The sequence below is a fragment of the Ammospiza caudacuta genome, chromosome 15 (assembly GCF_027887145.1).
Source record: "Ammospiza caudacuta isolate bAmmCau1 chromosome 15, bAmmCau1.pri, whole genome shotgun sequence".
In the NCBI taxonomy this organism is placed as follows: domain Eukaryota; kingdom Metazoa; phylum Chordata; class Aves; order Passeriformes; family Passerellidae; genus Ammospiza; species Ammospiza caudacuta.
The window spans coordinates 8,915,810-9,055,703 of record NC_080607.1 but is presented as its reverse complement, the minus strand read 5'-3'; the positions used below and the strand labels follow the sequence as shown (position 1 = coordinate 9,055,703).

The 139,894-nt window shown below is 48.7% G+C and overlaps 5 protein-coding genes across 7 annotated transcripts; 4 read left to right on the top strand and 1 right to left on the bottom strand.

The window, feature by feature from the left end:
* The first annotated feature begins 39,369 nt into the window (after window positions 1-39,369).
* SLC32A1 (solute carrier family 32 member 1) lies at window positions 39,370-42,768 on the top strand. Its single transcript, XM_058814848.1, has 2 exons — window positions 39,370-39,883; window positions 40,647-42,768. The coding sequence occupies exons 1-2, from the start codon at window positions 39,512-39,514 to the stop codon at window positions 41,832-41,834; spliced, it is 1,560 nt and encodes a 519-aa protein (XP_058670831.1). The 5' UTR covers window positions 39,370-39,511; the 3' UTR covers window positions 41,835-42,768.
* Window positions 42,769-46,834: 4,066 nt separating this feature from the next.
* SGK2 (serum/glucocorticoid regulated kinase 2) lies at window positions 46,835-65,678 on the top strand. 2 transcript variants are annotated; one of them, XM_058814505.1, is made up of 15 exons: window positions 46,835-47,051; window positions 50,628-50,771; window positions 56,345-56,414; window positions 57,569-57,626; window positions 58,057-58,106; window positions 58,682-58,739; window positions 59,267-59,350; window positions 59,668-59,799; window positions 60,620-60,732; window positions 61,263-61,299; window positions 61,860-61,946; window positions 63,218-63,313; window positions 63,585-63,740; window positions 64,103-64,192; window positions 64,395-65,678. In XM_058814505.1, the coding sequence occupies exons 2-15, from the start codon at window positions 50,720-50,722 to the stop codon at window positions 64,548-64,550; spliced, it is 1,239 nt and encodes a 412-aa protein (XP_058670488.1). In that variant the 5' UTR covers window positions 46,835-47,051; window positions 50,628-50,719; the 3' UTR covers window positions 64,551-65,678. The 2 variants fall into 2 exon arrangements, with proteins under 2 accessions (XP_058670488.1, XP_058670487.1); XM_058814504.1 differs by lacking the exons at window positions 46,835-47,051; window positions 50,628-50,771 and adding an exon at window positions 52,210-52,418.
* Window positions 65,679-66,310: 632 nt separating this feature from the next.
* On the top strand, window positions 66,311-75,189 carry IFT52 (intraflagellar transport 52). The gene is made up of 13 exons (XM_058814783.1): window positions 66,311-66,550; window positions 67,369-67,456; window positions 67,715-67,844; window positions 68,717-68,792; window positions 68,880-68,951; window positions 69,289-69,415; window positions 70,003-70,089; window positions 70,388-70,456; window positions 71,180-71,334; window positions 72,338-72,425; window positions 73,574-73,682; window positions 74,177-74,322; window positions 74,899-75,189. Exons 1-13 carry the CDS (start codon window positions 66,432-66,434, stop codon window positions 74,944-74,946), a joined length of 1,314 nt encoding a protein of 437 aa, XP_058670766.1. The 5' UTR covers window positions 66,311-66,431; the 3' UTR covers window positions 74,947-75,189.
* Window positions 75,190-77,550: 2,361 nt separating this feature from the next.
* Window positions 77,551-79,272, bottom strand: LOC131564485 (uncharacterized). Of its 2 annotated transcripts, none has more exons than XM_058814939.1 (2): window positions 79,211-79,272; window positions 77,551-78,551 (listed from the first exon to the last, which is right to left on the bottom strand). In XM_058814939.1, exon 2 carries the CDS (start codon window positions 78,528-78,530, stop codon window positions 77,757-77,759), a length of 774 nt encoding a protein of 257 aa, XP_058670922.1. In that variant the 5' UTR covers window positions 78,531-78,551; window positions 79,211-79,272; the 3' UTR covers window positions 77,551-77,756. The 2 variants fall into 2 exon arrangements, with proteins under 2 accessions (XP_058670922.1, XP_058670923.1); XM_058814940.1 differs by having other exon boundaries at window positions 77,551-78,555; window positions 79,211-79,242.
* A 982-nt stretch (window positions 79,273-80,254) lies between these two features.
* On the top strand, window positions 80,255-94,157 carry MYBL2 (MYB proto-oncogene like 2). Its single transcript, XM_058814826.1, has 14 exons — window positions 80,255-80,348; window positions 80,866-80,959; window positions 82,059-82,130; window positions 82,505-82,597; window positions 84,188-84,408; window positions 84,537-84,693; window positions 85,395-85,664; window positions 86,873-87,259; window positions 88,712-88,851; window positions 89,131-89,230; window positions 89,818-89,931; window positions 90,438-90,554; window positions 90,697-90,843; window positions 92,834-94,157. The coding sequence occupies exons 1-14, from the start codon at window positions 80,329-80,331 to the stop codon at window positions 92,960-92,962; spliced, it is 2,061 nt and encodes a 686-aa protein (XP_058670809.1). The 5' UTR covers window positions 80,255-80,328; the 3' UTR covers window positions 92,963-94,157.
* The last annotated feature ends 45,737 nt before the right edge of the window (window positions 94,158-139,894 follow it).

The window sequence follows — 139,894 nt, the reverse complement described above, 5'->3', positions numbered from 1 at the left end:
TTGGAACTCTTCTCCACAGCCTCAGCTCAAATGCAGTTCTCTCTTGCCAGTCTGTGCATTTCAGCACAGAAAGTTTAAAATTCTCAGCATCCAGGATTCCAACACCTCTTGAAGCTTTTGTGGTGTGTCTGTGCAGTCTGATAATCTGACACTGCGTGTGCTGTCACCCATTGTCCCTGCCTGGCCACAACAGGATTGTGTCACATCCACACCTGAACTGAGGGTGATCCATTAAGGAGGTGAGATGCTGGAGGGCCAAGGAAATGCTCTGTTTCACTGGGTTCTGCCCTGCTGGGAAATGAACTGGGAAAGGGCAGATCTGCTACATCTGGAGCAGAATATGGGGAGAAGCTGAGGGAGCTGGGGTTGTCCTGCCTGGAGAAAAAGAGGTTCAGGCTGGACCTTATCCCTCTTTACAACTACTGGATAGGATATAAACAGGTGAGGGTTGGTCTATTCTCCCAGGTAACAAGTGACAAAAGAAGAGGAAATGGCCTCAAGAAGAGGAAATTTCCTCAAGTCAGAGGAAATTAGAGAATAGGAAAATTAGAGAATAGGAAAAAATGAGAGAAGTTAAATTAGAGAATAGGAAAAATTTCCTCTCTGAAAGAATGGAACAGGCTGCCCAGGAAAGGGGTGGAATCACCACCCCTGGCAGTGCTCATGACATGTGTGGAGGTAGCATAACACAATTGGTCTGTGTCAGCCTTGGGTCCTCAGGAGGATGGAGCTGCTGCTCCTGCCAACTTCACCGAGGTCTGCCTGCACATGCTGGGTGAGACCATCACAGCCACATTTATTTCAACAGATTGTTAAAAAAATAATCTCTAAGTGCTTCAATGAACTGAACTGCTTAACCCTGAGAGTTGTTTTCATTCTGGCCTTTTTTTGTATAGGTCAGAGGGAGTCCATCCTCACTGTCCCCACACCTGCAGGCAGCAGTGAGGAGTGACAAAGGCATTAGGGCAGATATGGATAAATGGGAGCTGCTTATGGGCCTGACGTGTAACACGGATGGCTCAGCATTTCAGAGGTCCTGGTTCTGCGGCTCTCCCCATTTTGGGGATGCTCTGCTGTGCCCCAGGGCTGTCCATAGCTCTCCACTGGGCATCTCCATCCCACTCCAGCTGGGAGGGACAGCGAGTGGCCGCTGTGACTGTCACATAGGAGCAGGGAAAGCCCGTGTTGAAGCGTCCAAGGCAGAGCCAGGAGAATCTGAAAGCTTCATTAGGCGGGCTTTGTTCTGACGGCGCAGTCAGGCGGGGAGATAATGCCCGGAGTGTTATCAGCCATGTGCAGGAGGCTGTTGCATAGCAACCCCGATGGGGGGACCGGGCCGCCAAAAGAAACACTCATTTTCTGCAATTTGGAGGCATTTCAAACGGGAGTTCTTTGCTGATGGAGGATTTGCTGAGGTTTAACATCTCTTAAAGAGATGGCAGCTGGTGTTGGCCTTGTTTTAGTATCATGTGGGTGCACACTCACCAGGTAAATAAACCTGAGGAAATCCAGGTTTTGTTTGGGCTTTCATATGCTGGTTTCCATCCCTTTGTCCTGCTGGGGCTTGAAATGGGATAAGGATGAGAAATTTCATTGTTTCTTTTAGGCCTGATGTAAAGGCATCTCCAGGGAGCCCTTCTTGTTACCACATTGGTCACTGCAGGTGAGGAGGATGATGGTGCTCCCCCTTCCCTCTGAAGAATTGTTCACTGAATTCACTGAACAGTCCTGTTCAGAGAAAAGTGCAGGAAGGGCAGGGTTCTGCTGCTGCATCTCCTTACCAGGCTGGAAAACTGGTCAGAATTCAGAAGAACCACAAACCTGCCATACCTGTGAGGCTGTTAAGGAGCACTGGATGTAAGGAGAAGAAAGAGTTTCATCAATCAGCTTTTGTCTGCACCTTGAGATGTTGAGATTGAGGCAAACAGAGGCTGCCCAGGCCTGTTTTGAAGGGCAGCATGATTATACGGTGAATGTAAGAAACCAATCCCAGCTCAGGGCATCCTGTGCTCTCCGTGTCCTGCTGCAGCTCTGGCTGTCTCACACAGGAGATGCTCAAAGAGCTTTTTTAAACTTCATCTTTGGTGTGAGCTGTGCAGAAAGAGCAGTGGGGTCGAGTCAGTCTGCCCTGGAAGAGAAACTGGGATGACCAGACCTCATGAGGGTGTCCCTAATGGGGACATTATTTATACATTATATATTCATAATCTATTTGTCTAGATTTTGGTAGAGGGATTCACATGTTCCATGCGCCATCTATCTGGATGATGTACCTGGCTCTCCAAAAACTTGTGTGGATTTGTACACCTCCCCTTGTCCACTCCTCTCTGGTGCCTAGAAGAGAGAGTGCTCCCAACTGGAAAGATAAATTGGAATTTACAACTACAAGATATTTATTGTGCTTCTGTGGCCTCATACAGTAATGTGGAAATCCCTATTTCATTCTTTGTTCACCTGTTGCTGTCTGAATTGCCAGGGACCAGCAGGAGGGTGCTGGCACTGGGATCTGTGGTGGAGGAGACATTAAATGAACATTCCCTGTGTGGCCTCACCTGCTGAGAATGTGGAGGCATTTTCTGTCACTGATCAGCTTGTGCATGGAGTGACAGCAAGCCCAAAGAATATTATTTGTACATGGAAAAACTCCTTTCTTTGCTCTGTCCTCTGACTTCAGCCCTTCAATATTGAACAATAATATATCTTCCTTTCTTATTAACAATTCAGTTTGAAGACTGATTCAGATTAACTTGGGCTCTCATTGTATTAAGCACTTTAAGAAAAAAAAGCCGTAGGAGCTCAGGACGTTTATGAAAAGCAATTTCCTCAATGCCAGGCAGTTTAATAACTCCATGGCCATGGCATTCAGGCTCTCATTTATTTTAAACTGTGTTTCCAAACTGTGACGGGTCAATAATAAAGAAGGCAGGGTGACAGATTTTGTGTGGAAAGGAGCTAAAAGGAAAAAGGCACATTCAGACAGGAGCGCAGAGAATAGTGTGGCTCTTGGCTCTGACAAATTAAAGGCTCATTTGAAAAATAAATTCTTCTAATAATCAATATGGCCCTACTGAACTATTGAGAGCAAGTGAAATTTTGGAGCTATATATGACAAAAGGGAGAAAATTCTGATCCTCTCTCATCCAAAGAGTTTCCTTGTAACAATAAAATTATTCTTTTATGTACTGGTCTGGATTTTCCTTTAATCAAGTCTCTGGTGGAAGCAGACACATAGCCCCAGGCAGGTTTTGCACCTGAGACCTCCAATCTACTCAAGCAATAAATACAAACATCACAGAGTGCTTCAAGTGACTTGTTAAAATATTGGAAATCAGTACCATGTAGGAAACAAAGTGAGTTAATAGTATTTGTTGAAAACACCTTTTACAAACCACGTGGGACACTGAGCAGGTCAAGTGGAATGTGTAACAACATTCATCCATCTCCTGCTTCCCTCTGTGGATATTCAGGCAGGGGTTTTGGTGGGTTTGGGTTTTATTATCTCCCCTTGAAGCCTGGAACATGCAGAAGAGCTGAGCTGAATTGCTCTGTGCTGTGCCCTGCTCTGCTTGTGTGAACTTTGCTCAGGAAGGGCTTTTCTTCGGCATATCCCATGTGCAGGGCAGCAGGTTCAAAATGTAAATAAGCTTCAAAAAGCTGGAATATTCAGATTGTTGTTACTATCCAGGGATTGGAAAATTGATTTTTGTTGGTCACATACCCTTTCAGATGGTACAAAGATACCCCCTTCTCTATGTGAAGCATGAAGTGCTGGGAATTTTTCCTGAATTATCCAAATATTGAACTTGATTAAACTCAACAGATGTATCTGTTGGATAATTTCTGTGAGTAATTGGGCAGGGAGGTTCTTTCTGCCATTCCCACTCAGCTGGAAGTTGGGCTGTGCTGGCCAGGGAGCTGAACTGCTTCTACTTTTATTTTAGTTAAACAGAATATTTATAAATCAGGTGCTCAGCCTGAGTGTTTATTTGAAAGTCCTAACACTTTCCTTAATGCTCCTGAGTGCTCACTCATTAGAAGCTCACACTGTGAGTCCTTAGGAATTCATGAGATGTTTTCTGTGTCTGGGTACTTTAAATACATCTCACAAGTGCACACTGCAGGGCCTGGGTAGATGAACTGCTCTGAAAAGGCTTCACACATTAATCTTTATCTTCTCCAGCTTGGCAGGAGGATCTGCACCAAAATCTTGGTTGGATGCCCTTGGCAGGAGGAGCTGCACCAATTCTGTTGCCTGTTGATGCACTTACCTGTGGAATTTCACATTTGAAACTGAGGTTTCAATGTGGTCAGGATGACACCGGGGCTGCAGGTGATGCTGTCCCCAGAGGTGAATAATGGTGTGAGCTGGGTGCCAGATGTTCCCTCAAGCTGCTCCATCACTCTCCTCCTCCTCCTGGACAGGGGAGAGAAGATTTAGTAAAAAGCTTTTGGGTTGAGATCGGGGCAGGGAGAGATCTCACCTTTACCACTGCAGGCAAAACAGATTGACTTGGGGAAATTAGTTCAATTTATTACCAACAAAATCAGAGTGGAGTAATGGAAAACACAAACAAATCCTAAAAACAGCTTCCCTCCACCCCCTCTTTTTCCTGGGCTCAGCTTCACTCCTGGATTCTTTCCCTGCTCCCCACAGTGGTGCAGGGAATGGGGTTCTGGTGAGTTCATCACACACTGACCCTGCTGCTCCTTCATTTGCAGGGGGAGAATCCTCAGAATCCTCCCCTGCTCCATCGGGGAGTCCCTCCCATGGTAGACAGCTTTCCCTGAACTGCTCCAGAACTTTTCCTTTCCTACAGGCTGCAGCTCTCCCTGAGCTTCTCCAGGACTGGCGTTTCCAGCTCTCCAGGCACTGCTCCAGGGTCACCCATGGGGTGCAGCCCTTCAGGGACAGGCTGCTCCAGCCTGAACCCCCTTGGCATCACAAATTCTGCCCAGCACAGGCTCTTCTCTCCATGGGCCACAGGTCCTGCCAGGAGCTCTCTCTCGGTGCTGTAGCACCTCAGTGATGCTGTGTGTGAGACCAAGACCTGGATCTAAAGAGAAGCAAACGCAGCTCCTGAACGCCCAAGGAAGGTCAGGCATTAAAATATCTCCATCCCTTACCTGCTTCCTCCTCCTGCCCTGAAACCCTGGATCTCTGTGACCCAGTGAGTCAGGACTCTGGGCAAGGAACTACAATTTCCTGAAGGGAGGCTGCAAACAGGTGGGGTTGGTCTCTTCCACCAGGCAGCACTGACAGAACCAGAGGACACAGCCTCAAGCTACAGCAGGGTTGGATATTTGGTATCTTATAGGTTGCAACAGTTCTATCATCATTATATACTATCTTATATATTAAGAGTTCTTTTATCATTGTAGTGCAAGGGTTCCATAGCACCAGAGCTTCATGCCTCCTCAATGTTCCTCATAGGCAGCTCCAAGCACTGACTGTTCCTGGTCCTTGCAGCAGCCATCTGACTCCAGTTTTCACCAATCCACTCTTTTATGCCACGGTTCTTATTGGCTACAGGTATTGCCTGTTATCATCCAGCCTGCTCCTAATCTTTAGTAATTGGTCCAGCTGCAACTCATTGGGGGATAAGATTACATTCTACATTATCTTCATTCACCCATACTGTGTCCCCCTACAGATATTAGGAAGAAATTTTTCACCAAAAGAATAATAAAGTCCTGGAATGCTCTTCCCAGGGAAGTGGCAGAATCACCATCTCTGGATGTGTTTAAAAAAACACTGGACATGGCACTTGGTGCTATGGTCTGGTTGAGGTGTTAGGGCATAGGTTGGACTTAGAGGTCTTTTCCAACCTCATTATTCTGTGATTCTGTGATCCCTCCCATGCTGAGAGTGCTGCAGCTGGCAGGGTAATGAGACACAAATGTGATGGAGCCTGAGCTGCCATTCCCCCTCTGCTCCTGCTCAGTGCCCACACTCTGCCCTGGCAGCGATGCACTGGGACACACCTCCCTCCTCTGCTGCTTCAAGGACTTGATTTTTTAAAGCTTCCATAAGAAAAGTGCTTACACTGGCAAGGATTAAGTGGGGAGGATGTGCTATGCCTCATCCCCCTGCAGTCCTATCCCCAAGGATGTCTCTGCTCTCAGAGCCATTTCTGATCATCTCCTGGTGGTTTGGCTGCAGGGGGTGACCAGGGGCTGCCAGGGTGTCTCAGTGTGGGGAGCAGGGATGGTGCACTGCTGCATCAGCTGCCCAGAGCCTGCATTGCTGCCTGCTGCTTGCCTGCTTCTGTATTCCTTTGATTTTAAGCCATCCTGCAGCATCTGGGGATTCATTTTCCTCAGATGTGCTACTTAACATTTGCAAGATCTTAATTAATAATTTCCAGGCAAAGATTGTGGGTGCTTCTTTTCCTTGTCTGTTCATGTTTTGGCTCACAGAGGATTTGCTTTCTATCTGGGTTTGGAGGGATATGATTTCTTTGTTTGATTTTCCTTCCCAAATATCCTGTCAGCTACATACTGAAGGAAAACTTCAGTCTGAAAAAATAGAGTCATGCCTTATTTTAGGCTTCCCTGCCCTAATCTCTGCTCAGGTAGCTGGAATTGTTTGTAAAAATGATGGAGACAGGAGATAATCTGCCAGTCTCGACTGTCTTCAGCTCTGGTGGTGACGTCCCAGCTGTTTCCAATCTTCACCTTGCTGGAGAACCCATTTCCATGATGATAATCATTTGTCAGCTTTTAATCTTCCAGTGCAGATGTGACAAAATAGTTTCATAATCCTCTTGCGTGCATCAGGCTGCTCACTTCTATTTTGGGAGAGCAGGGCTGACTAATGTGCAGCTCTGGCTGATGGTGTGTGACACTGCTGTGCCAAAGGCTGTCACAGTGCAGCAAAAGCCTCCAGAAAGGGGGTGAGTGCAGGCATTTTTTAGTGTCAGTTGGAAACACAAAGCAAAAACATCACAGAAAGGCTGGAGAGAGCCCTGAATTGTGACTCACAGGAGTGTCTGGGGCAGAGCAGGGAGGGACATCCCCCTGCTGTCCCTCTGCAGCTTGGCCCATTGCAGCAGGGCCAAAAGCAGGGGCTGGTGACTCAGAGCTGCTCCAAAGGCTGCAGAGCAGGCAGTGGCTGCTCCCCTGTCACGAGGGATGCCAGCATCCCCACATCCCCAGGGACAATTCTGTGAGTCACCTGTGGGATGAGAAGGTGCAGGGATAATGGGGAGCAATTTGAGCATCGTGCCATCTGAAGCGTGCTTTGCTTGTGGGAAGGGGATAAAGCACTGAAATCTAATGGAGCTGCATTGAGTGTGAGGGAACATTGGATTTTATGACTAAATATTCCATCTTCACTTGCACACATGGCCCTTTGATTATGTGTGCTTGTGTGACTTAGTCTCCTTAAAGCTGAGAGAAAAGAAGGTCAAACACTCATCCCAAGTAAGTCTAGACATTCAATTGCTCCTAAATAACCAACTGTGTTTAATTTAGAAAAATAATTAATATTTCAATAGGTCTCAATGTGTGGATAATTTAATATGAAGATGAAACGTGGCTGGAATATATTCAATATCTTGATCAATCAAGGAATTTAGTTTTGGGAAGTAGTGGTATGGAAGGAAAATGGCAAAATTCTCCTTGACTTGAAAGTATATTTGGTTAAATCAGAAAGTTGGTAGAAAGAAAATGCATTTTCCAATTGTGCCTCATGAACCACTAACAAGCTTGTGAAATTTGTGCATGGAAGGCCCTGACAATGTTGTTCTCCTAATAGTAATAATACTTAAATATAAGTAAAGATGGGAACTAGTCCAAAGCAGAGCCCAAGCATAAATCCTACCATTTATCATATGTGTTCTTCTGGAAACAAGAAGTGACTGGCATCCATGCTTAATTTAAACTAAATAGCCTATAAAACAAGTTCCCTAAGGCCAATAATAATAATAATATCAGGAGAAATGAATATAAGGATGATTGAATACAGGATATGCTGAGGAGTGAATATGGGATATAGATACATATCATGGACAGGCTGCTGTTTATGGTGTGCTGGGAACTCCAATCCATCATCTGACCAGAGAATATAATGCAGTTGAATCAAAAAAGATGCCTCTGTCTGAAGCAATGCATGGATGTTATAAACCAGCAAATGCAAATAATTAATCAAAAGCAGGGAGCAGGCCAAAGTAGAAAATCATAAAGCAATAATTCAAATCACAGCTGTGATTATGAGAAATAACCCTGAATCTGCTATTTAATTAATATTAAGCTCCTGACACCCTCTAGGATTGGGCACACAAGCCTTCTCAGGCTAATATGATAATAGTCAGAGAAAATATTACATTCCTTAGAAATTTCAGGAAGGGTATTAACCATGGGAGGCTCTTGTGTATAAACCATGTTTTGTGCACCCAAACACTGCCAGGTTTCCTGGGACCAAGCACCCCTTGTGAGAGACCCCAGCTCAGGCTGGCCCAGCACTCCCGTCACCTTTGGGGTCCCTCCTTTGGTGTTGCCCCATGGCTGCTGTGGATTCTGATCCTTTTTGCATGCCAGGAAAAAAGAGAGATCCCCTGTGAGACCTTGCTGAGCAAGGCTGGCTGCAGCAGCTCCTGCTGAGTGGGGCTTGGTTGCCTCAGGGTTGGATGAGGGTGCCCAAGCAAAGCACTGAGCTTCAGAAGAGATGCCAGAATGGTCTGGATTGGAAGGGACACCCTAAAAGCTCATCTCCATCCAACCCCTGCCATGGGCAGGGACACCTTCCCCTGGAGCAGGTTGCTCAGCACCCCTTGTGAGATATTGGAACTAAATACCAACAGTGAGAGACCCCAGCTCAGGCTGGCCCAGCACTCCCATCACCTTTGGGGTCCCTCCTTTGGTGTTGCCCCATGGCTGCTGTGGATCCTGCTCCTTTTTTGCCTGCCAGGAAAAAAGAGATATTCCCCTGTGAGACCTTGCTGAGCAAGGCTGGCTGCAGCAGCTCCTGCAGGATGGGATGAAGGTGCCCAAAGGAAGTTTCAGAAGAGATCCCAGAATGGTTTGGGTTGGAAGGAACCCGAAAAGCTCATCTCCATCCAACCCCTGCCATGGGCAGGGACACCTTCCCTTGCTCCAAGCCCTGAGGATGATCTGACACCCTCAGCAGCCCAAGGTATGAGCAGACAGGTGTTTTGCCCTTGCTCCCAAATCCTGGGTGTTAGACACAAGCTGATCCACAGCAGGAAGCCTTTCCCAGCCAGGTGCAGATAGAAATATCTTTGCAGTAAATTTGTAGGTTTGCTTCATTAATGGAGTGACGAGTCCTGTGCCTGGGAATTGAGCAGCTTCCTTCACCTTCCCCAGCTTTGCGAGAGTGAGAGTGTGTGTGTGTGTGGTAAATGACCTTTGGAATGAAAATATTAACAGAAAAGGAAAACATGATTGTAATTTATGAAATGTTAGCCCAGCTGCCTCTGGGGGGGAACAGACCTTTCAGGGCTGATACATTGCTGGGTGCCTGCATTGACACAGGTGCATTTAAAGAGTCAATTAGGGGGAAGATGTGTATTTACACAGCCTGGATTAATTTCATATTTTGGCAACTTTCTTTTTAAACATTTGAGACTACTGATGCTGCTCAGGGAGGTTGTTTGTTGAGAAAGGGCAGGAGGAGGTTCCAGAGCAAGGAGATGAAGCCCAAACCTCTGGTACCAAAGCATTTGGGTGGTCACTGCACCCTGAGAGAACATCAGATTGAACAGCCCCTGCCTGTGCTGGAGCAGCTCCTGATGGTGGGATCTGGGCTCTTGAATGTTGGCAAATGGCTGCAAATACCTGTCAGATTTCCAGGGGTGTTTTCTGCAGGAGAACAACAGAAGTGGGTGCTCTCTTGGCTGTTATTTAGTGCAATTCTATTTCCTGGGTAAAAACCCCAAATTTCTGTCATCATTACTGGCCAGGGGCTTCTACATAGGGCTATTAAAACCTTAAAAGACTCTCTTTGAGGCAGATCAATGCAAAATGAACTGGAGGAAAATTGCTTATTGCTGAGGAAAATGCAGCACTGTGAATAACAAGGAAGAAAATGCAGCTGAAGGCTCAAATTGAGTCTCTATTATGCCTGTGATTAAAGATAATGTGCTACGAAAGGGGAACACTGGAGGGTTGGATGTGCTAGGTTGGATGGCTAAAAACATGGTGATTGTGGTTGCTGGGCCCTCATTGGCCTGGATTTGATATCTAAATTATAGGGTTATTACCCAGAAATGGGTTTGATGCTCTGTCTGAAAGGCAGAGCCCCTCCACAGCCCAGCTGGCTGGGGGCTCTCGTCCTGCTTGGGGCTTGGAAATTCTGCCTTTCTATTTTCCTTGGCAACTCAGGTTCTTTGCATAACAGTTGTGGGGTTAAGAGGCTTAAGAAATTAAATATGGATAGGTTCTTCCAGTCACCTACATCCCATGTAAAACTCAGAGAGTTCATGAGGGACTGCTTTGCCTTAAAGCTGGAGATTTTTCTTGTTTATTTTAATGAAGTTGATGTCCTTTATTGATGAGGGTGATATATGGAGTGACAGCACAAGATCTGTGATGTTTTCCAGAATAAACTTGCATGTTTGTAAGTAGTTGATGTTGTAAGCAATGGCTGAAGATTTGCATTTGGCAAACTTAATTACATTTGAAATGAGTTTGGGCTTGAACTTGGGAGACACTGCTTTCTGCTTAAAACAAAACTGTTCTCTAGGATGAGAAGAAGATTTCAGTGACATGTTTGTATTTAGTAAGCTCAAGGCACTTTTCACAAACTTCAGAACCATTCAGCATCACAAGTTGTTTTCTCCAGGAAATCTTTCCAGCTCTGCATCCTCAGCCCCCACAAGCCTCAGTCTGGGAATTGCTGCTATCAGCTGCCTGCAGTGTTCTGCTCCTGGCTTATCTGCTGCTGGCACAGAAAGGACACTGACAACTGCTAATCAACCTCGAGCACACAGATCTCCCTGAAACATCAACAGCATCTGCACTGCTCCCTCTTCTTTATTTCCTTCTCATCTTACAGGAAGGGGGATCATCCTTTGCTATCTGCAATCTCCTAAGCTTAGAAATTGGAGCTCAGTTAATTGTGCTTATTGAGCTGCTGCATCTGCATTTAGCTGAACCTTAATTTGAAGAACAGAGCAATTTGAATTTGGAGTTTTGTGTTGCCCACCTAGTTTTAAACACTAAAGTCAGATCTCTCTCTGGCACCAGTAACAGCAGTGTTTGTACTGGTGCTGGATAGTGTAGTGTGACTGTGTTCACAGGGGTTCTTGGATGAGGGAAGAGATGAGGATCTGACTCCATGTTTCAGAAGGCTGATTTATTATTTTATTATATATATTATATTAAAACTATACTAAAAGAATAGAAGAAAGGGTTTCATCAGAAGGCTAGCTAAGAATAGAATAAGAAGGAATGATAACAAAGGTTTGTGGGTCTCTCTGTCCAAGCCAGCTGGGCTGTGATTTGCCATTAATTAGAAACAACCAACATGGGCCAATCACAGATGCACCTGTTGAATTCCACAGCAGCACATAATCATTGTTTACCTTTTGTTCCTGAGGCTTCTCAGCTTCTCAGGAGGAAAAATCCTAAGGAAAGGATTTTTCATAAAAGATGTCTGCAACAGTGCAGCCCTGCTCCCAGCCCCTTTACTTTTGGGGACCTGCTGCAATTCTTGTCTCCTTGGAGCTCCAGCCTGGCTGGTTGGAGTCACCTCTGGGTCACTCTCTCTGTTAGTTCCAAGTGTTGTTTTGGTGACCCACAGAACCCAGTCGGTGCCACTGCAGGTGCCAAGGGGCTCATGTGACAAACTGCTCCTCAGCAAAGGACAGGAGGAAAGATGCTCTAGTGAGATCTACATCCTCTGCAGGAGGACAGGCCAAGCTGGGATTTGGTCTGTCACCCACACAGGTATCTTGGAGCTGACCAGTTCTCTGACCTTGGTGTTTCTTGGATTATTTTGTAAAAAAAAATCCACACAAACAAAACTCAGATTTTCTTTCAGTATTCCTGTCACCACTCATTTCTCCTGCTGCTCTGGCTGTCATTGCCTGTGACATTAATATCCCAGTTGTCATCAGTGCACCAAAACATGGCAGGAACAGCAAGTGTTCCTGCAGCAGCGTGGAGCCAGGAGAGGATTCAGGGTCCTGGGGACTGGAGGCATCTAGGGAGGGTTTGGCTGAAGAACTTAAACGTGTGTTTGGTGTTTCTGTGATTTTACTGAAAAATCACACAATGTCTGCAAGGCAAACCTCCAGCTCTAAGCTCTGTGCAATCTTTACTGTCCTTAAAGGAGGAAAAGGGGCCTGAAGAGGAAGGTGCAGCTGTGGTTCCAGGGTGGAAAACCTCCTGTCACTGCTAGTGCAGCACTCTCCAGCGTGGTTTGGGTGATGTTCAGCTCTGTGCTGAGGACAAGGCAGTGACTCCTGCCTTGTTCTGTGCTCTTGTATGACTGGTTCATTGTTGGGAAGGATGAAAGTTTGACAAGAAAGTCTCACAGATATGTATATTTAGCAGAAAGGTTTTTGAATGTAGAGTCTGATGAAGGAATAGAGATGGAAGCAAGTTTTGATAGAGAAGAAAAGAATTGCTGAGCCGGTCTCACTGGATAACCAAGGAGGCAAAGGGTGTGTTAGTTAGAAGGGGTTTTATGGCTTAGAGCAAAGGATAAACCCACCTCAAACAAGATGTTTTTACCAAGCAGGAAGACAGCACAGACATACAAGCCTGCCAATGTTGCAAGTAGAAAAAAGGTCTCAGAATTTTCCACTTCAAGAAAACTGAAAAACAACTTCTAGCTTAAACTGTAACATACTAAATTTTAGTGATTAGAGAACAGTAACATGAACATGGTAATTATATGATAGGCTATAGATAATAGTTAAGGTATAGATTGGTTCTACTGTATGAAGATGCTCAGCAAAGAAAAGTCTATAATGCATTGTAACCAAAACCAAAGGGTCTCCAGGCCTGCCTGCAGCTGGAGCTGACAGCTGTGGGCACAGCTCTGTCACCCACAACCCTGTAACTCTTGGATGGAATAAACTGCATTTTGTATATAATAAACTGCATTTTGGAGAGCCCCTGGAGTCCCACATCCCTCATTTCAGCTCTTACAGTTCACGTGCATCTCCCAGCAGCTCTTTGTGGCTGATGGAAAAGCCAGCGTGTGTCCATGGAGAGGTTCAGCCTGGCAGTGTCACACCCCTCCATGTTTGGTTATTTAATGTGAGCAAACAAGGTCAAAGATAAAATAACTCCCCCTCCCCCTTTCACAATCCTTCTACTGTAATTTTTTAAGAGGCAGCCATGTGTGAGATCAGCAAAGGTTAAATTGTCAGGCTCTCTTAGCAAAGGAGAGATCTGACTCCTAGCCTGAGGCAGGGTTATCTACCCTGAGCTGTTACATTGCTTGTTAGATGCTGCTTTTTCATGGCCAAAACATATCAACAGCACAGCCCCACCAACCCTGCTGGGTTTAATCAGTCTGTGCCAACCTGGTCTAACACACCCTGGTAACCTGCTACCCACAACTCACCCAGCTGCAGGCTGGCATTGCACTTTTATTGGTTCCTGCCAGGAAGAAATGTTTTGTTTCTCTGTATCTGGTCAGTGGGACTGGGGATTATTAGATGTATTAGATTATTATTAGATTATTAGATTATTATTAGATTATTATTAGATGTATTTTCAGATTTATGCTGCTACAGATGAACAAGGTTTGTGTTTGTTGTGTTTGTGCACAGGGCACAGAGCTGTGGCATGGCTGTGAGTGCTGGCTGATTGCCTCTGCTTCATCAGGGAATTGAGGAAATTTAACTCCCATTGCAATAAATTCACCCTCACTGAAATTTATACAGATACAACCTGGAGCTGTATTGCTGTGAGGGGCTACTGGGGGAAAACCTGTAACTTGACAACAGCAGATTTTGCTGGTCCTGACAAGCCTTGATGTGGCTTTTCTTACACAGAAAATGAAGTTGCAGTGCAGCAAAAGCTGCATTGCAGTTGCAGTGGGGGCCCATCCGTCTGCACCATCTGGCAGAGCCCAGAGTGGCTGAGCCTGCAGGCTCAGGGTCCTGTGACACACTGGGGGCAGCCATGCATGAACCAAGCACTGCTCATTTCATCAGCAGGAACAGCCCCTGAACACAAGGAGGAGTTTGCAGTGACAGTCATTTCTGTGAAATCTATTGCAGTTAATTCTTCCCAGTGAGGAAGGCAGAGCTCGCCTCTACCACAGGCTGGACTTCTCTTGACCCAGCACAGATGTTGCCATGCTCCATTTTCAGGTCCCTCATCTCATGATGAAGGATTGCTTTAGCCCATCCTTCCAGACTTCCTGGATATAGAGTAGAATCAAGAAGGAAAAATTGCAAAAAACCCAGCAATGTTGCATCAGTCTCAAGTATCCAACAGACATTGGGTGGTTTTCTTTCTGCCTGGTTCTTCTAGGCATTCCTCTCTAACTAACATTCTTATAAAATCAATACTTTGGTAATCAGCTCCCAACTGCTGCTACAGAATAGCCCCAAACTTCTTTAAAAAGACAGCAGGCCCATTTTTATGTGTTATGAGTGGAAATGTGTTATGAGTGTTGCAGTGGAAATGTGGACAGTGGTAAAACCACAGCAGGTCAGGGTGAGCTGAGATTAAGACATTGATAGGGACCTTACAGGTGATTTTCTGCACTCTGGGTGCCAAATTAAAATCTCTACAAGCCCAGAAGAGTCAGAATTTAAGGCATTAAAGCTGTCAGTGTTTAAAGTGGATTTTGGAAGGAAGTGTAGCTGATCTACACTCACTCGATGATAGGTGGGATGGCACTTTGAGCAAACTCTTCTAGTGGAAGTTGTCCTTGCCCATGTCAGGGGATTGAATGGTTTTTAAAGATCCTTCCCAACCCCACCCAGCCTGTGATTCTCTGACCTTTCTCTCCCTGATATGGGCTGTTTGTTTCTCCAGTGTCTCTATGCCCCTGCAGACAAAAAACAATCTTTGCTTTCACGTTGGGACTCAGACAAACAAAGGCATCAGCAGCAGCCCCCAGAGAGGCTGGGCTGTAATTGAGGTTATTAGCTTTGCTATTTTTCAGAGCCCAGAGCAGGCTGGCAAGAAGCCAAGCCTTCCCTGAGCAGCAGCAGCATCTCTGCTGCTCCTGCAGCCTCTGCATCCGACACCTCCTGTTCCCTCCCCAGCCCCTGCTGCCTCTGCTCTCTGTTCCCCACACTGCCAATCCCCTGCTCACCAGGGAGCCCTTCAAACGGCAGCGTGTCTGGCTAAAAATAAAATGAAATTTTAATGACTGCAAAATATCCCCCTTTCCACCCAATTGCTCTCTGGAGGAAAGGGGAGGGCTGGGAACTCAGGGAATGCCCAGGAGTTGGTGCAAGGGCTGATGCCTCTCACCTGCTTTACTGGGGTGGTAGGGAGGAGTAAAGAAACAGAACAGATTCTTTAATTCATAATTTTTAAAATTCATTTTATTACCTTGTGGTGTTGTGGGTGAAGAAAATTTGCTGGGAATCATTTGTTTGACTCGGAAGTGGCACACACAGGCTCGTGGCTCTGTTCATACAGCTGCAGTGCAACTGATACTGAGCACAGAATGTGTTCTGGGCTCTGACCAGCACCCCCAAATCTGCCCCAGCTTGGGAAATCTGGGGGAGCCAGACTGGCAGAAACTCCTGAACACCAAGCCAGACCCTGATGGTGGAGTCCCATTGGCACCCTGGACCTTGCGACTGATTCTCAGAGACCCCAGTGCTGCAGAGTCTGCTCAGTCTGGGGTGAATCTGTCACTGTCCCCCCGTTTCTCCCATGGGACATGACAGTGTTATAACAATTGGTGTTTGTGCTCACTTATCTACATCGCTGAACCACTGAGTGCCTTCCTGCACCTCCCTGAGACCAGCACCTCTCTGCCTCTCTCCTGGGAGTGCTTGTAACCTATTTAAGAAATTATATGGAGACACTGAATTAACCTGTAAATCAGTTTTTTATTTTTATATTTTACCAGGATGGGGCTGGGAGGGAAAACAGCCACGGGTGCTGTGATCCTCACAGTGTTTCCTGCAGGGAAAAGCATTCCCTGTGGCACTATTGTAGCATTATTATGACCTTTCTCATGTAAAATCATCCTCTGGGGACTTACAAACACCAACATTTTCTGCTCAGAGTTAATAAAAACCTTTCCCTGCCTCTACATCAAAGGGTCACAGGAAGCCTCGAAGCTGGAGCATCAGAGCTGCTGCAGCCCTGCAGCCAGCATGGGGCACCCCAGGAGCTGGATCAGCCCACTGCACCTCACTGTGCTGGCTGCTGGGAAGCTCAGAGTGAATCCCAGGGGTTTTCCAGCCTCCCTGGCTGCTCCTCTGCCAGGTACACACTGGCACAATCCCAAGGGTGCAGCTCAGCACAAGCAGCAGCCCTGTAGGGCACAGCAATCACATCCCCCTGCTGGGATTCCCCTCTTTCCTCAATAAAAAACCCACCATCACAGTCACTTCTTCATCCTGTGTTTGCTCAGTCCGAGAACATAAAGTCGCTCATTATTTTTATGTGCTATGACTTTACAGATGAACGTGACATTTCTGACTGCCATAGTTTGATGAGGAAAACGAGGTATTGGCATCTAAAAATTAGTGATGGGTGCTTTACAAATGTCTGGACACCCAAAAATAGCTGCAGAAAGCAGTGCTGCTTGTACATTTTAAGCACAAGAACAAGCAATGAAAGCATTCCCAGAACTGCTTGAGGGAATGGCAGACTTTTCATTTAAGGCTGTATTATTTAATTGGATAATCTGATTAAATATATAGGTTATGTGAGGACCTGATGCTATCCCCTTTAGGAACTGCTGCATATAGACAGAAATAAAATAACAACCAATTGCATAGGAGGGAGAGCTACAATAAATGCTATTTTTGATGCAATTGCTCTGGAGAAATTGGTGGCAGATGCATCACTCTGCTATTTGGTTAAAAGGGCTGTTTTCTCCCAGATGGATCAGTTTATGAACTGTAGTGAATTGGCCTTTGCTAAAATAATTGATTAAGTCAGAGCCATTGATGGGGCTATTTTGTTGGAATTTCCATGTTTCATTTATCTTGTGCTTGATTTACATTATCTATGTATAAAAATGCCAAATGGCTGTGCCTTGCCATGGCTGTGCTGCATGAATGGGTGGTAGTGAGAGGTGCTGGAGCTGCCCTTAGATCTCTGTGGTTTTGGGTTTGGAGCTGTCACACAGGTCCTGGCAGTGGAGTAAGCTGAATTTATTTAACTCAGCTTCTCCTGTGTCTGAGCAGGGGATTTGCCATAGCCTGTGGCTGGCTGTTTATTAGCATAACTTAATGGCTGGCTATAAATAGAAATGAAGGGAGGTGCAGACAGAGACTTGCTTTACTAACCTGTCTCTTGGGCCCTTGCCTGTGTTCTTCCTTTTTTCCAGATTTCCCCCCCGCCTTTTCCACGGGGATAAATAGTTAAAACGCAATTACAATGTTAATTTGTTGTGTTAATGTGCTACAGCAGGAAGCTCTGGCAAACCAGAGAGCCAGTCAGCTCCCATTAACCACCCAGGCTGCTGGGGGACTCCTGTGCCCCTGAAAACCGGGAAACACAATCAGCATCTTATCGAGGCTGACACCAAAGTGATGCAATCAGCCTCAAGTGTCCCACAAGGACTGGCACTGAATAAAGATAAAGCCACTCAGCCTTTTCCTGCTTCACCGGGGTCATTGCCAAGGGAAGGATGTCATTAACCAAGCAATAAATCTCATTCCTGAGCCTTCCAGTTTTGGTTTTCTCCCCTGCAGCTCCTGTGTGATTCAAGGCAGGGGATGGCACCCAGGACACCTTTGTCCCTGCATGGAGGGCTCTCCCCAGGCACCTCTGCTTGTCCAGTGGTGGAACCCAAGAAATTCCTCTGACTGCCCTGGAGGACTCGAGACCCTGCCGGGGGGCTCAGAGACCTTGGCACAGAGCCCAAAGACCCCTGTGCCTTTGATTTAGCCCTTGGAAAAAACAATTTCCAACCTTTATATGAAGAATTAAAGTCAAAAGAGTTTAAGTAGAATGATAGTTTGTCACAGGGTGAAAAATAGATTTTTGAGGTTTTTAGAATAGGGGCTCAGAGTCCCAAGATGGTGGAATCTGGGCGTGCCTTGTCCTTTTTCCTTCTTATTCTTCCTAGCCTCCATCTTCTGGGTGATGTTTGGCACCTGTGCCTTTGATTTAGCCCTTGGAAAAAACAATTACCAACCTTTATATGAAGAATTACAAGTCAAAAGAGTTTAAGTAGAATGATAGTTAGTTTGTCACGGGGTGAAAAATAGATTTTTGAGGTTTTTAGAATGGGGGTTCAGGGGGCAAGATGGAAGAATTTGGGTGTGCCTTGTCCTTTTCCCTCCTTCTTCTTGGCCTCCACGTTCTGGGTGATGGTGGCACTGTTGGATTGGTTTAGAGTAGGAGCTCACTGTCTGACATAGGTGATAGGTAGTGGGTAGTTATGGTAAATAATGTACACGTAGTTTTTAGTATAAAAAGATAATACCAGAGTGCCTCTGTCTGACCTGCTGAGTGGACGTCAGCAGGCCAGGAGAAAGAATTTTATAGATAAGAAACAATAAACAACTTTGAGAATGAGAATAGAAGAACTCTGACTCCTTCGTCAACAGCCTGGCTGGGAAAAGAGACTTTAACACATCTCAGGGTCACTCTGAGCAGCAGAAGCCCCAGCAGTCCATAGGGAATCCTGCTGGGTCTGTTCAGGGTTCCATGGGCTCCAGCACAGGCTGTTGTCCTTCCCTCAATCCATCTCTTTTTCTGCTTCTGCTGCTGTGTTATCAAGGGCTTCAGGCCCCCTCTCACAGTGCTTTCCATGGCTCTCCTCTGCCCCACAGCAGCTGGAAGCTGCCCAGACCTCCAAACTGTGATCCAACACCTCCCTGCCCCTCTCCTGGCAGTGCTTGTAACCTATTTAAGAAATTATATGGAGACATTGGATTAACATTATTAAGTGTAAATCAATAGTAAAGCAATATATTTTACCAGGATGGGGCTGGGAGGGAAAACAGCCACTGGTGCTGTGATCCTCAGAGGATTTCCTGCAGTGTTCCTTAACACCTTGCTCTTTAAGGGACAGCAGGTTTTTCATCTCCTCCCCGTTCATCTGACACTCCAGGTTCTCTCCCAGTGAAGATGGCAAGAAGCAGAAATTTTGTCTTTTGTGCTCTTGAAACTGGAAGGATTTCTCCTGCCATGGGCAGAAAGCCCTCAGGGGAAGAGCCCAAATTGGACAGAAAACCCTCAGGGGAAGAGCCCAAATTGTGAATTAAGATCTGAAATGTTGTTCTTGTCTTGAGAATGCTCTGGCTGCTGCTATTCTTGTGGCGCCTAAAGCACTCTGAGGGTGTTTTAGTGCTCTCAGCACATGGAAATTATCTATATACCAGGTAGGAATGCTCAGATTTTTCCCTAATATGTCTATTCTACTGCACCTCTCCTTCCTTATGAATGCTTACAAAGTACAGCTTGCTTCAGCAGCAGTCCTTAGAATTTATTAGGAGACCAAACACAGCCTTAATCAAATACATTTTTGGTCAGGCCTTACATAAATAAGTAAACCAGTCTCCAAAGCAGACGATTTGCTGGTAATAGAAAAATATATTTTTATTGTAGTAGCTGCCTTTTCAAGGAATTAAAACTCATTAGACTCTGCCATTTAGGGGAAAAATAAAAGGCTTTTAAACATCAATTTAGAATCCATTTACAGGCTCTCTCAAGGCCCTGTGTTACCATTTGGATCCAGGGTTATGTCTCTCTAATAAAATACTGGGAAATGTGAAAAAACAGTTGGGGAACTGGAATTTCTGAAAGATGTCCTTCTTTTTTTTAATGAAAATATGTGTTCGGATGCTAAATTACCATTAAAAACAAAACAAAACAACAACAACAAAAAAAACTAAACAAAAAAATCCCCAAACCAAACCGAAACCCACCCCATGAATTGTTGTAAACAGGAGAGAATTAGAAATTCACTGCCAAAACATGCAGATTATGTAAAGTTCAAAGAGGCTAGATACCATACTCCTGTTTATCGTAGACCTGGCCTGGCACAGTGCTCAGTGCTTGCAGAGAGGATTAATGAAAGATATTAGCATTAAAATGAATGTTATCAAGCTAAAGAATATTTGCTTTTCAAAAACTGCTCACTAAATGTTAAAGATCTACATTAGCATTTCACAGCCTGATACTCTGAGACCTGATTTTTGAGTAGTCCAACTCCTCCAGTCTGCAATTACAGCCAAGTGGTTTGGATTTTGAAGACACCAGAGGTGGGAGAACATGAAAGTCCTTTGGAAAGCCAGGAGATGCTGTGTGCTGCTGTGTGTTTTGAGCTGACTACACACCAAGCACTCTGCTGCCAAGGTGAGGTGGGTCTGATGCTGCTGTATCCTACTGAATCATGGGCAGATGCATTTATCAGCGCTTGAAAAATCTGGTTGCTCTATTGGCCATGAAAAACAGCCTGTGGGGAAGCACAAAGTCATCACTGAGATCAAAATCTGCCTCTGTGCAATGAATGGAGCTCGTGGCCACAGAGTGCACAGCAGAAATGGATTCTGCTGCTGCTCTGTGCTCCCTCCTGGAGCAGGGTCCTTCCCATGTGTGATGTGAAGTAGATTTGTGTGCTGGCTGGGAACCCTGCCATGGGACAACACAGGGCAGGGGGAAACTTTCCAGGGTAGAGATGAAATGAGGTTAAAATTTAGATTGGATGTTTAAATGTGGCAGGAAGTGTTTAAAGAATATTAGTGAAGACCATCTGCCAAAGTTGTGTTTGCTCTTCCTAAAGTAGCCTGAAGAGAAGGGCACTGTAAATAAATCAATATATTCTTGATTTTCAGAGATCATGCCTTGAGATAGCTCCACGTGCCTGCACTTTCCCCTTGTTGCATCTTATTGTGAAGCCTTGGGTCCTGTTCCCTCTATTATCATCACATTCATGAGCTCATGCTGCTCCTGTTGGTTCTTTTACAGGTCCAAAGGCACCACATACACCAGAGCTACAGACTGGGAGCTCACAGCAACCCATCCCCTTGGTGAATTCCATGAAATCAGTGATTGCTGACACAGTGTTGGTGTTTTCCTACAAACTGAGGGTTCGCAGCCTGAGCCATTCCAGTGCTCTCCACCCTCAGTGTAAAGTTCTCCTCATGTGAAGGTGAAATTTTTTGTATTTTGACCATTGCTCCTCATCCTGCCACTGAGAACCATTAAAAATCCGGCACCATCCTCTGACATCCCTTGGAGATGTTTATATGGATTGATGAGATCTCCTCTCAGCCTTCTCCAGACTAAACAGCCCCAGTTTATTTCCCCTCATAAGGGAGATTCTCCAGACCTCAAATTAACTTTGTGACTTCCACTGCACCTCTCCAGCAGCTCTTTCATGTTCTGAGGAGCCCAGAAGTGGACACAGCATTCCAGATGAATATTTTCATATGTCTCTTTGCTGTAAAATCCAATTTAATGGTAGTATATCAGCACTGACAATTATTTTTAAAGGGTGTTTCTCATTTTATATAGATTTAAATACTTTGCCATATTTGCCAAGGGAGACAGATTGTTAAAGGCCAGAAAAAACCCTCTCCCTCTCTTGGCACCCCACAGGGCCACACAGCTGGAGTGAATTTGAATATTATTGCCTCCAATTGAAAAAAAATTAAACCAATTTTAGGAAAAAAATAAGGATCAGGATTTTCCAGTAGGCCTAACTCATGCCTGCCCTTTAAAATGTTATAAATAGAAAAACATCATCAACAAACTCCTTCACTGTGCAAGAGCCTAATTTCTTCCTCTCCGCTGGGATCTGGTGTGTTTTTCAGAGTCTGTCATTAATTGTGCTGTATTGTGAGCATTTTCTGCTTCACTAGTTAGTCAGATAGGCAGCAAATGGAGTCAGCTCTAGGTCAGGGAACACAAAAAGCCAACTCCTGCTGCCTCCCAATCAGGTAGGGATATTGAATTGGCCTCCACATAATTGAAAACATTAGCAGGCTGGACAATAAGCCAATTCTTAAACACACGAGCATGGAACACAACAAAGAGGCAAGGTCTGAAATTCCCAATGATCCTGATGAAAGCAATAGAATTTCCTCCACCTCTGGCAATGGGATCAGAGTAGGGAAAGAAACACCAAGAAACACCAAGTGATCTAAAGGTAGAGATCAAAATATTTAACTTCCCCAAAAGCTGTGAACAAAAGTAGGCTTAGCACTGCCAGTTTTTGAGCAGGCATGCTGAGGCATAGAAAAAGATGTGGGGTATTTTGCCATGTTTTTAAAAGTGGATGAATAAAACCTTTCTATCTGTGAATAAATAGGCACATCTTACTTGCCCAGAGCATCTCCTTCCTTAATTTCTTGTCTAGAAGTTACCTTTAGCCTCTTTCCAACAAAGAGGAAAGCTCTGAAAGGCAGAAAACACCCCTCTGTTCCTTGGTGTGCATTTTCCCAGACATCAGCTCTTGTTTAAATGCAACCTGGACCTCCAGCTTTCCTGAATATTGCTGAATATTGTGGTGTTTTCACCTTGGCTAAAAGCACAAATGCTGAGGGATCTCAGCTGGTGCTGCAGACATGACACACAAAATATTTGCTGGATGGGGCTTCATCCTAAAAAGAGCCACACTTGAAAATCAGACATTGGGCACTGAATGAGTGATGGACACCTCTGAGCCAGCCCTTCTCTTTTCCAGCTGAAGAGACAGCACAGGCTGACTCTTCTTTCCTGGACAGTCTAAATGTTAACCAGGGGCTCTGCAACAGGGAATTACAGAGCCCAGCCCATGTCTCTGCTGGGCACAGGCACAGTTTGCAGTAGCTGAGTGTGTCCCTGCATGGGTCATAGCACTCCCCTGTACCAGGGATTATTTGGATGGCTGCAGGCAAGAAATATCCCTGGGTAAGCACACAAATATTCCGTGCAGGATGTGTAGAGGATGAACTTCCCACATGGCCATAGCTATGACCTCTCTTTTCTTAGCTTGCTTTTTTTGGTTTATTTTCTGAGTCACTGGCAGTGGAGATCAGTTGGCCACAGGAATGTGCAGGAAGAGAGGTGACAGTACCTTAAAATGCTCTGCTGTTTATTTACAGTGTAATGGAACTGGGGGAGAAAGCAGAGGCTCCAGCTCACCTGGGATGTGCAGGGAAATGGTGCCCTTGGGTATGGGCTGCTCTCTATGGAGTATTTCAAACTCCCACTGAGGCTCATTTCTGCTGCTAAAGGTGGGGGATGAAGTTTCAGGGTCTCTAGATGTTCAGAGTGACCCCGAGATGTGTTAGAAAGTCTCTTTTCCCAACCTGGTGCTTGAAGAAAGAGTCAGAGCTCTTCAGTTCTCAGTCTCAAGGTTGTTTATTGTATTTTATCTATAAAATTCTTTCTCCTGACCTGCTGAGGTCTGCTCAGCAAGACAGTCAGAGGCACTCTGCTTCCCCTGGGGCAATGTTATTTTTTTACACTAAAAACTATGTGTACAATATTTACAATTGCTTTCTAATACCTATCACCTATGTTAGACAGTGAGCTCCTACTCTGAACCAATCTAAAAGTGCCAACATCACAGCAGAAGATGGAGGCTAAGAAGAAGAAGGAGAAAGGCTGGGCACGCCCAGATTCTTCTAACTTGCTCCTTGAACCACCATTCTAAAAACTCTAAAAAATCTATTTTTCACCCTGTGATAAATTCACTATCATTCTACTTAAATTTTTGTGGCTTGTTATTTCCTCATACAAGGTTGGTAATTGTTTTTTCTAAGGGCTAAATCAAAGGCACGGGGATTTTGGGCTCTGTGCCAAAGTCTCTGAGCTTCCTGACAGGGTCTCGAGCTCTCCAGAGCAGCCAGAGGAATTTCCTGGGTTCTCACAAGGAAGAGGCAGAGAGGTAAGTGTTCACCACATCTTCTTATGCAGACTTTTTTTTTTTTTTTCTGAGGCAATTATCATATTGCTTCCCATCAAACATCAATTTGCATGTTGTGCTGTAATATCAGGCCTGCAGGCCTGGTCCCCTCTGTGGATGCTGTGACAGCAGCAGCCTAGACATGCATTCTAATCAGAGTTCTTTGCATGTGCTGCCTTCCGTGACTTCTTGTAAAAGAAATGCAGAATAACAGTTGTGGCTATGCAAAATATATAAGGAAAAGGGGGAAAGCACATGTGACAGAGCTTCCCTTATCAGGTGAGCAGCACTGGCAGCCACATCCTCTGGGACCTGTGAGATCAGGGATGGTGAAGTGCACTGAGCAGAGGAGATAAGGCAGGGAATGATTCTCCATTGCCTCACACTGTTTCACTGTCTGCTATCTACACAATCACAGCCCCTCACTCTGTGTCAGCTGAGTGTTTGGCACTCAGCCCAACAATACCCAGCCAGATTATCAGCAGCACAACAAAATGTTCCAAATTCAGAGCTCCCAATCAGCCCTGCTCGACCCTGCTGGGAGCTGAGAGCCAGGGCTGGCTCTGTGACTCTGTGACTGAGCCCCAAAGGGACCTCCTGAGCAAAGGGACAACTGGAACTGGCATGGATGGAGGGATGGACGGATGGACGGATGGATGGATGAGAGATGGATGGATGGATGATGGATGGATGGATGGATGGATGGATGGATGGATGGATGGATGGATGGATGAGAGATGGATGGATGGATGGATGGATGGATGGATGGATGGATGGATGGATGAGAGATGGATGGATGGATGGATGGATGGATGGATGGATGGATGGATGGATGAGAGATGGATGGATGGATGGATGGATGGATGGATGGATGGATGGATGGATGAGAGATGGATGGATGGATGGATGGATGGATGGATGGATGGATGGATGGATGGATAGATGGATGGATGGATGGATGGATGGATGGATGGATGGATAGATGGATGGATGGATGGATGGATGGATGGATGGATGGATGGATGGATGGATGAGAGATGGATGGATGGATGGATGAGAGATGGATGGATGGATGGATGGATGGATGGATGGATGGATGGATGAGAGATGGATGGATGGATGGATGGATGGATGGATGGATGGATGAGAGATGGATGGATGGATGGATGGATGAGAGATGGATGGATGGATGGATGGATGGATGGATGGATGGATGAGAGATGGATGGATGGATGGATGGATGGATGGATGGATGGATGGATGAGAGATGGATGGATGGATGGATAGATGGATGGATGGATGGATGGATGGATGGATGGATGGATGGATGGATGAGAGATGGATGGATGGATGGATAGATGGATGGATGGATGGATGGATGGATAGATGGATGGATGGATGGATGGATGGATGGATGGATGGATGGATGGATGAGAGGTGGATGGATGGATGGATGGATGGATGGATAGATGGATGGATGGATGGATGGATGGATGGATGGATGGATGGATGGATATTGGTGAGTGGCTTTACCTCCAGTATCTGCCCAGGAATGTACAGAAACTGCCCTAGAGAGAATTTGAGGACATAAAACTGAATCAATTCACACTGTGCTGTAACTCTACAGGGAAAAGAAATGATCTCCTGTACCACAGTATTCTGTATATAATAGATGAATCTGTGTCAGGACCCAGGCTGCCAGGGCTCAGGGAGGGCTTGGACACTGCTCTCAGGCACAGGGTGGGATTCTTGGGGGTGCCCTGTGCAGGGACAGCACTTGGACTCAATCCCTGTGGGCCCTTCCAGCTCAGGAAACTCTTGATTCTATGTACAGGTCATATGCACACATTTCTCCACCTCCACATCTGAAGACAATTCACTTTATTACGTCTCAGGAAATAAACTTGTTTCTTTCATAAGGCAGCACTCTGCTGAGGGGAGTGTGCCCATTCAGAAATTCTCCTTTACAACCTCAGGCGTTGTTTTTTGCTGATGCAAATCCCACGTCAGAGGCATGGTGCAGCAGCTCTGCAGCCTCACCGTGGGCACAGGGAAGTGCTCCAGCTGTACAAAGCACAGCTCGGGGCACGGCTCATCAGGCACGGGAGAGGCACAGTGGGTTGTAAACGCCAAGCTGATGAAACCTGAGCGAGGTGTTAAATGTTCAAACAGCAAAACACATTTTAGCTCTTGATTTCCTTCAGATTCACTCTGGGAAGCGCGTCAGAGGTGTGTCCCGGTTCCTGGGAGCAGACGGGTGGGAAGGAGGAGGGGGAAGCACGGTTCCTGTGCAGGTGAGGGCTGGAATGCCATCGGTGACGGCAGCAGAAATCCCTGGGATGCAGCGGCGGGAAGGAGGATGGGAACTGCTGGAATCAGCTCCTTGGGATGCTGCTGTGCTGCTGTACAGCCACAGGGGCTGTGAGGATCACAGAGCAGCTGTGTGCAAGCAGCACAGGAGCATGGGTCACCTTCATCGAGGTCAGAGCAAGCACCTCGCAGGGATGGAGGAGGCAGTTCACAACGCTCATAGAATCGTGAAAGAAAATTACTTTCAGGCTTTGCAACAGTTTCAGGAAGGTGAAAATGAATTTGTGCCTCACCCCAGCCCTGTGCTGTAAACTGACACCTTTAACAATGCGCTTTTACTCCTGGTGCTGTCACAGCTGAGGCCCCTGCACCTCTCCCTGGTGTGATGTCTGTGCTCAGATCCATGTAGGAGAGCATTCACCACCTCAGCAAATGAGGCAGCTCTGCTGGGATTGCTGGCAGGGGAGGGAGCCTTGTGCTTTTACACGTGCTGTAAATGTGATGCTGGCCCTGGCCAGGAGTGAGAAGAGCATCCCTGCCTTGTTTCCAGGGACAGGTTTCACTTTGTGGGCAGTGACACTCCTTCCACCCCCAGCACATCCCCTGTGTGCTGCTCATGCAGTGCTTGGGGTCTGACCAAACCAGCCCTCAGCCCCAGGGTGGGTCTGTCCTGGGACATGAGTGAGTGGAAAAGGCTGAACTTCCATTGATGAGTGGAGGACAAGGCACACAAGCAGAAAAATCCCTTCTGTTGTTACAGGTGTGTTTAGTCTGGCCCCACATCAGGGCATTCCTGCAGAGCTTCCATCCCTGGAAGTGTCCAAAGCCAGGCTGGACAGGGCTCGGAGCAAGCTGGAATAGTGGAAAGTGTCCCTGCCCATGGCGAGGGGTTACAGTGAGATGGTTTTCAGGTTCCTTCACACCCAAACCACTCTGTGATTCTGTGAAAACAACATTTTCTGTACTATCACTAAGACTTGGATCCTGACAAGGTTCTGCTGGCAAAATGGTTTTGGTACTACCTGAAAAATCAAAGGAAACAATCCCAGAGTGACAAGAAACCTGGGGAAAAAATAGAGAGAGAGAGAGATACAGAGTTTGATCATAAAATAAAACTTTGATTCTTATAAAGCCCTAAATGAGACACAGGAAGGGCAAATATTTGTTCTGCTGCTGACCTTCTCAGGCAAATAGCACACCAGGCCCTGTGGGGCTACAGGCATCGTGCTGCTGGGGAAGTGAGAAATCACCAAAAGCCAGAGTGGGCTGTAGAGAACTAGCTGATTGCTCAGGGGAGTCGAATTCCAGAGCAGTGAGAAGCCCTCACCTGGATGAATGTGTCCAGATAACAGATATATTTTTGCCATTACTTTTTGCTGCTGGAGAGAGAGGAATTAATTCCCAGTGTATGTCTGGAGTTGAAATTCAAATATATTTTCAGCATATGTATAATTTTCTGCACGTAATTGGTCCCGCTGTTCCAGCTAGAAAATAGTTTTTTAGTATTTTGAACCAAAAAATGGTCTTCTTAAAATTTTTGGTAGAGTTTTCCATTCTATCACACTAAGAAGGTGGTTTTGGTGATGTCTGTGCCTTCAAGGGCACAGCACGGCTGTCACAACAGGGAAAGGTGCTCATGGCACAGTCACAGAACCACAGAGCGTTTTGGGTTGGGATGGACCTTGGGGACCATCTCATTCCATCCCTTGCCAAGGCACAGATACCTTCCACCAGACCAGGTTGCTCCAAGCCCAGCCCAGCCTGGCCTTGGACACTGCCAGGGATAGGATATCCAACCATCCACTTGTTTTCAGCTCCAAAAAGTGATTTTTTTGCTCCTACCTGAAGCGCGTGCCTGGGAGTTTGACACCAACCAGCAAAGCAATGCTGGCTCTGCTCTCTGCCCAGCCTGGAGGTTAGGGCTGGTTCAACATATAAAGGAAAAAACGACCCAGGGGATGAGCTACAAAATTAACCCTTGGCTGATGGGTTAACAGGGAGTGGGGTGGATGTAATGCTCCTGGCTTCACGTCTCTTCCTCACAGCCTCCTCCTCCTCCCAAGGAGGAACACCCCTTCCCCTTCCCGTGTCTCTATTGGAGCCGCTGATCACCTCGGTAATGATGCCGTTTGTGGCTAATCCTCCCGGATTAAAAATGAACTGTAGCTGCTGCGGCTCCCACCTTTGCCGCATAGCAACGAGAGCAGAAAGTCAATTAATTACCTTCTCGCTGGAATCCAGGGGCCCTCTCGTCCTCGGCTCAGCCGAGTGTGTAATGGAAAAGAGATGGAGGCAGGCTGCAGCTGGCCAGCCGGGAATTGCATGACAAAGTGAAAGATGAGCTCTGGCAAAGAGAGGAGAGGAAGGGTGCTGGGCGAGACCCTCATCCCATAGGTTCATTAAAAAGAAGTAAGATGCTACTGATTACACAATTATTGACTTATTTCCCTGCTTTCAGCCCTGATGATGGTTCTGCAGACACTCTGTGCTGTTGCAGGGCACCACCTGAGCTCCTGGAGACACGGGATTATCCGCTTTGACCCCCTTCCTGCTTCAGAACTGGGCTTTCAAGAAGTTTATTTGGGTAATAATCCTTTTTTGGCTGCTGTTTCTTTGGTGATTGGTCCCTTTAGGGCTGATAGGTGCCTTTAGCCTCTCACATTGCCCCAGAGAGTTTCCAGCAGCTGTTCAGAGCTGGTTTTGAATGTGGCTGTTTCACTGCTCTTCCTGGTGGCTTTCTGTGGTGAAGGTTAATGGGAAAATCATTCTAAAGATTGAATTTCCCTGGAAAGATTGGACTGATGGGCACAAACAAACTGAGAAGCCATGGGTGGGGATCTGAACAGATACTGGGTTTGACTCAGCAGGAGAACTTGCTGCTTTTAGCAGCTTCTCTGGAGACAGGGGCTTGTAAGGTCACCCTCAGTCCTCCCAGACAGGACTCCGTGACCACTGCTCTGCTCTGAGAGAAACTGGGAAAGTGAAAGAAGATAAGGACTATTTGAATGTCCCTTTATCAGATCTGACAGCTTCAGAGCCCTCGGTAATTGTCTGTTAATGAGAGCCAATAAATGTTACCTCTGGCCCCTCGGGTTCAGCCGTGTCACCCAGGTCACCTGCAGGGGCTGGCAGAGGGGACAGCAGGATTGAGACCTCCTGGAGGAGGAAAGAAGGGACAGGGGAGGGAGGAGCATGAACTGGGCTGTGCAGGAGCCTCCAGCATGTGGTGGGGGAGCCATGGGGTGAGGAGGGGTCTGTGCAGGGCTGTGCTCAGTGACAGCCAGCCAGGTGACACAGGGAATGTCAGGGAGAAATTTGACAGAGCGAATGTCAGGGAGAAATGGATGAAAAGCTATAAATGTGGTTAAAATATTGGTTATTTTACTTGCTGAAGATCCGTGGATCCCCACAAAAAGCTGGAGAGGTGCCAGGAAGGAATCCTGGTGTGCAGAAAGGATCAAACCCAGAGAAACCAAGGAATGTGAGACCCTGCAGTTTAACTTTCCCTCTGGGCATTTCTGTCCCGTTGTCAGTTGGGATGTGAGCTGAACCAGGCTCCAGTGATTTATCTGCAGTGACAGAGCTACAGCGACTGAACTGGGACAAGGAAGTTTAATCTCTGCCTTCCTGCACAAGTTGGAAATTTGGAATCCCAGGCTGCCCTTTCCCCACCAGGGGTTTGTGCTGTGCATAGAAGTTTTTGGCAAAACCAAGTGTCCAGCTTGAACAGGCAAAGATCTTTGATGTGACAGGAAGGATGTCAGCTCCTCCTGGAAACACTGAGAGCCTGCTGTGCCCAGCCTGGTGAGCTCAATGACATTTGCAAGCCTTAGGAAACAAATTTTGAGGATCTTCTACCTGATGCAACCACCAAATGTTTATTGGTGGCATTATTATGGTGACATTTGCAAGCCTTAGGAAACAAATCCTGAGGATCTTCTACCTGTTGCAACCACCAAATTATATTGGTGGCACTGCTCTCTCCTTTCCCAGGCTTGCAGTCTCCTCTCACTCCACTTTCTGATGTGGAGAAGAAGTAACTTAAAGTCTCATTATTAATCTACCTCATCTGCAGTTTACATGTGTGCAGGGGGAGGTAATCACAGAGCTGCCTTCCCTGCTGTTCTCTTCCTGAGGTTTTATACTCTCCAAATTTCTTTTTGTCATAAATCAAATTAGCTAAATTGCTTAAGAAGTACTGTTCTATTAAAAGCAAATAGAGTTGTGATGCCAAAAGTTTATTATGAGAATGATGTTTTTAATAGTAATACTTTGGGATTACAGGCTGCTAAGTTCAGAGTTTAAAAGTTTAAAGGCTGCTGAACACTTCCCTGTGAAATAAATATTCTGGTATGCATTTACAGAGGCCTACAACATGGTACACATGGGTGAAAAGCTATAAATGTGATTAAAATATTGGTTGTTTTACTTGCTGGAGATCCTTGGATCCCCACAAAAGGCTGTAGAGTCTTGGTGGTCCTGAGTGGGTTTGGGAAGCTCCTGAGCCACAAAGAGTGAGCCCAGCTGGTGCATTATGGACCCTTTCATGGGATGCAGTGATGCACTTTATCAACAGCTTGTCCCCTTTCTTAGGAGCTGTCCCAGGAGGAAAGTGCTGTGGGAAAACAGCAAACCAGCACAGCAAGGCTGCCCAGAGCTTCCTTCGGCTGGAAAAGCAGCAGCAAGGGAGGGCAAAGCCCTTTGTAAAAACCACCAAATCCTGAAAATCATCAATGATGCTTTAATTGACCTCTCAGCACCATCAAATATCTCAACATGATGAAACTTTGGGTCTCACCTGCAGGGTGTCCCAGAGGGATGCACCTCACTGGGCTGGGCTCAGTGCAGGGTGGTGCTGGTACCACGAACATCTCTGAGCCCTGGGCAAGCTCCCTGAGCTCTGCCCTCAGCTCTCTGCAGGATGGAGGCACTGGGCAGGAATGCTGCTGTAGTGCCCAGAATGAACTTATTTGCAAATATTTTTTAATCTCATATTCCTTCCTCTCTTAATTTAAGCTAAATTCATGGAAAGGCACAGAATCTGTCCTTGCCCATGAAGCAGAGACCCTCTGGCAGAGCAGAGCCTGGGTTAGATCCACCCTGCCTGTACCTTGCCTGGTCCTGGGCCCATTTCTGCCTCTTGTGGAGCAGAGCATCCCACCAGGAGTGACCAACACCCCCACGGGAGGTTTGCTGCAGTGGTAACAGGTGAAATTTCTATTTTGCTGAAACATTTGCTGTGTGTCAGTGTGAGCTGCACTGTGCTGCTGTGTAACCAAAAATACATCCTCTGCTGCAGCTGAGGTTTCCAGCTCGTGGTCTGTTCCCTCCTTATTGTCTCTTGGCAAGGGATAATTTCAGTCCTGCCCTAGTACCTGTTCTCTTTCTGTACATTATCCAGATGAAAGAAGAAAGATTTCTCTGCAAAGTTCTGGTTCTCTCCCTGTGAGGTTTATGCTGAGACCCCCAGGACTGGCTGGACTCCTCTGGTGCCTCTGGACAAGAAATTCGCTGCTGGCTTACTCATGAGGACAATAAATATTATCCCAATAAATATTACCCCATCCCAGCTTTGCTACTCTGGAATGCTGACAGGAAAGCTTTTCAGGTCAGAATGTTTGAGAAACTGTAGAAATGCTGTATTTAGGCTGTAATTACTGAGTGCTGTCCCTGTGACTGGCTCTGGAGCCAGCACTGCCTGCAGTGTGAGTTACCCAGGGTTATGATGGGCACCCCTGCAGATAAAGGCACTGTGATGAGCTGACCTCTCTGAGCCATGTAAGAAATAGGCAGGTTCTCCATGGCTTGTGTTGGGCACAGGTAACTGCATTTGCCTGTTAGTGCAGGGCCAGCAGGGCTGGTTCCTGTGCCAAGTGCCCCTGTGGGCACAGACAGCCAGGCACTCACACCCTCCCTGTGCTGCAGTGAGTTTTCCCAGCACTGTGCACTGCATTGCTCACACTGGCACTGTGGGATTAAAAGGAGTGATATGTATGGAGCTTTCCTGCAAAAATAAGTATTTTGCTTTTTCTTTTCTTTCTTTTTTTTTTTTTTTTGTTTGGTTTTTTGGGTTTTTTGGGGGGGAGGGTTGGTTTTTTGGGGTTTTTTTTTTTGTTTCTTTGCTAGAAGCAGGGCTCTGCAGTGCAGAGCAGGGGCAGCCAAGCTGAGTGCAGCGCCCAGTCCCTGCCCACCAGCAGCAGTGTCCCCTCCGCTGGCAGTGGCCATGCAGGGCATGCAGGGCACACAGGCACAGCACCAGGTGAGGGTTTGTGTCTCCTCCTCTCCAGCAGCGTGGGAAGTGTTGCTGTGGGCTGAGCTCCCCTCTGGATCAAGCTGTGATGTCCCTCACTTTCCCTTTGGCTTTCCTTTGGACACAGCAGCAGCTGCACGTGGTGCTTTTCTGGGCTCAGGTTTTGACTGCATCCTTTACATGGAGTTTATTTCTGGTCTTTAGGAAAAAAAACCCAACCAGATTAATGGATGATATCTGCACACAGAGGCTGCACATCCAAATCCTGCTGCTGGAAACAGCACCCTCCATGTGTGAGGCTCCACAAATTGGTGTGGGAGTCATGTTCAGAGACCCAGCTGCAATTTTGCCCTGGCTTAGGTGAACCTGGTTTCTGTCACTCCAAAACACTGAGAGAGGTCCTGTTAAAGGAAGATACACAAACCTGTGCCTGCTGCCTTGCCTTGTTAGCTTGGCTGAGCTGTCAGGAATACCTCAAAGCAGGATTTGGGATTTCCCCAATTGCTCCTCTTGGCTTTTGGATAGAGATGGAAGATATTTGCAGGAGGACTGTGTGTTGCTGACCTGCTTTTATCAGAAATGGCCACAAAAAGGAGAAGGCACATGGACAGATGGGGGGATGAAGCAGGCTGAGACTGAGCCCTCCTGACAAGAAACACCCCAAGGCAATCTGGCTGCTGGCTGGGGCTCTGCATGAGAGGCCCTTCCCACAGCACACACAGATTAAACACAATTAAGAAAAAAAACAGCATTAAAAGAATAAGAAAAAATATAGATTATATAATCTATATAATCTATATTTGTACTGGGGCATCATCTGACCACAGGGAGAACTTTCCTGTACAGACCAGTCACTGTTACAGCCTCTACAACCGCAGCAGAAGAGATTTTTATTTTAAAGTTGACATTAAAAAGCTTGGCACCTATGAAGTGTGCACTTTCCTTTCCTAGTCCATTGTCATTTCCTGTGAAATACAAGTGTGTACATATATGAATATTTAATTTGACAGTGATGAAGCTTTATATATTAAGTCAATGAAAATGCTGTTAGGCTCGTGGGAACAATACCACAGAGCACTGAGCTGGGAATTTGGTACCCAGTGGCTACCACTTAATTTTGATGTGAAGCATAAAGACAAACAATGGGTTAAATTTAATTCCAACCTATGGAAAATGTTTTTGGGAACGTGTTGTGCTCAAATTGCAAATTAATTTTTAGTTTATAGGTGATGATGGTTTATCAAGGCTCTTCCCTCTGGGGAATGGAAATCACAGCAATTCATGTACAAATTTTATCCCAAATTACAGATCAGAAGTTATTTCTTTTGGAAATAGTGAGGTTAAAGCAAAAAACCTTTTTATTTTTTTTTACATATGGTAAAAATTTTGTATTGTAATACACATTGTTGTATAATTATTATATTCCCAATCCTTAATATGTGTGGTCTTTTTTTTTTTTTTACGAGTCTGTAATTTAGGCAGCCATTTTGTGTATTCAGTAAAAAAAAAATGAAATAAAGAGGGGACATCCACTGCGGGCTTTCTCCTGGAGACTGCCTTTGGATTTCACTCTGTTGTGGTTATTTTCCTGCAGAGTCTCTGCCAGCGTGGCTGCTGCTGCTTTGTCTCAAACACCAGAATGTGGATCAGAGCACAAACCCAGCAGCAGCTTGTGTGGTTCTACATCCAGACTTTTCACTTCGTGCTTTTTGCTGCTGCTGAGCTCTAAACACACTCGAGATGGAGAGCCCAAGGCTTGGGACACTCAGGGCTTGTGACATTCAGGGCTTGGGACATTCAGGGCTTGTGACACTCAGGGCTTGGGACACTCAGGGCTTGTGACATTCAGGGCTTGGGACATTCAGGGCTTGTGACATTCATGGCTTGGGACATTCAAGGTTTAGGACATTCAAGGTTTGGGAGATTCAGGGCTTGGGACATTCCAGCAGCCCAGAGCCTCCCCTCTCCCCTCTCCCCTCCCCTCCAAACCCTCTCACCGTACAGCACGTCCGGACTCCGACGCCTTTTCCTTCCTTACCGAAATTCCCAGAGCTATTAACTGGGTCACGGGAGCTGGTCCCAATCCAGCAGTTTATCTAATTGCCTTTTTATAGAATATCCTGCAACTCTTCATTATGCTGTCAGAGCCGCCCGGCGCGGTGGCGGCGGGGGGATGATGAGGAGGCAGGGCTGGGATGAAGGGCGCTGCTGTGCAGCCTCTCCTGTGCATTGCTGGGGCTGCGGGGCTGCCATCAGCCCGGCCACAAACACAGGAGACGCTTTTGGCAGCGGCTGTGGGAAGGTGGAATGGCTTCCATGTCCTGGGATCACCTCTCCAGGTGCTGATGTACCTGTGCAGAGGGGTGGCTGCTCCAGGAATGCCTGGGCTGGCCTGTGAGGGCTCTGTTCTTCGGGCAGATGTGACCATGGAATTTGCTGTTGCAGAAGGTGCCCCTCAGCCCCTCAGCTGGCAGCTGCGCTGGAGGTGCCCTGCAGCAGGTTAGAGGGCTATGGGGAAAGATCATGGCATAGACCAGGAGTCTGAGCAGGAATCAGGGTGTTACACACCTGCAATTGGGCACTCACTCTTTTTCTGAGTGTTACAGGGGATGATAAAGGTGAACATTCAAGATTTGCACATCCTCTTTTTCATATGGCCACAATTTGCAGTCTAGTGTGTTTGTAGCAGCTCACAGCCCCCCAAAGCCCATGAGAATCAAATCCTTGGCAGCTGGGAGCCTGACTGAGGAGCAAACTTGGAGCGATGGCCATCCTGCTCCCAAATATCTGCACCTCCGTGCAGCTGGCATTGCTCTGTGCTGCCCGGCAGCCCGGAGAGGGGCAGCTGCTGAGGGATTCACAAAGACAACACACCCAGGATTGGCCTTTAAATGATTTTCGAGCACAAATTGCTCTTTTCCCTCAGTGTAATAATCAGAAGACCCAGCCACGAGCCTCACAAGCCTGGTCTGCAGAGATAAGGCAGAGCTGCCCCTCCGGCTCGGATGTGCCTGGGGAGCACGGTGGGCTCTGGACGAGGCAGGAGCAGCCCCGCACACCCCTGGGGCAGCTCGGGGGTACAGGGACCCCCAGCTCGCCCAGGGAGCGGCTCAGGGAAGGCAGAGAGTGCCAGAGCCCCCCGGCTCCAGCGCTGGCTGCGGCTCGTTCTCGGGCTCGCTCTCGCCTTTCAGCTGCTTCGGCTGAAGCGATTTGCAGCTCAAACGCCCTCCTGAGAGCCGCTAACCTTTGGATAAGGTTTGGCACCATTATCCTGCTTGGGTTAATTGGGAGTTAGGGAGAGCTCCGGAGTGACGCGGCTGCCTCCATCCGTCCGTCCGTCCGTCCGTCCGTCCGTCCGTCCAGCCTTCCCCGGCGCGCTGCGGGCAGCGATGGGGAGAGAAGCAGAGGTAAATGCCCCGACCCTCCTCTCCATCTCTCCGGGTTTTCCTCTCTTCCTCTCCCTCTTTCTGTATCCTGTAACCCTTCCCCGCCCTCGCTCCTATTTTTGTGCTTTCTACCCCATTTCAGCCGCCGGCAGTAGTTCGGGGGGAGAGGGGAGAAAGTATTTTTATTTTTTTCAGCCGCTGCTGCAGAAAATCTTTTTCTCTCTCTCCTAGAAAGGAGCAGGAGCGAGCGGGCATCCCGGGGGCAGAGGGACTCCGAGTGGGTGTTCCCAGCCGGGCAGGGGGTCCGGGGGCTGTTCCGAGGTGCAGAGGGGCGGTGGGTGCGGGTGACACCGGGATGGGGGGAACAGCAGCACCCCCGTTCCTGTATCCCCCGGAGCCCCCTGACCTCCTCAGCATCCTCAGCACCCCCCAGCTCCTCACTGAGCTCGGGGTCGGGCGGGGCTCGCAGCCCCCGGCGCTCTGCGGGCTCAGCTTGAGGGGTCCCCCGGGCAAAGAGGGGGCACAGCCCCGCTCTGCGCTGGGAAAAGGGACCCCCGACCCCAGGGCATCCCCGGCAGGAGGAACGGCCCGAGCAGGACCCGAGGAGGGTCCCAGGGCAGCCCTGCCCCGGGGCTTTCTCTACGCACCGGCCCCGAGATCCTGAACTTATTTGCGAGCTCCCTGTGGATTTCCTTTATTTATTTTCTTAATTTCCTTGGTTGGAGTTTTTGTTTTATTGGTTGTTTCGGAGAGATTTTACTAGGTTTTGGTTTCTTTGGTTTTTATTTGGTTTCTTTGTGTTGGGTTTTTATTTTGTTTTGGGGATTTTTGGTGGGTTTTTTGGGGTTTTTGTGGGTTTTTTTTGTTTGTTTTTTTTTTTTTTTTTGTTTTTGTTTTTGTTGTGGTTTTTTTGTTTTTTTTTTTTTTGGTTTTTTTTTTTTTTTTTCTTGTTTGGTTGGTTTTCTGTCCTTTTGGGGTTTTTTTGTATTTTTTGTTTTTTTTTTTTTTTTGTTGTTGTTCCCTTTTTGTTTGTTCTTCATATTTTTTTAAAATATTATTATTTATTTTGGTTAGGATTTATTTTTTTCTTTGAGAGATGTCTCCCGAGCCTGACACATGCATGACATTCTGGATGCTCAACGAAGAGCCAAAAGCCCACTTCCTCCACCCTTGGCGTGATCATAGAAAGGCTTGGGTTGGAAGGACCTTAAAGGTCAGCTGGGTGGCTCCCAGAGCATCCCCCTCCACTCCCTGGCACCAAGGGATCCCGGTGGGACCATTTTGGGTCTCCCAGCCGCAGTTCGGGGGTGCCGGGCCAGGGGCACGGATGCTCCAGGGCTATTTGAGGAGATAATCACGCACCAGACAGAGGTTTGGATGCATTTTCGTTCCTCCTTCCCTGATGCCCCTGCAGCCTCCAGAAGCAGAGCTCCTTCACGCCTTCTTTCATAACGAACTCGTTTTAGGATGAATAAAAAAAATAACGTTAATAAAAAAGAAAAATAAATCGTTGGATTAATCCCTCACGGTGTCTTTGGTATCACTGATTTCCCCGAGCTGTGAAGAGGCGAAACGGCGGCCGAGGGCAGCGGGGACGGCCCGAGCTTTGCAATTTCTCCCGTTAAATCCCAGCCCGTCAAGACGCTGCTAAACCCGGGGCGAAGCCGTGCCCCGCTCGGCGTTCGCGACCTATCTGTGCACTCACATGAAATAATTCCCACGCAAAGCCAAGGATGCGCCACGCTCAGCCGCCCTCCTCCTCCGCTGCCATTAAAAAAATCCCCAGTTTTGAGGGGCCGGCTGTAGAAACAGCTCGTTCGTCTCCATGCCGGGAGCAGCGGCCGAGAGACCCCTTAGGGGTACAGCCCTCACCGCGGATATTTTAGTTTTATTCTGGTTTTTTGCGCCCTTCAGTCTCTTTGCACCCAATTTCCTTTTGAATTGTGGCTGGGGAAAAAATAAAAAGGTTTTTAAGGAGGTGATTTAAGGGTTTTTTTCCGAGGAATTGGGGCTTTTTCCCCCATCTCTGCTCAGTACCGCATCCCACCTGCAACCGCAGCCTGGGCGCTCCCTTCCTGCTCCCTCGACAGCGATATTAGGAAATAATTTAGTGGTGGCTTTTCCTTCCATCTCTGGTTAAAAAATGGGGGTTTTTTGCCTTCCAAAACAGCAAAGGAAAAGAAATTCCTTCCTTCTCCCATCTTTCAAAGAACATATATACATATACACATACACATATACGTATACATATACATATACCTATGCATATGCATATACATATACTATACATATACATATATATAAATATATAATTTTTTTTAACAACGATTCACAGGCTCTCCCGCCGCAGAGGGGACGTGCTTTCCCACACACCGCCCCCGAATGCCATCGCTCCCCCTGGCACTCTCCACTTGTCTGTGCCATAGCACAGGACCGGGATTTCCCGTTGCCGTTGTCGGCTGTGTTAGCCGCTCACCTCGGAAAAATTTAAAATAAATAAAAAATCGTAAGGCTTTTTGTTTAAACGAATATAAGCGCTTGGAAGCAAACCAAAAATATCGGTATTTTGTTTAAAGAAAGGGGAAGCTCAGTAGGGGCCGGTGAGGACCGAGAGCTCAGCACGGAGCATCCCCCGGTGCCGATGCCCCGCTGCGGTGCCGATGAGGTGCCACCCGGCTGCGGGCCCCAAAGGAGATCTGTGCCCCTTGTCCCGCCGGTTTTGGAGCTCCCTGATCCCAGGAATCGTTAGAGAGAGCTGAGCCCTCGCTCCCCGTGCTCGGGTGGCCACGCACCGCTGTGTCCCCCGGGCAGGGGCCGCTGCCCAGGCCGCCCCCGCCTCCGAAGGGGCCGCGCGGTCTGGGGGACAGAGAAAAGGAAAAGAAGGGGGAGCAAGGAGGAAAATCCCGTTAAGAACCTGTCGAAAGCCGCCCGTCCGCCTCTTCAGCGGAGCTCTTTTGTTTCTCAGTGGGGAAGGGGCTGGCGGCCGGGGGCTGCGGGGCAGGTGCGGGGCAGGGCGAGCAGCGCAAGGGATGCGAAACCGGGCTGGGGTGCGGGGGGGGGGGTCCCGGGCTGCGGCGCTGCTGGCGGGGCCCGGCGGGCGTGGGTGGGGCGGGGGGAGTGCGGGGGGCTGGGCTTGGCCGGGGAGGCTGGTACCTCCCCCAGAAATGCAGCAATTCTCTCCCCTCTCCTCTTCTCTCCGCGAGGTGGGCGCACTGCGATGGAGACGCGGCGCGCTCTGCCAGGGGCTCGCTCTGCCCGTCTGGTGACATCGGCCGGCTGCTGACAGCCCCCATCCCGCCCGAGTCGCCCCCGATCCCGGCGCGGGGCTCGGCGGAGCGGCGCGGAGCAGCGCGGAGCGGGCGGCGGGGCGTGCGGGCCCGCTCCCCCCGCAGCGGTGTCATGCCCCTGGGCACCCCGGCCGGGAGCCGCCCGCACTGCGCCGGGACACGGAGGTAGCGGCTCGGAGCAGCCTCCCGCAGCCGCCCCTCGCCAAGGGGCCGCCAAGTCCCGTCCACAGCCCCGCCGCCCGCCCGCCCCGTCGGGTCTCCGCATCCCCGAGGGTCCGCGAGCAGCGGACTCACCGGAGCCGCCGCCATGGCCACCCTCCTCCGCAGCAAGCTCTCCAACGTGGCCACCTCGGTGTCGCACAAATCCCAGGCGAAGATGAGCGGCATGTTCGCCAGGATGGGCTTCCAGGCGGCCACCGACGAGGAGGCGGTGGGCTTCGCCCACTGCGACGACCTGGACATGGAGCATCGGCAAGGGCTGCAGATGGACATCCTCAAGTCCGAGGGCAGCGAGGAGGGCGGGGAGCCGCCCCTGGAAGGGGACATCCACTACCAGCGGGACGGCACAGGGCCCCTGCCGCCCTCCGCCTCCAAGGAGGCCTGCTCCGAGCTCTCCGGGCAGGGCAAGCCCAAGATCACGGCTTGGGAGGCGGGATGGAACGTCACCAACGCCATCCAGGTACGGCCGCCGCCGCCGCCGCGGGGCACCGGGCAGCGCTCCCCGATCCCGGTCCCGTTACGTGCTCTGTATCTCGGCCAGAAGCCGTGGGCTGATTGCAAACCGGCTTCGAGAAAAAGGGGGAATAGGGAAAAAAAGGGGGAAAAAACAGAAATAAAAATAAATGAAAGATAGAGGTGAATATAGAGCGGGAGGAGGGAATTAAAAGGAAAAATAGATTTAAAAAGAAGAAAATGAAAATCCCCTAGCCCAGCTTTCTGCTTTGCTTGGCCCCCTCTTCCCCCCTGAACTGGGCACAGCGCCAGGGAGGGGCCCAGGCCCCAGCCCTGTCACGCTGCAGATTCTGACCCCATCAGGCTGCCCCAGCAAGGAGGGACAGGGGGACACGGAGGTGACTGGGCTGGTGGTGGGGCTGCACTGGAGTGGGCCCAGTCTGGCCCCAGCAATTGAGGTCTTGGTGCACTGAGAGGGGCTGGGGACAGCGAAGGTGGAGACTGGAGCAAAGCCTGGTCACCCAAACCTTGCCCGGCTGTTGTGGGTGCTCGGGGGCGCGATGACGCTGGCACTCTGTGACTGTGGGGGTGGCACGTCACAGGGACAGGGGTGCGTCACCGCGTGTGGCAGCGGCTGCGTGGCGTGACTGTGCGACCGCCTGCGTGGGCAGACAGAGAGCGCACACGTGACCGCCCTGGCGCGGCTGCGTGCGCTCAGCCCAGGCCCCTCAGAGATCCGGCAACACGGTTTCCATTTTGTCTCTTTCTAGGGGATGTTTGTTCTGGGCCTGCCCTATGCCATCCTTCACGGTGGATACCTAGGACTCTTTTTAATAATTTTCGCTGCGGTGGTTTGCTGCTACACTGGGAAAATCCTTATTGCCTGTCTTTACGAAGAGAATGAGGATGGGGAGATAGTCAGGGTGAGAGACTCCTACGTGGACATCGCGAACGCGTGCTGCGCGCCCCGCTTCCCCACGCTCGGGGGCAGAATTGTCAACGTGGCTCAGATCATTGAACTGGTCATGACCTGCATCCTCTATGTGGTGGTGAGTGGGAACCTGATGTACAACAGCTTCCCCAACCTGCCCGTCTCCCAGAAGTCGTGGTCCATCATTGCCACGGCAGTGCTCCTGCCTTGCGCGTTCTTGAAGAACCTCAAGGCGGTCTCCAAGTTCAGCTTGCTCTGCACGTTAGCCCACTTTGTCATCAACATCCTGGTGATCGCCTACTGCCTCTCCAGGGCACGCGACTGGGCCTGGGACAAAGTCAAGTTTTACATTGATGTCAAGAAGTTTCCCATCTCCATTGGCATCATTGTCTTCAGCTACACCTCCCAGATCTTTCTGCCTTCCTTGGAGGGGAACATGCAGAACCCCAAGGAGTTCCATTGCATGATGAACTGGACTCACATCGCAGCTTGCATCCTTAAGGGACTCTTTGCCTTGGTCGCCTACCTGACCTGGGCTGATGAGACCAAGGAGGTCATTACAGACAACTTGCCATCCACCATTAGGGCAGTAGTCAACATTTTCTTGGTGGCCAAAGCCTTGCTCTCGTACCCCTTGCCGTTCTTTGCAGCTGTAGAAGTCCTGGAGCGGTCCCTTTTCCAAGATGGAAACAGGGCTTTCTTCCCCAACTGCTATGGGGGCGACGGGCGGCTCAAATCCTGGGGACTCACCCTCAGATGTGCCCTGGTAGTTTTCACCCTGCTCATGGCTATCTATGTCCCCCATTTCGCCCTCTTGATGGGTCTTACTGGGAGCCTCACAGGCGCAGGGCTCTGTTTCCTGCTCCCCAGTCTCTTCCACCTCAAACTCTTGTGGAGGAAGCTCTTGTGGCATCATGTCTTCTTCGATGTTGCCATTTTCGTTATAGGCGGTATCTGCAGCATCTCTGGGTTCATCCACTCTTTAGAAGGCCTCATAGAGGCTTTCAGAACCAATGCTGAAGACTAAGGAGGGGCCAGAGTCGGGTGCAGGAAGAGAATTGCATCGAACATCCGCATAGCCAAATAATTCTGCATCCCTTTAATGGAAAGAGTCATTATTTTCGTTACGTGCATCCAACAAATTCTATGTCATAGAATCTGCAAACTAAGGAAAACAAGAAGAGATGAAAGTGCTCGCCCTGGTGTCTTTTTAAATAAGCTCAGATTTAAATCTATTTTTTTGTTATTTAGATTTTTTGGAAGGAAATTATCTGATGCCCCACCCCTATCTCCTCACTCGTTGCCTGAAGCTTGGCCCCCCACAAACGGCCTGTTGGGAAACAGTCGCAGTTTTCAACACTCCTCACAGATATGCAAATCAGTGTTTCAGGAGCTGAAACACAGGTGCCGATCCCACAGGATTGGGAAGCAAACCCGCCAAAGGGGCGGGAGCAGGGACCTTTGTTTTAACACTTTGAGAGATGGATGTAGACGAGACCCAGATTGTACGACCAGCCCAACAAGCCCAAGCAGCGTCTGACGACCGGTGATGCCGCTTATCTGCAATGTTTACACCGTAGTCACGATAGATGTCAGGACTGCTCGATTCTTCCATCCCAATCCACACCGAGGAACGGCGCTTCCCATCAAACACGAATGTGCTGCCTCTGGTTGAAATCGCAGCCCTGGAGTCCACTTCTCGGTGATTTATGTTTTGTTTCGTTTTAACAATTGTTATTTCTAAATTATGAAAAGGTAAAAAATAATATAATAATAATAATAATAATAATATATGGTTGGATTTGATGTCGTTTCGGGATTACAGGAACAAAACTACGACACAATTCATTCTGTGCAATCTACCAGATCCGTGGAGCTGTTTCCAATGTACGTGTGGTGTCATTGTGGTAAATAAGATGAAAAATGTATATCAGAAAAAAAAAATCTATCTTTAACATATAATGTGGTACATAAATATATGGAACAATAAAGAGAAAACATAGCTGATGAGGCTGGCCTGGTTCGTGGGGGGCTTGGAGGAACAGGGCAGGGGCAGATGGAGGTTCATCCTCCCCGGGTCGGGGCTACAACACATCCTCGGGCTAAGGGAGGCAGTGCCGGGTTTGCAAAGAAGGTGGCATTCAGCTGCTTGCAAGAGGTAGGAGTCATTTTTTGGGAAGAGGTCATCTTACAGCTGGGGGTGGCAGGGCTGCTTTCACCCCCTCCTCACAGTTTTGCCTTCCCCCGTAGTGCTCAGACTACAGGAACGGGAGTTTGCAGATGCACCCCGGGGTTTTTGTTCTTGTGAAAGAACAAACAAAGGAGGAGAAATAAACGAAATAAAAGGCTGGGTGTACCCCTGGCTTGATCCAAACTCGCCAAACCCTGCCCACGGGTGTGGAGCGTCGGGCTGATCCCCGCTGCGGGCAAAGCCGCCACCGCCGGGGAGGTCAGCCCCACACTCCAATCCTGTGACCGAAAACACCTCGATTTACACCATTTTAAAAGCCACGACAACTAATTGTCCATCCGCTGCCGCTACACAGCGAGGATGAGGATGGAGGCACCCACCGGCAGCGCTCCCGCAGCACAGGCACGGCTGAGGTCCCCGTGGGGCTCCTGTTATTGCCCCCAAAACACGTCGAGCCCCGCTAGGGCTGGGATGTGCCCCCATCTCCCCCGCCCGGTCCGGCCCGGGTTGGCGGGCAGCTCCGCAATGCGGTACCGGGAGGGGGTGTTGGCACAAGCTGGGAAAGGGGCAGCGGGCGGAGAGAGGGATGTCCCTGGCCGGGGAAAAACCCATTCCGGGCGATTTTCTGGGCAGCTTCCGATAGAAAAGAACAGGGGAGCTGTGGGGTCTGTGCCGTGTGGGGACAGGGTGGTGTGGTGCCAAGGGTGGGTGAGAGTGGGGGGCATCGTGGTGAGGCGCCTGCCCTGGATTAGCCACATTTCTCTCCATGCTGGGAATACCCTGCAGCGTCCTACCCCATTCTCAAGCTCACGCCCATCATCTTCATGCTCATCCCTACCTCCATCCTCACCACTTTCACCCTCATCATCCCCGCTCCCACCCCGGTGCAGGTGACCCGTGATTGCCGCCCTGCCGCAGGCACCGACAGCCCGATCCGCGCCCCTTCCCGTGCGCTCCCCGCCTGGAGACGCCACGGCGGCGCAGCGCCCTCGCCCGACGGCGCTCCCGGCCCGGAGCCACGGCATCTTTCCATAGCCGGGGCAGGGGACATGCCCAGGCCGGAGCCACCGCATCCATCCCCGGCCGGGAGACGGGATAGGCTCGGCCCGGAGCCACCGCATCCATCCCCAGCACGAACCCATCGCATCCATCCCCAGCCAGAGACGGGATAGCCCCTGCCCGGAGCCATCGCATCCATCGCCAGCCGGGAGATGGGATGGAACCGGCCCGGAGCCACCGCTTCCACCCGCCCGAGATGAGGGGAGCCAGCCCGGACAGGGGGCTTCTCTTCAGGGGTGCTCGCTGCTCTTGCTTCTGCCCTGAACTCTCTGTTCCAGGTCTGCTTTCTCCCCAGGGCAGTGATAAGGGGCCAGCGTGGGAGGAGATCCAGCCCGTCTCCCTGCCCTGAGATAACCCCTCGGATCCTGGAGTAAGTGGAGAGCTGAGGTTGCCTGGCAGGTTAACACAGTGCTCTGCACATCTCTGGTGTGTACACGGTGCTTTCAGAGTGTTTCTGTCCCTGTGTTCCCCACCAGGGAAGCAAGGGGAACGTGCCACAGCAGCACAACAGCTGGCTCTCCTCTCCTGCAGGCAGCTGCTGAGTCTGGACTCAGGATGCTCCCAGACTAAGATGTCCTGATCTTTGTGTTTCACAGAGTCCAAAAGTTCTCTGGTTTAGGGTACATAATGATGGCAACCATTTTATGAAGCTTTAATTTTGCAGAGGTTTTAAACTTAATTCAGCACTTTTTCCCCCCCTTCCCCTTATGAGCAGACATGCTCCCTGCTGTACTTGGGGCTGTAAGATTTGTGCCCTTTTTATGACAGTGGAAGAAGTTCAGGATCCTCATTCCTATCCCTCAGGATGAAGAACGGGGAAGCTTGACCAGCACCGCAAATCCCTGAGCTCCCCAAGCTCCTGCTCGCGGGGAGGCAGCCCCGGCTGGAGGAGCACTGCGGGCGGTGCGGCTCCCGGGGCACCTCAGCTTCTGCCCCGCCGCACTTTCCAGCTGTGGAGAAGGCGGCGATTTCCCAGCGAGCCCCAAAGGGCTTTGTCTCGCTGCCAGCTCGGCTCAGGCGCTTCCCCCGTGCCCCGGCCGGGAGCCGGCCCTCGCTGGTGGCTGACGCGGAGCCGCTTGCGAAACGAGCCGGCTCTGCAAGCCCAGCGATAAGCACAGGCTGTGTCCTCTAAACTCGTTCGTGGCTGTTGGTGCAACACTTGTGCCTCGGGCTAGGGACACGGGCAGCCCCTCCAGCCTGTCGCAGCAGACATTTTGATGCTGTGCCTGTGCCTGTGGCAGCGTTCGTGTGCCCAGTGCTGCTGGACATGTGCAGCCCCGACAGCAAGGGACGCAGCGGAGTGAGGAAAATAACCCCCAAAATAGCAGCAGGTTTAACGTGAACAAAGCAGAAATCTTCTGAAAACCCAGTGCTATGTCAGAGTCTGGTCTGTGCTCCAAATGGCTTTTGTCTGTGCTTTGTAGCTTCTGGTCATGCGCTGCAACAATCCTCTAAACCTTCTCACCCTGAAAACCAGACAAACAAAGGCCCTCTCTGCACTACCAGGGAACGGATTTATTTCCCTCTGTGTCTTTACAGTTCCTCAGGCACAATGGGGACCTCTATTTGGGCTCATTTCCTGAGACCTGAGGGTAATACCAAATCTCTGTTGCCCTCATGCACCCACACAGTTGTGCACCCAATGGGGCCACCGGTGGGAGCTGGAGAGAGGTGAGGGCAGAGCCCACTCCGTCCTGTGTGCAGAGGGCAGGCATGGCTCTGCCTCCTCCCCACACATGGAGCCAGAGACCCTGCCTGTGCTGGCAGCTGGATATCTCAGCCTCATGAAGTTTGGATACTCCATATCACATATTCCAGGCTATTTCAAAAACTGCTATTGTGATGGTGGCATCAGTGTTCTCCGTCAACTGATTTTGTACATCTTTGGAGTTTGTGTTTCAGGTGAGGAGATGGAGGCTCCACCAGTGACTCCACCAACACACTCACCTGTTAGACTCTTGTTTGGGCCCCCTCACAGGGATGTGACCACTGGTGCTGGGCTTCTGCAGAGGGGAAGCAAAAGGAATGGAGCAAATTAGGAGGGCATGGAGGGCAGTAGATTTTGGCTCTAATAGTGCTCCTCTGGGGTCAGTTCTGATGTGCCCATGGGCCCCTCTTGGATTCTCAGGTGGTTATTGTCACTACAGGACATGAAAGAACACAAGTGCACACCGCTGCTCTCAAGGTGAAGGAAAAAGGGAAGTTTATTTTCTTACTCTAACATTTATAGTTTTCCAAGAGTGACAGTGGATTGGAGGGTGACAGTGCCACCTCTCCAATGACACTGGACAAACCAACAGTCCATCAACTTTCTCTTCTTCCATAAAGGAATGCAAAACAATGAGTTATTTACAGAAAATGTGTGAGAAAGCTCACTACAACAATGTTAACATCAGAAGGCTTAGAAAATCTTTAAAAATCTGGGTGACAGGTTCTTCCTCCGTATGAGCAGGGCACACACAGGGGGCAGAAGGGAGGTTGTAGGACTGTCACACCTGCACAGATCAGGCATGTAAAAGTCCCTGGATTTCTTGCCCCTCAGTGCTGCCAGAGGGCAAGGCTCCCTCTCACGCAGCCCCTTCCTGCCTGGCAAGGTCTGTTGGGGGATTGGCAACAGGTCCTGTGGTCTTGCAGGAGTTTGGGAGGTGACCCATGGCTCATTACCTCTGCTGGGATCCAGCATGTGACCCAGCAAGCCTCCAGCAAACAGAGCACTTTGTTCTGACCCTTTGCACTTCCCTGCCAGTGAGCTTCCCTCTAATCCCCCCAAGGAGGGATTTTCCTCTCCCACCCCAGCTCCCTGTGCCTTGGTCCCCTCAGAGAGAGAGGTCCAGGGTAATAATTTACTGCCTGCCACAAGCCACTCCTTCGGACTTTTTCTTCGACCTTCAGACTGCATTGCCAAAATAAAAACAACGGGAGGGAGAGAGGCACCGGCTGCTCCCACGGCGAGAGTGTGGCAGTGCCTGCTGGATCCAGGAGTCCTGCCTGCAGGTAATGCCCCTTTGCTTTCTCTGGGAGGATTGAGACTTTCCCTTCTTTTAATGACTTTCTGAAGCCCTTTGGGAGCAGCAGAGGGGTGTGAAGGACTCATCCCTTGCTGCCAGGAACCTGGCTGGCCTGTGGAAGAGCTGCTCCCCAGGGCCAGCAGCTGCAAGGGGAGGGGGGTTCAGTTCCAGCAGTTGTTGGGGTTGTTTCCCAGATGTGGAGAAGTCCAGAGAGGAGATGAGCAGCCTCCTTTTCTTCCTCTGGGAAATTTTCTGGCTTCAGCTCTGCCTCTCCTAGCAAACTTCCATCAAAGGAACTCCCATCACCCTGCTTGTCCCTGCAGCCCCACAGAAGCTCAGCTGGGTGGGCCCCTGTGGGCAGCACCCATGAGTGCTCCTGATCTGGGTAATTTCAGAAGCTGGAGATCAGCAGACACCAACTGTGCATCCCCATGGAAGGGAGCCTTGGGCTCCACTGGGATTTGCAGCCAGCACCAGAAGGGTGAAGTTTACACCAGAATTTTCAGGTTGTGTTGGCTCCTGTGGTCTCCTGGGCTGTGACAGTCTCTGAGGCTGGGCCTGGTTAAGCTCAGGAGTGTCCATCAGGCTTCCAACAGAGCATTCCCAAATCCCCTGTGACAGGACAGGGAGGGCTGTTCCTGCTCGGTTCCAGAGCTGGGCTTGCCACATTTCAGGACAGCTCTGTTGCTCTTGTACAAGGGCTCACAGGTCCTGGCAACGCCTTGAGCCCAGCTTGGACTGGGCTGCTCACTGGATGCAGTGTGTAGAGCTCTGCTGGAGACAATCTCTGGCTGTGCCAGCTCCAGTTGCTTCCCAGGATTTGCACATGGATGGAAAGGGTTGAAAACAGGGATTCCAGGCAGGATGGAGCAGGCAGAGGGGACACTGCACCCACAGCTGCTCCTGATGAAGGCAGTGCTGTGCCAGCAGCCAGGGCCCTGGGCTGGAGCAGTGCAGCTCTCAGAGCTACTCCTGAGCTGCTAAACTCTGCTCAATCCAGCCAGGAAACTGCCCTTGTCCCAACCAGGTGAGCACACCTGGGGCTTGAGCTAGGGGTGGTGGCCCTGTGTCACACTGACCTGTGCTACAGAGGAAAAGAGGTATCCACCCCAAAAACAGGGTTTGGGGTTTGTGGTTTTTGGGTTTGTGGTTGTTTTTTGTTGGGTGTTTTTGTTTTGGTTTAGTTTTGTTTGTTTGTTTGTTTGTTTGGGTTTTTTTAGTTTTTTTGGTTTTTTTTAAGGCCCTCAGGCACAGGCTGTAATGTGTCCTGAAGTGCTGCAGGGAAGGAAAAGAGGGATAAGCAAGCAGCAAGGGCAGTTGAGCCTTTAGCAAGGACAAGGTTGGCCAGGAAGGGTCACTTACAGTCAGACTGCTTCCAATGGTGTGTTATTTATTCACTGAAACTGTGCCTACACTTGAAAAGCACTTGGGAGCAAAAGAAGTTCCAGCCACCTAATTTAATGGCAATAATAACCACAGGAAATGTAAAGGCTTTACAAGAGATCAGTAAGATTCTGCCACATTCATATTTACAGAAACAGAGGCACAAAAAGTGGCAAAAATTGCTCAAACCCACCTTAGCTGTCCTTTGGAATAAAAAATTGATACCCAGTGGCCTCCTCTTATCTCCTTTTTTCAAAACATGGGAAAATATCCCAGCCCTTATGTGGGATTCCTTGGCAAAATCAAAGGCAAAGCCCCAGGCAGAGTCCTGATTTTTGAAGTTGGAAGAAAAATATAGAGGGGGAAAAAACAATTTAAAGAGCTGCAATGGTCACCAATAATCTGTTTATTCTTTCATGAATTCTCCTAAAAGCAACAAATAGCCTCTGAGCTTTTAAAGAACATCCTATCCTATCCTATCCTATCCTATCCTATCCTATCCTATCCTATCCTATCCTAATCTTAATCCTATCTCATTTTAGCTCTTACCCAGCAGAGTAGCCAAATATTTTAGGTCACCTTTCACTGCAGATTAATGGACTCTTGCTTTGTGCTCTCTAGACAAGTATTTGTTTTGAGCCTTATCTGGACTTTCCCTGCAATTCCAATTGCTCAGGACTCTGTGGTTCCACTTCAATGACACTTTTATGATTATGGTTATGGATATTGCCAGACAGGGAGATTAGGATTATCTTTCACTGTAAATAGCATATAAAATATAGTAAGAGAGAGAGAGAGAGCACTTCTATGTGTGTGGAGACAATGGGCTGGACCTGTTGTCCCCACTGGATGTGTCCTGTCCTGGTGAAGCTGCAAATGTGGCTTTGCTGGGATGGTCCTTCCTGGAGGGATCCAACTCAGCCATGGAAGGACCAAGCAGCCCTTGACCCCTTATAGGGCTTGGGGAAGAGAAAGGCAGTTTCCCTCCCTTGGGAAGAAAGAAGATGTTTCCAAGAATAGGCAATGTCTGGAGGCTCTGAGCTGTGCAAATCCAGCTGAATTAAATCCCTCTCTGTGGCCAGAGTTTGTTCCCTCATGCTCTGGCCAGGTCCAGGCAGGAGGTGTGCACAGAAGGGGTTAAATTGCCCAAGATCTGCTCCTCACCTTTGCACTGAGGTCCAGCCAGAGGTTTTCCTGGCACAGATGTGTTCTCTGGAGGGCAGGGAAACAGCAGCCAGGCACAGAGGAGCAGCAGTGCTGGCAAAACGCAGCCCTGACATCAGCAGCTCTGCAGCTCCACCAGAATTGTTTAATTTTGTCCAGGAGTGAGTTCTGGGCAGGGGAATGGGCCAAGGTCAGTGCTGCTGTAAGGGGCCATGGTTACCCTGCTGGCACCTGCAGGGACATGTGCCTGTGGGAAGTGTGTGCCCTGAGTGCTCCCACACTCACAAGTCCCCTCAGTGTGGCACTGAGGTGTCCTGCCATGGGCAGTGATGGGACCAGAGCTGCTGCAGGAGGGGCTGGCTGTGGGCACACAGGACAGGACAAGGGCAAAGCCTCACCTCTTACACATGAGCAGGAGGACAACTCTGCTCACACCTGCCTGTCCCACTCGTGTCATCATGGTGACAACTGCTCACCCTGGTCCCCTCAACAGGGAGAGTCACAGGGCTCCACAGGCAGAGCCCTTTGTAGCTGCCCCATGTGTCTGATGTTGAATTTTTGACAAGGACCTGCCCTGCAGTGGGGTTCACCCATGGCCCATGTGTCCCTGTGCTTTCAGGGAATGTTTGCTCCTGTGCCAGGGAGCTGCTGGTGTCAGGGCACTCACCCTGGGTACAGGTAGGGTGAAAATGGGTTTCAACTCCTCAAAAGCCTCTAAACCCCAAATCCTTTCCCAACAGCAGAAATACATGAATTTACCATGTTTTGGGTAAATTTCTTCTGTGTTATGAGCCAAACCTCTCAGCTCTCTTCCATTCCCTCTGTCTGCCAGTCCCAAAGTGCTTTGTCACTGGGGTGATGGCAGAGCCCCCAGTAATCACCAGACTGGGTGGGTGCTGCCCAGACAAGGCTCAGGAGCTGTCCCCATGTCCCAGAGCTGTCTGTCTGTCAGTCAGACAGTGCTGCACCCAAAGATTTGTCTGTGCTCTCACCCCTGTGCCCTTCACCTTTGCAGACAGAGGAACATCTGTGTGCTCTGCTTCCCGAGGAGCCAGCAGCTGAATTCCTGCCCCAGCTGCAAGGAGAGGAGATTATCTTGGCTGGCTTATGATTGTGGCCTGGATGGAGCCCTCCTCCACTGCCCTGGGCAAGACAAAAGGTAATGCTGCTGGGTGGCACGGTGCCACTGAGCCCTGAGCATGCTGAGGGCATGGAGAAGGCTTCCCCCTGGTCTCCCACAAGTGTTGGGCTGCAGAGCCTTCCTGGCAGGCTCCAGCTGGGCTCAGCCTGCCCAGCAAAGGCTGCAGGGAGCCTGGGTCCCATGGGACACACACAGAAGTGGCACCTTTGCCCACCTTTGCACACCTGACCCGGACTGACACCCAGCCTGGAGGGTCAATGATCATCACAGAGGGGGTAGGATGGACAAAACCAACCCAACACCACTTTGTCCATCACTAGCTGTCATCAGATTAGGTGTTTTATACATCTTAGCTGTCAAAATTTTCCCTAAAGGATCCTCCTGCTTTCTCTTCTTTAGATAGAAAGTGGGTTTTTAATTAAAGATGTCTTTTTCCATGGAAATTAAAATCAAGTAGATTTTGTTGATAACACCAATATTTTCATTAAAGAAACAAAAGCAGAAGGCATTGACTAGAAAATGTAAGTTTAAGAAAATGTAACTGATAAAATTATTCTGAAATTTGACCATTTCAATGCAAGTGGAGGCAAAGCTGGAAAAAAGAAAAACAAGGGATCTTCTTAAAGGATGTCAATGCTGATAGCTTGAGAATATTGGCTGAGCAAAAACTCAGCTTTTGACCTGAAAAAAGGTAATATTTCAAGCAAAATGCTGCTCCCCCTCCCTCTTTACACATGGTACCAGGCACATCAGCTGTTCACAGTGATCTCCCCTGGTATCTGTAATCTGGGGACCCATCCCATGGTGGCCAGCCCTTCTGCTTCCCACAGGGAATGCTGCCACAGCCTGGCTTTTACCTCCTTGCACCCAGCACTGACATTGCTCCAGGAGCTGCTTTCCTGCTGCTGCAGCTGCACACAGGGAGATTTTAGTAGGAAACTACAATGGAAGAAAAAGCGACTGCTTTATTTTTAATGAAGAGAGACAAGACACCAGCCCTACTTCCAGGTCCCCTTTTGCTCAGAGCTCAGTCTCTGGTCTCTCGAATCACCAGGCTCCCCATGTTTGATGTTTGCAGTTAGCAGGGCTGCAAAGCACCAGCCTGGCTGCCCTGGCTGAAGCCCTCCAGGGTCCCCAGGACACTGTAAAAATCAGTTTCTTCAGGGTTTGACCTGAACCAAATGCCAGTTTTGACCTTCCTCCAAACCACTGGACAGAGTAAGAATTTCCAGCTGACTTGTAAAAAATTATTCAGAACACCTGAGCTGCCTGCCAGGCTGCAATTTTCTTCCACACACCACCTGCACTCTTCCTCCCCACCCATAGTTATCCCTCCCACCTAAATTCTCACTCCTTGGGTACAGCTAGCAGGTGTTTCTCCATCTCTTGCAGCTGGTCAGCTTTTCCTGCTCTATTTTAAGCGCTGCAGTGAGGTGCCAGTGGTGGCCTGATTGCTCTGGAGAGTTGGTGGTTGTGGTTAAATGAACTGCTGCAGGAAACAAAGCTCTTCCCCTTTGGGTTTTAGGAAGGAGCTTTGGGCTCCTGGCCTGGCAGGGTGGGCTGGTGCAGGGATGGGGAGTGTGGGCAATGAGAGGTCTCTGTGCTCAGTGCTCATGGACTGCTTCCCATGCTTCAGGACTCAGCCTCTGGGAGATGAGCTCCCAGGTATATTTGATGACTTGTTTTCATAGAATTCTTTTTTTGTGAAGTGCTTCAAGCTTTAGCCACCTGCTGTTTTCTTTGAGTTCTGCATGTAACTTTTCTCTAAAATTTCAAGGATTGGTTGTCTCCAGCTTGCCTTGAGCCAGAGCTGCTTGGCTGGGTTCCTGCTCTGTTTTGCAGTGTCCCTGGGGTGCAGGGAACAGGATCTGCAGGAGAAAATTGGACAAGCCACTGGGTCTCTAGAGGCTGGCTAAGAAAGCTCCCTGAAATGCAGAAGTTCTTTAAAGTCTTTCCTAACCTCTTCCTGGACTTGCTGTAGTGTCTCAATGGGGATGAAAGTGGAGTTCAGAACTAGCTTGCAGCTATCTCTTAGATCTGTAGCAGGGGAAAACTTGAGCCTTTTTTTCCCCCCAGTAAAAGCACGTGTTTGCAGGAATCCTCCTTCCCACCTCCCTCCCTGCTCCTCTCAGAGCTGAAACTGGGGCATCTCCCCCTTTAGCCGATAGCAGCCCCTGTGCTGGGTGAAACCTGTGGGTGCCTGTTCCTCACCCCTACCCCTCCAAACTCTGAGTTTCCTGCCCAGCATCACCTGCTGTCCCTGCCAGGCCTCTCCAGGCTGGCAGCCAGCCCTTCCCAGAGCAGGAGGGGACGAGGGACTGCCTCGGAGGGGTTTGCAATGTAGGTTAGGCAGGGGAGGCTGCCGAGAGCGGTGACATCGGGGAGGAGGCGGGAGCAGCCCGCGGATGACGAGGCGGTGAGGTTGTGTCTCTGTGCAAGGTACGCCTTGCATTAGTAATGTGTTTGTAGCAAATAACGCTGGGCTGGCATGGGAATGTGGGTCACCACTGCCAGAACTATGTGAGGAACAGGGAGCTGCTCGTGCTCTGCTGGGAAGCAAACGTATGTTACTGAGGGATGTGTGCTGGGGGGAGATTGAGTGCAGAAACTGCTCCAGCTTGGAAGGCGCAGCTCTCTGTGGTGTGAGTGAGCGCTTGCTTCCTGCCTGGGGGGTGCCTGTGGCTGGGAGTTGGGGTGAAATGGTGTTTGAGGAGGGGGGAGTGGGGTGCAGGGGTGTGTGTTCCTGCTGTGTAATAGTGCTGTGATATTGGGGAACTCCTAGACTTGCTTGCCAATGCTCTCTGTGGCCCTGGAGCATCCATGCTGCACCAGCAGGCACGAGGAGGGATGCAGCCGGGCATGGATAACCAAGGATTCCAGCGTATCTTCGTGACCTATTTCTGCTTCTGTTGTTCAGTGTGTGCGCTCAGGAAATCTTTCTGCTTTAGGGGGGTAGGGTTTGTTAGTGATAAGGAAAAGCCTGCTTGACTGCTTGTGAGATTTAAACCACAAACTAACCTGGTTTTGAAGGTGGACTTGGGCTGGGGAAGGTGGCTCTGAACCTGTATGGAAAGTGATGTGGGATGGGGCTACACACATCTATAAATGGGTATGGTACTTCAGAGACTTTAACCTCAGAGCAAGTCCCTTTAATGAAAAAGCTGTGTTGGAAAAGGCTGCCTTCGGTCAGCAGGGACTTGTTGAGTGGCTTCACTTCCAGCACAGAGGCACTGGAGCAGAACAGGGCTGGTGGAGGGAGGCATGAATGGGCTGCCAGGCTGGAAGGGGCTCCTCTGTAGCTGCAGGTTGCTAAAACAGGCTTGTCCAAGCCCCTTAGAGCAAGTCAGGGACTTGTTCTGCATCCTGTAAATACCTCCAGGGCACATGGATGTGTTTCCATGGTTGTCCATGTGCTCTCCAAGATGCCCAAGCTGTGATATGTCCATCTGAGCCTCAGTCATTATTTCTCCTGAGTCTGGGATCAGAACAGAGGCTGCAAGGTGGCCCTGAGGCCAAACCTGAGCTTGTGAGGCTTCAGATTCAGAGGAAATGTGCTGTACCACCTGATGGAGCTGCAGGCAGCAAGCGGGAGTGAGGTGCTAGGTTGGGTTGCTCTGGCCAGAGGCTCCTGAGCAGGGGTGGGAACCTTCACTCCTCGCTCCACTGCTGCCATGTGCAGCTTGGGGCTTGCCCACACACACCTGTGTGCCCTGTGCCAACCTCCTGCCAGGCCTGGATCCTCCAGGGAGTGCTTGCTCAGAGACTGCAGCACTGGTGTCCCTCTGCTGTGAATCTGCCTGTGATGCTGTTCACAGTGGCTCATAGATGAGGGAAGAGATGAGGATCTGACTCCATGTTTCAGAAGGCTGATTTATTATTTTATGATATATATTACATTAAAACTATACTAAAAGAATAGAAGAAAGGATTTCATCAGAAGGCTGGCTAAGGGTAGAAAAAGAAGGAATAATTACAAAGGCTCTGTCTTGGACTCTGTCCAAGCCAGCTGGGCTGCGATTGGCCATTAATTAGAAACAACCAACATGGACCAATCACAGATGCACCTGTTGCATTCCACAGCAGCAGATAATTATTGCTTACATTTCATTGCTGAGGCCTCTCAGCTTCTCAGGAGAAAAAATCCTAGCAAAAGGATTTTTCATAAAGGATATCTGCAACATCTGCCCAGCCTGTCCAGCAGCCCGTGAGGCGGACACTGAGGCAGGTGCTGGGTGACCTTCAGCAGCCCTGGGAGAGCCAGGCTGGCAGGGAAAGGACTGTGCCCAGTGGGAGGAGATGGGGCTTGATCTGTCGGGGTGCTGCCTGCAGGCTGTCCCTGCTGGTGGCTGCCAGCTGGGACAGGATCTTGGACTTGCTGCACGGCAAAGTATGGACAAGGTCAGGGACTCACAGACCAGCCTGATGTTGTAAGTTCTCCCTCTGTGTGGTTTGTGGGTTTTGCTTTAAATTCCATTTGCCTTTCTTATCCATTCAGAAAGTCTAAACCCACCCCTTAGTTTTTTGGCTGCTCATCAGAGCTGCCCCCAAATCCCAGATCTGCTCGTGGGGCCAACTCAGGGGCTCTCAGAAGTTCCAGAACCCCCTGCCTGGCAGATCCAAAATCCATGCAGCAAGGGCTCTGTTATGGTCTTGTTTGCCTCAAAACTCATTGTCCTACAAAATTCTTGCCTAGGGAGATGGGTTCTGGCAGTTAGTGCTGCCCATTCCTTGGTCTGTAGAAGAGCTATTCCAGGATGACAGCTTGCTTTTGTCTACAAATCCCCTTCTTTTTAGATGGGAAAGGAAAGACATATTTCTGTGTATGTTTTGGTTCTTGCTTTCCCTTCAGTGGCAGAACTGAGGGGTAAAATTGAGTCTTGAAATGCTTTTGCTATCTACTCCTAAGCAAAACAAGGAACTCCTCTGTGCAGGCTGCACTGCTTTGGCTTCCCTCTGGCTCAGCCTGTGCAGCCCAGAGCAGGCTCAGGGCTTCCTCTCTGTGAAGGGAGAGGTGATGATGATGATGAGTGGTGGCAACTGCCTGCACAGCTGAGCAGCAGGGATGCTCCATGGTGGGAATCCCAGCTTCTGGCACTGGCTATGTGTCCTTGGGCAAGCCACTGCTGTGATGTGTGTGTGCTGGCTTACCTCCTGCAGGGCCTGAAAGGTTTCATTCACGTCCCTAATTACTCACAGAGCCCTGAATGGAAGGGACAGTGGATGTGCCAAGCGTGTGACGTATCCCAGTACAACCTCATCCTTGTAAGCACTCTCCTTGTCCCCCTTGGGGACACAGGGGTGGCTCTGAAAGGCTTGACAGTGGTGCTTCAGCCTGAGTCCCCTTGGCCACCAGAGAGGCTGTCTGTTTTGTGGCACTGATGCCTGTCCTGTGAGCTATTGAGGGCTCCTGGTGAGGCTGGGAGGGAAGATGTCCTGGTTCCTATAATTTCCTGGTTATTTTGGTACGTGAGGAAGGGGGAGGAGGGTGGCTGTGGAGAGAAGAGCAAGGTCAGTGAAGAACAAATGTGCCTCTGTGCACTTGTGATCACACTGCCAGCTAATCAGCTTCGGGGCTCCAACTTTGCTCGCAGAACTCATCAGGCACGGCCGGGAGAGGATAGAACAAACCATCAAGGCCTCTGGCTCCAGGCTCTGCTCATAGTGAGTATGAACCCCTCCCAGTGGGATGGGAGCCCTTTAACAGCTCAGCTGATAACCCCTGTGGTGGATGGAGCTGGCTGGCACCGGGCAGATGTGGGCAGTCCCTGGCACAGCTGCCAGCACCCGCTGCTGCCCGGCAGCTCCTGCCATGCCCAGCCTGGCTGTGCAGGAGGGGATTCTTTGGGATGGCTGGGAGTCTGTGCCCAGTGGTGTGTGGGGGCAGAGAGTGGGAGCACCCACAGGTGAGATGTGGGGTCTTTGGGCCCCCTTTTTGGGAGGGGTGGGGCAGAGGGTGGCTGTGGGGACGAGAGCCTTCAGAAAAGATGTGTGGTGGGGCTGAGGGGGGGGTCTAAGCTCTCTGGGGCAGGGGAGAAGGGAGCAGTGCTGTTTATTCATGTTATCTTAATTCTGGCTTTTGCAAAGAGCATAGAGGAACCCCTAAAACCAAAGGGAGGAATCCCTGAGGCAAGGCTCACCCATCCCCAGTGATGATCAAGCAGGATGGATCTGAACCAATGAGTGTTCAAGTCTGCCTTCTCCAGCCCCAGCAAAAGCTGCACCAGGCAGACAAGAGCTCTTTAATGCCTCTGCTCACCACGCCTGCCCTGGCTGCCATGGCAGCTCCTCTTCCCTGCAATGTCAACATCTCTGGTCTGCCCTGGCCTGGGGAGTGGCTTCTGGGGCTGCCAGCCCCATGGACCGTGGTGCCTGGACCTAGCTGGACTCTCCTGGCTGCCCTGTGGGGACACTCACTGGGCTGCAGCATCCCTGTGCAGTGAGGAGGGGGCTGCATCTCTGCCTGGAGAGCTGTGACTTCCCCTGGCCTGGTGCTGTGTTGCTGCTGGGGCTGCACTGGCCCTCACGTGCTTGTGCAGCTTCTATTATTGCAAATCAGGGACCCATATTAGATAAACTTGTCCAGCCAGGAGCCCTGCTTCCCTAATCTCCTGTCAGCACACACCATTCCCTGCCTCCCCCAGAGTACAGGTACCCCATCCTTTGGGGGTGGCAGTGCTGGGGAGCTCAGCTGAGCCCTCTGTGATAGAAGGGGTGCACACACTGGGGTTTGCACTACTCCCCTGCAAGTTAACAGTGTGGAGCTGTTTCTCTCTGGGATTTTGTACTCAACACTGACTTCCTCTTCTTTTCCCAAGTGCTGAGCGAGTTGTTTTTTTAATGGATCGCTCCCGGAGCCCAGACAAAAGCAGCCAGGTGAGATCATGGCTCTGAACAAGCAAATCCTCACCTTTGGGACTAAGGGGGCTGGTGCCTTTAGATTAAAAACAAGAAGAGAGCCTGTGTTAGCCTGCTGGGAGTCTTGCTGCTGCCCTGTCCTGTGGGTGATGCTGGGTGGGGAAAAGCAGCAGGGAGGCCCTTTGGGACAAGGCATGATGTTCCCAGAGTCTGGGGACAGTAAGGTTCCTAGGGAGCAGGAGGAAGAGCAGGTGTGTGTGTGTATGTACCCCTTGTCTTTGGGAAGAGAGGCTGCAGCTCTGTGGTGCTGGATCTGCATAAAGACATCTAAAGAGACCTTAAATGTTTGCTGAAGTATACACTGGGTGTTTATCCATGGATTGCTGTGTTGAGGAAGGGAAAACCCATGCAGCACAGTCCTCATGACTAAAATTCTTATCTTCTCTAGCCTTCAACACCAACTGACAACATCAACCTCGGACCTTCTGCTAACCCCAAGTAAGCTCCCTGCAAAGCCAGGTAGGGTGTGGAGAGATTTGGTAGGGGGATGCAGATGATCCCTGTGTGCCAGGGTGGTGTCTGCAGAGTCTGGACAGTTACATTTTACAGTTCTCAGCCTTTAACACCATATGCGCCACCAATGCACCAGCTTCCAACACTAAGCTGTAGCTGGTATTTATTCTAATCATCCTCTCCTGGCCATGTCTGCAGCCCTTTGTCCCTTTTCTTTTGAGAGGTAGTAAGGGAAGCTCTTCCTTGTCACCGCTGTCTTCCAGATTATCTTTCTCTAGAAACAGGCACAAACTGTGTCCCCTGTAAGGGCATCCCTTAGTCCTTGCAGGTGCTGTCCCTGCTGCTGCCTGGCTGCTGAGGGGTTGCTGGTGCTCTGCAGGGTGCCCTGACACACACAGTGTGAATCCTGAGCTGCCTGGGAGCGAGGGTCACCCACCAGTGCCCTTTAATCCCTTCCACAAACACTAATTTTTCCAAGCAGGATCTCTGCTTGGAAGCTGGCATTACTGTTGCATGTTTCTCTCCCAGAAACATTAACTTGTTTCATTCTTGCCCAACAGTGCCAAGCCGACAGACTTTGACTTCCTGAAGGTTATTGGCAAAGGAAGCTTTGGAAAAGTAAGTGGGCTTTTGCAGGTGGGCTGTAGCTGTTTGGAGGCAGCTTGGCAGGAAAATATGTTGTTGAAGGAATTTCTGACTGTGTCCTTTGCTGTGTTGAATAGTCTGTTATGAGTAGTCCATTCTACTTTAAGGCCCTTCAACCTCTCTAAGGACTGAAGAGTGAGGTGTTTTATGCTCAGTGATGGTAAAGAGCAGTGCTTGATTCAAAATAAGTTTCAAACTTGTTCAGCACAAGATCTCCAGAGAAACCTGGAGACAGCCAGGATTCTTTAAATGGGACTGACCCTAAGTGCTCCAAAACTATTTTCTATTGGGTGTCTAGGGGATATATGTGGAGATATTGAGTGCTTAACTTCTGGCAATGAAAAATGCTGGGAATTGAGAGGGCTGGAGCTTGGTCTTTAAAACCCTGTAGCTGGCCCCCTGAAGTAGTTTTTCTGTATATAATCACTCACAAGAGTGTTACACTAATGAGGACACACTGACCAAGGTGAGACAGCTGTGACCAGGACCTTCTGTTGCAGGTTCTCCTGGCCAAACGCAAGTGTGATGGGACTTTTTATGCAGTGAAAGTCTTACATAAGAAAACCATCCTCAAGAAAAAGGAGGTATGACTGCTCTGCTTGGGTGTTCTGGAAATTGTGGTCAGTGTACGGGCTCTCTGGATAATGCAATTGGGGTACCTGGCATTTAGGTAGGCAGTTCACAACTTAAAAATCCATTAACATGGATCTGGCTGTGCCATGAGAACAAAAGAATAGAGATAATTTAAGTCAGGTAGGAGGGAATGGTTCTCTTTTTGGGGCTGGAAATGACCCTTGTGGGCTCCCAGCTTCCACCTGTTTTGAAAGCATCAGTGAGCCCTTAGAGCAGGCTGGGCTGGATCCTTGCCTGAATCCTTAATGCCTTGTCTGCTTTTTGATAGCAAAACCACATCATGGCAGAACGTAACGTGCTCCTGAAAAATGTCAAGCACCCCTTCCTTGTGGGACTCCACTACTCCTTCCAGACTTCAGAGAAGCTTTACTTTGTGCTTGACTATGTAAATGGAGGAGAGGTGAGTGCACTCACAGGCTTTGTTTTAATCCTTTTTGGTCCTTCACAAACATGCTGCTGTATTTAAAGTAATTTCTTGTCAGCAGATAATGATGTTGAGAGAAAATATTGTTTTGACTGCTGGCAAGGAGCAGCCAGGAATACCTGGCAGGATACCTCACCTGTAAATTGAGTCAAGATCTTGCTGGCTATGACTTGAGTCAGATGATTCCCAAAGTGAAGATTCTGAGAAAAGTGGTATTGGGGCACTGTAAAATTCTATGGAGAATATGGGAAATACTGGCATTGGTGAGGTTCAGGGAAACTCCCTTGTGTGCCAGCTCTGGATCCATGCCTAGTGCTTAGGAGTGATGCCATTGCAACTTTCTAGACTTCTTCTGTCCTGTAGAAGCTTACTTTTCTCAGCTGTCTTTCTATGCTATCTGAAACTGGCTGGGATATCTTGTTAAGGTGGATATCTTGCTAAAATCAAGTTCATGTTGGGGATTTGGCATGTTCAGCTCTCTGCACATATCACTTCTCATGGCTGTACTACCACTGTAATCAGCCTGTGGGTTGTAGTAAGCTAGGAGGTAACCAGGTCAGCAGATGATGGGCAGTTTGAAAATTAATTATTAATTTTCATGAATGATGAGGAGAAATTAAACCATTTTTAGAAAGGTGTTTGGATTGCTTGAATTCACCTGGCTTGGGCACATTTCATGCTATTAATGTGCTACCTGCTGCAAATCCCTTTTCACTCATGTAGCTGGATTTCAGCCTTGCTCCAGATTAGCCTTCATTTATTTAGAGACATAATCAACCCTCTCACCTTCCCGTAGCTCTTCTTCCACTTGCAAAGGGAGCGCTGTTTCCGTGAGCCCCGGGCCCGGTTCTACGCTGCAGAAGTGGCCAGTGCCATTGGGTACCTGCATTCCCTAAACATTATCTACAGGTAAGGCAGGGGCTCCAAGCCTGCCCTGGCAGGGAAAGAGATTCACTGGGGAAGTGAAATGCTGGACTGGAGTAGCTGAAAAATGTCCTAGCCCAGACAAGACCGTGCTGCTGGTGCTTTACCCTGCAAGACCTGATGGGCGATAAACAATTCTTTCCCTTTCCTAGTATCAGTCTGAGGGTATTAAGTTTAAAGACATAAAATAAACCTGACTCAATAAGTAAGAAATCATATCTCAGTAACAATTTATGCATGGAAATGCAGGCTAACACCTGATCCTGTGTGAAAGCAGAAACATATTTTTTTTATGTTTCCATGTATCTATACTGACTCCCATCAGTATCTATACATGGAAACATTAAAAAAAAATGTTTCCATGTATGTATATTGATGGGAGTCTGCAGTTTGGGAAGGTCTTGCTGATCTGGATTGGGAGACTTTGTTAGCTTCTGTTCATAGCTCATGCTGTTTCACATCCATGTGTTTTAAATATCTGGCCAAATCTGCTCAAACAGCACTTTGTCTTGCAGGGACTTAAAGCCTGAGAACATCCTCCTGGATTGCCAGGTATACTCACAGCTTGGGCTGTCTTCCTGTTGGTTTTAAAAACATCAGGACCACAAGCAGAGGGCTGTGCCTCTGCAAGCTGGATTATAGTTGATGGCATGGCATGGATTTTGTCTGTCTGCCCCACTGCACTTCTGTGCAGATCCTGGAGGGATGAGGGGGCTTGCCCTCTGAAGAACTGCATGGTTTTGGGGTTCATTCCCAGAAACTGGGACCTGACCTGTGGAGGGGATCAGGGTGGTGAAGAGCAGGCCACTGCTGCAGCTCTGGTAGCCACTGTTACATAAATTGTCTCTGGGATAAAGCAGCAGAAAATCACAGCAGTGCTGGAGCTCCTCATGGCTATCTAACTGCAGACAAGTAAAAAATAAAAAATTGAGACTGTATTTTTCTACAGGCTCCAGTACCTGTACTACAGGATGAACATAATGGGAGGGAGGGGAGGAGATGAGCAGTGGGGAACCAAAACCCACATGAGACGTAATGCATAGGCAAATACTTGGAAATCCTGTCTCTTCTCCATAAAAAGTGAGACAAGCTAAAATTTCTCTTTTCTTTAGGGACACATAGTATTGACAGACTTTGGACTCTGCAAAGAAGGAATGGAGCAAGAGGAGACAACTTCTACCTTTTGTGGCACTCCTGAGGTACTGCTGGGGCTTTGCTGAGACCTGGGGGCTGGAAACCTTCAGCACTTGGCGCTCTGGGTCTTGGGCTTATGTGACACCTCAAAATAATATGGGCTCTCTGAGGCTGTCAGCCTGAAGCTGGAGCTCAGATAAGGCCTTCCCTATCCAGCAGATGGTTACTCCAAAATTGCTGTGTTGTTACAGGTATGACTGAGCTATTGGGGCAGGGGTTCCTGCACTTGGAAATGGCCAGACTTGTGAAAATAGCTGGGGAGTGGAGACAACCTTGTCCCTGGGAGCAGGATTGCTGGTTGTTTACTTTCTTTGAGACCCCAGTGGTGCAGAACAAGGAGCCTGCTGGTACTGCCATGCACAGGACCTTGCTGTGCTCTCCTCTGTGTCCTTGGTGCATGCAGGAGCTGCAGAATTCCCTGTGCAGAGCAGGGGAGCAGGCTCCCCCCTGGAATGCAAACACTGCTCAGAGAGGAGGAAATGCCTTTCCTCCAGTGCACTCCAACTGAGTTTTGTGAAAACCTATTTCCAGTCTGGCTTCTTGGAGGCTTTTTTGCCTGCTTCTTACTGAGCCTGGGGATCTTGGTAGCACTTTAGCTTAGGTAATGTACCTGTCCTGCTGCTTTCCCCAAGCAGCTTGGCAAAGGGTCTGTAAACATGACACCTTTCAGCATTGAAGCTCAGCGGAAGTGGGCAGGAATTTCCCTTCTTTTTCAGTGAGGTTTCACTTATGCAACAGCACAGCATGAACCAAGCAGGAATGTTTGAGCTTTGTTTTCTAGTTGTGGTGTTGGTGTTTTCCTGTTCTAGACAGAGCCTGATAGTACACAGAGGTAATTCTGTGGGGAACTGTTCTGCAGACTGCTCAAATTCTTGCCTGTTGCTCCTCTATAATGGCCCTTGGTAGTTTTGCTCCTTTGGACAGTCTTATTGGGGCTGAAAACTGCAGCTTTTAAAAAAATACAGGAGTTATTTTAAAGGTGTGATGTCTCCTAGAGGGACAGGATTGCTGGCTGAATTGTGGCAGGTACCAAATGTTTGTAGAAGTCCTCTCAAGGAAGAGAACCTCCTGTAGCCTGCAAGGGCATCTTGAAGGCTTTGGTAGGTGTCTCTCAACCCCATTGCTCCAAAGCAAGTGAAGAGTTTATTAGATAATACTAGGAACAGCATCTCTGCTATTCTTAATGCATTTGCTCAACTTGAGCTGCAGCCAGGTTTGGGACTAAGAAGGGCAAAGCCCTTCCTTTTTAATTTGATATTTCCTTCTGAATTCCCAGTATCTGGCTCCTGAGGTGCTAAAGAAGCAGCCCTATGACAGGACAGTAGACTGGTGGTGCCTAGGAGCTGTCCTCTATGAAATGCTCTTTGGACTGGTGAGTTTGGAAATGGGCTGGTTCACTTTGCATAATGGAAATTTGATTTGCAAAAGCTGTGGTGTGATGTTGGTCTGGTGCTCATGAGGCACTTGATAGACAACTAAATCCTGAATTAATGATCTGGTCCAATGCTACCACTACCCTTTCGAGCAGAGGTGTGGCAGGTCTCCCCCATCTTCTCACTGCAGGATTCATTTTGACCTGCAATGTGTGGCTCCTTCTGGTAGCTCATGTTTTACCTGGCTGCTTCTCCTCTCTTTCAAATTAGCCTCCCTTTTACAGCCGGGATGTGTCTCAGATGTATGACAACATTCTGCACAAGCCACTACAGATCCAAGGAACCAAGACTGTGGCAGCTTGTGACATCCTTCAGGGACTTCTCCACAAGGACCAGAAGAGGAGGCTGGGTGCCAAAACAGACTTTGTAGGTGGCCTTCACTATGAGCAGCAGGGAGGGAGGATGGATGGGGAAATTTCTATTCTGAGCATTTCTTTCAGAACAGTACTGCCTTGGAAAAGCCCTCCCACACAGTCTGTCCCTTCAGCCTCCTACAAGGGACACATGGGGTTGACTTGGCAAAGGGAGAGGGGAGGTGGCCAGCTAAGGACACCAGTGTGTGATGGGTCATTTCCCTTGGGGGATTCCTGGACCAGGACCCTCATCTGTTAAGGATTTGTGGATATGAGTATATGGTAACTTCAAGTCAACCACTTAAAGCTGTGAGACCAGGTGGTGGAAAATGAGGATTGGCAGAAAATTGACTTTCCTTTCTTCTTTCTTTACAGCTTGAGATAAAGAGCCATGTATTCTTCAGCCCAATAAACTGGGATGATTTATATCACAAGAGGATTACTCCTCCATTCAACCCCAATGTGGTAAGTAGGTAACTCTGTCTGTTTTACAGAAGGGATCCTCTCCAAATATCTCCCACTGATGCTGAGGGTTCTGAGATGTGGGTTGGGACCTGCAGATGGAGTAGTGATAGCTCTTTTGGAAGAGCAGCTGCGTTGGGCTCTCTGAACACAAGGGTCTGGTTTGGGTCTGCTCCCTCAATGATTTCTCTGCTCCTTGGCTTAGGCTGGCCCAGCTGATCTGCGACACTTTGATCCTGAGTTCACCCAGGAAGCCATCTCTGCCTCCATCACCCGCACGCCTGACCTGGCAGCCAGCAGCTCCAGTGCCTCAGATGCATTTTTAGGATTTTCATATGCACCAACTGAAGAGGACATTTAAGTTTTACAAAGGCTTTGTCAAGCCATATTTTAAATGAATGGGTTTTATGGGGTTTTGTGGGTTTTTTGTTTTCTTTGTCCTTTTGAGAGGTTTGGTACTGTCCTTTGCTCATGGTTTAAGGAAATTGGCACTAACACACTAACTGACTGGGATGGAACAGAGCTCTTAATTTTTGCTGTTTGGTGGATTTTGTCCCTAAATGAATGTTTCCCTCTCAGAGAAAGTGGGACACTGACTATGATTTTCCCTGAGTGTCTTGTGCTACTTGGCAGAATTGTATTCACTCTGTGGTTATATTTATGTTTGAGGTATGTGCCATCATTCACATAATAGACATGTCCCTGTAACTGGTCACATTTATTTTACTTTCTTTTGTGGAGCTATGCCCAATGTCTTTCCCAAAGCCCTCAACAGAAAAGGAAACTCTTCACATCACCATGAACAGTGGCTTCCTTCCCTTACTCTGTCACTCCAGCTGGTCATCCTGGGCTGAGTGAAAAACTCTGTTCATCAGTTATTGTTCCAAAGGGAGCTGCAGATTTTTAAGTCCTGAACTGCACTGTGGCCTTTCATGCCAGCCTGATCTCCTCAAAGTGAGTGGATTATCTTTCTGGCCCAGGATTGGGATGCTACTGACGCAACAACGAGGCTGTGATGGAGGAGCCAATGTGTAGGAGGAAAATCCCAGATCAAGGAAGGGGTGGAGAAAGAGATGGAGTTGCTTGGAAAAATAAAAATAACTTTATAGCTGAACTCTGGTTGGGGGTGAGGGTGCTTTCACAGCCTGTGCTTGACCTGCCCCAAGCACACCAACACTACTGTGATGATCACAGGGCAGTGAACAACGAGTGGTGGCCATGCTCCAGCACTCACCTGAAAATGCCCATCACTCATGTGGAACAGTTATTTATTCTGCCTTAATTTAAAAGCTGGTGTACTCATTGAATGTCACTTCCCACATTTCTTTTTAAGCTGTTCTGTGCTGTTGCTGTGGGGAGTAGAGGGGGCTCAGAGCAACATGGGGATAAACAGGGGGCTTTCTAAAAGCTGTGTGATGCTTGTGCTGTGGGGAACCTTGTGCTTGGTACCACTGTGTGTTTTGGGGTTTTTTTTATCAGGCTCTATCTTGTATATGCTGAAGTCATTGGAAATATGACATTGTTTATATTAAAGTTGCAAACACTCATGTGCTTCTCTGGGTGTCCTGGATAAGAGGGGAAGGAGGGTGTTTGCCTTGTGCTGGGCTGGAGAGTATGGGGCTGCATGCAGAAAGTGACTAACACTGCTGCGTTTAAATTAAAGAGGAATTCCCTAATTTAAGCTGATCACAGCATCATGGAAGGGTTGAGGATCTTAAAGGCCAGGGGCAGGGATACCTTCTACTGCTCTAAACCTCATCCAGCCGGGCCTTGGATACTTCCAGGGATTCAGGGGCAGCCACAGCTCCTCTGGCCGCCCTGTGCCAGGGCCTGCCTACCCTCACAGGGACGAACCTGCAGCTGTCAGGATTGGGATTTTTGACACAAGCAAAAATCAATGGCCCAGAAAAGCAAAGAGGGGTTCAGGACAGCGGGACTGCGCCGAGCCCTGACAGGCGCGGACTGGGGCTCAGGAAGGGCGGGAGCGCACCGCCCTGTCCCCGCCCTCCGCAGTGGTTCCGTCCCGCCCCTTTCCTTGCCGGGGACTGGAGCGAACCATTGCGGCGACCTCTGCACTCGAGAGGGGGGGAAACGCCCCCCGCGCATGCGTCCGGCCGGAGCGTTGCTAAGGCGCGCGTGGTGACGGCGGCACGGCGGGAGCTCGTTGGGGACCCGCGGGCGGCCGGGGCGCTGGCGCTTGCCCGCTGCTCCCCGGAGCCCTCCGGCAGCCCCGGGGGAGCCTATGGAGAGCGGCCCGCGCAATGCCATAGTGTTCAACGCCTCCAAGGGCGAGAGCTTCACGCCGGCCGGCGGCTACAAGGCCCTGCGGAAAAGGCTGCGCGGCAGCTGGAAGGTGCTGAGGTGAGGGGCGGCTCTCGGGGCGCGGAGAGGCCCTGGCGGGTGTGTGTGGGCAGCCGAATGGCCTTTGGGGGTGTGTGGGCACCCGAGTGGCCTTTGGGGTGTTTGTCGTGAGCTGAGGTCGCTCTCTCGCGTTGATGGCGCCCTGTTGCATCTTCTGCCCCTGTGGGATGCTATGCGTGGTTCTTGGGAGCTGCAGTTCACCTGGAGGAGATGGAGTGTGAGTTGTAAGGATGAGGCTCTTCATACAGGTGTATGGGTCTGTAGATGGTACCGTTTATCTGATCACTGCAAAATACGGCATGAGCTGTTTGGGAGAGGATATCAGGGAAAGGCTCATCCGCAGAGGGTGCTGGCACTGCCCAGGTTCCCCAGGGAATGGGCACGGCCCTGAGGCTGCCAGGGATGCCCAGGGTGGGGCTGTCGGGGTGTCTGTGCAGGGACAGTCCCATGGGCTCAGTGGGTCCCTTCCACCTCATCTTATTCTTTGAAATGTGGCCAGACCAAAAAGAAGAAAAAGAAAAATAACAGGAAGCTCCTCAGGTGCAAAGTTTAATAGCAGCTGTGACAGCTTGCAGCAGTTCTGGATCTGGCACAGTGCCTTGTCAGAGGAGCGTTGCTGTTTAGCTGGTTGGCATTTTTAAGGGTTATTTTTGCTCAAGTTGTCAACTTTAAACCCAGATAAAAGGATGTGAAGTGACTGAAATGATTTGCTTTGTGTTCATTTGCAAGTCCTTTATAAAAAAAAAAAACAAGAGGAAAAAGTTGTGGTTCAGGACTGTATCCAAGAATAATGTGTGTCTTTATTAATCTATTCATAGCTTAAAAGATGAGATCACTTCTGAGAGACTGTTTGGGGTGAAATTGTGGATTACAGCAGGACCAAGAGAGAAGTTCAGTGCTGATGAGGTAAGAAGTCAATAATTGTTTTCAAGTTAGTTATGTTTTAAAATTTGCTTAAGTAGAAAAGAACAAGGCAGAAGACTTTGCTGTAATGCTACTTTAAATCAGTTCATATACATTGGAATTTGAATGTTTTTCTTATAGGGCAAAGTTAAATGCAAGCAGTCAAAACAATTCCTCTCCCCTCATCTCAATATAACTTCATGCAGTTTTGTGTGCAGCTTCTCATGTTTGTTTGTTTTCTGGATCTTTGTTGATTTCTAGTTTTCTGTTCTGAAGAAATTCCTGGAGGATGGTGGGGCCATCCTGGTGATGCTCAGAGAAGGTGGAGAGTCCCGGAATGGCACAAACATTAACTTCTTGTTAGAAGAATATGGGATCATTTTCAATAATGGTAATGGGGCTCACTGCTACTTTTAGTCATCAATTTGAAAATTGAAAAGAGCAGGTTCAGCCTTTGTGGATGCAAGCCAAGCAGATCTTTCTCACAAAGGATCTTTTGATCTAAAAGATTTTTTTCTTTAAATCTGCATGCACATGACAAGGTAATATTGAAGCACAGCAAAGCCTTTCCATGGACAGAGTGCATGGGCAACTTGGCCATTTCCATTCCTTTGCTGTAGTTGTTAGTTTTAATTTACTAAAAAAAAATAATTTTAGGGAAATTTCTTGCTTAAAAAGCCATTAATTTAGAACATTTTCCATATGTTTTAAAGGATTGAATCACTTAATGCTAACGCTGAATAAGAAGTGGCACTTTTCTTTAGCAGACCAATAAAATATATCACTCATTAGTTTTGTGCTGCCAATATGGAAAAAAAACCCAACAACCCAAGGCAAGTGTGTGTCAATGTGCATAAAATATTTGGGGCCTTTGGTGGCTTTTCTAGACCATGCCTTTTTTTTCATCAATAGGACTCAATTAATCAAGTATTTGGAAGATGCATAAAAATTAAGTTGTAAAAGTTGATCCAGGCTGCTTTAACTGGATCTTTTTGTCTCTTTTGCTTTGCAGAGGATGGTGATGTGCTTAACTTTCTGTATTTTTTTGAATTTGCAAACATATTCCTATCCTAAGTCTATTCTATCCAAAAGGAAACAATAGTAAAGGCTGATTTCAGTTTTGTGGTGTTAAAAGCATGACAGATTTGTGGTGTTCAAAGCAAACACCCAGGGAATCCAAGAGCTAAACTAGTTTTTCTTTGCTAAATCTAACACACTGATCAGCTGAGATGTCAATTTCTATATTTTTTTTCTTTTTTCAAGATGCTGTAGTACGAAATGTGTATTACAAGTACCACCACCCAAAAGAAGCCCTAATCTCTGATGGAGTTTTGAACAGGTGAGTATTTGGGGTATGGGAATCTTCACAGTAAACTCTTGTAAACTGGATTGTTTTCAGTAAGGTTTGTTTTTCAATATCTTGTAGGGGAATCAGTGAAGCTGCAAAGAAAAGAGTGCTGGAGACAGCAGATGAAGATGGAAGGGGCCATGACTCACAGTAAGTGTTTTCTCTGAGGAAACTGCTGTGAAAATGTGTAGAACACCTCAGAATTGGCAGGTTTGGGATTAGCAGCAGTACTCTGTGCTTATGGTGAGGTTTTCTAATGCATTTCTTATGTTCTTGTGCTTCTTAGGTTATATCTGGGAAGGAGAATCTGTTTAGTAGAGCTTGGTAACCTCTGAAGGAGCAGGAGGGATAGGTTTGGAAAGGAATTATTGTTCTCATGACCAGATCTTGTTTGCATCTAGTCTGTGGGTTTCAGTTAGAGTTCTGTGAATCTGCCCAGCCTGCCTGGTGCATGCAGGTGCTTATGGAATTCCTGTATTTCCTGCAGAGCTCTCACCTTTGTTTACCCTTTTGGAGCCACACTGAATGTGATGAAGCCAGCAGTGGCAATCCTGTCCACAGGGTCTGTCTGCTTCCCACTCAACAGGCCTGTCCTGGCTTTCTATCAGCATGAGGTATGAGCTGCCTGGGGCCCTCCCTGCATTCCCCCTGCCCCACACAGAGATTGTGAGTGGATCTTTTGGGGCTACTTACAAACCCACCTCAGTTTCTGATGTATCTGCAAACTCCAGATGAGCCCACTGACTCCTGACTTTTTTAATGGTAAACTTTGCACAGGGCTCAGAGTGGTCAGCAAAGATTACATATTTTTTTGGTTGACTGGTGGATGTCTTTAATTCTTTAAAGTTTTAGGGTTTTCTCTGCTGTTTTACTGATAATTTATTAAATAAGATTATCCCTAACTCTGTAAGTACAGCATATTGAATTCCAAGGTTCTCACCTTGGAACCAGTAGATTTTTCATATATTATTTTACTCATCCAGCCCTGTTAATTTATAAAAATAAATTCAGAAATTTAATAATAAAGAGTTACAAGCACAGGATTGATATTGTTAATGAATGTGAACAAGTTAATGCAGTTTTTTACTGTGTGGACAATGCAGTTTTTTACTATGTAGACAAGTAATGCAGTGCAATAACAATTGCCTCTAAAGCTGTGATTTGGAAGGAATTTTTGCTATATTGTATTCTTTCTTGGTAGAGTAAAGGTGGAAAGATGGCAGCCCTGGGATCTTCCCACATGTTCAGTGACCAGTATTTAGATAAAGAAGAAAATGGTAAGATCATGGTAAGTTGGAGTTTTTTGGGAGGTTTTTTTTTATCTTTAAAAACACCTTTTTGTATCTTCACAACATTTGTAAAGCACTCCAGGCTCAGCTTCATTTTTGAGCAAGACAGCTATGAAATGAATTCAGTATGGGAATTCTCAGCCAATACTAAGAGATATTCTTTGATTTATTATCTTTTTTTTTTTTTTTTTTTTTTTTTTTGTGGTATGTTATTTAATAGACTTAATAGGAATATTTAAGCATAGAATGAGATTACTTGGATCCTCCTGAAAGTAATTGAGTTTTGCCCTTCCCCAGGATGTGCTTTTCCAGTGGCTCACAACATCAGATATCCACTTAAACCAGATGGATATGGAGGACCCTGAGGTAAGAGAGATCCATCACAAGGAGGTAAAGAGCAGTGGGATCAGCACTGGTCTTGGCACACCCTGTGTTTATCACAGAGGGGTTAACAGCAGGATGGGTGCTGCTGTTGTTGCACAACCTTTATTCATGGCCTAAGATTGAGTAGACAGATGGCTCAGGTGTAAAAATTCATGGTACCACTCAGCCTTAGATTGCTATTCATCATCACACATAATTTGTGAAGGTCTCTTTCCAATTTTCCCATGTTTATGAGATGGACTGCTGCAGTGTGATGAGTTTGCACTTCACTCTGAGCCCTGAGACAAGAGGAATGTGCAGGAAGGAAAGGCAGATTTTCTGTGTGTGAGCAGGGGTCAACCTGTGTGTCAGTTTTAGTTGTATACAAATGCTGTTTTTATTTGGAAATATCTTTTTGTGATTAAAATGTATAGTCTGTGTGCATAAAAACCAGCAGTTTGCACAGTTGATTAGTAAGCTGACTGTTTTAAAGAATTAACAGAAATGCAAATAGGATTGTTGTGTAGCTTTACAGCTGAGAGAAGAGGTGGCACAGTTACTGATCTAGTGAGCTGCACTGCAAAGGGCCAGAGTGAAAACAAAGAAAGAGTGAAATATTTATTTCTAAGAGAGATTTTAGGTGAGATATGAGGTAGAAAGGGACAATAGGAATGGGTTGGCCATTTCAGATGCCAGGGGTGTGTGTCTGTATGTCTGTGTGCTCAGATTTCAGACTACACCGTGCTCCCAGACACGGCCGCGCTCTCCGAGCAGCTGCGAGTGTGTCTGCAGGAAGGAGATGAGAACCCCAGAGACTTCACAAAGCTCTTTGATACATCCCTTTATCAGCTGGACACAACTGCCCTCCCTTCAGTTATCAAGTCAGCAGCTGTAATTTTCTTATTACTTATTTATTTATTCCATTTGGTGTTCTGCATTTTCTGTTTGTGCTTAAATTGTGTCTCCTTAAGAGGAGGAAGGAATGAGCATTTTGAATATGGATGTACCAGAAAATAGATTTGTACAGTGTGGCAATGATGTTTTCTCTTGCTTCTTGTCTTAGCTGTAGTTTCTGGCCTTCTTTTCTCCTTTTTTTTCTGACTACATGAGATTCATTGATTTGATATTTTGAGAAATGTCTGCAGTGAAGTTGGGCACTTTCTGGAGTGCTAACTGAGAACTGCTCGTTTTTCCACTTTTGAATTACTTGGCATTTACTGGAATTTGCATTTCAGTCACCTCTGCATTTCCCAATAATTGTGTTTTGAGGTTTATCAGCTGCTCAGTTTCACCAGTTTTTGTCACTCTCAGTTTTGTCCATCATAACTCCTCTGTTACCCAGATCATGTCTGAACACTTTGAGTAGTAGCAGCTTAACACAGATTCCATAAACTCCACTCTGCTGGGGACACTTTTTCTTCTTACTCTCTATTTCTTGTATTTTCACTAGTTGTGAATACACAGGATCTCCCTTCTGACCCCATAACAAATACTTCTTTAAAAAATAACTTTTGGTTATTGACTTCCTTATAAACTTTTCTGAAATCTCAGTTCTGCTTGTTTTGTGCTGGATCACTTTTCCTTCATCTGTGTTCATCCTGCTAAAAGTCAATTGTAGAATTGAGCTGTGATTTTTTAGTCACCTTATATATCCACCTATCATCTTCCCCTGTCACAACTGTAATTTTCTTACTGTAGAAGTTATTTATTACTGATCTGTAGTTTTCTGAGGTCCTTATAAAATTGACATCTCATTTTTTTGTGCTGTTACATTGCAAAACTTTGATGCTGATGTGTTCACAAAAATCCATCTCTATAGCCTGCTAGTGGAAATAGATGTGGTATCACTTTTTTCCTCATACTTGGAAATTTTCTGTGCTGCAGAGCTTATGAAGAGCTGAATATGAAACATGAACCCCTCCAACTCATTCAGCCTGAATTTGAGACTCCACTACCTGTGCTCCAGCCAGCTGTGAGTAATTTTCTTCCTTGTATATTACAGGGAGAACCCTTCCCCATGAAAGTTGGACTTGATAATCTTGGATGTCTGTTCCAACCTTTAATGAGTCTCTATTTCATTTGTTTCATGCAGAGTCTCTGTATGTCATTTCCATGGTTCTGTTAAAGAAGTAGTGAGAAATGCTGTAGCAATAACTAACACTTGGGAGCTGACTACACTGCAGGGACTATCTTTTAGGAAAGAGCACTCATTTACACTTCTAATTTATTAAAAGAGCTTCAAAATGTAGTGTGTGGTACCAAAACAGAATCCTTGTGTGGTGAGCCTTTGATGAGTAGCTGCTCCCAGTCCTGAGAGGTGGCTCAGCCTTCCCAGTGAAAATAGGATGTGGTATTTGAGAAAGCTGTGCTGGTGAAGGTACTGCACTGCCTGCTGCCAGGGAGGAGCCAGTCTGTCCTGCTCTGCCTCCATCTCCCAGATCCTCAGGGGAAGCAGAAAGTGGAGCTTTGGTCTTTTACAGCAGGAGCTGATCAAACTTTAACCAGCAATGTTTGGGCTGACAGCAACAACACAAGCTATGGGTGTGTCAAACTCACTTCAGAAGGCAGGAATCTCTCAGTATCTGAATTTTGGCACCATTGTTCCATCCTGCTTTACCCTGACCACTGAGAAAGCATCACTGGGATCCTTTAGAGCTTCAGGAGTGCAACTGAAAGTGGTGTCTCCTTCACTGCTTTTTAAGAACCCAAGTTCAGCTTGTGACATAAATGGTGCCTGCATGAAACAAAAATTCTTTGACCAGAATTGATGTCATTATGTTTTCAGAGTGAGGTGTTAGGGCTAATTTAGTTCCTCAGCTCTCAGCCATCACCTGGGTCTCATGGAGCAAAACTGAAACTGCAAATAAGAATATCTAGTTGGGATGCTGGGTGATGATTCTGGCATACATGTGGCTAAATTCTTTTGGAATGTTCAGTTATTTTTACAGCATAAAAATGGGATTTTCAAATGGTGCCACTTGGTTCCATGGCTTTGGAGTTGCTTTTGACTTTTTAAAGGGTTTCTTCAAATCCAATATAAGTTCAAAACTATTGTCTTAGAGATCTACAAAGTATAAGAAACATATGTGGCAATCAAGCATGCTGCTGTTTCTGTCCAAGGTTTTCCCACCTGCTTTCAAAGAATTGCCTCCTCCTGCTCTGGAGCTGTTTGACTTGGATGAAACTTTTTCCTCAGAGAAAGCACGTCTTGCAGAGATCACAAACAAATGTAGGTGGAGCAGATTGTTTGCACATTTAAAATAAAAGTCCATTTTTTTCAGGGGAAAATTGTTATATTTAATTCTAATGCATGGACCTCATTTAGGAAAATCTACTGCCCTTATCCTGATCTAAGAAATTGAAAAGCTTTGGAAATTAATAGTGCAACTTTATGTACCATGAAATTATATTTTGTCTGTTACATGACATTTTATCATGCTTCTGCCTGCTATTTCCTATATTGTGCATAAATTGCTTTGTGCACTCTGGCTGATAAATTTCACATCCTTTTTATGCTTTGAAGTTAAAATGTTAAGATTATTCTAAACACATAAAGATGAGCAGTACTGGCTGCAGGAATACATCATGCCTGGTCCACTGAGCTTAGTGATGGGACTGAACCTCCCAGGATGCCAACAGCAAATGGAGATTCAGAGCAGGTTTTTGGCCAGCTGTTCCAGATGTGTGACACTCACCTGCCTTCTTCCCTGGGTGCTTGTTTAGGCACTGACGATGACCTGGAGTTCTACGTGCGGAAATGCGGCGACATCCTGGGAGTGACCAGTGAACTCCCAAAGGACAAGCAAGATGCCAAATATATCCTGGAGCACATCTTCTTCCAAGTGGTTGAGTTTAAGAAACTGAATCAGGTATTTTTAATAACAATTACAAGTGAGTAGTTGGTTGTAGCAGCAGTGAGGGTGGTGTGTCATTGTAGCAGCTACACTTGTCACAGGCAAGAGGTGATGTAAGACATTAGCTGTGCAATAAATGAGAGCAGTGAAGTGTGATCCAGAGTACTTATGGCTGTTAATCTCCATAAAACATGTACTGCTCAATTTATTAAGTCTCTCATTTATTTTAATTGGGGGATTAGTACATGCAAGTGTAGTTTGTAATTGCAGCTAAATCCAGTTCATTGCTGGTGCCTGAGTGAGAGCAGGGAGTCCTCAGAAGTGTTCAGTGCTCTGGCCAGTGCTGCAGTGCAGAGGTGACCAGCATTTCTCCTCAGGGGCTGCACTGAAATGCAGCTGTGCTGAAAGAATTCTTCATAGCAAATTTAATACTTCAAAGTGTGTTTGGAGCATATTGGCAGAGCTGCAGTTTGTGCTAACAAGAATTGCCTGTTTCACATGTAATCTATTTAAGCCAAAAATCTTGCAGTTCTACTCTGTTTTTAAAGCTCTTTTTTCTTCTTTTTTTTCCTTCCTCTTCCCTTACTTAAGGAACATGATACTGACCCAAGTGAAGCTGGATTCCAGAACAGTACCTGAGACCTGGCTTTCCCCAGTTTGAGACAGACCTTTTAGGGAAAGTATATTTTTCCATTTTTAAAGTCTCTCTTCTCAGTGTATTGATTGGGACTGTCTCAGTAGTTCACTGGATGCTTGGATCATTTATGTATGGTAGTTCAGATAATTAATGCCTTCTAGGGAACTGCTTGTATTTCACAAGCACTTTCCAAATAATTTCTTATTTTTCTACTTCTTTATTGAAACTGTAATTTTTTAATATATTAAAAAAATAATATACCATGAAAATGTGTTTTGGGTCCTTCTTTCTGGCTCCAGCATTTGTTTTCCTGTAGTTAAGTCTTTCTGTTGGTTCTCCTGGTGTACATGAAATCCTTAATTACACTGTGAGAAGGGTTGTTATTTTGGTTTGTGAACTGAGGACAAAAAATAGAGCCATAATTTTAACAGGAGCTGCTGAAAATGCATTTATCACCCTGAGGCCAGCCTCCTTTTGTCTCTCTGCCAAAGAGAACTAAGGAGAGGTGAGTTTGTTACTGTAGAAAGAAACATTTCTTCCAAGGGAGGGGAGGATTTGAAATTAAGCAATTATGACATTGTTGCAATTGCTGCCTCATAGCAGACTGGAACTACAGAATTTTAAAAAGAGAGGACAGCGCATTGATGAAAACCTTAAAATGTAATGGATCATTATTAAGAAACTGTATTATTAAGATACTGCACAGTAACTCATGAATATTTTTACTTCCATTTATTTGATATCTAGCTCACACCCTGAGGTAGTGAGTTCAGTAATGCACAGGAGTGGAAATCCAGGTTAAATTCATTGACCATGAAATGTTGAAGCTCAATGCACAGCAAAAATAGAGCCAGGGAGATCAGTGGTGAGAAGAAAAGATTTGTCAGCATCATCAACACCACACCTCTATTGCAAGGATATTTTTTTATATTAACATGGTGAAATTGCATTATAAAGACTTTTTTGGCTGTCAGTCTGACACTCAATTGTTAAATTCTTCCCCCACTCAGGCCTTCCGTGACTTCTGTGCTTTACCTTGCTCTGCCATGGTTTTTAAAATTTTGCAAAAAATCTGTTCATCTTTTTATTCTCCCCAAATATCTTTTATTTTACATTTCTTCATGCTTCACATAGCATCTTGTCACAAGCTTTTCTAAAGGAGGTGCCCCAAATCTCCTGATCAGTTGAGATGTGCTAATATAACATTAGCAGAAGTGCTTGTAATCTCTTCCTCCACTGCAGCCATTCCCCTTTCACAGAAGCATGTTGGAAATTTTTCATTTATTCCTCTGTTTTCCTTTAAGGCCATGGTTGTGTTTGTCACCCAGAGCACATTTTACATTCCAGTTCCAGATTTACACAACAAGCTTAATCTCTTCTCCTGTGCAGTATCAATAGCAATCAGTCAGCCAGCACAGGCTGCAGCTGAACCAAGCCCCTGAGTGCTCCTCTTGCTAATTTTAGCTCTGGTTTGTACTCTGGGGTGTTTAGACTTCAAACTGTAAATAACTTCTGTTTCCCAGCCCTGTTTCAAGTTCTTTTGTCACCTATTCCTGATGTTGTAGCATGGTTTAAAAGAAGCCATGTGAGCAGCCAGGGGATACAAGCAGCTCCCTGTTTTCTCGGTGTCTCTGAGGCCTCTCTGACAGCTGAAGAACAATTTTTTTTCACTGAATTGATGGTTTTTTGCTAGTGTGGGATACATGTAGCTCATACCTCTCTTTCAGAGCTGTGCCTTTGGCCCTCTGGAAGTATTTAAACTTACTTTGTAACTAGAAACACTTTAGTCATGGGAGTGTGATACATGTAAAATTTATGGCCGACTGACAGAATTTCTAAGGAATACAAGTAGGTGAGTGCTTTCAAGAGGTGAGGTGAGGCTAGGGGGAGCAGGTTGGGCACAGAGCTAGTGAGGGAGTTTATATATTAATGAAATTACTGCTGTGATTCATAAAAGTTGGTTACAAGCAACTCTTGCTGCTTTCTCTTTTTGTCTCTGTTCTCTCATGCAGCATTAACTGATTACCCCTTAATCTGCCCCTAAAAAAGGGGGACAGTACACTGGTTATTCAGCAAACCATAAATGTCCTGAAAAGTGGTTTTAACAAGTTCCTCCTCCCTTTCTTTGCTGTAAGCTGGGACAGGAGAGGAACATCAGGATTGCGCAAATGGGGTGAGATCTAACAGGAGAGTGTGAAAAATCTCAAATGGGTGGGTGCGATGGCCTGGACTCCTTTCCTTCCCACCCCTTGCGCGGTGGCCGGGACAAGCAGTGACACCGTGCATGAGGCAGGCCGGGGGTGCCCGGGGGCCGCTCCCCGGCTGTGCTTTCCCGGTGCACCGGAGAGGGATCCGCAGCCCCCCCGCGCTCCCGGCGGGCAGCGCCGGCCCCACAGCCACGGCCCCGGGGCTGCAGCCGCGTCCCGCTGCCCCTTCTCCGCCAGGTAACGGGGACGGGCGGGGCGAGGGAGCGGGCACGGCCAGCTAGGAGGATTCTGCACCAGGCTGCGCCCTGTGGGGCTGTACCAGCCCTGCGTGTTCAGGGGGAGGGCAGCGAGAGTCAGAGACCAGCAGCAGAGAGACGTTTGTATCTTTATTGTGCTCATACAAAGCAGAGGGATCGGGGAGGAGGAGGAGCCAGCAAGGCTGCGGCTCTCGGGGGTGCCATCACCAGCCCAAGCATTCCCCATCACCAGTGCGGACTCGGCCACCCCAGGTGGGCAGATTTAGCTTGTCACCATTGCTGCCATCACCTTCTGTGCTGCAGCGCGGATCCCTGCTCCTCCCAGGAGCAGGCAGGCACCCGGCAGCGTCACAGAGCATCGTGCAGAAACACAGGGACAGCGTCAGGGTCACTCGGCTGGCTCTCCGGGGTGGCAGACCTGCGGATCAGCGTGGAGTGCTTCTTGAAGGCACCAGGCCAAGCCAGAGGAATAACCACAGGGGTCTCCAGGGGCGATGTGTCTGGTTTGGAGCATCCCAGTAAGCGTAACTCCTCTGTGCTGACATCGAGGGACATGCTGGTATCCATAAAGGATTTTATTGCTGAGATGTCCCACCTGGGTGCTGGCACTTTCCCAAGTGCTGAGACATCTCCAGGCAGCTCAGAGCTCTTGAAGAGCAGGCTCTCCAGTGGTTTGGAGTTCTTGTCTTTCTTGCAAGGTGTTGAGGTGTTCTGTGATGCCACATTCATCAGGCAGCCATCTCTGCTGGGGTGCTCACAGGGCAAACCAGAGAGCTCAAACGTGGTCTGGCCACGGTGGGCCTTGCAGAAGCAGACAAGACTGAGGTCAGAGATGCTCTGGGTCAGGCTGTGCAGCTCAGTCTTCACACAGCTGCTCAGAGACTCCACCTGCTTGACAACACACAGAGAACTGCCACTTGCTGCGTTGTCCAAGTCCACAGGAAGCTCCCAGGTGTCTTGTCTGAGCTCCCAGGTGTCGTGTTTGGAAGCACTGCTAGAGTCCCTGTAATAGCTCACAACAGGAGAAGAATAGCTATGGCTGGAGGAGCTGGCCAAGAACCCATTTTCCAGGATTTCCTTTCCGGTCAGAATGCTGGTACTATGCCTCTGGGTGGACAGCATGGTGCAGAATCCAGCAGCTCTCTGGCTTGTGGAGAAAGATCAGGATAAACCTGTTACTGTTCAGTATAATTCACCAATGGATTACAGACTTACAGTAGCAGGACCACTCCTGGCAAAATCCTCTCTCAGTCTTGCAAGGAGCTGAGCAGGATCCAGGACATGAAGGAGGGCATCCAGCCTATCACTCTTTTAAGCCTGTTAGTTGCTCAAAGGTTATTGTAGAACCTCTCTAAAGTTGAATTTTATTTCACCTCAGCCTAGTTATTGCTAGTCTAAGCTTTGTACAGGGGATAGAGGCATTTTATCCTCATTCCTGCAGTCAGAGGGCCAGTCACCCCAGCTAGAATTAAATCCATTTGAGAAGGAGGCACCAAAACCAGGCTCTGGCTAGGATGGGAGAGGTTGAGGGTCAGCTCTCATCTTACTCTAGGTCCTACACACAACAACCCTCATCTCCAGCTCCTTCCTGAAGGACTGGGTAGGCCAGGAAAGGGCATGGCTATACTCCAAACTCAGCTTAACTCTGAGTGCATGTTAAACAGTGATAAATAGCTCCTAAATTTACTGTAATGGGGCTGTGTAGCCAGTCTAGAAGGAAAGTCTTCTTTAAGAGACTAATCCCTGCTTTTTTTAGCATTTAGGAAATAAATGAAGGAATAAGAAAACAGAATAAATAGTACCTTCAGCTCCTGTGAAGACCCTTTGATGTTCTTGACCCTTCTCTACTCGTGTTACTTACAGCAGTTTTATAGTTCTGGTAATCAATTAACAGGCTGATTTCCTAATTAAGCTAGTTTGGGAGAGGGAGGAGCTTCTGTTTGCCGTTTATTAAGCACAGGGGCAGTGAGAGTGGGTGATGGCTGATTGAAGGAGGTACTCTGTGGGCTGGCTTGTGGTTGTCCTGTCAGTGGGTCCTTAGTAAGGTGACACTTCAAGTCTTGCCTTGTGTTTTGTGAGCTGTTGATTAGGAATATCCATGTGTACAGACCTTACATAGATATGGACAGTATACGTTAATATTTGGGTAGTGCTGTCAAGCACGGGGTTGGATTGTTGTGGCTGTCCTGGGTAGGGCCAGGAGCTGGACTTTGATGATCTTTGAGGGTCCCCTCCAGCCTGGAATATTCTGTGGTTCTGTAACATGTGCGATGTTCCTGCCTTGTGTCCCTGCTTGGTGTCAGGGCTGGATGAGGGATGTCCTGGCTCGGTGTGGGGGTGGATGCAGGGTGTCAGGGCTGCATGTGGGGTGTCCTGGCTCGGTGTAAGCATGTAAGCATAGACGCGGGTTGTCAGGGCTCGGTGTAGGGGTGGATACGGTGTGTCGGGGTCGATGCGGGTTGTCCCGGCTCGGTATAAGGGTGCATGCCGGGTGTCCCGGCTCGGTGTAGGGGTGATGCAGGTTGTCCCTGCTCGGTGTAGGACTGCATGCCGGGTGTCAGGTGTGGATGCAGGGTGTCCCGGCTCGATGTAGGGATGGATGCGGTGCGTCCCGGCTCGCAGTAGGGCTGGATGCCGGGTGTCCTGGGTCAGTGTAAGGGTGGATGCGGGATGTCCCGGCTCGGTGCCGGGCTGGATGCGGGGTATCAGGTGTGTATGCCGTGTCCCCGCTCCCTGAGGGAGCAGAGGGCGGGGCGGGCGGGCGCCCTCCCGCGCGCGCCTCTTTGTGCGGGCGGGATGCGCGGCGCGCATGCGCGGCCCGGCCCCGCGCGGGGGGAGCGCCGTTGGCGCGAGATAGGAAAGCGCCGCCAGCGCCGCAGCTCCGGACCCGCGCCCGGCCCTCAGCGCGGCCCGGCCCGACATGGCTCGCCGCGCCCGCGGGTGAGTGCCGGCCCCGCCGGGCCGCCGCTGCCCGTGCCCGCTCCCAGCCGCCGGAGGCTCCTCCCGGCCGCCCCGTTCCCGCTCGCCGGCCGGACAGCGGGATGCAGGGCGGCGGCCCCGCGGTACCCGCGCTGGGACAGCGCCCCGGCTCTGCCCGCTCGGGAGCGGGGGGCGAGCGGGAGCCCCGCGGCGCTGCCCGCACCGATCCCCGCGCCCCTTTGCGCCAGCTGCTGAGCTGTGCCTGGGTGCCCCCATGCAAAGCCCACCCCGAGGGACAGAAGGGAAAGAAATGGAAAGAAATACTCTTTCCCCTGCTCTGGGCAGAATAAAACTTTCCAGCTGGCGCCTAAAGTGGAGGATCTCCTTTCAGTCTGGACTGTGTGGGTGGGTGTCGGTGAGGCTGGGGCTCGGTGCTGGAAGGGGGAGATCTGGAGCTCTGCTCTGTGTAGTGGAAGTTGCTCCCTCTCCTGCTTTTTTTATCAGGTAGAGATGATAATTTTCCTTTATTCCCCCCTAGCGAAGACCAGGATGAGCAGCATTACCAGGACACGGATTTGGATGTGCCGGAGCAGCGGGATGGCAGGTGCAAAGTCAAGTGGACACCAGAAGAGGTGAGCGAAAGCCTGACATTTCCGAGAGAGGTGCTTTGGTGTCATGTCAGGGTGCCTCTGACATGGCACCCTGGGCTTGGGTGACTCCACCCCAGCCCTCACCTGCTGGCCATGATCTCACCTCCTCCTGGAGAGGACCTTGTGTCTTTTATACTGAGCTCAGGCCTGAATGAGGCTCAGAGGTTCAGGGGAGTTTTGAAGTGCAGCCTGAAGAGCAAGAGCTCAAACATTTTTAACTTAAGCCTGTGAGTACTGAGTGAAACACCACTGCCTGCAGCACTCCTGTGAGCACAGAGGAGTCCAGATGAGGGCTGAGGCCTCCAATGAGCTGAAATGTGCAGTGGAAATGTACTCCTTTTTCTGGAGCATTGACACTTGGGATTATGGCTTAGTCATCCTGGCTGAGAGCCTGAAGTTAACTGGGATATTCTCTTCCTTCCTCCCAGTTTCACTATCAGTTTGTGCTGTGTGAAAACTACAGCTGGGTCAGAACACCAAGAAAGGTGACTTTTGTGGAGGGATCAAAGCCTTGGGCTCCTGTTGGGCAGGGAATAATTTCATTATTGAATTATCCAGAGCTCACAGATAAGGATGTCTCTAACAGGCTTTCTGTGAGCTGTGGGAGTTTGCATACCCAGGCTATAGCAGGGATCACAAAAGAAATGCTGTAGAGTCCTGTGGCACTGAAAGAAGAGCACTGTGCAGGTGGTGATACGCTTCGATCAGTCAGCTTTCCTGGCCAGACAAAACCAGTGGCTGGGCTGGGAGATGGGCTGTCTGGTCAGGAGTGTTCTGGGGCTGGCTAAACAGGCCCTTGCCACAGGGTTTGAACCAGATTGTAAAGGAACAGAGCTGAGCTCTTGTTTTGTACTTAATGTATGAGCTTGTCCTAGTACAGAGCTCAGAACCAGTCTGTTCCAGTTGGCCTCCATGTACTGGAGGGCTGCTAAACACTGTTGTGAGCTGCCTTCCTCCCCTGAGCACACAATGCCAACAAAACCTTGACAGTTCAAAATATGTAACTTGTTCTTTTAATGTCAACAGCCCTGTGGTGTGTGTTTTCAATGTATCTGAAAGTGGATGTTTTTGTCCTTTGCAGGATGAGCAGCTGAAGATGTTAGTGAGCCATTATGGGCAGAATGACTGGAAGTTCCTGGCCAGCCACTTTCCTGTGAGTGACCCCATGCCCAGCTGGGAATCAATTCCAGTGTTTGCATGTTGCTTCTTCCCTGTGTCTGTGCAGTGGGACTCTTTTCTGACTCTGCTCTGACTTCATGGCTCCAAGCTGTGAAATGGGGCTGCTTCAGGGCAGGGGGACCTTCTTGTATAGAAGGTTTCCCATGGTGAGTCTGTTGGTGAGAAATTGAGGTTCCTGTCCCTGTGTCTGGTGCCCTGGGCCCAGGACCTCCATTTGTGTTCTCTGTGTGCTTGTGCAGGTGTTCTGTGGGACAGCCTGGCTGTGTGGGGTCTGCTGTCACTTTGGGAGGTTTCTGGGCCTCTGGAGCCCCTGGTCTGACACCAGAATGTTCCCATTGCTGTTCCCAGAACCGCAGTGACCAGCAGTGTCAGTACCGCTGGCTCAGGGTGTTGAATCCAGACCTGGTTAAGGGCCCGTGGACCAAAGAGGAGGATCAAAAGGTAAGTCAGGGCTGAGAGGATCAGAGTGTTGGACTGTCTTTGTCTGCAGAGAGGGTGGGGTTGTCAGACCCCTCCTCAGGTGTTGCACACTGTGTGTTAATTGTTCTCCCTGGTGGGTACCTGTGAGAGCAGCTCTGTCTGTCCTGCCCTGAGCAGCTCAGGCAGCCATGGTTGAGATGTCATGTGATGTGATCTAGGCCCCTCCAGGTAAACACCTTCCCCCTTTCACACAGTGCTGCTACAGTACAGTGCTGCCAAGGGAGAGAGAGCTGAAAAGGGAATTAATTCATCTGCCTGCTGGCAGGTCTCCACCTGGCCTGGCCAGGTTGGATCTAAGAGAAAATAAAACTGGCATTTCCTGTGCCACTGTAGGCAGGCTGGAGTGGATGTCTGAGGTTGGCTGGGTGAATCATGACTTCTGTGAGCCTGTTTCTCTGCTGAATCCAGAGTCAGCCAAGAGGGGCCAGCTCAGACAGACTCATCATCTGTACTTAAGAAAAGTTGGAGTGAAATCCCAATTTTACCAAGGTTTTCTGGTACAGAGCATCTTAGTTTGTCAGATTCTCTGTAACACTCCTGCTCCCCAGCTTCTTTCCCTTTTGGTCCCATTATGATTTGTCAAGCCCTAAGGAAGCTTCTCCTGATGTTGTTCCCTGCTCTTACAGCAGAGCAGTTGTTGCCTGCTTTCCCCTTCCCTTTGCCTTGTCCTGACTGCCAGCCTACCCATCCTGGCCAGGCTGGGCTCCAGCTCTCTCCTCATTGCTTTGCCCAGCTCCTTGGCCTCAGTTTTGCATCTTTGGTCCATTTTTCTATGCTTGAAAGGCAAGAGTCTGCAGCAGGGACATTTGTTACATGAGCATCACTTCTACCTGCACCTTTCAGCTCAGCACAGCTGGTCAGGGTAGAAATGTTCTTTGAGAACTCCTCAGCCAGGATTTTGGTGGTTGAACATTGCAGATTGTTTCATCCTGACTGTGCTCTGCATATTTTAGGAGCCCAGAGTGGATTCAGTGCCCAGAAATATTTGTGTTGGGGCTCTGGGAGAAGTGACAAAGCCCTGGGTGGAGGATAAGAGGCAAAGTGGATGGTTCTGAAGTGAATTTAAATATCTCCCTGTGTGTCCTGGTGCTGTCAGGGCTTGGAGCTGCAGCCTTGTCTGTCTTGGGTGTACCACAATGATGGGGACAGTTGTCACACAGCCAGGTCCTTGCAAGTAGGGAGGGCAGAGGAGCCTTGGAGCAGGTGGGACTTGGCCCTTGCTCAGAAATGGGAATGTGTTTCTACATCTGGGCACCTGCCAGTCTCCACCCCATCTTCTGTCAGGGGTCATCTGCATTCACAGGTGCCCTGTGGCAAAATGTCTGCATGGAAGCAGCTTCCTACAGAAATTTGGCAGAATTATTGCTCTCATGAGGGTTGGAACACCTGATAGCCCTGCTGGCTCCCTCCAGCTTGTCCTCCAAAGGGGCCTTCCTTTGTCTGCCCTTACCTGGTCCCAGGAAAGGCAAAGAGCAAAGCCTGAAGATGACTGCACTGACCTTCCCCTCCTTTTTTTTCCATTTCCTTATTTCCCTCCCACTCTCTCCAAAGGTGATTGAACTGGTTAAAAAATATGGCACCAAGCAGTGGACCCTGATAGCCAAGCACCTGAAAGGGAGGTTGGGGAAGCAGTGCCGGGAGCGCTGGCACAACCACCTGAACCCTGAGGTGAAGAAGTCCTCGTGGACAGAGGAGGAGGATCGCATCATCTTTGAGGCCCACAAGGTCCTGGGGAACCGTTGGGCAGAGATTGCCAAGCTGCTGCCTGGGAGGTAGGACCCCTTTGCTCATTGCTGCCTTCCCTGCTGGCAGATCTGTGTGTTAGGCTCTTGGGATGGGGCTGGGCAGGGTGGTGGAGCTGCTGCAAGTGATGGTTTGCTCCCTTCTGCTCTCTCTGCAGGACTGATAATGCTGTGAAGAATCACTGGAACTCCACCATCAAGAGGAAGGTGGACACGGGAGGTTTCCTCAATGAAACCAAGGAGTCCAAGTCTCTGTACTTGCTGGTGGAGGTGGATAACAAGGAGAAGCAAAGTCAGACAACAGCTGAGAGCCAGGTACTGCACTTGGAGCTGGGTCAGTCCCTGCCCTGCCAATGCATTCTGGAGCTCTTCATCCACCCTTCTGCTGCCTCTCGCTGCCTTTTCCACACCTGGTGTCTGCATGGACAGTCTGTGCCTTCCCCAGCCTCCCAACTCTCTCTCTCCAGGAGACTGAGTGTGTTATCCAGGCAGAGGACAACAGTCTGCTAGAGCTGTTACCTTGCCAATCCCAGCATCAAGTCTGTCTTAGACCCTGAATATTCATTGTGCTGTTGCTGGTGAGAGGAGGAGGCTGCTCCAGACAGTGTATGTGTGGGAGCAGGGTGAAGAGATACTGTGTTCCTTTCCTCTAGAAAAGGAAGCAGGGAAGTACACCCAGTGATTGTTTTCATGAAGATAGCATGTAGTTTTTGAAGGCAGGCTCCTGATAAATAGGAAACAGAACTAGTGCTACATGCTCAGCCTAAGTACAACTTTCTCCTGGGACACTGTTAAATGAAATCTTCAATTAAAGAGTCCTGTGCTCATTATGTTGCATGGACTCCTTAGGCAGTGTATGGGACAAAGCAGTGAGGGAGAATGGGGATGTGAAACAAACCCAGTGGCAGGTAGGAGGGTGGGCAAAGCTGAATGTGTCCAGGTGCTCTCTGTCCCCAAGATTTGACACTGTTCCCTTGCTTTCTGCTGATGTCTGGTCTTTCTTTGTCTGTGTGAAGAATGTCCTGCCAAACTGGCCAGTGGATGTCTCTGAAATAAAGGAAGAAGATGTCAGTGATGAGGAAGTGACAGGTGTGCAGGAGCTGCCCTTGGAGCTGCCAGCTGCAGAAGTGGCAGAGCAGAACGTGGAGGGGACCCCAGATGATGCAGTGCCCGAGGATGGCACTTCATTGGTGGAATCACCATACAAATGGGTTGTTGAAGCTGCCAACTATTTGTACCCAGCTTGTGCCCCAGCCCTCAGTGAAGCTCTGGATATGATTGAATCTGTAAGTAACGGACCTTTGTTCCTCCAGTTACTGTTAGGGTGTTATCCTTACCCCTCTTGTTTGAGTGAACTTACTGGATCCCCCTGATCATCACCCTGAGGAGGACTGGGTCAGTCACTGCCATGCAGCCTGCCCCTGTCTCTCTTCCAGGGCTGGATTAGATCTTTCCAGCTCTGCCAGTATTGCTGTGGGCTTGTAGCTTTTCCTAGCTGGATATCCTTGTGCATGGGCTCTGCCTGTGTGGGAGGCTGTAAGTGCTGGCAGACTTGATTTCCAGCCCTTCTTTGTCAGCCAGAGTGTGCCCAGCTCTCCTTTTTGCAATGGTTCAGGCCCATGCTCACTGACTGCCCTTTCTGTCCTGTCCTGGGGTGGGTAGGACAGGACAGACTGGGAATAAGCCAAGCCCATTGTACTATGCAGGACAGACCCCTTCACACTGGCATAACTGCAACCATTTGCTTTCAATGGAGGGAGCTTCACTGAAATTAGTTATTTTCAGCCAGTCAAGCAGTGCTGAGGTCGCCTGGGTGACAGAGGCACACCAGGGTGGGAGGCTGGCTAAAATCTACAGGGCACTTTGCTGCCATCAGAGGGAAGTTGCCTCTGCAGCCCTCAGCCTGCCTGAGGCATGAAGGAGTCACTTTGCCTCTGTATAGCAAGATGGTGTGCCTGAGGCTGAGCAACACATCTGTGGGCCCTTGGGGCCTGCTTGTTTGGTGCTGGGTGTTGCTGCTGGGGTGGAGCTGTGAAGCAGCTCACTTCTGAACTGGTCTGGTTAGTTTTAATCTGCTTTCAGCTGTGCAGGTTACACCAGAGCCCTGTGCCCAGTTCTACAGGTGTGCCCAAGACTGTGGGTTGCTCTTGGGTGATAGTTCTTCCTTCAGTCCCTGTCCCCAGCCCTCTGCCCAGCTGTTTTTGTCCTTTGTCTGAGGGGGTGCAGCTGTTTGTGCAGCTGTGCTGTGAACCAAACAGGGAAACCAGTTTTGCATAAATAGAAAAAGCTGCCCTGTGCACAAGCAGCAGCTCTCAGCTGGGCCAGATCCCTGCTCTGCTGTGGCAGAGGAGAGCAGGGCTTGAGCTGTCCCTGCCCAGGCTCCTTCCAAAGCTTGGTGCCATCTCACTCCCCAACTTATTTCACCTCCCAGTTCACCAGTCTGTCTGCTCAGCTGCCACCCTGGGCTGCTGCTGACGCTTTCCCTTGTGTGCAGGACCCAGATGGGTGGTGTGACCTGACCCAGTTTGACCTGCCTGAGGAGCCCTTGGCTGGCAGCAGCAGTGGCAGTGCCAGCCCAGCCAGACCAGCACCTGGTGAGGCGGCCCCGGCACTGCCCAGTGTCACAGAGTACCGCCTGGATGGCCACACCATCTCTGACCTGAGCAGGAGCAGCAAGGGAGAGCTCATCCCCATCTCCCCCCACGCTGAGGGCAGCTTTGGCACCCCGCCCTCGGTGCTGAAGAGGCAGAAGAAGAGGAAGATCTCCCTCTCACCTGTCACAGAGAACGTCACCAGCACCAGCATGTCCTTCCTGGACTCCTGCAACAGCATGACGCCCAAGGGCACCCCTGTAAAGACACTGCCCTTCTCTCCATCTCAGGTATCTTCTTGCCCTAATGTCATGTATGCCCATCAGCTCTGCCAGCTTTGTGCTCCTCCTGCCTTGAGTGAGGCTGTGCCGGTGTGCAGAGTGTGTTCCTGCACTAAAAGAAGCCTCAGAGCTGGTTTCTGGCACTGCTTCTCTTCAGTGCTGCCCTTCCTGTGGGAGCAGCAGCCTGTGTCTCCATCTGGGAGTGACTGCAGCTTTAAGAAAGCCCAGCTACCCTGTCTGAGGGGCAGGGCACATCATGAGGAAGGAGCCCTCTCTTGCATACCAGGGTGTGATGGAGAGCACACTGCTGCTGTCCCCAGGGCACTGCTGCTGTCCCCAGGGTATTGCTGCCCCAGCTGTGGGCAGCAGAGTGGCACTAGTGTAAACTTGCTTTCCCTATCTGCTGCCCAGCCTGTGTGACTGAACTGCAAACAAACACCTTGTGCAGATCTGTCTTTCTGTGTCTATGGAAATGCTCCTGGCCTTTGTTGCAAAAGGGGCTCAGGATCTTTCAGCCTTTGCTGTGACTCCCACATTGCCTTCACATGTGGTCTCCAACACATATCACCTTGGAGCACTGTGGTGGTCAGACCCACGAGTGTCTAATGTAGAAGGGGTGAAGTTGTGTCTATAAATCAAAATAAAGGCTGCTGCATTCTCCAGCACAGTTCCCAATGCAACTCTGTTGTCCAGACCCTCCCCAGCTGTACCTTCCAGGCCTTTATTTCTGCTGTTTCTGCAGCAGAAAACATGGGAGAGGCACCACAGGAGAGTCCAAAATGCAGGTTCAGGAGGACCTTGAATGAAAGCCCAGCACAAAGAAGAAATCAGAGCAGGTCCCATAATGTCCAGCTCTGCAGAGTGTGAAAAGCAGGAATGTGTGGAGTGAGTCTGAGAAGACAAAAGTGCATGCCCTGCCTCAAGCTGAGCTTCAGCCATCAGTGAATGTCACAAACACAGTTTTTTTCTTCCAAGAGCCTCTTTGGTACAAACACTGTTCCTTATGGGAGCAGAGCTGTCCCTCACTGGCTGCTGGGAAGTCAAACCCTAGAATAGCTAATACAGCTTGCTGTTTTCTCATATTTAAGCTGAAGACAGCTCAGTGCAAGACCTGTTAAGTTGTACAGTTTGTGTTACATGGACTTCCCTCATGTTTGCCAGCCTGAGTTGGGTGAGCTGGGATTACCAGTGCAAGGAGAGATTCTCTTTACTCTGTAACTGGTAGCTCTGATAGTTGTATCAGCTTTATGGGAAGTGTATAATCTTTATTGGTGTGAGGCACCTTCTGGCAACTTTTGTGTATCCATTTACAGAACTGTGAGCCTGTAACCCCCACAGGTTTGGGAGGGTTGTTTCTACTTCAGGGTTTCCCTCATATTTAAGGAAAAGTAATGGCTTGGGATGCAATGCTGGGCTGCTTGAGACTGAGTGTCTTTAATTTTTCTTTCCTGTGCTGTGCAGTTCTTGAACTTCTGGAGCAAACAGGATACACTAGAACTGGAGAACCCCTCCCTGACCTCCACGCCTGTGTGCAGCCAGAAGGTGATTGTCACCACCCCACTGCACAGGGACAAGACCCCTCTGCTCCAGAAGAACTTAGCGTAAGTCCTCCCTTTCCCACACAGGAGTCTGGTCCAGCTCAGACACAGCTCTCAGTACTTGTCATGGTATTACTGAGAAAGGTGCAAGACAGGCTGGGGATTTCCTTAAATCACTGTTTTCTCCCCCAAAACAACTCTTCTCTGAGCTGCAGGGAGTGAGTGTCCAAGCTCACTGTGGGCACAACCAGTGACCTCTGTTGTGCTCAGCTGCTGGCTGGGCTGTGGCCTTGTGTGGGTTACAGCCTGTCTGATCTCTTGTCTTTCCCTCTCTGCTCCCAGGTTTGTCACACCAGATCAGACATATGTGGTGGACAACACACCTCACACTCCCACACCTTTCAAAAATGCCCTGGAGAAATATGGACCAATTAGACCTCTGGTAATTATTGGGCAGGGCTGTGCCTTGTGGGGCTGATGAATGCAAATGAGGCACAGGGTTGGGGAAGGTTGGGGCAGGGCTGTGAGCAAACTCTTATCTGTGCCAGAACAAAGGGCAGTTTGGTAGTGCCAGGCTGAGAGGGGAGGGGTGAAGGGGACATTGTCACAGTGATCATTTCATTGTAAGGAGCTGCAGGACTTTTAGATCTTCTGTGAACTAACTAAAAATGCCAAAAGCTGCCTTGCATCAGGCTGCAGTGTTTGGATTGAGGAACAGGGAAATGATCTGCCTAGGGCTCCCTGAGGAGCTGGATCTCCCAGGCCTTGTGTGCACATAGGTCCCTGATGGCACACTGGGGTTCAGCTGATAAGTCCCTGCACCTGGACTGCACCTGGATAGATCCTATAAATCCATCAGGCTAGCAGAAAACCTGTCATATCTTTTCCAGCTGGGAAGCAAATAGTTTTTGTGTTTGTCCTCCCTCTGTGGGCTCTTCTGACCCCATTGTCCCTTGAGGGGAATGCTTGTGAGCCTGCCCAGCACAGAGATTTTGACTGCCTGGTGCTCTCTCTGCCTTTCCCCCCCAGCCCCAGACCCCTCACCTGGAAGAAGACTTGAAGGAGGTGCTCCGAAGTGAAGCTGGCATTGAACTCATCATCGAGGATGATGTGAAGCCTGAGAAACAGAAAAGGAAACAAGGGGTGAGCTGGCTGTGCTCCATATCAGCTGCTAAGCTGCCCTGTGCTCTTAAGGAGTGTTTTGGCTGGTTTTATTCATCCTGCTATAGGTGCCAAAATGCTTTTAGCCCTGTGGCTGTTCTCTTTTAATCAGCAAGAGGTGCCTGAGGTTAAGACCTGCTTAAAGTACCTCCTGTAGTGTGCTGGTTTATACTGAGCTCAGGCTTGTTGGCACACTTGGAGCACCTGGGGCATGTTGAGCTCTCAGAAGGCTGTGGGATGGCATGAAAAGTCTCAAATTCTTGGTGGCCTCCCCTTCTTACTAAAAGCTCCAACTCTAAACTGATGGCCCAAGATGCCAGGAGGGGAGCGCTGTAAGCTGCTGTGCCCTGTGGTGGGGAAGACTGCACACATCTTCCCCCTGAAGTGCTGGTGCCATTCAGAACTGGGGTGCTGTGGCCTTGGTGGGCCCTCAGGGTGGCCTTTGCAGGGTGGCTTTGTGCTGACACTGGTGTCCCTGCATTCCCCAGCTGCGCAGGAGCCCAATCAAGAAGGTCCGGAAGTCTCTGGCCCTGGACATTGTGGATGAAGACCTGACACAAAACCTGCCTGCCCTACCCAAAACCGTGTGTTTCAAAAGAGCCCAGGTGAGGGATTGTGTGCTCAGAGCAGGCTCTGCTCTGAAAAAACTCTGCAAAGCAGCAGTAGCAGCCTGGAGCTGCCTTTGAACAGCCCATGGGGATGAAGGGCTGGATTTCTTCTTTCCTTACACTTTTTCTCCTGGTGCAGCCTGTGAATTTCCTGTCAAGGTCCCTGAACCTGTCCTCCTCGAGCAGGAAGAATGACAGTGGTTTGCTCAACAGAGCCTTTGTGCAAGTGCAGCCAGAGAAAATGTCCTACAGGAAAATGCCAAGCCATTTCAGACCACCAGAACCGGTAAGCCCTGCAGCAGCCACTGCTCTCCCGGGCAGGGTTTATCTGGCAGTGCAGCCCTTGTCCCTTGAGGAGTGAGGGATGGAGCTCTGAACTGCTGCCCAGGCATCCCTGCACTGTCAGGGCTGTCTTTACACCAAGGCTGGGAGATGCTGAGCCAGAGGTGTCATTTTATGTTCCTCAAACACACAGCTGTGGCCTGCTCTATTGGAATTAAACACTGCAACACTGCTCAGCATGTTTAGCCCTGGATTTTCTCATGGAAATCCTCACCCAGAAAGGAACTTGGATGACTGCTCTAGCAGTAAAGTAAACCTTCCTTTTTCCAGTGGGCACTCCTTGAGTGGACAGCAGCAAGCTCATCTTTTTCTGCTTTTCAGGGCAGAGCAACTCTGAAGTGCTGTATAAAGGTTAAACAGGAAGGTATTTCCCACCCCTGTGTTTTTTAGGGTGTTTCTGGGTAGTGGGGAAGGCTGTGTGCCTTAGGCAACATAGGCTGGCTTTATCCTGCTTTATCCTGACCCTGTGGCAGTACAGAGCTCCAGTGGCAGTGTGACACCTTGTACCTTGTGCTGAGGTTGGTGCTGTTACAGCAGCTCTGCTCCTCAGCTCTGCACAGCTGTGCTGGAGTCACAGCAGCCTACAAGTGCCCTCTGGGGCATAAACAGATCTCTCTACAGCCTTCACTCACAGGCAGGATGCATTCATAGAGGGGTGTCCCTATTAGCTGGGTTTAGATAAAGTCTAAGTGTATGGAAATTTGGACCATAATTTTGTAGGTATTTACTTGGATTGAGTCATTTGAGGTCTCTGGTAGCTTCAGTGGGGATGGAAACATGTGCCATCCTTGTTGGGGGGGTTAAACTGCAACTAGGAGCTTCTGTGATGGTGTTTACCCATCCCAGGAAGGTGCAGGGTTGTCCTCAGAAAACTGCAGTGAGTGGGGATCTGTCCCTGCATTAGAGCTGTCTTGTGAAACCTATTTCTTCTGACAAATAAATACCCTTCAGCCAGAGTAATTCCTCCTCCTTCCCAAAATAAACCCTTCTTAAGCACTTCCATTTCTCCTCCTGTCCTCTCCAGGGTTGTGTTGCTCTGAGAGCTAATGGCTCTGTATAAATAAACTTTGGGGGTGACAGGGAGGCAGCTGCTGTGGTGACAGAGCACAGGTGTGCAGTGAAATCCCTCTGCCCACAGCCAGCAGGGCAGTCTGTGCTGCTGCTGCCTCTGGGGATTTATTGTGTTGCTCTGGTGCTGCTGGCAGGCAGTTTTTAGTTAAGGAAGCTGATCCAGCTCTGGGCTGAGCCTCAGTGGGCCCAAAGCCACTCTGGGGCTGTGTGGGACATTCCTGCTGTGGCCAACACTGGAGCCCTGGTTCTCTGCAGTGCAGGTATTTCCAGTTCAGGGCATTGCCTGTGTCCTGGCATTTACCAGGAGATCCTCAGGGGCTTTTCTGGAGTGCAGAAACACTCATGGGTGTCCTTTCTGCATGCAGAGACTGAATCACTCCTGGGTTTTGGCTTCTCCTTTGTGCTGAAACTGAAGGCACCAGATTGCTGTTGAGGATGGCATTGGATCAAAACAGACCTGGGACCCAGCAGCTCCTGTTGGAGTTGAACTGGTTGGCAATAAACTCCAAAGCTGTGCTTGAATTCCTTCTATCATTCTGGAATATCTTCAGGGCACTGAATTTTAATAGGTTTGTGCTTTGGGGTTTTTGTCTTGAGGCAAGTAAGGGAAAGCCCTGAAAGGGATTGTCTTGAAGCGGAGCACTCACCTGGGAAACTGCTGACCCTAAACCCCAGAAATTGCCACCTCAGCTGTGAGGAGTAACTGGTAGTGGGCAAGTTCCTCCTGGCTGTGAGATGGTTTCTGAAGTTTTATTTTCCTTGCTAGTTTTATTTATTTTTTCAGTCTTTTAGAACAGGATATCACAAGATGTTTGTCCTTGGCCTTGACTGTGTTGTACACATCCTTTCTCTTCCCTCTGCAGATGACCAGGGCTTGGAAAGCAGTGGCCTGTGGTGGAACTCGAGATCAACTCTTCATGCAGGAGAAAGCTCGACAGTTTTTGGGCACATTGAAACAGAGTCACACATCAAGGACCTTAATCTTATCATGAAGGATTGTTTTGCTTTCTAATCTTATTTTTTAAACCTTTTTAATAAGTGGAGGGGGAACCACAGGAAAAATTATCTTCTGCCAGACCTTTAGTATATGGGAGTGGATTTTTTTCCCCTTCAGTTCCCAGGTAGATCTACATTGTAATAAATGGGGCTAACTGCTGGCTAGTGTGTGGAATGCAAGCTTTGGGATCATTATGGAAAGGCAAACAAGGGAGGCTTGGAGAGCTGACAGCAAGACCTCTCTCTGCAAGACCTGAGTTCTGGAGAACTGGAAGCAGCAGCTGTGTTGCACCTTGGAGCAGCAGATGCTGGAGACTGACCTCCCAGCATCCCTGGATTCCTGCTGCTGCTCTGGTACCTCAGCAATGACTTTGTGAAGGTTCTGCATGCCTTGAGTGTCTCTCCTGGCTTTCCCCAGGGGATGGAGTGTCCCCTGGGCTGGAGAAGGAGGAGGGAGGCTGTGGTGCTATGGGGTGAGCTGTGCCTGGAGCCACTGCTCCCTGTGGGGCTGCTTTGTGCTGCCATGGCTCCAGCAGGGGCCTCTCCCCACGACTGTGCTCCCTCTTCCAATAAATGATGGTGCTCACATCCCTTGGACTCTGCCTCTGCCTCACAGCACTGGGGGAAGGCAGCAAAGTGCTGGGGTTTGTGGGGGCTCTTTGCTTTTTGTCTTGGAAAGGTGTTGAATTCCTGTTGGCTTCTCAGCAGGGAGAAGGGATGCTCTCCCCACACACACACACTCTGAGTTTCATCAGCTGTTCTGAAGTTTTGGCTACTTTATGTAAGTCAGATTTGTGATTTCTGCAGAGGCTGGAGAAGAGCAGCAGGAGTGTGTGATGTTGCAGAGCCTTTCTGTTGCCCTTGCTTTGGAGACTAAAGTTGCACCATGTAGCTATTCCAGTGTGGGAACAGTAGCACTGCCCTGGTTTGAGGTGGCCAAGGATGGAATGTTGGGATTTTAGCAACATATTAACTTTGCAATTGGAAAGGTGTTGGGAAAACTGCAGAGCAGCTCGACAGAACAGGAAGAGATTTTTGGGTGAGCTGTGATGTTCTTTCCATGGCCAAAGCCAGCCTGGCAGATCTGCCTCTGCCTGGGGCTGTGCACAGAACAAAGATGTGCCCACCCCAGGGTGCAAAACCAGAGCTGGGCTGTACAAATCTCCTTTCAGGTTATGGCTTATGCTGGAAATAGAGTCAAAAAATCCTTGCTGACAAACTTGTTAATAAAACCTTGGATCCTGGGAAATGAGGGAGGTTTAGAAACCCAGCTAATTTTTCATTTTTACAAGCTCAGGGCCAGAGCAAATCCATGAAGTAATTTTTATTTCTGTTTCTCGGTCTTGCAGTGTTTGCTTTGGAAAGACAGCTGGGACCACTTGTCTGAAAGCCTGGCTTTAGCTGCTCCCATTCTGGTGTTATTTTAAGAAAAATTGTCATAAACCCATCCCTCTCTGCTGGGGCTTTGGTGGGCTGGGCTGTTCCTGCACTGGTGCCTACACAAACCCAAGCCTGCAATTGCAATTCCTTCCTGGAGCTCTGAGCAGGCAGGGGCTGCTGCAGGATAAATCAGGCTGTGAGCCTGGCCCCTCTGTTTGAGAGCTGCCCCCAAATTGGAGGAGGATGAGACAGAATAAACTGCTTCTCTGAGGCTGTAAATCCAGGCAGTGCAGGCTGTCCTGTACTGCAGAATGTTTGTGGAGAAAGCTCAAGGGGCAGAAAAATACCAAGGTCTGGCATCATTGATGAGTAAAATAAAGAATTAGCTTTTAACTGGAAAAGGGAGCTGCTTCTAGTATTGAGGTTGCCAGTGTGGTTTGGCTGTCCTGGGGCCCAGGAATCAACATTGGTGAGGTAAAAAAGACTGCACTTTGTTTTTCCTGTGAGTTTGGATGCTCTGCTTTCTTTCCAGTAAAAATCTCATGGAAGTTGAACTCTGTGCTGGCTGTGGAGTTACTGGGCTGGAGCTGGAGACCCCTCCCAGTCTGAAGCTCCACGTCCCTGGGTGATGTCCCTTGAGGCCTGTGCAGTGACACAAAGTGGCCCAACCTTCATTCACAGAGGGAAATCTGATGTTTAATTTAGCTTTAAATGAAAGACCAGGATGAAAGTGTTCCATGAGCATTGGCAGTGTGTGGGAGGAATCCCCTCCCATGGCCCAGCTTCTTGTACAAACTCCATATTCTACTTGACTTTAAAGTTTGTCTTTTGGTAGTTTGCATTCCACAACAGATCAGATGACTCTCTGGTTGAGTCCAGACATGGAAAAAGGTTTTTTAAAAGGGATTTTTAAAGGATTTTTACCAGGAGTGGGAAGGGAATATCATAGCCAGAGCTCCTGGGTTGTGGCAGTGCCCTGACTGCTAACAGGATGTTGTTTCCAGCTGGGAAGGGTAAAAATAACGGAGTAAGGAGATTAAAAAAAGGAGATCCATGTTGTTTTATTGGCAATCTTACTTTGGATGGAGCCTGGTGTGGCTGAGGAGCACTGAGCTCACACAGCTCCATGGTCAGCAGTGTGGGAGCTGCTGTGTGTCCCTCCAAAGGCTCTCAGCTGCTGGGCTCTTTCTGTTGCTCAGAGGGATTTCACACCTTTTTATCTCGTTTTCACAGCTAATTCTGCTAAAGCCTGTGCAAACAGCAGGTTGCTCACAGGGGACTCTTTTCGTTCCACACCCATGGGGAGAGATATCTGACCTGGAGGAATGCAAGTGGTGAACAGAGAAATTCTTCGTATTTTGGGCATTTCTTGTATTTGAAGGAAATACAAGAAAAAGACAAATGACGAGGCTCAGCAAGGGAACCAGCCCTGGCAAAGCAAAGGCTCTGTGGGCATGGGATCCATGTTGGTGTTCCTGGGATGTGGAGTTCTCCAGATGTTGGCAGCTGTGGCAGGAGACCCTGCTGGCCTGGCTGCAATTCCTGCTGCAAGCCAGCCTTGCCCTGCTGACCTCTGATGGCTCCTTAGTGACAGAGTAGGGGAATTTCTCCATTACAGCATCATTAATAGCTCAATATTAATTGGTTACACCCCAGTAATGTTCCATGGGCTTTACCACTGCTCAGTGCAGGAAAGAACCCTGGGATGAGTGCAAGAGGGTGCTGAGGTTGAGGTGGGGAGGTCCAGGGTTTCTGCTTTGCCAAAAAATTCTTTGATCCTGGGGATTACTGACAGCAGCAAAGTGCTTCCTCTCCTGCCTTTGCTTATGGTTTTTATTGAGTACTTGCTCAGCAATAACCTTGTAGAATTTCCCATGTGCTTTTTTTGTCACTCTAACCTGTGGGTTTAGAGATTTGGGAAATTAAAAGGATGATTCTAGCTGGGCTAGAGTGCTGAGGATTAGCTGAGGAGCTCCTGAATTTTGCAAGAGATGGAGACCACTTGTGCTAAGGGCTGGCTGCAGCTGGACAGGAAAGTAACTGTGCTTTGAAAACTTAAAATCCTGCCTGCCCCTGTTTCTGGAGTGAGAAAACTGCAGTTCTTCATCTCTGCCTGAACAGAATAATCAAATATTAAAATATGGTACTAGGTCAGGGGAAAACATTTTCCTGTGGAAACCAAAGGGTCCAGGATGAGGAAATAAATGCTTCCACTGAGAAGATGTCAGGAATGAGAAATTTCAGGGAGTTAAAACCCCTGGTGTAAAAAGACTCAGCAAAACTACCTAAAGGACAAGGACAGGGTCACCTCCCCTGGCCATGGGCAGTCTCTGGCCTGTACCAGTGTGGCTGGCAGTGGCCAGAACAGCTTGTGAAAGGCAAATCTAATACTTTATAGCAGGTTTGTGATTGTAAATGCTTTATGTTTGGTTTTGTTTTCCCAAAATTCTAAATAGATGCTATAGGAAAATAAATAGATGTTGCATTCCTAATCCCCCTTAGATTTTTTCAAAATTTGTTCAGTTTTGGAAAGTTCACTCAAAGCTTTGACTTTGAGCAAGGCAGCCAGCCCAGGGAATGGGATGCCTTGTACAACAGTGATGTCTTTAAAGATGGGGTTTGGGGTTGTTTTTTGGGTTTTGGTGCCATTCTGCTGTGCCCAGTTCTGAGTTCAGCCAGGGGCACTGGGCTGCTGAAACTGCTTAATTCAGTCCATTGGGGAAGGGAGAGCCCAGTGCCTGGCTGTGAAAATAGAGTTATCTCTAATTGCACAGGAGGTAACAGGTGCCAAAATTGCTGTCAGATCTGCAGAAAAGGACCAGATAAGAGAAAAAAAAATAGAAATTTTAAATTCAGTTCTGCTGATGTACTGGTCTATTCCCAGGGTCAGTGTATATCGAGGTTTGAATTAAGCCAGAACAGCCCAGTTAATGTCTAAATCTGCCATTTCTCAGGCCCTGTGCAAGCAGACAAACACAAAATCAATATTTGCTCTAACTGTTGCTAAGTTTTCTTTACAGATTAATTTCTGCCTAATAATCCCTGCAGCTGCAGCTCCCTGGAGCCCTCCATGCCATGGCTCCTGCCCCGTGGTTCCCTCCCAGCCCATGATCCTGAGGAGATGTTTGGGGACACTGCCTGACCCCTCCTGCAAAACCCACCCTGCTCTGCCTTCGGGGCTGCACCCAGCATCCTTCATGGCAAGGGATGGATGAGGGGATTGAGGCTTTCTTTAGTGAATTTGTCGATGACACTGAGCTGGGAGTGTGGGTCGATTGTGATGGTGTTCACAGGGGTCCAAGGATGAGGGAAGAGATGAGGATCTGACTCCATGTTTCAGAAGGCTGATTTATTATTTTATGATATATATTATATTAAAACTATACTAAAAGAATAGAAGAAAGGATTTCATCAGAAGGCTAGCTAAGAATAGAAAGGAATGATAACAAAGGTTTGTGGCTTGGACAGAGAGTCTGAGCCAGCTGACTGTGATTGGCCATTAATTACAAACAACTCTGATGAGACCAATCACAGAACCACCTGTTGCATTCCACAGCAGCAGATAACCATTGTTTACATTTTGTTCCTGAAGCCTCTCAGCTTCTCAGGAGGAAAAATCCTAAGGAAAGGGTTTTTCATAAAGAGATGTCTGCGACAGTCGATCTGTTGGAAGATAGAAGAGCTCTGCAGAGGGACTTGGAATGGTTGGATGGATGGGCAGAGTCTAACAGGATGAAGTTTAATAAATCCCAGGGCCCAGTCCTGCATTTTGGCCACAATAACACCCTGCATGTTATAGGCTGGGGATGGTGTGGCTGGACAGTGCCCAGGCACAAAGGGACCTGGGGGCACTGGACAGACAGCTGGACATGAGCCAGCAGAGTGTCCTGGGGGCCAAGAAGGCCAAGGGCTCCTGGTCTGGATCAGGAGTGGTGTGGCCAGAGGAGCAGGGAGCTCATTCTGCCCCTGTACCTGGCACTGGTGAGGGCACACCTGAGTGCTGTGTCCAGCTCTGGCCCCTCAGTTTGGGAAGGACCTTGAGGGGCTGGAGCACACCCAGAGGAGAAAATGAGGCTGGAGAGGGGCTGGGAACACAAACCCTGTGAGGAAGCCCTGAGGGAGCTGGGGGTGCTCAGCCTGGAGAAAAGGAGACTCAGGGCTGCCCCCATCACTCTCACAGCTCCTGAAAGGTGCCTGTGCTCAGCTGGGGCTGGGCTCTGTCTGCAGCAGCACTGACACAGCCAGAGCACACAGCCTCAGGCTGCACCAAGGGAAATACAGGCTGGATGTTGCAGATAACTTTTTATGAAAATCTTTTTTTAAAGATTTTTCTTCTTGAAAAGCTGAGAGGCTTCAAGAACAAAATGTAAACAATGGTTATCTGCTGCTGTGGAATGCAACAGGTGCATCTGTGATTGGTCTCATGTGGTTGTTTGTAATTAATGGCCAATCACAGTCAGCTGGCTCGGACAGAGAGTCTGAGGCAGCTGCTTTTGTTATCATTCTTGCTTCTCTATTCTTATCTTAGCTAGCCTTCTGAGGTGAAACTTTCCCTTCTATTCTTTTAGTGTAGTCTTAACGTTTTAACGTTTTAACGTAAGCCTTTAACAAAGGCTTGATTTAACATAAATCAAGCCTTCTGAAGCATGGAGTCAGATCTACATCTCTTCCCTCATCCTAAGACCCCTGTGAACACTGTCACAATTGGAGACTGGGAAAAAGCTTTTACAGAAAGGGTGATAAAGTTGTGGAATGGCTGCCCAGGGAGGTGGTGGAGTCCCCATTCCTGGGTGTGTTTAACAAAGCCTGGATGTGGCACTGGGGGCCAGGGTTTGGGTGAGGGGTTGGGGCTGGGTTGGACTTGATGATCTTGAAGGTGTCTCCCAACCTGGTCATTCTGTGAATTCTGTGGAAGGAAATCTTTTCCCCCTCTCTGGATGTCAGGTATCATTTTTTTCCAATCCCACGCCGTGGCAATGCAGCTGGATTAACACCCAGGCAGAGCCGTGTTGAGTGAGCCAGGAGCTGGTTTTGTCCCTCCTTTAGAGTTATTTCTGGTTTGAAGGCTTATTCTCCTCTCCTGCCGCTAAGGGGGAGTGTTGCCACGCCGAGGAGCAGCCGGGTGAGGCTGAGGCAGCGCATCCTTCCCCTCCTCGCAGCTGCTCTTCCCTCCCGGAGCGGTGGGAGAGGCAGGAGTGAAGCAGGGATGGCCCCAGCATCACAAACACCCTCCTGTTCCGTGTCAGAGTGGGGAGGGACGCGAATTTCAGACCCTGCCTGGACAATAAACCATCCTTTGTAGCCACATTGCTTTGACTGGGCTGAGCACTGGTTGATTCAAGAGGACGAAAATTGGTCAAGAGTGGGGGGCATGATGAGGATGCAGGAGTGTGGAAGGACCCTCAGCTCATGAAATGAAATGAGCTTTCCCGCTATAGGAGTGGATGAAGAAGAAGAGAAATGCCCCAAAACTGCCTGTGGAAAGGGTCCCTCCCTGCCTGGAAAAAGAGTTAAAAATGGGGCTTGGAGGCTCTCTGGGGTAGGGCAGGTCAGGATCTCTGCTTCTGGCAGCTTTCCTGTGCTCTGTGCTTGTGTCATCACTGCTGTGCTCAGGCTGACCTCAAGGTCACTCCCCTGCCCTGAGAGAGACACAAATTGTATGTGCAGGTCAGATTTTCCCTCCTTAGACCCCCCAGTCCCTCTGCCCATGAACTGCAGATAACCCCCCCTTCATCTCTTATTTACCTCTCCCTGCACAGGGTTTTGGGATCTGCAGATGCCAAACACACTTGTTTATGGTTTGCTGGTGTTAGAATTGTGAGTTTTCCTCAAAAATATGTTCTCTTTTTAGTTTCTTACTTCACTTCAAATGTCATCCTTTTTCTCTTCTTCTTTCAGGGCCACCCAGGGATTTTATTCACAGAATTGGAATGAGCTGCAGAAGGGATAAAGATCATTCATGGGAACCTTGAAAGAATTGTCTGAGCTCCATGAAACAGAGATTAAAAATAAAACAGGGAGGTGAAGCACAGGCTCCAGCACGAGCTTCTTATAAATACTTGTCCATGAAATCAAGAGCTCTTTCTCACCCTGCTGGGTGACCTGCACAGGGAGGAGCTGTTGTATTCCCCTCAGGAGTGGGTAAAGAGGAGCAGAGCCCAAAGGCAGGGAAACAGCAGGCTGGAATACCTGCCAGCTCTCAGTGAAAAACATTTGTGCTGCCTTCTCCCTGGGGAAAGGGACAGGTGAGCTCTGTTGGGTGGTTTCAGAGCTGTGGCACCAAGAGAACTCCAGGGATAAAGTTCTGGAATGGCTGCCCAGGGAGGCGGTGGAGTCCCCATCCCTGGGTGTGTTTAACAAAGCCTGGGTGTGGCAGTGGGGGCCAGGGTTCAGTTGAGGTGTAAGGGAAGAGGTTGGGCTCGATGATCTTGAAGGTCTCTTCCAAGACTCTGTGATTCCTGGGGAAGAGGAGAAGAAATGCAATCCCTTGCTGCCTGCAGGTTCAGCTTGTGATGCTTTTGGTGCTGGTGTGAAAGGAAAGGCCCTCTGCTGCCTGGGAACCTCCTGGCCAAAGATCTGGGGCTGACCACTCCTGTTCTAGGGTGAGGTTATGATGCTTGTATCCCCAGTTGTGTGTTCTGTTCACGCTGGATATCATGTTCTGTGCCTTCAAGACTGGCTCTGAAGAGTGAAAGTTTTGTTTTGTTTTGGTTTTGTTATCAGCCGCTCCCCCATGGCTGGCAGGATACAGAGACAGGGCAGTGCATGTTGCTGCTCTTGCTTTTTGCTTTGCTCTCACTCTTGATTCTGCTTTGCTTCTGCTTGTCCTTGCTTCTGCTCATTAGTTAGTTTAGCTAAACAGTCCAAATTTCTTCCTGGACTGTTTCTCCTTTCCCTTTTTTGGAACCCCTCAAGCCTGCTCCAGACTGGGCCCTGGGAACACTGAGAGTTTGCACCTTGTGGCTGCAGCAGCTGCCCCAGCACAGCAGGGACTGAGAACAGAGCGACCACCCCCAGAGAGACTTTCTGAATTTGTCATCTTTTTCAGAGCAGTGACAGAGTGGTGTCACCCTGTATTGTTCATTGTGTGTGCTGGGGGTGCTGTGCCTGTTAAATAAACAGGTTCTTTCCATTTCTCTCTGGGGAATCCTTCCCAAACTGGCTAGGAGAAGGGGCTGTGTGGGTTTGCTTCCTGGAGGGGCCCCTTTGGAGATTCTCTCCCAGATTTGCCCTAAACCAGGACAACTCCCAACCCTCAGCCTCTGTCCAGGTTGGTGTTCCTGGCTCTTGCATCCTCCCATCACAATGTTCTCACAAAGCACTTTCCTCCAGACTGGTATTATGGATATCTCCCAGCTCAAACCCAGCCAGACCCCACTCTTGTACACCCAAAGCTGGGAAATTCCAAGGGGAAAGGCCTGATCTGGTGCTGCGCTGGCTCCCTGTGCCCAGGCAGAGGCTGACCCCAGGGAGGATGGCTTGTTGAGCTGGAAATGCTGGGAGATGCTCTCTGGGTGCTCTCTGTCAGCTGGCCCCATGCATCTTGCTTGGTTTTGGGTCAGGCAGGGGATTCACACAAGGTATTTATGTCAGAAAAGCCACTCTGAAGCATAACATGTTTGTGTGGCTCTTCCTGTTGCCTTCTCTGGTAAGTGACCTCTGGAGGTGTCTTTTTAGATAAAGTGAAGGGAGGTCAGCACTTTTTCAGTCTGATAAAAGGCCATGCTGTGTCTGTTGTGGGTGTTTTGAGCATTCTGTGGCTGGCTGAGGACCTGCTGAGTTTTCTCTGTTATCAGAACAAGCCACATTGAAATGCAAAACCTTCCCCATCTCTCTCATATGTTTTTTTAAGATTCCAGTCAGGGGTTTTACTGGTGCCCAGCTGGCTCTGGCCTGGCTGTCATCCTCTCCTGCCCCTGTGGCCACAGCACTGGGCCAGGCATGATTCCAGGACATCAGATGGACTTTGGGGGATGGAGAAGGAGCCAGGTCAGGGTGGGAAGCTGGTGAGAGCACAGTGGGATGATGCAGTAAGGACAAAGGGCTTCAGCTCTCCATTGGACAGGAAGGCAAAGCTCCTGTTAGCTCCTGTTTCTAAGGATAAGTCTTCCTCCTAGGAAGAAAAAAAAAAAAAAAAAAAAAAAAAAAAAGAAGCCATTTTAGGTATTGCTGATAAGGAATCAACTAAATTCCTCTTTTCTAGGTCCCCATCTCTGCAAGAGATCACTCAGCTATTCAGCTAAGGCTTAGCACATGGGGCTTTTGAAAACATCTTGCTGCAAGTGCTTGGAAAATGCTATCATTTAAATCCATAATAGCTCTGTTAGTGAACCTGCCCCAGGCATTCACATCAGCTCCTGGTGGGGCTGTGTGTGTGTCTGGTACAGCTTCCCATCACCCCAGCCATGAAAAATGTGACTCCAGCACAACACCAGCCTGCCTGGGCTTGGAAGCAGCTCAGGCCAGGGGCCAAAAGTGATTCAGAGTGCCCAGGTGGGCTCCCAGCCAGGGCTGGGGCTGTGTCACAGAGCCTGGTGTGCTCCCAGATGAGCTGAGTGTGCTCCATCTGCTGCTGCCAGTGTCATCCTGCATCACACTGGGGTCTCTGTTGGGTGGTGGGAGAGGCAGAGCGAGGTGGGAAGGCACCAGTGTGTCCTTTTCTCAGGAAAAAGCCAATTTCTGGAGCAAACAGCTGGGTGCCATCAGCTCTGTGACACCCAGACACGTCCATGGCAGGAGGTGTGAGCAAACCCTGACCATGCTGAGCTTCTGGTGCAGTACTGAGGTTAGACAGGGAGCTCTGTTGGAACCTCTGCCTGCTCTTCTCATAAAATATGGATCTGGGAGATCTGGAGAGCTCTGCTGCAGTTACTGAAATGCTTTTACATCATGTATTGCTTGCTGCTGCCCACACACTCCCTCCTCTGAATAATCATCAGTTTCTCCTGTTTATTGCAGGCTTGCTATGGTGACACTATCCTGCACTGAGGAGCTCCAAGCTGCAGTTCCAGGTCCCACTTTCTGCTCTGGGGGTGCAGCCTGGGGAGGGAAATATATTATATATTATATATTATATATTATATATTATATATTATATATTATATATTATATATTATATATTATATATTATATATTATATATTATATATTATATATTATATATTCCTGGGGTGCTGCTGGGGGGGGGGAAAATCCTTCCACAGCCTCTCTGTCAGGCTCCCCCTGCCCAAGATGGCATCACAGCAGGTAGCCCAGAAATTAATAACATCATCATTTTTCCTGTGTGCTTTGGTAAGCAGGCTAATTAATAATGATGGGTCAACAGTTTTTAGGATTTTAGGATTAGCAGCAGGTTTAGAGGAGGATCATGTGCACGTCTGAGCTGCAGCGTGCAGATGTAGGCAGGTGTGTGGCAGTAAATGATATATGACCCACATATTAAAGTAGTTTTATTGTCTTTAAAAAAAAAAAGTTTATGGACTTAATCCTCTTCCTCCACCACCTGCCCTAGTTTATTCAATCCCTCTTATTTAGGATAAAAATAAGCCTTTGGTGTTATCAGGTAACTGATGGCTTTGGGGTGAGATGACCCAGCCCCCAAAGCCCCATGGTATTTTATGAATTACTTGCCTTATGTGCTGCAGGGTGAGGAGCTGGGGACATCTCACATCTCAGCAGACTGACAGAGGCTCTGTCCTGCTTCTCCCACCTTGGTTCTCCTCCATCCCCAAGGAAGCAGCCCCAGGGCGATGAGCAGTGCATGATGAGGGGTGCAGTTAGCAGCACCCTGTGAGGAGAGCCAGGCAGTGAGTGTGGGCTCCCTGCCTGTCCTCCTGGAGCCCCCCTTCCTGCTGGAAACACACCTTCCTGATGGGAGCCCCCCAGCCCTGCACACAGTGTGCTGGGTAACATCAGGGTATCAGTCCATAAGCTGCTAATTAAAATATAAACGTACAGCAGTGAGAAGGGGCTTGTGTGATGGACCTTGAAATGCTCTGTTTGCACAGCTGATGGGACACTCAGTGCCCTGCAGCTAGGTAGATTAGATAGATAGATAGATAGATAGATAGATAGATAGATAGATAGGGCTCACCACTTGTGCAGGCTCCCTGACCTGGTGGCCCTCGTGTGTCTTGCTTCTCCCTGGGGTCATCCCAGGGGCTGCAGCAGAGTTAGGGGTGAGGTCTTGGTTTAGTTTATACTGAAATGGTGCCTGAAGGTGTCTGTGGTGTGTTTGGGATGAGTGGGATGGTCCAGCTGCTGTGGGGAGCAAGGATGGGGTGTGACCTGGTGGGGACAAGGGGGTGGCCAGGGAGCTGCAGCCCCTGGTGGCCTGTGACCGTGTTCACAGGGGTCTGAGGATGAGGGAAGAGATGAGGATCTGACTCCATGTTTCAGAAGGCTGATTTATTATTTTATGATATATATGATATTAAAAATGTACTAAAAGAACAGAAGAAAGGATTTCATCAGAAGGCTGGCTAAGAATAGAAAAAGAAAGAATGAAAACAAAGGTTTGTGGCTTGGACTCTCTGTCTGAGACAGCTCACTGTGAGTGGCCATTAATTAGAAACAACTCTATGAGACCAATCACAGATGCACCTGTTGCATTCCACAGCAGCAGATAATCAATGTTTACATTTTGTTCCTGAGGCCTCCCAGCTTCTCAGGAGGAAAAATCCTAAGGAAAAGATTTTTCATGAAAAGATGTCTCCGACATCACAGCAGCCCTACAGGGCAGAGAAATAATGTGATATGGGGGGAGACAAGTGTGGGGATCTGTGCTGAGGATGCTGGACCCCCCCTCTTGGGCTCTAATACAGCAACACATCCATCCCTCTGTAACTGGACAGAAATTAAAGCAGAGAAACCCCTGGAGAGGCAAACTTGCTTTTCTGGGAAATGTCATCTCCACAGCCAGGCACTGAGATGCACAAGGTTCCTGGGCTTGAAGGGGGCAGCAATTGCCTTTCTTACCCTTTCCTCTGAGCCAAGCAGCACTGGCATGTGGGAAGAGGAGCTCCAGCTTTGTTTTTATTTGCTGGAGAAGGGGATCTTCCAGCAGCTGCATACTTAATGGCTTTCTAGGGCCATTCATTAACCTGACAAGCCGACCAGCAAACTCAGAGCAATGATTCTACCTGCTTGCCATGACGTCTCTTTTTACCCCAATAAACCTTCCCACTGCTCGCAGCTCAGCTGATGAATCCACCCTGAGATGCAGGGAAGGGCATCTCCAGAACAATGAATCCATGTCAGAAGATTTGTGACCAGCCAGCCAAACAATTCCAGACAGAGAGACAGGAGAAAGAACATCATTCCTGAAAGCACTGCATTATTGATTAAGCATTTGTGATCCATAAAACATAGTAAAACCATGGGGCAGGCTGCAGAATGAATTCTACCAAAAAAAAAAAAAGGTTGCCTTTTACTGTCTCAGGTCCTCAAGGACGAGGGTAAAGTAAATTTAGCACCAAGCAGGAATTCATTTGTATAATAATGGTTTTTGATGACTTGCAAAGGTTATTTTATGATTAGCCATCTAATTATAAAATGGCCAACAATTTCATCTTATCCAAATCTGCATCAGCTAAATTATGAAATGCCCTTGTTTTATGCAAATTCTGGAAATATTGCTTCCTTAACCTCTCAACCCCGCTGTCTGTCACTGCTTGTGTGGAGCATAAATCTCAGGGCAGTGCCAGAGCTGGGTTCAGAGGCAAACAGAAGAGGGTGGATTGATTCCAGGGGAGCAGGGGCAGTGGTGAGCGATGGTGGAGGTGCAGCACGGGGCAGATGTGGACAGATGTGGCTGGGTAACCCCATGGCATGGCCCCAGCTGGGCTGCCCTGCCTGGGGAGCTGCTGGAGCTGGCACAGGGAGGTAGGAGAGTGCTCCTAGGGAAGGGTTCATCAATCACTTGATGGCCTGGAGATGTGAGATGTCCTTGCTCTCAGGATCTCCACACTCCATCCTTCCTGGCCCTTCAAATGGTTTGGGTTGGAAGGAGCCCTAAAGATCCTCTTGTTCCAGTCCCACTGCCGTGGGCAGGGACATTGCTCTTAGCCCAGCTTGGTCAGGGCCCCATCCAGCCTGGCCCTCAACATTTGCAGGGAAGGGGCAGCCACAGCTTCTCTCTCAGAGAGAAACCAGGCTCAGAACAGCCTCTGGTTTCTCTTTCCTGTAATTTCTCTTGGTCACTTGGGGCCATGAATATTTTTCTCTTGGGCCTGAGGAGCGTTGCTGAAAGGTCCTACAGTAATGGACCATGAAGAACAAATTCCTCCTATCCTTGTTCTCTCACAGCACTGCAGGGAGTGAGGGCAGGGGAAACTGAGGCACAGGTTTGCTGCCCTTCAAGGTGGATATGGATGTAGGTGGGCAGGGGACTGATCAGAGCTGCTCTAGAAACACTTTGTGTGTGTGTGTGTGTATTTGTGGCTTCATTGCTTAGAAGAGATGCTGACTCCTCATGCCTGAAATTTGTGAAGCAGGGACGATAAGAAAACATTTTATATCTTTTTTTCCAGTTCTATAAATGATGAAACAAAGGAATTTGTTGTTTCAGACAATCACAATTCTCAAAACCAGAACATTTTGACTATTCCTGGGGAGGACTCTTCTTCCAAAGGGTGCAAATTTTACCAGAGCACCAGAGAGGGCAACACTGAAATAAAATAATCTGAGGCTGGTGATTGTTGCAGAGAAGGACAGAAAATCTCCAAATTTTTTCCATTTGGGGGAAATGTTTTCCATTCCCCAAATCAAGTGTTTGGGGTTTTCTTGACCACTATTCTCCTTCCTGTTAAAACAAGCCTTTAATGATGGGCTTGTGCCTGTGTCCTGGGACAAGCCAGGCCTGGGTGAACTCCAAGGAGGAGATGGTGAGAGCAGAGGAAATGCAGCAGGAATTAAGAGCTTGTCTGGGAAACCCTGGATAGTTTTGGAGGAGTTTGATATGATCCTTGTGAGATCAGCTCATGATCCCTGTGGGGCTCTCAGAAGAGGAGGGGATCTGCCATGGTGAGGATAGAGAATCTCTGTGCTGGAGGCAGGGAGAGCAGCAAAGGAGGAGGAAAAACATCAGGAGAGGGGAAGGAAAGGAGGATTGTGAAGATTAGGTCCAATTAGTTACGTGCACTTTAAACATCAGATCCTATTAAACACTCCTGGTTTAAAACCAGGCCCCATTATTTGGCTGCAGCTTGCAGACAAAGTCCTGTTAAGTGGAGCTGCTTTGAAACCCAGGGCCTCAGACACAGCCATTATGGAGATCAGGCCCATTAAATATATTCAGTTTGAAGATTAGCTCTGGTTGTACTCAGGCAGTTCAAAGCTGGCCTGTAATTAAGCAGAGGAGGTTGGGGAGCTGGAGCAGGAGGGGAGAGGGGCACCTGTGGAGCATCTCCTGTGCCTGCAGCTCCTCCCTGCTGGGAAGGAGCCCCTGGGGCAGGGCAGGGTGCTCTTGGTGCTGCCTGCCCTGCTGAGTTACCCCAAATGCATTTTCCAGCTGGAAGGGAGCAAGGGTGGTCTCCAGGCTGGTGGAGAAGGAGGCTTGAAGCTTCAGAGGTGAACAACAGGGGGCTGAGGGAATATTGCTGGCTGGGCTGGGAGCTTGAGAAATCACAGGAATGAAAAGGAGCCCTGTGCTCCCCTCAATTTTTTCTCTGATTTTGAGATGTGTCAGCCTGTAACACCCAAACTCTTTGTGCCTGGAGAGGACCAGGGCTGTGCCACAGGTGGTGTTGGGGCATGGGGAGGTAACCCCTGGATAGCCCCAAAGGGTTTGGGTGTTCAGCTGTGGATTCCATGGAAATGTGGGCACTCACTTGTCGCTATAGGACAGGAAAGAACACAAGTGCACACCGCTGTTCTCAAGGTGAAGGAAAAGGAAAGTTTATTTTCTGACTGCAACATTTATAGTTTGCCAAGAGTCACAGTGGATTGGAGGGTGACAGTGCCACCTCTCCAGTGACACTGGACAGACCAACGGTCCATCAAATTTCTCCTCCTCCATAAAAGAATGCAAAACAATGAGTTATTTACAGAAAGTGTGTGAGAAAGCTTACTACAAGAATGTCAACATCAGAAGGCTTAGAAAATCTTAAAAAATCAGGGTGACACTCACCTCTCTGCTAGGACCAAAGGAGCTGTGCATGGCTTGGCTGGGCTCTGTGCTTTGGGTGCTTGAGGAGCCCACTCAGCACGAGCCTCCCTGCTCTGCTGGCCATGATGGCAGCCTGGGGACTCCATGGTGCTTTTCCTGTAGGATTGCACAGTTCCACAGATTCCTTGTGTGGGTGCTTCCCTCATTAACACGAATGGTTCAGGAGCACATGTCAGCTGTGAGATGAGGGGTCAGAGAGAGCATCCAGCCCAAACCTCTCAGAACCCAGTGCATCCCTCTGGGTGTCCAGAGTTGTTGGAGCCCCTGCCAGGGGGCTCAGAGACCCTGGCACACAGCCCAGAACACCTGTGGTTTGATTATGACCCGTGGAGCAAATTACCAGCTTTGTATGAAGACCTGAAAGCCACAGAAGTTTAAGTAGTGTAATAATAAAATTATCACTAGGTGAAAAAGTAGATTTTGGGGTTTTTAGAACAGGGATCTTGGGGACAAGATGGAGGGAACTGGGTGTGTCCAGCCTTTCTTGTTCTTCTTCTTCTCTACCTCCATCTTCTGCTGTGATGGTGGCACTTCAGGATTGGTTTGGAGTAGAAGCTCACTGTCTAGCATAGGTGATAGGTATTGGAAAGTAATTGTAAACATTGTACATGTAGTTTTTAGTATAAAGACATAACACTGTCCCGGGGGCAGGCAGAGTGCCTGGAACTGTCCTGTTGAGCTGACCTTGGCTGGGCAGGAGAAAAACTTTCATAGATAAGAAACAATAAACTCTGAGACTGAGAACTGAAGAACTCCGACTCATTCTTCGAATGTGTGGGCCAAAACAGAGACTTTTCATGTATCTCAGGGCTGCAATAAATTGCAAAACTCTCAAGACAAACCCATTGCCCCAAGGCAGCGCTCCCTGCCCTGGGGTCCTGACCCCACCAGTGCCAGCCCAGTCCTGCTGAGCCTTGGCTGCACTGGCTCATTCTCACAGCTGATGGATTTCCTGCAAGACACCATCAACCATCCCTCCTCATCCCCCTTCTCCATGCAGTGTTCACTGCTCCTGCTCTGCTTTCACAAGCTGTGATGGGCAGAGGTGTGACAGCACCAGGGGTCATTTTCTTCCTGGTCCCCACATCAGTGAGGAGCCCCTGGTGGTCCTCACCTCCTAAGGAGATGCTCTTACAATCATTACTGGCATCATTGCAATTTATTTCCAGGGGATTTATTTGGTGCTGCTCTTGGTCCTGAGCCTCTGTAGCATGAGATCACTTTTAATTAGTGCTAGGTGCTTTTTATCTTTGATGGAGAAAAAGGATTTTGCCATTTGGACTTTGGCATATGAAGTATTAACTTAAATATATATCTTTAATTTTTGTATTAATATATTTAATTTTTGTATTAAATATTATGTAGCAGCACAGTATTAATATTAAAACTTTAATACAATGTAAATGTCAGACTTGCAGTGATAAAACTTAAATGAAATATATTTATAATGTATTTATCTCTCTGTTTCACTTGCGATAGCAAAAGATTTTTAAGTCAAACCAGATTTTTTTTTTCACTTTTCAATGGAAGAGCTGTTTCTTTGTTCTACAAGAAACCATTCCATTAGAGGCTGTTTTGATTTTTTGTTATCACTTTTCATGACTTGAGGACTCGGGGCTGGAATGAGTGCTGAGGCTGAGACCTGAGGTGACAGAGGGAGTGCTGTCAGCTCTCATCCTTGCCTCGACCTTATCTCTCCTCTGCCTTTTGTTCCTGTGCTTCCCAGGAAGCAGATCCGAGTTCCTGGCCCTGCCTGATGCTCTTGTGGCACAGATGGGGACTCACAGGGGACAGTGGGAGGAGTGGCCACCCTGCAGCCAGAACAACCCAGCAGCTGCTGTCCCTGTGCCCAGTGCTGGGCTCAGTGCCACGGGCACACCCCAGTGAGTTGTCCAAAGGCTGTGCCAAGGAGGGATGCCCAGAATCCTGCCTGGTGCCCGTGGTGGCAAGGGGAGGGAGATGTCCTCAGGTGTGACCGTGTTCACAGGGGGTTTTTGGATGAGGGAAGAGATGAGGATCTGACTCCATGTTTCAGAAGGCTGATTTATTGTTTTATGATATATATTACATTAAAACTATACTAAAAGAATAGAAGAAAGGATTTCATCAGAAGGCTAGCTAAGAATAGAAAAGGAAAGAATGATAAAAAGGTTTGTGGCTCAGCTCTCTGTCCGAGCCAGCTGACTGTGACTGGCCATTAATTACAAACATCCAACATGGGCCAATCCCAGATGCACCTGTTGCATTCCACAGTAGCAGATAATCAATGTTTACATTTTGTTCCTGAGGCCTCTCAGTTTCTCAGGAGGAAAAATCCTAAGGAAAAGATGTTTCATAAAAGATGTCTGCGACACCCAGGCATGCAGGGAGGGACAAGGGAAAGCTCAGAGCTCTTCACAAACAGCAAAAAAGAGACAAAAGAGACAAAACTGGGGTAGAGAAGCTGCCCTGCCCCAGCCTGGCCTATCTCCTGATGCTGCTTTCCCCTGCTCACTCAGCCCCTCAGCAGCAGAGGAGTGGAGGAGCCTCCTTCCAACTCCCATCTCTCCTCCTGCTGGGAAGGGTGAACCTTCAGCCCTACAGGACAGCAGTGGGGGAAAACTGAGGGAATTCCTGAGAGGCTGTGGGGGAAAGCTGAGGGAACGAGGGTCTGGGGTCCTGCCCTGCCCTGCCAGCTGTGCTGGCCCTGTCTGGGTGAGCTGAGCTGCTGAAGGGCTGTAGAAACATGGCTCAGAGTGGGATTGTGGTGCCCCAAACCCCCTGGATCCCTCTGCCACAACAATGAAAGGTGCTTGGGAGCTGTCCCAGCAAGACAAGCTGGTTGGCCCTGTCCCCATCCTTCGTGCTTTCACTATTCCAGGTATGTCTCAGGTTCAGCTGGGTGTGTGTTCTATCCCCATCTGTCAGAGCTGGGGCACTTATCCTCTGTTGATGGGGCAGTTTTCTTTATCTCTCCCACAGCTAATCCTCCCTCCAGGAGATCTCTGCTGTCCATGGCCACTGAGTGTCCCTGCAGGGCTGATCCAATCCCAGCATCCCATGGGGAGATGCTCCGCCCAGGGGAGGAGCCAAGCATTCCTACCTGGATCCAATCTGAGCCTGGCACAGCACAGCAGCCTTTGCCCCCTGCATTGCCAGAGGAGCAGCTTTCTGCTGCCCTGCATGGCCAGAGGGAGCCCAGGCCCATCTGCAGCAGCCCTGGAGCTGCAGAGGAAAACTCCCCCCTTGTGCAGGATCCCTGCTGCAGCAGAGCCACAGCTGGCACTGCAGGAGGGCTGAGCCCCCATGGCATGGGGCTGGGACACCCCCCTGACACACAGGGGACAGGGCCTGCAATCATTCTGGCAGGGTTGGTTTGTACTATTGCATTTGTATTTTTTAGTTTTCCTAATAAACAACTGTTATTCCTGCTCCCATATCTTCCTGAGAGCTTTTTTAATTCCAAAATTATAATAATTTGGAGGAAGGGGTTTTACATTTTCCATTTCAAGGGAGGCTCCTGCCTTCCTTAGCAGACACCTGTCTTTTCAAACCAAGACAAGGTGGTTGTGACAGTCCCACAGCCTCCAGGACAGGCCTGGAGCTGGAGCTGGAGCACGTGGGCCATGCTGATGGAGCAAGGCTCCAGGAGCAATAGGTACATGCACAAGGATCCCATCTCCTCTCATCCTTTTATCTCCATCCCTTTTTGAAGAAGCAGCAGATGAAAGAGCCCACTACTCACATCAAACCCCCATTAAGTGCATTAAAGGAAATGGCTTTGGCTTTATGGTTTGCTTTGAAGGAAACAGTGGCAAAATGAGATGGGAAGGCATGAAAGACATCCCAGCTGGGTTAGCTGCATTTCCAGCATCAGAAACTTGTCCTCTGAAGTAATTAAGATGCAGGTATTTGAAAGGATGCACAAGGGCACATCATTAAAGTGCACTTTAGCTCAGCCTCTGCTGTGCCCCAGGGATAGCTGCAAACAGTCCCAAATTGCCTCTTCCACTCCAAACAAGTTCCAGTCTTTTGGGAGCAAAGGTAGAGGTGCAGAAACATTCCTCTGGATAAATCTTCTGTTTTAAATTCCTTCTCCTGACTGAATACAATAAACCAGATGTGATGGCTTGCTGTACCAGGAATGAGACCCTGTCCCAGATGGGTGAGAGAGAAGCAGGGTGAGCTCTGGAGGGTGGGAGCAGCCTAGGGTGGTGGGGTGGAGGGTTAGCTGGGCTCTCCCACCTTCTAGGAAATTGCTTCTCCTGTATCAGTGGGTTTGGGATCACTGTTTAATAAGGGGCAGATGGCACACTGTGATTGCCAATATCTTAAACCAGGGAGATGTGGTGATTTCATCTTTCCCTCTGTGTCAGCTGCAAAGCACAGGCCTCGGGTCTAGGTGTGTGAAGGTTAATAAAACCAAATAAAAAATTAATTCCCTTCAGCAGAGATGGCAGGTGATGATGTGCCAGAGATGCCCTCAGAGCAGAGCTGTGCTGCTCAGGCTCTGTGAGTCCCTGAAATCGTGGCCATGAGCTGCATTTGCAGGTGTAGCAAACACCAGCATCTGTGCACCTGCCAGGGAGGAACCAGAGCTTTTTGCAGCTCCACAGCTGCTCCTGTTGGTCCCTTCCAGTGGGCACATATGTCCCTCAGCAGAGAGGATCAGCTGGCAGGTTTGGGGTGAAGCAGAGGAAGGGCCTTTTGCTGCAGGATGTTGTTATGCCAGCTTTCTCATCAGGGGTATGTGTGCATTCTTGGTGTAAGCTGTGGGTAATTTGACATCCAATGAGCAGCTGCTCCAGATGCTATGTGCCCCACTCTCTAAGCTGAAAACTTGTCCATGGAAGAGGGACTCTGTGGTCATGCACAGCCTCCAGGGTGCTTTGAAGCACCTTCTGCTGGTCATTTCTTATCTTCCAAATGGTTTTTCCCTACTACTGAAAATCTCAAACCCTGTAGGGTTTCTTTGGGAGCTCCTGACCCTGGTGCAAGGCAGTGGAAAGGGCACTGGAGGATGTGCTGTGGGACGTGGAAGGAGACATGGGAGCTGGCGGGTTTGGGATGAAGCAGTGGATGGGCCTTTTGCTGCAGGATGTTGTTATGCCAGCTTTCCTACCCTACTGAGGGAAATCAGAGGTATGTGTGCATTCTTGGTGTAAGTTATGGATAATTTGACATCCAATGAACAGCTTTTCCAGATGTTATGTACTCAACTCTCTAAGTTGAAAACTTTTCAGTGCAAGAGGGACTCTGTGGTCATTCACAGCCCTCAGGGTGCTTTGAAGTACCTACTGCTGGTGATTTCTGGTCTTCCAAATGGTTCTTCCCTACTACTCAAAATCTCAAATCCTGTATATCTCTTTGGGAGCTCCTGACCCTGGTGCAGGGCAGTGGAAAGGGCACTGTAGGGATGTGCTGTGGGACATGGAAAGAGACAAGGATATGGGACCTGGGGACAGGAGCAGGACAGAAACACTCAGCACTTTGTTCCTACAGCATCTCTGCTGAAAAAGCAGAGAGTAGCCAGTGCAAGGCTGAAATGTGGTGCTGGGTCTCAGGAGATTTTGTTTATTGCTGTGACTCCCTGTAGGGTGGAAGAAAATATTCCTTGTGGGCAGAGGAATGCTGGTGTGGCACCCACAGCTGTGGGGATTGGCTCACAGTGATGCATTTCATCCTTTCTGAAATACAGAGGAACACAAGAATCCAATGAAGCCTGATTTGTACAGGTGGAAAGGGAGCACTGTGCTTTTCACCACTAGCCACAGAGGGGCTGAATGTAAATTGAACCCAGAAGCTTAATCTGGTTTTAATGAGGTGGGAAGAACTGTCAAGGAGAGTGGGAGATGGGGATGGGCTGGGGATGGGGTGAGGATGGAGATGGAGATTGGGATGGGATGGGATGGGATGGGATGGGATGGGATGGGATGGGATGGGATGGGATGGGATGGGATGGGATGGGATGGGAGTTGCCCCAGGATTTGAAAAGCACTCTCTGGGAGCAGGGACTGACCCCAGCTCACCTCATCACCCACACAGGTGGTTTGTGTGCCAGCCCCAGAGTTAATCCACCTCCCTGGGGTGCTGTGCCACTCAGTGAGCTCTTGAAGAGCTCTTTCATCCAGCTCCAAACTGAGTTAGGGGCTGGCTCCTGGGCAGCCTCCTGGTCTGGGACAACCCAGCCTGCTGAGCCACAGCCTGGCTGACACACCCAGCTAGAAAAACTGCTAATTCCTCTATGGATACTCTATTTTTTCTTCCCTAGGGCTGATGCAGGTGGTTTCTAGATGTCCCTGTGTGATGTGGGAGAAGGGAGGGCCAAGCACTGAAACACAGGTGGGCAGGAGCATCAGGGTTGTCCTAGCTCTGGCTGGGTATTTTCTGGGACCCCTGACACTCCATCTCTGTGGCTGCAGCTGCTATTTCTCCCCAGCCCAAGCAGGCAGAAGCCATTCAGAGCAGGCCTGTGCCTGAGGAGTGGTGCTCTCCTGAGCTGATGAGGAATCTGCTGTTGAACTGGAGGTGTTTGTGAGCGTGGCTGCCTGGATTTGTAGGGGAATGCTGTAGAGCTGCTGTGCTATTGATTTACACATTACCTGGGCTTTGCAGGCTCTCTCCTCTTCCTTCCCATTGCTCCAGGGCTCTGCTGGCACACTTGGCAGTGCTGATCCCTCCTCGCCTGGAAAGGAGTTGGACTCTGGCTGCAGAGGATCCCCCAGGTGAAGCTCACACCTTCAAAGCTCCTTTATGGACTGTGACCATGTTCACAGGGGTCCTTGGATAAGGGAAGAGACGAGGATCTGACTCTGTGTTTCAGAAGGCTTGATTTATTATTTTATGATATATATTACATTAAAACTATACTAAAAGAATAGAAGAAAGGATTTCATCAGAAGTCTGGCTAAGAATAGAATAGCAAAGAATGATAACAAAGGTCTGTGGCTCGGACTTTCTGACCAAGCCAGCTGGGCTGTGATTGGCCATTAATTAGAAACAACTCTGTGAGACCAATCACAGATGCACCTGTTGCATTCCACAGCAGTAGATAACCATTGTTTATATTTTGTTCCTGAAGCCTCTCAGCTTCTCAGGAGGAAAAATCCTAAGGAAAAGATTTTCATAAAAGATGTCTGTGACAAAGGACCTCTGGGCAGCACAGCTCTGTCCCAGCAAGGACATTGATTTTCTGGCTTAAATTTCCTTTGTGCTGGTCCATAGGAGAGAGGGTTCAGCCTCTGAAACCTCTCTGAAGTATCACCTTGCAGTTGTACATGGGCACAGCATTTTTTTAAAGAAACTTCCAAGCTTCACCTTTTTGCTGGGTGGTGGCATGTCTAAGGACATCACTAAGGGGAGATGTCATGGATGCTGATGGCCCAAAAGAGACCACCAAGAAGAAATTCCTTCCTCCAGAAGCTGTTTTCTCATTTCTTTCTGGGCAGCATTCCCTCCAGCTCTCACCCCTTGCCCTGCAGGAGGAGCTGACAAAGCTGCTGAGCAGCTCAGGGCACTAAACTGAATGGATAGACGTAATTCTGAATGGATAGACTTAATTCTTCTGCCTGGAAACCTCCCAGCAGCTGGGACAGAGTGTGACCATTGCCTGCAGCAGGTCCCCAGAGCTGTCACTGCCCTGTCCCCAAGGCTTGGAGTTGGGTGTTTCACAGCTGCAAGGGTGACCCAGCCCCTCAGACCCATCCAGGTCTGCCCTGTGCCTCCATCAACAAGGTCAGACTCTGCTGGGCAGCATTGAACACATAGATGGTGGCTACAAAACCCTTTCCTATTTTTTGACTGTGTTTCCCACCCCACTGGGTTGGGTGTGATGCCACAGGACATGGATTGCAGTTTGTCTTGGTTTGGAAAGACAGGAGTCTGCTAAGGAAAGCAGGAGCCTCCCCTGAAATGGAGAATGTAAACCCTCCCCACCCCTCCCAATTGCTATACATTTTAAATTAAGGGGCTCTCAGGCAAAAAACATGGAAGCAGGAAATAACAGTTCTTTAATAGGGAAGAAAAAATAGGATAAAATGAACAATGCAGTACACTAGAACAACACTGCCAGAGTCAGAACCCAACCTGACACCCTGTGGGTCAGGGTGTTGGCAGCAGTCCCATTGGAATTGTGGCTCAGCCCTCCTGCAGTGTCAGGGCTGGTTCTGCTGGAGCAAGGATCCTGGAGAAAGGTGCAGTCTCTTCCTCTGAAGAGCTTCCTCTGTGGCAGAGGCAGCTGCTGTTCCTCTGGGGAATCCAGTGGAGAAGCTGTGCTGGTGTTCCAGAACCTCTGGATTATATCCAGGTAGGAATGCTTGGCTCCTCCCTCTGGGCTCACATCTCCCAATGGGATGCTGTAGTTCTTATCAGTCACACAGTGACATTCAATAGCTGTTATCAGCAGATGTCTCCCCAGGGGAGGTGTGATTGTGGTCACTCAAAGAGAGAGATAAGGCAAACTGCCCACTTGACAAAGGTAATCTGCCATACAGATGGTAATGAGAAACATCTTGCATTGCGATCTTCAACGCTGTTCTCTTCCCACTCAGATTTGGGCACTCTGTGGCACTCTCAGAGGGTTTGTTCAGGTGGAAAAGGAACATTTGGAGCATGGGGTGGAGAAACTGATTTTTCACTTCAGTGAGGGAAAAAGTAAATCCTCAGCGCTGGTGTGAAATGGCAGAGAAAAGGAGCTGCCTGGATTACAGGGAGAGAAATACCAATTATATTGAAACTGGGAGAAAATCAGGAAGGCTTTATCAGGACTATTCACTGACAAAACTTGCAGCTACAGGCTGTGTAGGAAAAGCCTCAGATTTGAATCCACAGAAATATTCTGGCTATAATAATCCTGCTGTATTCAGGCAAAACTCCTGTGGGGTCCAGTGGGAGCCTTGCTTGGGGCCTGGAGGATTTACCTTATCAGCCTTTTGAAAATGTTAAAGAATTTAAAGCCCCCAGCTGCCTTGCCCAGAGGAAAATCCTGTGCATGGCAATGTGTGCCACAGTGAGAGCCAGCTCTGTGTCCCTGCAGAGGTGCTGGGCTTTTCCCTTTGTCCTTCCCCCCTTACTGTGGAGAGGAATGAAATCCAGAGCCTGTAAAGTTTCTCACACTGCTCTCTGACAGCTCTTTTCCCCTCCCTTATGCCCTTTGTGCCTGGCTGGGCTGTGAGTCCTCTGTTCCTGGCTGCCCCTGCCCTTGCTGCTCTGACTGTCACCCTGTGCTTCTAAAGTTCCTCTAAGCTGTCTGATGTTTACATTTTGTAAACATGTAATGGAGCTTCTCACGCACTTTTCATGTAAATAATGATTGCTTTGCATTCCTTTCTGGAGGAGTTAAAAAACTGATGGACTGTTGGTTTGACCAGAAGTGACAAATTCATCGTCCAATCCATGGTCATTTTGGAATTCTATAAATATTGAAGTCCAGAAATAAACATGCCTTTTTTTACCTTGCACATCTCGGTGTGTGAGTGTTGTTCATTTTGTGGTGCATTGTGGCAGGTGACAAGTTTCTCACACTGCCGGCTGTCAGCTCTTTTTTCCTCCCTTATGCCCTCTGTGCCTGGCTGGGCTGTGAGCCCTCTGTTCCTGGCTGCCCCTGCCCTTGCTGCTCTGACGGTCACCCTGTTCTTCTAAAGTTCCTCTAAGCCTTCTGATGTTACATTTTTGTAATGGAATTTCTCACGCACTTTTCATGTAAATAATGATTGTTTTGCATTCCTTTCTGGAGAAGGAAAAAATTGATGGACTGTTGGTTTGACCAACAGTTGGAGAAGTGGCAATTTCATCCTCCAATCCATGGTCACTTTTGGAATTCTGTAAATATCAAAGTCCAGAAATACACGTGCCCTTTTTTGCCTTGGACATCTCAGTGTGTGAGTGTGTTGAAAATTGCAATGCAAGGTGTTTTCTATTACCATCTGTATGGCAGATTATCTTTTGTCAAGTGGGCAGTTTGACTTATCTCTCTCTTGGAGTGACCACAATCACTCCAAGCACCACAAAGGACAGACACTTAAAAAATATATTAATAACCTCTATCTGTTTTCTGGTTGCTGCAGTTCTTTTTAGGCCCCATCTCTTTTTTACATCACCTGAGTTTTACCACTGAGGTGACCAGATTGACAAAAACTCCTCTGCAAGGTTGTTTAAACCCAGAATTAGATGGAATGAGGAGAAGTGTTGGGAAGCAGCAGTCATTGATTTTCAGGATCTCCACTTTCCAGTCCATGATGGGGAGAGCAGCTGGCCCTGGTGTGCTGTGACCCTGCAGTGCATGGGCTGTGCTGGTGTGGGTGCAGCTCCTCACCAGAGCACGTTCCTGCTTGGAGAACAGCACCTTCAGGAGACCAAAGGGCATCCTGATCTACCAGGAGCTCAGGTAAGGAGCCCCTGGGGACTTGCTGCAAAATCAGAGATGAGAAGTACACACCGGGCTGCTCAAAGTACTGATGCAGAGGGTGTTCCAGCTGCTTTAAGAAAAGGATGGGAGAAAATGGTGATGGTTGAGAAAAGGAAAATTCTTCACGTGCTCAGACAGCCCTGGGACTGTGTCCTGAAGGATGAACCCCTGTAACCCACATAACATATTTTGTCCTGTTTTTCAGGTGGCCGTAGCTCCCCTCACCATCAATCTGAGCCTCTGATCAGCCTGAGCCCTGCACCACAGAGACCTCAGAGAAAATTTGTGGCAGCATCTTCTGGAGGTTAATGACACGTTGTGGGAAGTGGTCACTTTGAAATTCACTGCTGTCTCATTTCACTTCATATCCTCTTGGCTTTGTGCTGCTGGAAAAAAAACAGCCCCCAGTTGCTCACTGCAACAGCATCTGTCTTTTCCCTCATTATTAACTGATTTTTTTTCTATTTTGGGGTTCTTTTCCCTCCCTAGTAATTGGGGCTGGGTTGCTGGGGGGAACCATCTGCGTGACTGGGGAGATTTAGAGAGTCAGTAACAGAAGGGATGTTATCAGAATCTGGTACTTTAGGAGACCATGGTAATCCAAAGCTGATTACAGCTGGGCTGGTGCAGCAGGAAATTCGGGACATATTGGACACTGACACTTCCCAGGAGCATCCAGCAGTGCAGAGCTGTCTGGGCATGCTGGGGAGGTGTCACAGACATCTTTTATGAAATATCCTTTCCTTAGGATTTTTTCCTCCTGAGAAGCTGAGAGGCCTCAGGAGCAAAATGTAAACAGTGATTATCTGCTGCTGTGGAATGCAACAGGTGCATCTGTGATTGGCCTCATGTGGTTGTTTCTAATTAATGGCCAGTTACAGTCAGCTGGCTCAGACTCTATGTCTGAGACACAAACCTTTGTTATCATTCTTTGCTATTTCTATCCTTAGCTAGCCTTCTGATGAAATCCTTTCTTCTGTTCTTTTAGTATAGTTTTAATGTAATATATATCATAAAATAATAAATCAAGCCTTCTGAAACATGGAGTCAGATCTCTGTCTCTTCCCTCATCCTAAAACCCCTGTGAACACCATCACAGGGAGGGAGGGCTCCAATCCCTGTTTGCATGGAGGGGGACAAATAGTGACCCTTTCCCTCTGGGATGGTGGCTAGGGAGAAAGGAGATAAAAAGGAACATAGGGAAAGGGAAAGCACAACAGCTCTGCTGTCTCTGGGCACATGGCTGTGAGGGTGAACACGTCCACAGCCAGCTCACAGTCCCCTGCTGCGACAAAATCTCCATCCAGGGCTGCTCCCCGTGGACATGAGTCAGTCACACACACCATTCCCAAGGCAGTAAATCCATGTGCTCAGTCTGGGCTGTGCTGCTGTGCTGGCCCTGGTGAGTGATGCAGCCTGAGCACACCCAGCACATCCATCACTGCTGCCTCTGGGGCTGGGGTTTATCCCTGACAGGGCTCCCAGCCTTCTCTCACTTCTGCGGGGCTCTAGTAATAACAAATACCCAGGGTTTGACCACCTCCAGTCCCACAAACACACACCAAGGGGAGTTGCACTGGTGCTGTGCATGGCAGAGGGGTTTGGGTGAGCCCTGAGGCTGCTGGGGTTGGGCTGGGGTTGTGGGATGCTCTGTGCTGCTGGGGCAGCCTCTCAGGGAGAGGATGATGCTTTCCCCCCCATGGAACATTGCTCCATAAATCAAGTGGTGCTCACATGAGAAATGGGCTATTAAGACCCATCATGAGGGCATCATGGCTTTTGCTGGGCTTTCATTCCCATGCTCCCTGTTGGGGTCTCAGGAATTGCAGTTCCTTTTGTCCCCTGAGCTTTGCAGTGAAGGTTTCCCAGGAAAGAACCTCCCCAAATCGCCTAAACATCCCAAGATGGTACCTATCTACTGGTACCTATTGATGAGAAGCAATGGGTCAGCCCATGCAACCCCAAATTATGAATTATACACCCAAGGCTCTCAGGGGAAGTGTAGGAACACCAGTGTCTTTGGAGCTGGGAAAGAAATTGGAAATCAAAAGGGTTGGGCACTCTCTAATCGCTATAGCAGGGTTTTATTAAGCAAATTATTAGTGAGCAAGTAAATAAAGCAGCAGGAATCAAAGTGGCAATCAATAGGATGGTTTGGTCCAGGGCAGCCTGGGCATGGCCTCGTGCAGACCCCACAGCCTGGCCACAAAGGATTTTGGCATGGCAAGCAGGGCAGGCTCAGTGTGGAGAGGGAGAGCTCGGCCCTGGGTGCTCAGGAGGCTTTCCAAGGGCTCCATGCTGGCTCAGTGTCCTGATTTGATAAGGAGGTGAGTTTTTAAAGAGTTTTTTAAACAATGACACTCCTGCACCTGCACAGAGCGGAAAGTGCAGCCCTGGAGCTTTCACTGGAGATTGGGGACTCCCAGTGAGGCTCTTTCCCTCTCTGCTGGGAGGGGACAGCCCTGTGCTGGAGGGGCTGTAACAGGTCACAGCTAATGGGGGCTGCTGGTGCTTTTGGGGCAGAAAAAGGGCAACAAAGGGGATATGTGCTGCCCTGTGCTGCTGCTGCCTCCCCATGGGGGATATCTCATAGGAAAGGCTGCAGTGGGGCCAGCGTGCAAGTGGGGTGTGAAAGGATGTGGGGACCCCTGAGACACTCCTATCCCAGCCTCTGCTTAGCTCTTTTTAGGGGTTTATTTTATTAATTCCCTCTCAAGCACTGTGCATTGGGTGTCCCCCCTCGGTGCTGGATGTGGCACCAGCCTTGGCAGCTCTGTGGGGTCTGCACGAGGCCATGCCCAGGCTGCCCTGGACCAAACCATCCTATTGATTGCCACTTTGATTCCTGCTGCTTTATTTACTTGCTCACTAATAATTTGCTTAATAAAACCCTGCTATAGCGATTAGAGAGTGCCCAACCCTTTTGATTTCCAATTTCTTTCCCAGCTCCAAAGACACTGGTGTTCCTACACTTCCCTGAGAGCCTTGGGTGTATAATTCATAATTTGGGGTTGCATGGGCTGACCTATTGCTTCTTATCAATAGGTATCAGTAGATAGGTGCCATTTTGGGATGTTTAGGTGATTTGGGGAGGTTCTTTCCTGGGAAACCTTCAGTGCAAAGCTCAGGGGACAAAAGGAACTGCAATTCCTGAGACCCCAACAGGGAGCATGGGAATGAAAATCCAGCAAAAGCCATGATGCCCTCATGATGGGTCTTAATAGCCCATATCTCATGTGAGCACCACTTGATTTATGCAGCAATGTTCCATGGTGGGGAAAGCATCATCCTGCTCATTAGTGCAGCACCCAGCATGGCAGGGCCCTGGCTGTGGGCGAGCCAGCAGCGGAAATATGAAATAATATCAATAAAAGGGAGCAAAAGTGGAGCTTGCCAGATGCAGCCACGCTGGGGGTTGTCAGGAAATGACAACACTGCGTGCAGGCTCCGTGAGAGATTAAAAAGTGTTTGCAAACTGTCCCCCTGAGTCTTTAGCCAGGAATGGGCAGTATGCAAATACAGCCAGTTAATCATTGCAAAATAGGACTGCGTTTCCAGGCACAGGAGGCAATTTTACTTTTGCATTATGCAGGCTCTTTGCTCTTAAGCATGTTGAGGAGAATTTTTTATTTTTTTGGGGATAAAAGAAGTGAAAAGCAGTGAATGGAAGTGTTGGTACAGGGGAGATGCCTTTGGAGACCTTCACTGCTCCTGGGGGGAGGGAGCAGGGACCACCTGGGTTGTGCCAGAGGCTTCCTTGGGCTGGATGATGGCAAGGATTTAACCCCAGTTAGGGAGCTGGTACAAGGTTTATGCTGGCCTTATCTGCAGACCAGCTATAAAATAAACCCTGGGGGTGTCTGCAGCCGTTTTTGGGGTACAGCTGGGTCCTGTGGGCAGGTTTGTCACACTGCAATAAGGTGCCCTAAAAGCGTGTGAGCACAAGGCAGTGTCGGGATCTCCAGCTGGTCAGAGTGACTTCAAGAACAGTTGGAAAGTCTCTTTTCCCAGCCCAGGGCTTGAAGAAGGAGTCAGGGCTCTTAATTTCTCAGTCTCAAGGTTGTTTATTTTTTCTTATCTATAAAATTTTTCTCCTGCCCTGCCGAGGCGCATCCAGCAGGACAGTTCCAGGCACTCTGCCTGCCCCAGGGCAGTGTTATGTCTTTATACTAAAATCTACATGTACAATATTTACAATTACTTTCTAATACCTATCACCTATGTTAGACAGTGAGCTTCTACTCTAAACCAATATGTAAGTGGCACCATCACAGCAGAAGATGGAGGCCAAGAAGAAGAAGGAGAAAGGCTGGACACACCCAGATCTCTCCATCTTGCCCTTTGAACCCCCATTCAAAAACCCCAAAATCTACTTTTCCACTCTGTGATAACTTCACTATTATTCTAACTTAACTGTTGTGGCTTGCTGATCTTCATACAAGTCTGGTAATTTGCTCCACAGGTCATAATCAAACCCACAGGGGCATCTTGGGCTCTGTACCAGGCCTTCTGAGCCCCCTGGCAGGGGTCTTGGCTGCTCGGGACAGCCAGAGGGATGTCCTGGGTCCTGACAAGGCAGGGTAGCACAGGCAGCTACACCCCTGGCCTGGATCCCACCGACGGCATTGATGTGGCACTCCCTCATCCCTCATTTTCTCTCTCTTTTTTTTTTTTTTTTTTTTTTTTTTTCCCTTGAACTTTCCATCAAAAGAAAAGATGAAAAGAGAAAAAGAAAAATTCCTGTTTGGCTGTTCCAGTCTAATTTGGGATGAAAACGAAGCGCTGAACTGTTCCTGTGGCCCGCGGCGGTGTTTAGCAGCTCTATTCATGCAGCTCCACGCATCTTAATAGCGGCTGCCCGGAGCCTCCATCCCAGGGGTGTGGCTGCCCCCGGGGTGTGGGATGTCCTGTTAGGGTGTGGGGTGTCCTGTTAGGGTGTGAGATGCAGTGCAGGTCTGTGGGATGCAGTGCTGGGATATAGGATATGGCATGTAGGATGTGCGATGCAGTGCTGGGATGTGGGCTGTGGGCTGTGGGATGTGGGATGTAGGATATAGGATGTGGGATGCAGTGCTGGGTTATGGGATGTGGGATACAGTGCTGGGACGTAGGATACAGGATATAGGATGTGGGATGCAGTGCTGGGTTATGGGATGTGGGATACAGGATATAGGATGTGGGATGCAGTGCTGGGTTATGGGATGTGGGATACAGGATATAGGATGTGGGATGCAGTGCTGGGTTATGGGATGTGGGATACAGGATATAGGATGTGGGATGCAGTGCTGGGTTATGGGATGTGGGATACAGGATATAGGATGTGGGATGCAGTGCTGGGTTATGGGATGTGGGATACAGGATATAGGATGTGGGATGCAGTGCTGGGTTATGGGATGTGGGATACAGGATATAGGATGTGGGATGCAGTGCTGGGATGTGGGATGTGGGTTGCAGTGCTGCTGGCTCTCCAGGGCTGCCCACCTGCTCTGTGGTTCCCACCTCGGTGCCCACGGGACAGCCGGCAGGACCTGTGGCTCTGTACCATCGGACGGGACACAGCATCCCCTCCGAGCTCCCTTCCCAACATCACAAGCTCTCCAAACCCGGGAGCACCCTGGCTGTGTTTGTTCTGGGCCGTTTTGGCCTGCTTCGCTGCCTCTAGATGGCACTGACCCAACGCGCACGGCGCGGGAGCGGCGCCTGCCTTACATCCTTTTCCCTCCCTTGGGTTATTTTTGTTTTAGAGTCCTGTAAGAATGGATGTTCCGTTTCGGCAGCGAGGTGCTGATTACAGAAATAATCGATGCCATTGAGAGCAAAGAGCCTGTCTGTGCCAGGTCCTTCCCTGAGGAGCCGGGGCTCAGTCCCTGCGGCCCCGGGAGAGCTGGGCAGGGATGCACAAGGGATGCTCGGCCCCACGGGCAAAGAGAATCCCTTTCCTGGATGCTCTTTCCTTCCCTGAACGCCTGTCACACGGGTGTGGGAAGGCAGCAGCACAGCCTGCAGCCGGGCAGGGCCCTGGGCTCCGGCAGACGTCCCCGTTCTGCTCGCGGTTATCCCTGCTAACAGCTTTGCTCTCTAAATCCCATTTTATGCTGATTTCCACATCCCTTGAGTCAGGCAGCGAGAATCTGCCTTAAACCCTGGAGCAACACGAGATCTGTGGAGCTCTAGGATGCTCCGTGCACCAAAGGCGTGACAAGAGCTGAGGGAAAATTCCCCGCCCTGTTTGGCTTGCTGTGGAGGATGAAAAGCTCCAGCCTGGGTGGGAATGGGGTGCAAACAGCGTTTGGTCCCTGAGCAGCCCCATCCCTTCTCCTCCTGGGACATCTGTGTCCCCAGCACCCTGCAGGGATGGGAATGTGCATTACCCACCCGGGAATGTGCATTTCCCGCCATGGGGTTTAACACTGGGGATGATTTTAAAAAGAGCTCCAGATTATGGGGCGCTCTGGGGACCTTCAGCAGCTGCTGGCTGCCAGAAAGGAGGGTCATGGCTGCAAGGACCAGAGCCTGGTGGCATTGGTCATGTCTGTCCATGGAGCAGGAGGGTCTCAGCCCCTCTCTGCCTCCCTCCCCTGTGGGATTGACCATGGGTTGATTCCTTATCCGATGGAAGACAAAGCTCCCAGCACCACCCAGGCAGAAAGGCTCCTTTTGCTGCTTCCCAGGAAATAATCACATTTTCCATTGTGCTTTGCCTGGCCCCCTGGCTAATAATGAGAGAGGGAGAGCAGGGATGGGGCTGCTCAGGGGCAGCACCTTGCAATGGAGCTGCTGTCCAAAGTGTCTGCCAGGGATCCTGTGGGGATAAGAAAGGGTTAATGGCTGACCCACAATATTCATCTGTAGATATTTGAAAATTTGTGTGTTTTCCTGCTATACTTGCTGGGCAGCTTGAAATATGGTATTGTGTACATATTTCTCTGTGTACTAATATAATTTTGTAATATTATATTATATTTTGTTATATATTAATATATATGTGTATTTCTTAATATATCTGACATAAGCTGCCTAAAGGACAGTATGGCATTATTTAAGCTTTATTTAAAGGACAAGTCAAGGGAGATTTCTGGAAAATTTGGGCTATTCCCCACGCAGCAAGGGAGGGGAATACTGAATTCCCTCCTTTCCAGCACAAATTAGCAAATGCATATTGCCTGAGCAGGAGGGAATACAATGTGATCAGGAAACTTGTCTAAGGCAGGAGGCAGCTCTGCTCCCAGGGACTGCCACACTGGCTGCCCTGATTTCTCAGAGATGCCTGGGTCCCTGCCTGGGCTGGGTCCCTGCAGCAGCTTTCTCAACAAAAAATTTGCTTTTTTCTGGCAAAAAGCAAATTCAAACTTCTGGCCATGCCCAAGGTTGGTGTTGAGTGGGGAGGACTCCCCAGAGTGAGAAGCAGTGGTAGGTGCTTAAATATCAATAGAAGAGAGTTAAAAATTACACATGGCTTGTGAGATGTCCCTGTCCTTTCCTCTAGGAGGGAAGGATGGGGACAAGCACATTCCCATCTCTCAGCCAGAACTGCCCTGGAAAATAAATCCTCCCTTGAGAATGGGTTGCTACTGCCAACCCATGGTGTCCTGAAGTGAAAGATCTGTGCAGATTACATGAACATCTCCTGATTTCTAACCTCACCTCATGCACTTTGGGAAGGTCTGATCTTTTTTCAATTTTTTTTTTTTTTTTTTTTTTTTTTTTAGCTCTTGGAACTGGCATTATTCCTTCCAGCAAGAAAGAATCTCTGAAATGGACATTTTCAAGGAGATTTTGGAAAGAGTCATAATGTCTTTGAAAGAAAGATGGATGTTTGGTTTGGATGAAGGCTCATAAATCGTCTGGGGGAAGGGTGCATCTACTGGGAAATGTGAATGTGGGTAAAACATTTGCACAATCTTCTGCTTGCAGAGTTATCAAAGCTTCCAGAAATGCTGCTTTTAGGACTTGCAGTGTGTATTTAACTCTTCCTTCAGCAAATCTTTTTGGCTTTTATTCTTATTTGCTAAGTAGTTGGCTTGTTTGGGAAGCTCAGAGGGAAGGGGTGGACTTGGGGCATTTCTTATTGCAAGGAATATGGAAATCAAGTCTCTCTTCTGGTCTTGGTAAGGTCCTGTTTGCCCTCCTGACTTCCTGCTCTGATTTTTCTCCTCCCTGAAGAAAACTCATGGGCATGATGAGCAAAACCGTCATATTTTCTTCCTTTTATCCCTTCAGATTGTGCAGGTTTTGGGGCAGGATGGCAATGGGGATTCCTACACATCTCTGGGAAGGAGTAAGTGAGGTCCAGTGCCCTGGACTCACACAGAGAACACAAATCCTTGAGGCACACAGAGATTAGGATGAGGCAAACCAACATGGAGCATTCATAACAAATAGTAAATAAGCTAATGGGGGACTGGCTGTCTGCACAGGTATAGAGCTTCATCAGGAGGCAACGGTGACATCCTGATAATGGCTTGCATTTAATAACAGGATTTAACATCCCTGTAAAGGGAGCAGGCAGGCAGCTCCTGTCAGGACCAGGAGACAGAGTTCCCTTGTATTACACTTCCACAAATCACTTGCGAAACTGGGGCAGGCACTGGCAGAAAGAGCTGCTCTCTCTTCCCTCTCCCTGGTCAGAGCAGGAGCCACTGCCATGGGTGGGTGGAGGGCAGGAGGTGACTGAGGTGGGCTTGGGGGGCCAGTCCCTGTGGGGCATTGCCCTGAGGACCTCTTGGAATCTCTGCTGCTCACAGTGACCCCGAGATGTGTTAGAAAGTCTCTGTTCCCAGCCTGGCAGTCGAAGAAGGAGTCAGAGCTCTCCTCGTTCTCAAGGTTGTTTATTGTTTCTTATCCATAACATTCTTTCTGTGACCTGTGGTAGGTCTGTCTGGCAGTCGGGTTGAGGCACACTGCCCGCCTCAAAGGTGGTGTTGTCTTTTTGTACTGAAAACTAGGTGTACATTATTTACCATAACTTCCCAGCACCTATCATCTATATTAGACAGTGAGTTTCTACTCTAAACCAATCTAAAAATGCCAACATCACCCAGAAGATGGAGGCTAGGAAGAAGGAAAAGGGACAAGGCATGCCCAAACTCCTCCATCTTGTGACCCCAAGCCCCCATTCTAAAAACATCAAAAATCTATTTTTCACCCTGTGATAAATTCACTATCATTCTACTTAAACTTTCTTGACTTGTAATTCTTCATATAAAGGTTGGTAATTGTTTTTTCCAAGGGCTAAATCAAAGGCACAGGGCTCTTGGGCTCTGTGCCAAGGTCTCCGATCCACCCGGGCAGGGTCTCAAGTCCTCCAGGGCAGCCAGAGGAATTTCCTGGGTTCCAGAACTGACCCACACACAGATATTTGCCATAGGGACTGGGGCTCCCTGGAGGGGTCTGGCCAAGAGGCAGAACCTCATTGGGTCTGGGTTGTACATCCTTGCAGGGCGATTGTTGAAGATTGCCATGCCAGATGTTTTCCATTACCATCTGTATGAGGGATTACCTTTGTCAAGTGGGCAGTTTGAGTGACCACAATCACTCCTCCCTCGGGAGTGGACACCTGCTGATAACAGCTATTGAATGTCCCTGCATGGCTGATAAGAACTACAGCATCCCCTTGGGAGATGTGAGCCCAGAGGGAGGAGCCAAGCATACCTGGATATAATCTGGAGATTCTGGAACACCAGCGCAGCTTCTCCACTGGATTTCCCAGAGGAACAGCAGCTGCCTCTCCTTCCACTCGATCTTCAGAGGAAGAGACTGCACCTTTCTACAGGATCCCTGCTCCAGCAGAACCAGCCCTGACACTGCAGGAGGGCTGAGCCACAATTCCAATGGGACTGCTGCCAACACCCTGACCCACAGGGTGTCAGGTTGGGTTCTGACTCTGGCAGTGTTGTTCTAGTGTACTGCATTGTTCATTTTATCCTATTTATTTTTATTTTCTTCCCTATTAAAGAACTGTTATTTCCTGCATCCATATTTTTGCCTGAGAGCCCCTTAATTTAAAATGTATAGCAATTGGGAGGGGTGGGGAGGGTTTACATTCTCCATTTCAGGGGAGGCTCCTGCCTTCCTTAGCAGACTCCTATCTTTCCAAACCAAGACAGGGATGCTCTCTAGGGATTCTCCTGGACCCATTCCCAGGCTGCACAACTGAAACCTCCTGTTCAGCCAGAGCCAGAGCTCCGCACCTTGCTCTGCCGCAATTCCAGACTGTGCCGCCCCCTTCCAGCCCACCCACAGCCCGGGATGCTCTCCCAGCCCTGCTGCCCTGGAAGCTTGGCATGCTCTGGATGTGCAGACATCCTCGGGGAGCCTGGAGGTGGGTGGGCTGCGTGTGTGGGGGTGTCATGTTCCTAAATCCCCGTTCAGATCTGCCAGGTCCCAGGAGCCGCGCGCTGGGCGAGCACACACTGCAAGGCCATTGGTGGGCTCTATCAAAGGGGGCTTTGAGAGCCTGGTAACCACAGGGATGAGCTTGATTAGCTGGGGTTGTGATCAATAATTAATGTTGGTTATTTATTATTTGTTAAGTGCCGACACTGTGCTCGCTTCCCAGTCCCCCCAGTGGATCTCCAGCCTTGCTTGGTGTCCCTGGGTTGCATTTTTATGCTGCTCAAGGGTCACAAAAGATTTCAAAGAAAGAATATTTTAAAAAATGTAATCCTTTGTGCGGAGAGAACAGAAACATCCAGCCACTGTAGAATTTGCTGTAACTGGGGAGAAAATTTTATCTTCTTTTTCCTCATGGTTTGATTTCAGGGCAGCTCTCAGGCAGCTCGGGATGCAATAGTCTGCAGGTCAGAAGTCGGTGTGGGAGTAGTGCAGGTCCACGTGAAGCCAGAGCTGTGCCAAGTGCACCAGAGCAAAGAGAAGTGAGAGGCAATGCAGCCGGATTTGAAGAGATCTGAATTATTCAGTTGGCTGGGTCATGGGCAGATCATGCCACTCGTGGCATCTCTGGAGCCTGAGAGCTGCCATTCATGCCAGGGCAGAGGGTGGGGAGGGTGCTGGGCTTTCCTGGAGCTCTGTGGTCCTCACTGCCAGTTTGTAGGGGGTGTGGGCAGGGGGAGAGGTTGTTTTATCTCTCAGGAGAGAGGGGGCTGTGCCTCAACTTTTTACAGCAGCAAGGAATTAAACGAGGAGAGGGAAACACGCTGGGATGGAGAGAGAGGTGGCGGGGTATCGCTGGCCAGGGGTCTATGTACAAATCACAAACAGGACAGGACTGCTGGAACGTGCCTTGAGCTGTTTGATTTTCCAGCATCAGTCTCATTACATGGTTATGACAAATGGGAAGATGCCAGCAGCTCACATCTCAGACAGCAGCCAAAGAACTTAATGTTACAACTCACTTTAAAAGTTTTTTGACCAATCACACAAAGCAAAAGCACATTGACAGTAGTTCTATCCAACCACTATAAGCACAGGTACCTTTGGTTAAAACAATTCTTGCTTATTTCAAATACAATACCTGCTTGTGAGCCTTAAAACACAATGCACAGAGCTCTATTATTAAGCTTCAAACTTCCTAATATCTCACTAGATAAACTTTTCTGTAGCTTAGAGAGTTATTCTAGACAAGCCTTAATACACAGACCATTGTTCTATTTGTCCTTGCTTTTCTACTTTTTAAATAATTTTTCTGCTGACCAATCTCCTGGCTGCTGCTCAGCTCTAATCACAGTTCTACTGTCTCTGAGGTCTTTTGCAACTTTCCCAAAACCCTCTGATTTTGTGGATTCCCACAGTGGGGCAGCAGGACAAACCACAGGTTCAGGAGTTGCAGGGAATGCAATAATTTGGACCCTCTGGAAAGCAGCTGTGGGTGGGCAGGGAGGGGCTGCACTCTGCCTGCCCAGCTCTGCCCTCCCCATGCCAGGTGCTGCTCCCTGAACCCCTCTCAGGGTGACCTCACTGTGCTGGGCACCATCACCTTCCTCCTCAGCCATCGGGGGAAACAACACTGGGTTTTATCAAGGAGAAAAGGAAAAACAGCTGAGATTTGAGAAAACACCCCAAGTGGGTTTTTAGAAGTTTACAGACCACTTCCTAGAGGTTCCTTTAGGGATCTAGGGGGCTTAGGACTGTAGGCAATGTTTATAGACCCCTCCCACAGATCCTTCAGTGCCCTGGGGGCAGCAATTTGTTGTGGGTGAAAGAGACAGGGAAATGCCTGTGGGGAATGTGGGCTGGTGGATCCTGTTGGTTCTACTTGAAGGTAGTGGCTCGTGTTTTATTTTAATGAACTTACCAGCCTTTTAAAGCTAATTATATTTCTTGCTCTACTGCTCCAAGAGATTAAAGAACCACTTCTAATTTCTGACCTAGGTATAATTCCAGTTGAATCCCCCCAGCAATGCACCCCTGGGGCCCCACAGAACCCACAGGAGCTCTGCGCATGATCTGCAGGGCAGGCTCACCCCACAGAGCCCCCCAGCCCTCCCTGCTGGGCTCCACAGGGGTTATGTGGGTCAGGGCTGTGCTCCCTGGAGCCTCCATCCCTTTGCTGTGGCCTGGCTGCTCTGTGCCTGCCCCAAAAATCCCTCCCTCTCCCAATGTCCCACAAATTCAGCCATGAATTCACCCTGGGCTTCTCCGTGGTGATTGAAACTGGTGAGCGGATGAGCACAGAGCAGGAGTGATGGATGTGACCCCACGGCTCAGAACAAATGCACATCAGCTCCCACTGTTATTTGTTGCTGTCTGATGGCAACAAAACAAATTTTTAAGCAAACTCCAGATACTCAATGACCCTGTTGTTATCCTGCTGGTCCTGATGACTTGGACAAATCACTTAAGCTTTGTGCTTTGGTTTATTTTTTTTTTTTAAGAAACCTTTGTTAGCATCCTGTCCCAGCCTTGTGTCACACAAAGCACAATGTGATTGTTGTTCTTCTCTTGCTAGAGACAGAGAGTTTGGGATGAACTGAGATTTATGGAAACACCGTCTACTTAATCCCTGTTTTGTTGCAACAAGGAAGGCAATGAAGGGTTAATAAACTCTCCCAAGAGAGATTAGTCTGGAATATTTAAGGCTTCTTTAGTCTCAACATTTATTAAAGGCTTTTTTATTTGTTGTTTTATTGTTGTAATGCTCCATTCAAAGGAATCCCTCCTGGAGAATTCTTTCAATTTGGTCTCCACCACAGAAATAAACTGGTTTATCTTAGATCTTTTAATATCATACTCAGGGCTTTTAATAAATGTGAGTTTCATCAGTGCCTTTTTTTTTTAAATTTTTTTTAAACTGGTGAGATAATTTAATATTAACACATCACACCTTATCACCCAATAACACTTAGTCCCTGTAATCTTATGACAGACTAATTTCTGTAGCAACATCCCCTGTGTCAAATCCGCTCCATTCCATTACTACCCTGGCTGCTCGTGGAGCCTGGGTAGGTAATGAATATTCTGGCTTCTAAGCTTTTATCTAAGGATTATGAAATGAATTTGGAGTTTTGCTTGAGGGAGTTACAGCTTCATTTTGCCTAGTGGAAGCTCCTTCATATCATTGGAATAAATCGTGGGGGTTTCCATGCTAAAAATGTAAGATGGAGAATCAAAAATATATTTGCTCAAAAATCCCCTGGATGGGCTGGGGTGTTACGTGTGGGATTTGAGAAAAAGGGTTAATTGAAAAGAGAGTTGGGGAGATGGAGAAGCTGTGGGGAAGGGGAGAGTGGTGTTGTCTGTCTGTCTGTCTGTCTGTCTGTCTGTCTGTCCCAGGGCAGTGCTGGGAGCTGGGAGGAGGCAGAGGGGGGACCCTCACTTTTCCAGGTGGATCCTCTGCTCACCCCTGAGCCCCATCCCGCTGCACAGTGGGGTGCTGGTGCCTCTCCCCTCCTGCCTTCCTGTCTGTGACACTAACAGCTTTCACTTAATTTAATCTGTGCAGCTCACAAGGCTGAAGATGAGGTGAGCTCATTTGGCATAATTATGGGATGTGTCAGGAATGTGAAATCCCAGGCAGTGCAACTGTCCTGGAGCCATCACACCTCTGACAGCCTGTCTGCTGCTGATGCTGTGAGGATGGCAAATGCACCTGCTTCCTCAAGCAGAAAATAGACTGTTAAAAAAAATGGTGAAGGCTAAACTGCTATGGTGGGTTTTTTTTATGTTTAGCATATGCTCTCCATTCCTGCTCTGTTCCCCCTCTGTGTTGCCATCCTGGCTCTGGTGAGGTGCTGGATGATCAGTGCCACCCCTGCAGGCTGTGGTGGTGGCAGGCAGGGTGTCTTGGTTTGGAAAGACAGGAGTCTGCTAAGGAAGGCAGGAGCCTCCCCTGAAATGGAGAATGTAAACCCTCCCCACCCCTCCCCACCCCATTTAAAATTGCTATACATTTTAAATTAAGGGGCTCTCAGGCAAAAATATGGGAGCAGGAAATAACAGTTCTTTAATTGGGAAAAGAAAAAAAAAAAGATAAAATAAACAATGCAGTACACTAGAACAACACTGCCAGAGTCAGAACCCAACCTGACACCCTGTGGGTCAGGGTGTTGGCAGCAGTCCCATTGGAATTGTGGCTCAGCCCTCCTGCAGTGTCAGGGCTGGTTCTGCTGGAGCAGGGATCCTGTAGAGAAGGATGTATTCTTCCTCTGAAGATCCAGTGGGAGAAGAGGCAGCTGCTGTTCCTCTGGGAAATCCAGTGGAGAAGCTGTGCTGGTGTCTCAGAACCTCCAGATTATATCCAGGTAGGAATGCTTGGCTCCTCCCTCTGGGCTCACATCTCCCAATGGGATGCTGTAGTTCTTATCAGCCATGCAGGGACATTCAATGGCTGTTATCAGCAGATGTCCCCTCATGAGGGAGGTGTGATTGTGGTCACTCAGAGAGATAAGGCAAACTGCCCACTTGACAAAGGTAATCCCTCATACAGATGGTAATGGGAAACGTCTGGCATTGCAATCTTCAACACTGGAGAATGGGGACTCAGGGCCAAGGGGCTGCTCTGAGCTCCTGTGTGTCCCTCTGATCCCAGCTCTGATCACACACTCATAGCTAAGGTGTGGGTGCTCTTCCTGATGTACAAAACTCTTCCTGGGATGGAGGGAGGCTGGGATAATGTGCTGCAGGTAGGCTGTGCACTCAGGTCGGGGACTGGGCACCCCTGACTGTCCCCATCCCCTCCTCCCTGTCCCACACAGCCCAGAGCCTGTGGGAAGCTGCATCTACTGCTCCACAGTCACTGTACAGAGCAGGATGGGGTACAACCCGTGGTGTGGGACAGTACAATGCAGCTGCTTTGAGCAGAGGTGTGTGCCTGTTCCATTCTTCTCTGATTTTTTGCCAGGATCATTCCATTACTCATTTGAAAATCCATTTTTTTTCCCTATCCCTGCTTTCCTGGCACACACTCTGGAGCACTTGAACAAACCCAAGACCTGAATGGAGCAGCTCTAATGGTTTGAGAGGAGCCTTTCACAGCTTTGGAGCAGATTTTCCCAGCTTCTCTGCCAGAGGTGCCACCAGCAAGGAAACCCCTGGAGGGCCCTGGGATGGCTGGGTCAGCCCTGGGTGGGTTCCAGGGATGTGCCCATGGATCACAGAGGGGAAATGGGATGGACCTGGCTCAGCCCTGCCCACCCGCTGCCACCTCTCCCTTCCTCAACGAGCACCGAGTAATAAATTGGACAAAAAATAATTAACTTGCCATAAATTGGGTATTAGCATATGAATTAGAGTTTAACATATGAAAGGGCTTTTGATTCCGCATAAAATTAATATAGAAAATTACCGTAACAGAATAACAAATTACACTTCAGGAGCTGGCTCCTCTGAGTCTGGCTGACAGTGTGATGGTGACACAGAGGTGCTGGGGAGGGGGGAAGGCTGGCATGGGGGCATTGTCTCGGACCCCCCAGTATTTGGTGCAGCCCCAAGCCTCAGGGATGCCTCTGCCCTGTTATGCTGGTGCTGAGGAAATTTGTGCAGGTAAAGCCCCTCATTTGTGTTCTGGCATTTCCTTGTTTGTTTGGGCAAGTATATTGTTATTTTACTAGTTAAATATATTTTACTCTATATTTAACCTGGGTGGTTCTTTCCATTTGAATTTTAAATGTTTTGACCAGTCTTGCTCTCAGCTGTTTTGTTAATATATCCAGGACAGGGAGGATTTAAGACAGAAGTTGAAGCATTCCCCTGTCTGGGGAATGTGATATTGTTAAAAATTATCTGAAAATAAATTTCTATTCACAAGCAAAAACTTTTCTAGGACAGAATTCAGTTGGTAAAGACTGGCCATTTATTTTGTGAGGAGGAAAAAGAAAACCAAGCTTTAATCAGAATATGGGAGGTATGAACACAATTAGCTGTAGTTTAGGGAACAGATCTCCATGAGCTGCCAATGGTCGTGTTGAGCTGCCACGGCCTCTGTACATGCTACTGGAACAACCCAATTGCAAACCCAAGGTCTTGGCTTAAATTGCCTTTAAGTGTAAAGTCAACACATTTCACCCTTTGTTAGGAGCAAGAGAACTCAGCTTGTGAAGAGTGGCTCACTGAAATGCCATAATGTGTTTCCATGCCTTCAGGCATCACTCAGTGCAGGAGGTCTAGAAAATACCAGTTGGAAAGACTGAAGATTTGACAGAGAAGAGGCTTAGATGAGAGGTTAGAAAGAAAATCTTCCATGTGAGGGTGGGCAGGCCCTGGCACAGGGTGCCCAGAGCAGCTGTGCCTGCCCCTGGATCCCTGGAAATGTCCAAGGCCAGGCTGGATGGGGTATGGAGCACCCTGGGACCGTGGAAGGTGTCCCTGCCCATGGCAAGGGGTTGAAACAAAGTGGTCTTTAAAGGTCCCTTCCAACTCATGCTATTTTATGATTGTATGACATTTTATTTCTCCAGGGAAACTCTTGGATTCCATAACCCTGCAAGGTTCTGTGCCACATTTCCCTCGCAGAGCACTGGGGATGGCACTGCCCTCGAAATCGCTGCCCACATCAGCCTCTGTCCAGAACTGTCTGGGGGATGTTCAAAGCCTTCCATGCTGGCCTGGGTCTGCTCCAGATCATGGGTAGTCACAGAGTCACAGAATGCTTTGGGTTCAAAGGGTTTAAATTCTGAAAAACAACCTCATTCCAGCCCCTTGCTGAGGGCAGGGACACCTTCCACCAGACCAAGCTGCTCAGGGCCTGGCCTTGAACACTTCCAGGGATGAAGAATCCACAACCTGTTCCATGGATTCATGGCTGTTCCTTTTCTTTGGTTTGGGTTTTTTTGCCTTTTTATTCTGTGAGCAGATTCCCTGTAGGCTGTGCATGTGCCTGAGACAGTAACATAATTACACCTTCTCAGCTGCTGCCTGTAAATGCTCTTGCCATGAGTGCCAATTAAAATAAATGCAGATTATTGGGAATTCAGAGGATAAACAAATACTTTTTGTCTAAATATCAGCCTGGGTTCTGGGGTCATTAGGCTGTTTTGCATTAGTGTCTGCATTCACTCTGGCAGGGAAAGGGCCTCAGCCTTGTTACTGGAGCAGGAAGCTGTCATGGCCCAGGGTTGTTTTTGGGATGGGTTCTGCATCCAAGGAAAATTGAGGGAGCACATTGCTGCCCTGAGCAGTGAGCTATTTTTTTGTATGGAGGAGCAGAGGGCTGCCTGCTCTGATGGGTCAGCAAACAAACAAGAATCTGAAGAGCTTGCTCTGAATTCATGGCCAGGCAGAGCAAGTCAGATAGAGACATCCAGCTCTGCCCTGAGGGTTAACTACCTGCTGCTGAAATACTAATTGCAGGGAATTCTGTCCATCAATTATGGCAAACAGGGTTTCTTCCTGGGAGGGTGACAGCAGAGGGAGAGGGAGGGAGAAGCCCTGATCATCTAAATGAGCTTTTTGCTCTTCATCTCACATGGGAGGGCTCCAGGGAATGGTAATGAGTGGGACACAAGCTTCTCCCACCAGCCTGTAGCTAGCAGGTGTGACTGTGTTCACAGGGGTCTTATGTAGAGGAGAAGAGATGAGGATCTTACTCCATATTTCAGATGTCTTGATTTAATATTTTATGATATATATTACATTAAAACTATACTAAAAGAATAGAAGAAAAGGTTTCATCAGAAGGCTGGCTAAGAATAGAAAGGAAAGAAGAATGATAACAAAGGTTTGTGTCTCAGCTCTCTGTCTGAGCCAGCTCACTGTGACTGGCCATTAATTAGAAACAACCACATGAGACCAATCACAGATGCACCTGTTGCATTCCACAGCAGCAGATAATCAATGTTTACATTTTGTTCCTGAGGCCTCTCAGCTTCTCAGGAGGAAAAATCCTAAGGAAAGGATTTTTCATAAAAAGATGTCTGTGACAGGCAGGTCCTCATGAATCCAGAGCACCCCTTGGCTCATGCTGTTTCATATCCATGGTCCCTAGCTGTCCCTGTAGGGTACCCATGGCCAACACAGGCTGCTTTTCCTGGGAATGCCTGTGATCACTGTGGAAATCACCACCAATTCAGTCCCTCAATGGCTTTTTGAGGGTCTGTATTAGCAGTGGAACCATGTCCTGCCAGTGCTGAGGTGGGATCATCCAACAGGCTGAGTTAAATCTTCCCTTTCCTTCCCCCAGGCAACAATTTTAATTGCAGTGCTGTGATAGTACTAATAAAAAGAGGGATTTCACACTCTCTCCGGCTTTAGAAATCTATTGTTCAGCCTGTTTACCTCCCTTTTTGTTCTGAGAAATGCTTAATTGTCTCCTTGGACAAGGCTGTCCTTTAAATTATATTAAATTGGTGGTAATTTATGTAGCTTTTTTTTTGCTTCACACAATAGCAATTTTCTCTTTACAGACATTGCTTTTGGAGCTGTTCAGCTCTGTGCCTCAGCAGTCCTGGAGGGAGCAGGGTAACCCCAGAGCCACAACTCTGTACCCTGAGGTGGCTCTTGGGACCTGATCCCTTTGTTGCTCCCTATTGCCTTCAGATTCCTGGGAGAACTTCTGGCATCTCCAGTTTGTTTGCAAGGAAGAAGGAGAAGGTATCTCTCCCAGGTTATCTTTTTGTTACTTGCTTGTTCTGTGTTTCCAAGCTCATAAGTTGCCCATAATGGAGTTACCAAAGCATGAAGTGATGCAATGATTTCTTTCAGACTTTCAAGCCATTCCTCTGCTTGACTTGTTTCCTGGATGTGCTGGGTAAAAGGTGAAAAAAAGATTAAAGACAACTAAAATTTTGTTCAATGAAAAGTAGCACAACTGGGGAAGGTTCTAGAGCACTCATCACATGAGGAGTGCTGAGGGAATTGTGGGGGCTCAGCCTGGAGAAAAGGAGGCCCAGGGGGGACCTCATTGCTGTCTTCAACTCCCTGCCAGGAGGGTGGAGCAGGGCCAGGGTCAGTCTCTCCTCTCAGGTGAGCAGCAGGATGAGAGGAAGCAGCCTCAGGTTATGCCAGGTGTGATTTAGATTGGAGATGGGTTAAAATCCCTTCACCAAAAGGGTTGTCAGGAACAGGCTGCCAGGGAAGTGGTGGAGTGGCCATCCCTGGAGGGACTGAAAAGCTGTGTACAAATGACACTCTCCATGTGCTGTAGGCACAGCTCATCTTCCATGAGATGATGCTGGTTAAGGGTGAGGTCCTAAAGCAGATGCAGCCTCTCCCCTGCTTAGACTCCAGGATGAAGCTGCTCTTTCTTTTTTTTTTTTTCGTTTTATTTCTTTTCCCTCCCGTCATTGGATATGGGGTGCGGAGGTTCAGGGACATCACACCATAACCAATATGATCCAGTGAAGCCAAATTTATTATCCCTAAAAAGACTGTATTTATAATAAGTATCTACTGTCCACTGTCTCTAGCTAATACATGATTGGTTAATCCTAGCTGTTCACACATCTAAAGTAGAATGCTGATTGGATCATCTAATTTTTCACGTGTCTTGCTGTGGTTGTCTGGCCCACCCATGACTCACTTTTTTTTTACTTTCCCAAACTTGCTGATAAACCTGTCGAGTCTTAATGACTCTTCTTCTTGTATCTTTTTCAAGGACATACCGACCCCATTTCTAAATATGTCCATTATTCATTGTTTGTGAACGTGTCCATTGTCCATTAGTACAAGCAGGCTAGATTGTGCATCGGCTGAATACGGCCATTGTCTTGCAAAAACCCCTCAATCTGCAAAAACCTCTCAACAACTGAAGGCAATTTGAGCAGTGTCACTGGCCTTGTGGCTCTGTCACTTCCAAGCATGTCACCCACAATGGCATTTCTCTCGAGCCCAGCTCTCCCATGGAGACAGAGGAGCGACAGAGGCATCCCAGGACATGCAGGAATGTGGGCAGCATTGGAGCTGCCTCCTGCCCACCCTCCTCCTGCTTTTGGGGACCAGGGGCTGTGCTTGGAGGCACCTGGAGCTCCCCAACCCTCCTGCCAGGTGAGCAGCCTGTCCCCAACTCGCCAGCCTCCCCTTGCTGTCCCTGCACCCTGCATGAACCTGGCTGGCAGCTCTGTCCCTTTTTGTCTCAGGGTGCCCCAAGATATGATTTGTTAAAAAAATTATGGATATTGATCTAGTACAAATATCCAACTGTGACGGACATAGATTCTCTAACAGTTTAAAGTTAGAAAGTTTATGTTTATTGTGGGATACCTCCCAAATACACACTGTGATTTACAGGTGATTACAGAGTCCTTTTATCTACACAAGTATATCAATATCCAAAATACAAATGCATATTCATAACTTTGGTACATCCCATTCCCAGCTCTGTATGATAATTAGTTCAAAAAATCCATTAACCATGCATAGTTTATTCCTTGAAATGGGTCTGTGGTCCCTTTCATGGGGTGGGGTCCCAAAATGAGGAAGTAAATGAAGTCTTCCTCGTTCTGATCTTTCTACCTTTTCAATGCAAATATGAAAAATGAACCCTTGGTAGAACTCCTATTCCCCATCTTCAGTTGGTTTCAGAACAGAGGAGGCTACAATTGTCTTAAGTTCCTAAAAGCTATTTATCAGTTTCTATATTCTTCATTATAAACCCAGCTAACCAAAC

Coding starts and splice junctions, on each gene's coding strand:
- SGK2 (XM_058814504.1), top strand. CDS start 52,235: ATGAACTGCTGCAGGAAACAAAGCTCTTCCCCTTTGGGTTTTAGGAAG. Junction 59,800..60,619: donor ACTATGTAAATGGAGGAGAG/GTGAGTGCACTC, acceptor ACCTTCCCGTAG/CTCTTCTTCCACTTGCAAAG. Junction 64,193..64,394: donor CTCCATTCAACCCCAATGTG/GTAAGTAGGTAA, acceptor TCCTTGGCTTAG/GCTGGCCCAGCTGATCTGCG.
- IFT52 (XM_058814783.1), top strand. CDS start 66,432: ATGGAGAGCGGCCCGCGCAATGCCATAGTGTTCAACGCCTCCAAGGGC. Junction 67,457..67,714: donor AGAAGTTCAGTGCTGATGAG/GTAAGAAGTCAA, acceptor GTTGATTTCTAG/TTTTCTGTTCTGAAGAAATT. Junction 71,335..72,337: donor GCCCTCCCTTCAGTTATCAA/GTCAGCAGCTGT, acceptor TCTGTGCTGCAG/AGCTTATGAAGAGCTGAATA.
- LOC131564485 (XM_058814939.1), bottom strand. CDS start 78,530: ATGCTGTCCACCCAGAGGCATAGTACCAGCATTCTGACCGGAAAGGAA.
- SLC32A1 (XM_058814848.1), top strand. CDS start 39,512: ATGGCCACCCTCCTCCGCAGCAAGCTCTCCAACGTGGCCACCTCGGTG. Junction 39,884..40,646: donor ACGTCACCAACGCCATCCAG/GTACGGCCGCCG, acceptor GTCTCTTTCTAG/GGGATGTTTGTTCTGGGCCT.
- MYBL2 (XM_058814826.1), top strand. CDS start 80,329: ATGGCTCGCCGCGCCCGCGG. Junction 84,409..84,536: donor GCCAAGCTGCTGCCTGGGAG/GTAGGACCCCTT, acceptor CTCTCTCTGCAG/GACTGATAATGCTGTGAAGA. Junction 89,932..90,437: donor AACAGAAAAGGAAACAAGGG/GTGAGCTGGCTG, acceptor TGCATTCCCCAG/CTGCGCAGGAGCCCAATCAA.